The 144,179-nt window shown below is 37.6% G+C and overlaps 4 protein-coding genes across 5 annotated transcripts in view; 2 read left to right on the top strand and 2 right to left on the bottom strand.

Moving 5' to 3' along the window:
• ZC3H7A (zinc finger CCCH-type containing 7A) overlaps positions 1-8,079 on the bottom strand; it is a gene marked incomplete at both ends in the record, with an annotated part of 21,712 nt that extends 13,633 nt beyond the window's left edge. The window contains 8 exons of the mRNA XM_082006982.1: positions 1,485-1,765; positions 2,293-2,320; positions 3,136-3,177; positions 3,264-3,344; positions 5,021-5,179; positions 5,727-5,924; positions 6,832-6,871; positions 8,012-8,079. Coding sequence (XP_081863108.1) covers positions 1,485-1,765; positions 2,293-2,320; positions 3,136-3,177; positions 3,264-3,344; positions 5,021-5,179; positions 5,727-5,924; positions 6,832-6,871; positions 8,012-8,079 — 897 coding nt within the window. The remainder of the gene's footprint in view (positions 1-1,484; positions 1,766-2,292; positions 2,321-3,135; positions 3,178-3,263; positions 3,345-5,020; positions 5,180-5,726; positions 5,925-6,831; positions 6,872-8,011) is intronic.
• A 29,951-nt stretch (positions 8,080-38,030) lies between these two features.
• On the top strand, positions 38,031-48,675 carry PLA2G10 (phospholipase A2 group X; the record flags this gene model as incomplete). Its single annotated transcript, XM_082006662.1, has 4 exons — positions 38,031-38,091; positions 42,888-43,053; positions 45,828-45,934; positions 48,530-48,675. The coding sequence occupies 4 exons, from the start codon at positions 38,031-38,033 to the stop codon at positions 48,673-48,675; spliced, it is 480 nt and encodes a 159-aa protein (XP_081862788.1).
• Positions 48,676-50,271: 1,596 nt separating this feature from the next.
• Positions 50,272-55,615, bottom strand: BFAR (bifunctional apoptosis regulator; the record flags this gene model as incomplete). Its single annotated transcript, XM_082006588.1, has 7 exons — positions 50,272-50,944; positions 51,834-52,036; positions 52,548-52,715; positions 52,944-53,088; positions 53,747-53,916; positions 54,296-54,497; positions 55,350-55,615. The coding sequence occupies 7 exons, from the start codon at positions 55,613-55,615 to the stop codon at positions 50,752-50,754; spliced, it is 1,347 nt and encodes a 448-aa protein (XP_081862714.1). The 3' UTR covers positions 50,272-50,751.
• Positions 55,616-65,935: 10,320 nt separating this feature from the next.
• Positions 65,936-124,573, top strand: PARN (poly(A)-specific ribonuclease; the record flags this gene model as incomplete). Of its 2 annotated transcripts, none has more annotated exons than XM_082006943.1 (21): positions 65,936-66,003; positions 66,101-66,182; positions 66,906-66,966; positions 67,666-67,831; positions 68,041-68,106; positions 68,869-68,907; positions 70,818-70,860; positions 71,575-71,655; positions 73,784-73,840; positions 74,906-74,983; positions 76,123-76,166; positions 76,659-76,701; positions 78,427-78,502; positions 80,685-80,795; positions 80,881-80,950; positions 87,621-87,676; positions 93,483-93,569; positions 101,096-101,170; positions 114,768-114,957; positions 121,636-121,829; positions 124,521-124,573. In XM_082006943.1, exons 1-21 carry the CDS (start codon positions 65,942-65,944, stop codon positions 124,571-124,573), a joined length of 1,734 nt encoding a protein of 577 aa, XP_081863069.1. In that variant the 5' UTR covers positions 65,936-65,941. The 2 variants fall into 2 exon arrangements, with proteins under 2 accessions (XP_081863069.1, XP_081863068.1); XM_082006942.1 differs by having other exon boundaries at positions 121,576-121,829.
• Between the last annotated feature and the right edge of the window lie 19,606 nt (positions 124,574-144,179).

The raw sequence follows: 144,179 nt of genomic DNA, 5'->3' as shown, positions 1-144,179 counted from the left end.
TAAAGAGAACATAATTCAAATTGCAGTACAGTAAAGGGTTAAGAGCTTTGAAATAAATCCTCAGATACAATCAAACGACACCATGTTCTGCAAAGGCCTGATCCCCTTTTTTCCCCATGGAAAATAAACACATCCTTCTGCACATCCCTGTTAAGGACGTTACCGGGTGGGGGAGTTTCCCTCCCTCCTCCCTGTCGCCCCAAGAAGCTCCCCCTTGCCTGGAGACTGACCAAATTGCTCTGCAGAGCGTTTGGCCAACGTGAAACTCCCTCTGTTCCCCAAGCTGTTAGCCTACAGATCACTCAAGATTCTACACTACAAGAGACTGCAGTGTATCTTGGAAGATTTTATTTCCTCCTGGCTTTCACCATGGCAAACTTAGAACAGCATAGACTATTTCAGTTGGAAGGGACCTACAGTGATCATCTAGTCCAACTGCCTGACCAATTCAGGGAACTTTGTAGGATCTCTTAAAAATAATTACTTTCTGCATTTCTGAAATACGTTCTACAAAACACAGTGCATAAACCAGAAAATTAGAAGCCCAAGTATTTTTTGATTTGAAGATTTAGAACTGCATCCACAGCTGAACGAGGAACTAAAATCACAACTAACTGAAGAATTAAATATGCCACAGTCTCATTTAACGTTGCAATACTAAGGGCTCCGAGTGACTGGCAGGGCCACAGCAGAGAGTCAGTAACCTTGCTAATAAGTCCAGACATCTCTGCTCATCAATCAGAGCTCTCATTCCGACTAACAGTTGAGGAACTTTGTATGCTTCACTGTCTGTTCTAGCTCTGGAATAATGGTGTAATTAAGAACAACTTTTCATGCGCCTAAATTTCTCTAATAATCTCTTCTGAAAAATATAAAAAGTTAGGCTCATGATGGTCTATTTCTGGTTATCCAGGAGGTGGATCTGGACAAAGCTGATTGCAGAGACAGTAGTGAATGCACTAGAAGATGGTCGCACAAGAACTACTGTCCTGCAAAGCTATTAGCCTAAGTTTAACCACAGTGTTTACAGCTACAGGGTGGGCACTCCAACACACTCGCATGTTCTGAGAGGGTTTATTCGCACAAAAAAAACAACCAAAAAAACCCCGCCACACAAGCCCAGAGTTCAAATGTCTACTTCACTATTCATAGTACTTCCTAGAAGTAGTACCCTTCCCACTGTGGCAGTATTGGTAGTAGTATAGCAGTGTTTCTGAAGTATCTCTCCTCCAGCAACCTCGCTCAGGTTTTCCAACACACAAAGCCAATACAACGGCCCTTGGAGCTCTGCTGGGTCCTGGTATCTTTGCAGCCACATTTGCAAGAATCTGCACCTGAGAGAATCAACCTGACCGTGCACAAATACAGCTCAATGTAACTAGGAAAGTCAACTCACATTTCACTACTGGCCCACTTGATAAAAATACAAGATCCCCCTCATACGTACACTCTGTTGAGAAAGAAAACAAACAAAAAGGTCTTACCATTACACTTTCATCTGGATCAGGCACAGAATCAAGTAATTCATCAAGTTCTTCCCCAATAATTATATCTCCATCTCCACAATCTAAACATGCTTCTGGCATAGGGAAAGAAACATTCCCTCCATTTGCCAACACTGCAGAAGGCAAAGAAACCTTTTCCACTTGAAGAGGCATAACAGAAGATAAAGATGGTACAGGTACTGATGACACTTTGGATACTTCAGAAACAAAGTTTGATGAAGAAGCAGCAGAAACCATCTCTTGCTTCTGGTCAGATAAATCTGAAACAGGGAAAATGAGAACGACTAGAACTTTTGTTCAAATATGTGAAATCATCTTGCATAACTTTTACCCTGACAAAGTAGGGGGTGAGGGAGTAGAGAAACACAAAGAATGTTTAAGCAAAAACACATTAAATGTTTTCAGTTTCCACTAACTTCCAATTAATGTGTACTTACATCTCAGTGCTTATATATTACTCAAAGTAAAAAAGATAGGAAAAGTTACAGGTCTGATACTTTACTAAATCTTTAGTATATTCTCCCCTCCCTGTTTTTCCAGGTTAAAGAGAACAGTATGAGACAATCACTATAGGAGCAGTTACAATCAGATCACATTGAGGAGACTGAAAGGGAATTTGCTCAGCCGCTTAAATACGTAGTTTTAGAAGTGAATAGATCAGACTTTTTACTATAGATCTTTCAACAGACAAGATGAATTCTCTGAAGGAATTTCTTAAATAATAAAACTAGATATGCATGGCATATATAGCTTCCTAGCATTAATCTTGTAACACAGGAAGACTCACCTAACTCAATATCTTCTACAGAAGAATTCTGTAAGTGAGAAAAAAATACCTCTCAGCACTTTGCACAAAAGCCGTTAATTTTCAAATACATATTTACACACTAAGAATGTAAATCCTCAAATTCAGGTGTTATAAAATTTGAAATTTATGAAGTCTGATGGAATTTAAAGGTGAAGAAATTTTTTAGATAAAGCATCCATTTGCAGACTGAAATCCACTCATGGTATCACTAAAAACCTGCAACTAACCAACCAAAGTGAGAGTGATACTTCAGAGAATGAAAGAGTCTAAACAGTATCTTAAAGAGCTAATCCTACATTTTCTCATTCATTTACAGCTGATTGTCTATATTCCGGGGAAAAAAGGCTGTAAGATGAAGATTAACTCCTCTTCATTACTGCTATTCAGACATATTACAAATATCAAGATAAATGCAAGTTCAGCTGCTAGTGAAGGTCAAATTTGGACAAATGCATAAATTAAAAGGGATTTTATCCCAGCACCCTTTACTTGGATAACGGTCAACAAAATATAATAAATAAATAAATAAGCACATTAACTATGCCCTTGCCTCAAGACAGTAGAAGTAAATATATTAATTGCACTGAATTTAATGTTTTAGATAACATTTATTCTACAAAGATAGCTGGAATGATAATCTTATATCCCATCTGCCCCAAATAAATAGCAAAACTGAACACAAAGATCAACAGAACCCTAAAGTCCAAAATAACAGCATCTTACATAAAATGTCAATTGCACAATTTTCACCTCATGGAATTATAAAATAATGATTCCCTGTAGTTTAAAGTCAGCTTGCACTTGGAGCATGTAAAACCTTACCTGAGTTGATACATCACTAGAAACAGAATTTGAGGAGGGTGGCTGCAATGAAAAGATACCTTCATTAAATACAAAATTGGTATCAAGAGAAGGAAACCTCAATGTAAAATGTTAAAATAAAATCTTACCTTTGCTCTTACATATGCTTTCCTTATTTTTAACCCTAGTTTTTGAGCTAGTTCTTGGGTAAGCTTAATCACACTTTCATCCTAAAAGACAGAAATAAAATTTCATCATTTGCATGTACTTGTCATCTAATCAAGACATCTGTTTCCACCTCAGTCTCTATTCTGCAAGATCCCTATATGCAGAATGTCTCATAAAGTAACTTTACTCTTTCACAAACATATGGGACTGTAGGCTAACGCTGAAAAATACAGCTACCCTCAAGCAAAATCACTACAATATTTGGAATTTTTTAAAAAGACAGAAAATAGACAGTATCATTCTCTTCCATTTATTTGAATTTAAAATAATGTAAAGATTTTTCCAAAACCAGAGAAGTTCAGAGAAGTGGGGGCTTTTATTGGTGGGTGTTTTTGTTTATTTGAGGAGGGTGTTTGGTTTTTGAGGGGATGGAGGTTTTTTGTTGTTTCCTTTTTACAGAAATTGAGGGCCACATTTCTGATTACCACAATGTCAGCTACTACGTAACACTGCTGCATATTGAATGAGAACTCCATATTTTGGCAGTAATTGCATCATACAACTAGAAAAGCTGAGTTAAAAGCCTGGTCATATTTTACTCGGTTCTACAGTTGTAACAACTATCCATTTAAATTATTTTAAGATTTAGTTTTCAGAACGTGTCCTACAGCTAGAAAAAGCTATTTATAAAACTTATAGAAAGGCATATAAACCTTAAGCAAAACCATTCAGGTCTGGAGATGCAAAGTGAGGATCCAAAGTCCAAAGTTACACATTCAGATAAACTGCTGTGTCTTTGAAAACACAAACGAAACCTTCTCTATATCAAGAGATAAACCTAGGCTCAACAGTTTGTCTAGCCATTTCACTATAATTTTTCTGTAGAAAGGTGAAAAAAATGTAACTTGGTATTCTGTCCTGTGGTCAGTCCACAGTCCATTCTGAGCAACGGGTGTAAAGTTTCCATCCGCATTTCAGTTCAAATCAGGAATGCATTCCTGAAGTGAATCTCTTAATCATCCTCTCACTGCATTTTAGTTTGCCTTATGAAGTGTCTCAGAGCACCAAATTAGATTCATTTTGGATGAAACTAAATTGAATGTGGAGTGCACTTGATGCACTCCAACTCTTTAAAAAACAAAAAAAGAAAAACCAACCAAGCAACCAAAACCCCCAAAAACCACAACCAACCATAGAAATCGGATCCTCAGGACCAGCATTTCAGTCTACAGATTCTGTCCTATTATATGACACATTGCTTGCTAACATAGACATAGCCTAAGATTAGAGGGGCATAGTAAGTGATTTAGCTGGAGGACAATGCACAGATAAGAATGTTACTAAATGCTTGGAAAACTAAAATACAGTTATCAAAAGAGTCAATATTATAATTATGGGTGTTTTTTTTCTTTATGTCATGATTATACTTCTGACCGTGGAGAATTTTAAACAGTTAATTCAGTGGTTCTAGTGTTGTTGCAAACATTTATGGCACTTGACCCCCACTGCAAATTGACCATTTCTTTTGCTGCAAGTTAACACAACAAACTGAGCTTGGGGACTGTAATCACTGCTATCAGTTGTCACTTCCACAATAAAAATTAATTCTTAAAAGTAATAAAAAATACTGCACTGAAAAACACCCAAACCAAGCAAAAAATCTTCAGTGGTCTTGATGTAAATCTATGTTTCCTGTACTAAATCTTTAAAAATAATCATCAATACATAATTTACCTACCTGTGGCACTGCAAGAGAACATTTCGCTACAGCATCATAAGCCTTCTTATACCTTCCCAATTCATTCAGCGCTTTTGCTTTCCGATAGAGAGCTCTGAAATTGTTTTCATTCAATCTTAATGCTATCTCACAGTCTTCTAGAACTTTTTCATGCAATCCCTATGTGGAGAATAAAAGAAAAAAGGCACTACTCAGAACTACTGTCATCAAAATACTGAATCTAAACCATATTAGATGAAGGTATCAAAACACTATAAAACATTGACCAAGGCTACTGCACTCTGCATGTATGAGTTTTGATAAGTCACCAACTTATGCAACTACAAAGCAGGGCCTTCATTCATGTAAAATCCAGCAACAGTTATGAAGACAATTTAGCTCTTTCACAAGAGCCATCTTATTCCACAGAGAAAGCAGCAGACTCAGGTGCAATCAGCAGTTTAAATGGATAAAAATACTGTTCCACCAACTTCCAAGCCTAGTATGACTCTTTTGCGTCAATATTCCAGTATTAGTAGCTAAAAATATCTCAATAATTACATTTATAAAAAGAAGAAATTAAAGAATATGCCAAAATGAGGATTTGTAACACGCCAATTCTCAAACTAACACCAAGAGATTTTCACTCACTAGGAAACTTTCCAGGTCTTCGTACATTTTTAGCATATTGTTCTTGAGAAATCACACAGTTTAATCAGAAGCTTACCATATTTGAAAAACATGCTATCCTGTTCACATGCAGCTTCTCTAAAATATCATCAGAAACATGGATTTCTTCAGAATTAGCATAATCAGCTATATTTATAGCTTCTGTATAGTGACTCAGCGATCCTCTCCAATCACCTTCTCGATATACATCATTCCCTTCATTGAAAAGATTTCTAACAAGCTCTCGTATAAATAACTGGAACAAAGAAAAGAAACACTCATACACAACAGTATTTGTTGTTTATCTTCCATATTTCCAAATACATTTTTAAATATAAAATTTATACTTGTAACTTCACAGAATGAAAATGAAATGCAAAACTTTTGTCTATACTGGTATTTTTCTTCTGATATTTTCCAAGACAATCTCTAATATTCGACACCACGATACATGGAAATAAGAGAGGCTCAACTACTGATAAAAGAATTACTTGTATAAAGACACACACACATATATATATGTTCCCTACATTCTTTTAGCAAGCAGCAGCCATAGCAACTGGCAAATGAGTAGTACACAAAGGCTGCTTTTGCAGAGCAAAAGATTTTGTAGTCTAAAATGTGAACGATTGCATTTTTATCTAATATGTTCTCAAATTCAATGAAACCACCTACCATTGGGTAAAAATGCTAAAAAGATAAGCCTGAAAATATAAGTAAAAGTTATGGAAAATAATAACATGTACAGAAACAAAATGTTGTGAAGATTTATATGACTGAGGTCTTCTTATCTCACTTTTGGTGTGCTACTCTAAACTTTAGTCAGAATAGCACATTGTTTTATCCAATGAATGCCCTAAATTCATCCTTAACACTAGTAGAGAAAGAGTTAACGTGAACTGCTGTATGAGTGAATTCTGTGCATCCAAATATCTGAACACCTGTATCACAATGTAAGTAGTCCTCCAGTCCCAATACTGAGCATTGTAAATTACCATTCATACTATACCATTACTTAAATGATGATTAAAAACAAGAATAAATATAATACGATATAAATAATAATAGATAATATACAATAATATAATAATAATAATTTTAATAAAATATATATAAGGTCCGTGCTAAAAACCCTTCTGGAAATGCAAAAGTAATTTCATTACCTCATATTGTTCTTGTGTCCCTGGATAGGGCAAAGTAGATCTAAAAAAAGAAATTACAAAATTCACTTATTATACATATTGCTTAAAAGATGATCACATTGGAGAATACTGGTTCTCACTAAAAGCAGTCTCGCTGCAACAGGCAAATCTCTACATATCGTCAATTGCCTGCACTGAACAAGGCTGGAGTACTGTTAGATTAGTTTTGATTAAATAACTGTTTTCTGATTACTAATGACTCATTTTCATTTAAAATCACATAGCCAGTCTTAACTCTGCTGTTCAAAATGTATTAAGGTTTTGAATGCTTTCAGTTTAAAACCTCAATGTTGTTTGTTTAAAAACAATTTCCCTCCTCTCCTCCACTGTGCAGAAACAGATTATACGTGAGGACAACTGCAATCTTCTTGTAAGTATTCTAAAATGACAAATTATCTGTCAAAAGAAAACATCAATTTTAATTAAGTCATACCAATGACACTACAAGTAGTAAGACTTCTTTTGTACGACACACAACAGAGATTTTCTCTAGCACATTTACGTCTTGTATTTACTTCTAACTTTTCAGGAAGAAAACCAGGAACCCTTTCCCTCATACAGGTTATCTGAGAATCTGTTTCTAAGTAATTTTTTAAAGGGCAGTTGTCTTTTTGTTTTAAAGAACGCCTTATGCGAGCAGTGAACTAGCGTGAAATTTCACAATGATTTTAAGCTAGCCAGGATCTTCTAGAGAAGAATTTGGCATTGATCCAAATGAAAATGAACTAAGATGATTTTTCATTAGGTTAAGTTTTAGTTCCAGAGTCGAAACGCTTAGGTAGTGGTGAGCAAGCCCATCCCTTTCATTAGCAACCTAGTCTTAGGTGTAGCTGTCCATAGGGATAAGGTGGATTTTCATTCTATCAACATTTTCCACCCACCAAAAAAATTCAGTGCTGATTTTTCTCAAAGACAGAAAAGGAATACCCTCCCACCTTCAATCTGCTCTGTTTGGGAACAAAGAGGGGTTCTGTCTTTTCTTTAAGACTGCTCTCCATGTTCGTGTTCGCAAATATTCTGAGGAGAAACACAGGTCCCCTTCCCTCCTCTGCTGGTGCTATATTAAAGGGACTTTCCCAGAGCTATCCATCTCACATATATATGTGTATAAGCACACAAGAATAAAGCCACAAAATCATACTCTATAAACTGGAGTCCTTTCTTAATGTCCTGTTGTCTAGTGCTTCTCTCTTCCGACACATTGGACATGTTATCCTGAACATCCACTTTTCGGATATGCCACTCCTCAAAAAGGAAGAAAGACAAACGGCTGTTAATATATAGCAGTTTGCGTTTGGACCTGAAGGGTCCAATCTCACATCAACACTAACCCATCATACAAAGATGACACTGCACCACAGCTTCAGAGAACACACTCCGAGGCAACATCAAACGCTGCAGTGCTCACAGCGATGCAGGCAGAAGCCCCAGGTCGGAACCAACACCAGCTCTGTCAGCGCCCAGTTACACAACGCTTCTACAGAAAACCTTTCTTCCAATTTCTACTTCATCTTTGGTTTTCTGCTTAACTACTCTAGATCATGGAAAGTCACATTAGTGAAACTAAAGCAAACTACAAGTGCAGCTTGCACGCATTACTGCTAAACTAAGGATCCACATTGTCTCCTTTAATAGCTTTATACTTCTTTTATTGGTTTGTTGAAGTACAAATAATCTCAAGACCCTGGTATATTTATTAATAAAACCCAAACTGATTAAAAACCTACCATTAGAGTTTAGAGTAAGATAAGTCAGTTCTACAGTCTCTCATCATAATCCAACCACTAAGGTGTAATTAGCAGCAAAATACTACTGCTTTAATAATATCTACCAGCTGATCAAGGTGAAAATTTTGGAAATTTTACCAGTAGCAAACACTACCTACTTCATGTGAAAAACTGAATTACTTCAGTGTAATTCCACATCATCAACTTGACATTTAAATCCAATTTAAGTAGTCTGAATCAGTGAATTCTTTTTTCTTCATGTCTTTCATTTACTGGATTTACAAATGTTGAAGTTAAATAGGCTAAAACGATCTGCATAACCTTTGAGATAAGACTATGTAAAGTATGGTTTCACAGCTGCATACAGTTGTGACTAACTGCAATGTAAGACCACAACTTGTTTTTACAAAAAAAGAAAAAAAAAAAAAGAAAAAAAAAAATCAGCAGGACAAAGCTTCATTCTGAAAATAATGAAATTCAAAAAAAGGCTCTTACCTTGAGGAAAATCATATTTTTGTGAAGAAAATTACTTTTTGTAGGAATTTATAGTTAAGAAAAGAAAAAAAAAATGCAACTGCATGCAGTACATTTCTGTTAGTCTTGAAATTAAGCTAAAACAAGTCAGTATTTTGTGCCAGGTTACCATTTCACATCAATAACAGAAGAATGAAAACAAGTGAAATAAAAACCAAAATAACCCCCAGTAAACTCAACAAAATCCTAACTGAGAATAGAAACTGGCTGGAGAAGATACTCTGGTTTCTCCAAATGATTTGGAATAATGGAACAACCTGAAAAGCTTTCAGCTCTAGTAATGTTTACAAACCTTTCCAAAGCATCTTAACCGAACTTATGAAGTTTACACCATTTCAAGTCATTAAAGCTTAGCCCTATTGTAACATATTCCTAAAATAAGCATAAGAAACAGTAATTTTCTTAAGGTCACTAAGCAAATTAAGGGAAGCACTCCAGGGTCCCCATTTCACCTCACTTCCTACTGTGACCTCTAACGTCAGCAAGCTTTAAAACAATAAAAATAAGAATCAGTCTGTAGATAAACATAATGGACAACTACAATAGTTCACTGACATGAATTGCTCAGATATCGCTTGTTTAAGCATATAAATAGCACTTAGTAATCCACTCTCCAGAGAGGAAATAACTGTGAACACTTTTTGTTACTGTTTTTCGTGTTATTTTATGCATCATGTTTTCTTCCACAAGTTAGTACTACACACTGTGCTTTTGGTGTCCATGTGAAAGACTTTCATTATAAGATAAATGTTTTAATGAATAACAACCACGTATCTATGAAGAAATCTAAACAGAAATGCCAATAGGAAATTTATTGGGAATCTGAATATTTTTTATTTACTCATTCATGGCTTAGGTTTTAGAATTCAAACGAGGGCTAGTAAGAGTAAAAAGTTCTCATAATCAGAGACAGCAGCAATATCAGCATATGCTTTCCCACAAAAATAAGCAAGCTACGTAAAACACATTTTAGTCCCCTGAATAACAACTGACAAAGTAACACCTTGCCAACACAACAGTTTTGCATATGTCAAGATCTGGGCAAGTATCAAGATCAGCTTTACTCTACTAATTTTAATCAACCCTAATACTTCACACCAACAACTTACAAAGAGATGAAGAAAGTCCAACACAGTAACAATTGCATTTATTTATCACCTCTAGCACATATATCAAAGAATAAATGATATACTGAAACTTAGGGATGTGCGGATCCAATTTCTCCATAACAATAAAATTAATAGAAATGTCACAAACTGGCATCACAAATAAAATAATAGCTAGCAAGTGAGGAACATATGTGAGTGGTGTAATTTATTATTCAAAGCAGTCTTCTATTTTTTCCCTACTTACTCATCCGCATCTATAAGATGTTCAGGCACAAAGTATCATTCCTTAACATACTTTGACAGTCATATTGGTCCAGTATTTGATGATTTTACAGAGGATTTAAAATTGTTTCAGATAGCACCTCTAAGAGCGTCTCTCCCATCCAAATTATTCCTAGATCCTCTTGAGCAACCAGAAACACGCCAGACACATACAAGGCAAATAACAATCACGTTGTTGACTTCCAATATCATCCATCCACTTTCAAAGTGTAAAAAACCCCACCTATTTAGCAACAGTTTGTCTCCTCCACCTGCAGGGACAGAATTTAAAACAAATACACATAGGTACATACATTTCAAAAGTTAAAATGTTGCTTTTAACTATTACTAGAAAAGCAAAGCCTATACTATTGCTTTACTCTTTGTAGAAATCACTGAAAGAGACAAGCTAGAGGAAACAAAATAGTATGGGATCTGAAAAAAAAAGAAGAGCAGACTAACGTATCAGTAATTAAGGTCATAGGCAGAACGGACTGTTGCATTTAATGTTATATTTCTACAACTGCTGATACAAGACCCATACAAGCTCAATTTATCAAATCTAGTAAAGCAAAAAAAAAAAAAGCTGCCTAAATCCAAACAAGTTAAAGAATAATTTATACTGTTTTATCTTCATCACAGGCTTCGATTCATCATGTTTCACGAAAGCCGAAGCCAAGTGACAGAGCGCACACTGCCAGAAGCCAATGTCACCTCTTCTGACAGATGCTGGGTCCAGTTACACAACCAGGAGATACGGAGGAAAACAAGTTTGTGCCAGCTCTGGCAGACAGGAATACCTACACTTTTTCTCTTATACAAAGCCACTCATGCCTCTTGCTGGTTATTTGCTTTCCTTCCAGCACAGGGCAAGACAATTTCCTTGTTTTCTATATTTTAGCACTTCTGAGGCATTCAAGGTAAGTTATAAAGGACATTCACAGTATTTAGGATATGCCTAGGATAATTCTTCAGGCACAAGCCCTTTGAACACAACAACTGCTAGACTATCTTGCAAAGCAAAATTGATCTTTGGAATGCAAGTCAATAAATTCACACAGAATGCAGACAACTGAGGTTTTTCTGTTGAAGGAATACAGACTTTGGTTATTCTGAAAAGGAAGGTTGCACTACTTAAACCTTTGGACAGTCTAGCCTTTCCATTTCTAAATTGCAAATCCAGGGAGCAAGTATCTACACTTTGCCACACACACAAGTTCCCTCAGCTGAAAATCCAGTCCCAAAGGGTAGGGAACTGGGCAGGATAATTGTCTGCATATAGTTGTGCAGACAGCTTATTTAGAGATGGAGAATAGAGGAAAAATGCATAACACTGTGTGGGGTCCAGAGCTACTACCACTAGAAATTAATGACCTTCAGCTGACCAAATAATTCTGATATTATTAGTTATTGACATTAATGGTTCCAGTTATTTTAAATACTTTCAATAAGCATTCTCTGCACCTTCAGGCCTAAATGCTGAAAACAACTGGAATTCAGTGATCCTCACTGCACTTCCTTCTCCACAGAGCTAAAACTTTAAAACTAAGTGCAGCGTATAGATGCGTTCTGTTAAGGTACGGAAGCATATCCTCTTGCCATGCATCACTGAGTTCACTATTAATGCAATTACTGGGTTACAGGAATCTCAAATTAGATCTTTTTACAGTACAAAGCACACTGAAAATTTTATCATGATTTCTGCTGATAGATCTCTACCAGCCTCCATGGTTCTGCTGAATTATGAACCTCGACTGGGTTGCAAGTCTAGCGAAAATCACACTGAGCAAAGAGACCCCCTCTTGTATTCTAGCATAAGTCCTCTCCCCTTCTTCATGAAAACAGGCAGGAGAGAAGATAACAAACTCAAAATATTAAATCAACTCAGTTAAACATTAACTCATCATCTACACCATCACATATCAAAACTTTGATCAACTATCAGCAGTTGTGAAACCAGAAGTCTGTGTATAAAAAAAACTATGAAAAGTTCACCAATATTTCCATATAGGAAAACTATAGTCCAGAAGTGAGAAGTTACACCCCGGGTCCTAGAATAAAGGGAATACTCCAAAGAGAATGGGGAAGACTGAAACAGAACAGTAGGAGTGAATATATGACTAAAAGACAGGCAGCATACATCCCTTTTGCCTGTAAGAAGCGAAAGCCCGTCTCTGCTGCTACCTCCTGCACCACTAACGGCAGCAGCAAGCACAATGCGTTCAAGGCATCTGGATCCAAAAAGCCATATACATGTAATTCCCACTCCAGGGGCAGAAGAAAGCAGGCCCCTACCTCAGCGGAGACAAGCGAGAAAAGGAAGTGGCGCACATGCAGATATACCCTAACTGCTGCCGAGATAGATGTCACTGACAAAAATATCTCCATTGCCCCGGTTCCAACACAGCTGAGAAGAACTGGACGCCAAGCACCTGCCCAACACAGAATAAGCCTGACCCAAAGTAGAGTTCTCAAAGAAACACTATTGGTCATCCTAACCATCTGATTGTTTAAATTAATAACTACAGACAAACTAGAGCGCCAATTAGACCATGCCTTGCAGAGATTGTAAACTGCTCAACAGACTTGGACTGGCATCAAGATGAGAAAAGGAAAATAGAAGTCTTAATACAAAACCTTTTTAGAAGTAACTTCCTCAGGCAGCAAAGGCACAGAAGATTTAATATTCATGCTCATGCCTCACTGGGCCATCACATAAGACATTTAGAACCTGCACCATGCTGGGGGGGGGGAAGGAAGGGGACAGGGAAAACAGTACACGACACATTTCAATAGTTTTGACTTAATTCCTCTGCTTAATCTAATACTTTTGGTTACAATCACACAATTCTGCTATGTCGGCTGAAAAGCTACTTAGTAACACAGACATAACTCAGTTTCAGTTTTTATTTCTGCAAAGAGGAACAAACTCAACCGTTGTCAAAATGGAATACCTAAATAAAACAAATGAAACAGAATATATAGGGACAGTTTAACATCTACGCATTCCACATCCTTTATTTACCCTAAGTATTTAATTGCATCTCCGCTCACTCACTCCCTAGCCACAAAATAATAAGATACTGTTCAAGGTTTGTTTTCTATTTTCATAGCTTTCCTACTTTTTTTTTTTAATCCATGAAAGAAACAGGAGGGAACAAAGGCGCTTTTGTACAGTCGCTTCATTTCCCTAGGAAGTTAAGGCTAGAAGGACTTTGGTTTATGGTTCCCTTACACAGTTTAGTAAAGAACAGATCCAAAATTCAAGTTGGAGGAGCATCTTATCAATAAATTCAGGTTTATCAACAGAATTTACACCAAGATAAGCTTTGGTAATCGATTTTGATGACTGCAACTGACAGTCTTTGGGGGGTTTTTGTTCGTTTTTACTTCCTGCAATAGTTATGATTTTCTGTATCAAAACAGTAACGGTGCTGCCCAACGGACAATACTGTCTCAACAAATCGACGAAACGGAAAACCGGCACTGTTGTTCCCTTTAGTTGGACGGAGCAAAGCACAGGTCACAGCGCGCACTTCTTAGCACACAAAGCCCGAAAAACTCGCCACGCGCGAAACACGGCGGCAGCACGGGAGGAGCCGGGGCACAGGACGGACACCGTCCCACTGCCGGCCCCGCCGCTCACCGCCCTCCCCGTCAAACGCCGGGGGTTTCTTCCAGCCACGAAGCAACAGGAGAACTCTGAAACCGCCAGTTTTCCCGGAGAGCGGCCGCGGCAAAGCCGCCAGCCCCACGGAGCTGGCAGACCCCACGGGTCAGGCCGGGGTTGAGCGGGCCCCGAGCCCGCCGTCGCCACCCTGAGCCCCTCGGCGGCGGCGGCGCCGCCGCCCGCATCGCGCCGCGCCGGGTCCGCCTGCCGCCGCCTTTGTTCGCGCAAGCGGCTCCCGATCGCTGACGGAAAGCCCTCTCCAGGGACACCGCCACCCGGCCCGGCCAACTTCTCCAGCAGAACCGACAACGACTGTAAGTGACCGCGATCGCCGCCCCCCGCGCCCGGGAGGCACACACGGCGAGAGGGCCGCTCCGCTCCCCCAGGAGGGGCCAGACGGCGGACCCCGCGGCAGCGGGGCGGCGTAGTCCCACCCTCGGCCGGAGAGCGGTTGGCACCCGCGGCGCGGGGAGGGGCGGGAGTGGCTCCCCTCGCCCGCCCCGCCGAACGGGGCGGAAAGGGAGCAGGCCAGCCAGGCGGCACCGCCCGCGCCCGGGCGCCCCTTCCTCGGGCTGAGGGGCCCCGCCGCGGGTGGGGGAAACGGAGCGCGGTACCTCCCCCCCCCTCCCCGCCCCGCGCAGCCCTTACCTGCTCCTCAGGCCCGCGGGAGCGCCGCGCCGCGGAAGGCGGAGCCAGCGAGCCGGGCGCGCGACAGCGGCGGTGACAACGACGACGACGACGACGACGACAACGGCAGCACCACCCCCGCTCCGCCCTCAGCAGCGCCGCGGCTTGCCGCCCTCTCCCGAGCGCGCCCCCTGCTGCTGGGAGGCCGCGGGCACAGTCTACGGGCGGCCTGACTCGATTGGCCGGAGCGCTCGCATTGCGGGATTTCCCATTGGCTCGTCACTTGTTTTGGAAAGTGGCACTTCTAATTGGTGGCGGCTGTGAAACTCCTTGCTGCTGATTGGCTGGCTGCTTAGGCCCGCCCCGCTCCTTTTTCCTTCTAGTTGGCCGCTGGCCTGTCCTTCGCCCTGTGTGAACTGCAGCGTATGACTGGCTGAACAGACGACGTACGCGCCACGAATGAACCCATCAGCTGCCATCACCCGGAGACGCCGCTCCAGGCAGCGCGACGCTGCGGACCTTCAAGCCTCTTATTGGTTCTGCCGGAAGCAGCCTGACACTCCAGCCTGCTCGCGGCGCCCCATGGGAGCCCTAGCGCCCAGTGACATCACCCTCTTCCTTCCGCTCCGGCACAGGGGTTACTGCGCATGCTCCGGGCTGGCGCGGCACCGCCCGCCTTGGGCGTGTCCGGCGCGCATGCGCCCTGATGGGTCGCCGCTTGGGACGGAGCTTGAGGCGGCGGTGCTGCCGCCGGTGTCCGGGCGAGGCGGTGTGGTGTTCCCCGTGATCCGCTAACGGCCCTCGTCTCGCCAGAACTGCGCGCGGGAGGGGCGGCAGTAAGTGGGCGTTACCCCGAGGATCGGTGCGGGGCGCCGCGCCCGCCGCCGCGTTGAAGTGGAAGGCGGAGCGAGCCGGTGGGGGCGAGGGGCCGGCGGGAACGGCCCTCGGTTCTGCGAACGGCAGCCTGGACGCTGCCCCGCGGCGTACGGCTTCTTCCATTCCCATGCGCCGGCCTGACCCGAGGTTTTCTCCGTCACTCGCCTGGGATGAGTAGTTATGAACCGCGGAACTTGTGGCATCTTTTGACTGTTTACACTAGAACTCACAAAATAAGTTTATAAAACTGTTTTGCCAAGTAATAAAACACGGCTAAGCAGGACGGTTAAGGAACGTTGTTTTGTCACTGCTTGCTCGGCAACAGCCGTGGCTGAGCTCCCCAGAGCCGAACACCTCCCTTCGTACCGCTTCTGCTGGCGCGCGGGCCGTGCCTGGGCAATTGCCGAGCTACAGCTGCCTTGAATGCTCTCTCAAATGTGAGGGGTTGGCGGTTTTTCCTGTCTTTCAGTGGACGTAATTGATGCTCTAATAATACAATTTCCGTTTTTCCAGTAGCATCAGTGGTAGCAGTGTCAGTAGTGCAGCTGACCAGTCTTGTACAGATGTCCCCACAAATAACGTGATTAAAAAAAATTTGAGACACTGATGTGGCCTGTATGGCAGAACTGTATAAAGAAAAGCTTTACAGGTTTTAGCAAATATAGTGTACAAATTATACTGCCATTAACTGAGACTGAAAGGAATACAGCCAGTTAGTAGTTTATCAGGTGAAGTTACGCTGATGGAAGGTTCCCTGACCTGGTGAAGCAGACCTGTATTAAACGTTGTTCCAGTCTCATTACTGTGGAGGGACTGTAAGAATAAATTGTTGAATCTCTGCCTTGAGGCTTTTTCCAGCTCCAAAGGGTGAATTGTCCCCAGTTGATCTCAGTCATGTCAACTCTTGAGACTAAGTGTGACAATTTAATAGTAGCAGTCAGATATTAAATAGTTAATGCTTAAGGGTGTAGAATGATATTTAAAAGTCCCATAGGACTCAATGCAAAATTGGGCTTTTGCTTACTGCAGGAACTAAAGGGAGGCGAGAGAAACAAAAAGAGTTAAAAAAAAAAAAACAAAACCCATGCATAGAACAACGATTATACCCATGGATCATAAACTACGAAATAGATCATTAAAATGGTAAGAAGGCTTATCCGATTCCAAATTACAATTGTTTGAACGCTGAGCAGCTTAAGAGAGCAAGCAGTACAATCATTCTCATCCAGAACAAAAAACTGCTGCTGAGATAAAACCTTTTGGCTGGTAGTATCATGATGAAAATACTAATCCGAGCTGTTAATCCTTTTGATTTATAGATATTACATAAATGATGTTGCTGATTTTTCTAAGCCTGCTTGTTAGGAGTGGCTACCTACTGTTCACCTTTAGAGAATGGCTTGTTGAGAACTCCACCGATGGGCTGACTACTTTGGGAATGTTTCAGATGTAATACAGACTGCAAAAGTGAGCCTGAAAATTGCATCAGGTAAAGTTAAATTACTAAAAATGTCTATACAAATAGCCTACCTATCATACATTTAGAAAACAAAGTACATTTTTTGTTAAGAGGTTATTGAACAAACTATTCTGGTGTTATAACAAATTGTAACCTGTTAAGCAGCTTTAGAAGCACAGCCGTGTATTGACACAGGAGTGGCTATGTTCCACCTGAACGACTCCCTGATCTGGTTCACCTTGCAGCCACACAAACAGCTGCACAGGCAACAGCAAAATGTACTTTCAACAGTGCCCTGAAATTGCCATCACTCAAGTAGACAAAGACTTCAGAAGAGAGTATGTGAGAGAAATAAACGGAGTTATGCAGCACCTTAAGTGGCAGAAGTTGCAGTGTTAGGTATCAAGATGAAAACAGCAGAAACCAAGATCATCTTATTCAACTAGGCACATTACAAAGGACTAAAGCTGTTTATAAGCTCTGCAGTTGTAATTACTTATGTTATCCTGCGGGCAGCGCCAGACTTCATTCATATCGATGTCGGAACTTTTGCAGAACGGGAGATTGACGTGCTAAAGGCATATGCTTGATGGCTGCTATTTCAACACATTGGTTAGAGCAGTAGGTTTGTTGATTAAGGCTAACCTAAGGGAGAATGGAAGTCTGGCACGAGCAGTCTTTTTCCATATTAAGCAAATTAAGTGTGGATTATTCTCTTTAAAAAAGATAAAAATCCTCTAAGATTGTTATTGTTAGTAACTAATAGCTATGTTTTTCATCCTGATGCTTTTTACCATTCTGTCATGTCTGTCTGTATATTTGTTAGCTTCACGAGAATGTCAATAGGTGTGATTTTATAATGATTTTCTCTTCCTGACTGAAATTCCTTAGGGTAATAGAGTTTTTAACCCATTAGTTAGTTATTCAAGGAAGCATTTAAACTGAAGAGCTGAGTCTTGCATTCTGAAAACACTCAAACTCGAGATTCAGTCACGGAAATATGCCCTTGTTCTGCCATGGGTTCATGTTATCTTCCAAGCTTGCTATGTTTGTGTCTGTTTTCGGATTCAGCCAAGCTACAGCCTGAAAAACAGGCAATCATAGTCTTTTTTTAAACAGTAATTAAGACAGAAGAAAATACATATTCTATCCTTTCCGCTACTTTACAAGTAGATGTGCTCCTTGTTAATCTTAAATTATTATAATATCTTCAGATTTTTGATCAAGTAGTTAATTTTTTAAAATCCCTTATGAATTCCCTTGTTTAAGTAAAGTGATATTTTGAGCTACAGAAGAGTTGGCACTTACAGAAAATGGAAATTAAAGCATTTATGCAGCTGCCTTTTTCAAAAACATGGCCAGCTTTTTAAAGATTCCCCCCCCCCCCATTGGCTTATAAAACAAAACAAGTGGAGGGACTTCCCTTGAACTGTAGAATTTTTTTTGAGAGGAAACAAAATAAAACTAGTCTGATTTTTACAATTTAAATGTTACGAAGTAACTTGCTTTGGAACCCATATTTATTGTGTTCTCACTGATCAGGAGGCTTACATAGCTGTGAATGATAGTTTTAGCTGAGAAGACAAGTAAGTTTTTTCACTATATTCCTTTATCTGCAGCATCTGAAGCCCTTATCATCCAACACTTTCTGACATTAGGATTACAGTTCACTGGAATTTCTGGCATAAATAAGTTCTTTATGTGTAGAGATAATTCCAGGAATATAATCTCTTCAAAACTTTTGGTTTTGCTATTTTGAAAGAGTCTTTGATTCTTTCCCAGGCCCGGAATTCTATCTCATATATATATATATATATATATATATATGAAAACGGTGGTTATAGAATATAACTACATATGGAGTATATGGTAATTCCAACTCCACGTGTATTTTGGGAAGAAAAAAAAAATCTGCCTGAATAATTAAAACAGGAAATTTCAAAAAAAGGTATTTTTTTAACATCTGTTAACACAAATCGGTTCTGGTCAGGCATGAATATATGTTTTAGCTGCTACTAAAGGAAGTACTCATCAACAAAGAATGTATACATAAGTTCTATAAATACTTCACCAAGATAGAGCTGTATACAAAACAACAGTATGAAATACAGAACTCCTTCGATGAAGCCATGCTCAGGAGTATTGACCTGAATTAACCAGGTTGAAGCAGTTAAGCTGTATTATATCTTTATGAAAAGAGAAACCTTCAGAATTCAACTGAACTAAATTAGGTTATGAAAAGTTCCTTTCCAAAGGCAAGTGACAACCAAAATAATGCCCTTTATTTTAAATAATCATGTATAGATGAAATATAGTTTAATGTAATCCATTCTAAAAGTCCCTTTGCAGTTGGTAGTGGTTTTGCTTCATTTTCTGGGGTGCCCACACTATTATTGTTCTATTTTCTGCCACTACTTGACACCACTCTATTTGCTTAGGATACCCAGAGATGAGTGAGCATTGCTCTGACCAAAATAGGAAGACCTATTGCACATTTCTGTAGCTGGCCAGCATATGAAGGAGGACTCCCACTAAAGGTATCGCCAGTATTAGGTTTTGTTTCTGCTTTTTTGTTGGTAGTGATGGATTCTTAATATCTCCATGTTAAAACATTGAGTATTGCATGTAAGTTATACTCTGTGGTATTTTATCTGTTCTGTCATGTGCATACCATGCTGTTGAAAACCCCAACTCACTGCATTACTGAAACAGCAAAACCTTTTCCTTTACAAATGCTGATGAAATTGTAGATTGTCATTTCCAGCAGTTAAAGGTCAAATTATGAGCTTGACCCTTGAAAATAAGATTAACTACTTTTTTAAAAACAGCAGCTTACATCAGTCTATACTCTTTTTTTGAAAGCCACACAAGAACAGAATGTCCTACACTAGACAACACTTATCTCTCTAAGAATAAGAAGGTTTTTGGTAGATTTTCTTTACTTTATTCTTTCTTAAGCATCTATATATTATTATTTAGTTACCCTTAGACTTGAGCTAAACAGCATAAAAATATCTTCCTACATAAATCGCATGTTGCAAAGTTGTGTTTGTGATTCCGTACTCTTAACATTTCAGATATAGTTCATTTACTTTTTGCGTACAGTAGTAATGCCCTGGAAGAGGAGTGATTTCTGCTATCACTAGGTAATTGGTGGTGGTGGAGGCACAGCACAGTATTTGGAGAACAACTACAAGGCAAGTTAAACTGGAACTTTTTTAATATGAGCCTAATGTTAGCCATGAACATTTTTAACTTCCTTAGGAAACTACTTAGCATTTTTAAAATTAATTTAAGATTTCTTGCTTGTTAGAACATTGTTTGAAAATGTTTAAGCCAGTGAAACACCTATGGGTTTTGCGTAGGAGTTAGTGTAGAAATCCACCAGTCATATCCTTTACATAAAAATTAAGTATTAGCATAAAATAGAGAGTATCTTGGGTTTGTTTGTGTCTCAATCGTAATTCCACAGCAAAAATTAAAAGCTAGTAAACAGTCATTCCGTAGTGCCTTACCTTAACTTCTAGATGATTTTATTAAATCTAAGATGAATTTTGCCTTCTACGGTAGTGGAGTCACAATCCGATAGACCAGCAGAAGGCACAAGTGCCACTCCTGTGCTTCCTGGGGTGGTGGCCAGGCCCACAGATTGTAGGAGCTGAATCCTAGGGGGTAGTTACAAGTTTGTCTGACCTGAATCCAACAAAAAGTAGGAAGAAAACAATTCTTTTGAAAGGTTCAAAATTAGAAAGGAGTTACTGGATTAAAAAAAGGTCAAGCAATTTCAGTGCAATATTTTAGCACACAGAAAACAAATGTGTTAAGTGGGGCTAGTTGAAATTTGTTAATGCCAGCCACCATTATGAGCATTAGCCTCAGGCCTCTGAATAGCCTCAGAAGATAATCATGAGTAAAATATGTTGCAGTGTGACAAAGTTTTGGATGAGTGGTCTCATGAGGATGTGAACAGGAAAGATAACCATTTTTCAAAATGCGTGACCTGTTAGAGATATTCTGTTAGCCAGGAAAAAAAAAAAAAAGGCCAGGGGGAAGCACCAGTCCCTGCTTTTAACCTTCTCCTAAGAGTAGTAAAGATTATAATGGGCAGGTGGGAGATGGATCTAGGGTTTTTCGCCTCAGCTAGCTTTACTCCCTAAGGTATCTAAGTTACTCAGACCTCTTATTATGTTTGGAAACAAATGAAAATGCACCGCCTTGCTTTGGCAGGGGGAGAAAGAAAGGGAAAAAAAAAGAAGAGAGACGTGTTTGTTAGGCTGTCAATGGTAGTACAGTTTAGACTCTCTCCTGGTGTTGTCGCACACATTTAAACAGGAAGAGTGGCAAAACTGGAACAATGTGAAGCTATACCTGAAAGTGCCTCTAGAGCAACTACCCAAACCCAAACTCTTCAAGCACGCTGTCCCAAAAATGCAGTAGTTAAACTTCTAATCATTAGAATCGAGGTGCCTAGCTAAGATATCCTTCCTAAGTGCTACTTATACGAAGTATGTAAAAATATGCAAATAAAGTTTGTTGCTGGACTGGAAAATTCGAGATTCATTTGCAGAGCCACAGAGAGAGCTTTGAAAGTGTGATTTTAAAAGGAAATGGAAGATGTAGACCATTTTGTACTAATTCAGACGAGAAATACTGAAGACTAAGTAATTTTGAGAGACTGATACAAATAAAAGTTCTCCTCTGTAAGCTCTCAGTAGATTAACTTCAGTTTTCCAGCTTACTGAGCCTTGACACTGCATACCCTTAAGATCTGTAAATCTTTTAATGTCCTTTACCATTTTCTTAAGGGAGTCACACACTTGCAAAATTTCTTCTAATCAGAGAAATGTATCTGTCTGGACATAAAGGCTGTATTTCAATAGGAATCATATATACATTGCTTCAATTCTTGATTTCATGATATCTGATCTGTTCCAGCTGATATAGGTAATTTTAGCCAGGGTCATGAGCAGTCAGCAGTTCAGACAGTTCTGTGGGCAGTTCTCACAGCACCTCACTTCATGTCCAGTGTGCCGAGGATATATTCTGCAGTCTCAGAAAGTATCTTGAAAAATGAGATACTGATTTATATATATCAAGATACTTTAGGGATTTAAGGAAAGCACCTCATGAAGGTATTAATTTGTCAACTGTCTTCTGAGAAGCTTTTAATTTTCATTTTGTTAACATTATGTTCGTCTTTACAGTTTCCCTAAAGAAAAGAATATCAAAACTTTTCCTACACTTGAGAAATAATCTTTTTCTTATTATTTGTTGTGGTTAAGAAAGTTTAAATGTAGCAATCTATGCCCACTTAATTTATTGGATTATTTTATTCTATTCCATTTTCTGTATAGTGTTGTCTTACTCATTTGTACATTATAAACAAGCATTGGAGATTAGGCTGAGGAAAATTACACCTATTTTATGATCTGTTTACTAATATCTATGTCTCTGTTGTAACTAGCTAACCCATTATCATGAACTGTTTACAACAGGTCTTAATTTTAGCATTCTCTTCTCTGTAACTATGGCTGCGCTGATTAATTTAACAATGTAAAGGGTCTGATTACTTCCTTTGGAAGTAAGAGACTGTCACTGCATCCACTTAGCATGAGAGCTCAGGAACTGTTTTATTCAACATACAATGCTTGTTCTAGCTGCACTTTAGACCTATACATTTTTGTTAGATTCACTGTCTTGATTTTCACCTCAGTTAGTTCTGTACTTATTTGCTTGGCTCTGTATTTAGAGGTTAACTGCAACAGATGTTTAATGCTAGGGAATTCTAGTGTAACTGAATAGATGGAATATGGGTAAAGTGAATTGATCTTTTTTCTGTCACAGGTTATACATCAGGTTTAAATCTGCCCATAAAGAAGATGGGGGAGGGGACAACAGTGGTTTATAATCTCAGTTAAAGAATGGTGCTTTAATAACACAGGCAGAACTGAAGAATACCTCTCTATGCAGGAGGAGTTCGCTGCCAGAGTAGAAAAAAAAACAGCTTCTTTTTTTAGCTTTGCCAAGATCTAGAAGGTCTCACTCTCTTAGTAATGTAAAAGCCAAATTAGTGTGACTTCTAGGAGCGTACATTTAGTAAGAGTTGTCCAGGAGAGGCCAGGGAACAAGGTATATGCTGACTCTTTGCATATACTCGTGTCTGCTTCAGCAAGTAGTCCAAAAGAAGCCCATTTGTAGAGCAAAAGTTGTGTAGATGTCAAATGCTCAGCAACTAATGCACATTTCAGGGGTTTTACTTTGGACCAGCTTTAGTCTGAAGACATGGGTTGAATGTAGTGGTTGGAGCACACCTTCCTGTCTCATTTTACCCCAGAGGAATCCAGGTCACATGCTCTGAGACAACTCTGTAGATGAACCAAAGCACAGTACATGGGGACAATCAATTTGGCTCACGTCTGAGACAATCTAAAATGCTAACATAAACACACACTTTGCCAGTTAGATTGCTCTTAGCAGGAATGATCTCTCTGAAGAAAGTTTTGCAGATCTTTGCATAAGTAAGCAGGGATCAAGCCAGATTTTCTCTTTTTGCAGTCAGGTATCCTGATCACAAGCTACGGTGTCACTGGTGTATGTTCTTTCTCTGTCGCTAAATAAGAGACTCTCTAATTCTTTTCACAATCTCAACAAAAAGAGCAGAGGCAGTAGTTGCTTACAAACCTCTCTAAGCTGGCAATCAGATTATCCTTTTCGTAGGTGAGCTAAGTAGGTTAAATATCTTCAAAGCCTGTAAACTGTACCTCTCATATCCTGAAAGCTATTAACACGTCGGCATTGTGCCTGCTTCCCTGCAGTCGTAGGCCAAAATGGCTAAATGTTACATCTCTCTGCCTTGCTTAATCATATTCACGTGACTAAAATAGAAAGCCCCCAATCATCATATTGTCTGTTACGAATTCTTAACTTCCTCTATATACTATGGAGGATGCGCAGGCCCTCCACACAGAGAACCAGCCACCACAATGCTCAGTTATAAACCAATACCTTATTTCCTGCAAGCAGTATAAGCAGTTATTCATCAGCTGATCTTAATGGTCATCCTTATTCCAAAAGGTCAATCAGTCATCCAAAGTTCAGGTTTATAAGCATTAGTAAAAATGGCAAAGTATTTTCAAGCTGACTGAGTATAAAAACATACTTAAGAAATTCTTCAGGTTTACCTCTGACACATTCCAAGGAATTGGAGTTTCAAGTCCTTAACAGGACTGCTTGATGTTATCCTACTTCATGTTGGGGAACATACTGAAGAACAAAATCATTTTAATAATCTGTCTCCTAAAATGTAGTGAAACAAAAGCCACATTACCAAACTAATAATTTTACATAGACACTGAAAAACTTTGAATTTAAAGAAAACTTTAAGGAGTGGCCAGACTTCACTAGGTTCTTTCAAAGAAAATACTTTTGACAGAAAAACAAAGGAGAATGAAGTTAGCTGATGCATTCGATCTAGCTTATTTCTGGTTTTATATTGCCAAGCACCAAACTGATGAGAGGTTTTTCTGTTTTCTTTACAATAATTATTGAAATACAGGATTCAAAATACAACTTTTTCAGAGGGCAGGGGAGAGAAGAGTCTTCCTACCCTCCCAAAACAGACAGACACACACACTCTCTCTCTCCCCCCCACCTCCCTGCCTACCCCCACCCCGCCAGCCCTCTCTCTTCACCCCCACCAATACAATTTTCTTGTAGAATTCTTCTTTTATTCCTTCCTGGCAATCTTTGTTTCAATTCTCAACTTTTCTTGACCAACAAACTGTTTTAAGATACAAAAAGGATAAATAAATATAGTAATGTTTTTTTCTTGAACTGCAGAAATTATTGATAGGTAATGCTGCTGTGTACTAAGAATTCTAAATGGGTACAGGAATATTTTGGCAACGTGTAGGTCAGTCATCATCAACACTAAGTGAAATGCAGCCAGCAGCAATAACTTTAAAAATGTGTCAAAACTAGATATAAAACTTGTACGTTTTCCTTTCACATCTCTCTTCTACGGAGAAGCAGGTTCTTTGCTTCAAATTAGAAAAAAACCAGAATTTTAATTGTTGGTTGTCAGACTAGAAAAATTAACATTTTAAAGAAAATCATAGAAGTGGAGCAGAAAAGCATGAGAGTGCTTTGGATGGGGCTTTCAGCAAGTGAAAGGTGTCCCTGCCCATGGCAGGGGGGTTAGAACTAGATGATCTTTAAGGTTCCTTCCAAACCAAACCATTCTATGATTCTATGAATGTTGCCATAGACATCCTAAGAAAGTACTTTTTTTAAAGAATCTTACATTGCATCCCATGGTATTCATGCCAGTAGGTCTCTAAAATCATAAAACCTCAGAGATTTAATTGATTCACCACTAAAGTTGCTATATAAGCAACACAATCATTGGAAGTTAGTGATTCCACAGGGAGTTATTCTGAATAAATTAGTATCTGGAAAAATAAGGTTAGTGCATTTTCTTATCATCTGAAAGGGACAGTATTCCCCATTATGCATACTGCTTAAGAATTTTTGGAAGCAAGCTACTGTGCTACAGCTGCCTAATTTAGTAGTGCTGACATAACTTCTGCTGTGAGCTGTATGGTAAGCATCTAGGTATGTACAAACGACTCCTGTAAATATACACAATTTCAGAAGTTCCATGACAGTGGACTAACACAATATACTTAGTTTCACAGAGTTTCAATTCTGAACTACGGAAGAGAATCCTGATGAATAGACAGTTTACAGTGGCCGTTACAAATAATGGTGCTGATGGAGAAGCAAGACCTTTCACAACCATCTTTGTCCACGTGGGTATTACAAGGCAGGATACGGAATACATGAAGTAATGGAGGAATGTTTTTAGGAAGCAGTTGCAATTGCAGCTGAATTACACTGCCATTAACATAGAAGTTGCTACAACAGGCAGAGTCCTGTTGTTCTCATACCTTTGTGCTAATCAACTTTTCATTTATTTCATGCTCTTATAAAGCAATTTTTGTGTTTCTAACCATTTGTGCTTCCACAAAATTTCAGTTTTGAAGTTGTATGCTGTAAGACTCAAACCTTAGATGGTTGGGTTTTTAACTTGAATACTGTACCCTAAAATGTGGCACCCCACCCATTGGCTGTATACAAAAGGAGGTTTTAAATTGACAGGAGAATTAACATTCTTCCAAACCTCAGTCTGGAGCATGTATAATTATGCTAAGTCATCGTTAGAAGCTATTTTAAAAGGAAATGTGGCCTGCCTTCTGAGGTTTTTCTATAAACATATAGTTTGGGCACATCAGCCTTTCTTTAAAACTACAGCATTATTATTCTTGATAGAATAATCAGCACTAGGACACTTTAAAGCACAGAAAATAAGACAAGCATCTAGGCTATTCCACGTTTACATTTCCACCGTGCCACTGACTTTGTATAGAGCTTCAGTTATCCTGGGTCTCATTATTTAAATCTGTAAAATTGAGCTTTCAGTTTTTAAATCTATGCAGCTGTTGCAGTGATTATTTGTTTACAGAAAAATGTACTTTCTTCTGTAAACTGCTCAATCTCAGGTATTAGATACTTCTATACATTTTTCTTTGTCACCTTTTAGAGACAGTAGGAATGTACTTGTTTAACTGAGGACAGAAGCTAACCTGTAGTAAATATTCTTTACACTTCATTTATATTTCCTCAAGACTAAAGTTTCTCTGGCTGTCAGCTGAAACATTTTAGTACTGAACTTACTGCCATTCCTTCCTTTTCTCAAAGGCTCTCCCAAATTACTACTTCTAACAAATATTTTAATTAATAAACCACCTTTTTCTTGCTGAGAAAAAAAGGTTGTCTATTATATTTTATTTATACTATAAAAATATGACCCACTTCAATGAGCATAGTCCCATCTTACTGTAAGTCAATCAGTTTTAAATAAACCCTCTCCTAACTAGGCAGTCCCATCTACTTCTGGTGCCTACTCTTGATTCAACTTTTTTCTAGCCACGCACCCCTTACAAGACGCTCTTCTGTTAACAGAACAGGAAGTTCCTTATCTGCTAAAATTGTGTGACTCCAAATTTAATTATATGCTTTAAGCAGATAGAAAATATGCCTTGCTCAAAGAGAAATTACTTGGGCTGGTACAAGAAATTTCAGGGTCTATGGCATACAAGTCAGATGAGATGATCTGACCTTCAACTCTTTGAATAAATGACAAGTGACTTAGGAAGCCAAAGAAGAAAAGGTGATGGGCAGAGGCCAAAACAAAGTGACAAAAAACAAAATTCAACGACAAAAAAAAATTTTGAAAGCAGCAGCCTACCAGTAAGCAGTTACACCTACTTCGATGGCGACCCTCCTCTGAGGGATTGTGCTGCTCAGTGTTCTCACATGTTTTCCTAAGTCCAGTATTTCAAGTAAAATTAGGACTGCTGCAGCTCCTCCTCTTCCTTCAACTTGCAGTCATAATGATCATAAAAGGACCCACCTAATTTACCAGTTCTTCCAGTTGTGGAGTAATCAGCTAATTATGCAGATTACAGAAAACTGAAGGGGGGGATGCAATATATGTGCTATGGTACAAAGTACTTCTTTCTTTTTATGAAAGAAAGGGATTGTTTAGTGCGTATCTTATTTAGTGCTTCCTTTCTGCCCAAAGGAAGATACATTCCTTTCCCCAGGATCAGGGATGAAGTCATTACAGAGAATTAACTACTTTGCTTTACATTTTAATGCTACTTCATTGCATGCGTATGCAAAACATGATTGCACACATCCATCGGCAAACTATTTGTTGCTTCAACAAAAATCAGTAAATGAAAAATACTGTTTGATTGCAAGTGAAGAAAATGAACCTTCTGCAGCATCTCAACACACAATTATCCTTGAAAGAGTAACGTACAGTACTGACTTTGGGTTTTAAAATAAATACAGGTATTTTTTCTGGTGGCTATCAGAAAGAACAAATTTAAAAAAAAATTCAGTATAGTATTTTACAGAATAAATACTAATTAGAATTTCTTATGTAATTAAGTTTGGGTATGCCTCCCCTTGACCCTCCAGTATAAGTAAGACTTGGACACAAGCAAAGATTATCTGTTCCTGGCAAATCCTTCCTAGGGATTACATGATGCATAAACTAATAAGGGTTTATCTTTTCTTTCTGAGAGAGGAAATAACTAGAGCAACATTAAAACATTAATGTGGCATTAAAGAATTCCAAACAGAATTAGGAAATTAAAAGGTTAGGATTCTCACAGCAGTATCAAATCACCATTAGGTTTAAGTATGCAGATCTTACATGCAGACCACACACAAAATTCAGTATACTCTGTGTATGTACTGTTTTGCTCTGTGAAGTAAAAATTACAAGTATGTTTAAGCTGTTTATTTTAAAAGACAATCTGATTATGCATAAAATTTTGTATGCAGCACCATTTTATTCCTTTTTTTGGGGGTACCATAGTCACAAAACAAAGCTAGACAAAATTTCTACCATTCAACATAATTTAAATGAAATACTTATGCTAAACTGAGATGCAGCTAGAGTGTTTTACACCATAAAAAGGTACAAATATATTTAGTACTTGCCATCTGAAAGAGTTTGATGATCATTGTAAAATGGCTTTTTGGGAATATGTCTGTTTATTTCTGCAAACTTTGAAAGGTTAAGCAGTGAAAGGCTAATCAGGCCTCAGAGGAATGAACTACTTTGTTACCAGCCACCTTTTGACTGGTGGTTCTTGAGATTGTCTATGGCTAGATGCTATATATATTTTAGGATAAGTGCTTTAAAGAATTTAAAGCCATTTAGCAAGATTCACACCTCTAACAGTTATGTTAGGGAAATAGAAGATTTCTGTATTCTAAAAAGGCTACAGAAGACTATTCTTTTTAAAGCTTTACTGTGACTGATTCCTTGCTGCCCTGTTTTTTCCTATTATCTTAGAATCGCTGAATCATTTCGGTTGGAAAAGACCTTTAAGATAAAAACCTTTAAAAGACCTTTAAGTCCAACTGTTAACCTAGGACTGACAAGTCCACCACTAAACCACAGCCCTAAGCACCACATCTACATGTCTTTTAAATGCCTCCAGGGATGGTGACTCCACCACTCCCCTGGGCAGCCTGTTCCATGCTTGACAACCGTTTTGGTGAAGAAATTTTTCCTAATATCCAATCTAAAACCCTGCTGGCACAACTTGAGGCCATTTCTTCTTGTCCTATTGTTTGTTACTTGGGAGAAGAGACTGACACCCACCTCTCTACAACTTCCTTTCAGGTAGTTGTAGACAGAGATAAGGTCTCCCCTGAGCCTCCTTTTCTCCAGGTTAAACAACCCCAGTTCCCTCAGATGCTCCTCATAAGACTGGGGCTCCAGACCCCTCACCAGCTTCATTGCCCTTTGGACACGCTCCACCACCTCAATGTCCTTCTTGTAGTGAGGGGCCCAAAACTGAACACAGGATTCAAGGTGCGGCCTCACCAGTGCCAGGTACAGGGGGATGATCACTCCCCTACTCCTGCTGGCCACACACAGATTTCTGATACAAGCCAGGAAGGATGCTATTGGCCGCCTTGGCCACCTGGGCACACTGCCGGCTCACATTCAGCCAGCTGTCAACCAGCACCCCCAGCTCCTTTTCCCCCAGGCAGCTTTCCACCCACTTTTCCCCAAGCCAGTGGCATTGTTGTGACCCAAGCTCAGGACCTGGCACTTAGCCTTGTGGAACCTCATGCAATTGGCCTCGGTCCATCGATCCAGCCTGTCCAGATCCCTCTGCAGAGCCCTCCTACCCCTAAGCAGACGGGCAGACTCCTGCCCAACTTGCTGTCATCTGCAAACTTACTGAGGGTGCACTTGATGCCCTCATTCAGATCATTGATAAAGATACTAAACAGAACTGGCCCCAATACTGAGCCCTGGGGATCATCACTCGTGACCAGCCGCCAACTGGATTTAACTCTATTCACCACAACTCTTTGGGCCTGGCCACCCAGCCAGTGTTTTACCCAGCAAAGGGTACGCCCACCCAAGCCATGAGCACTCAGCTTCTCCAAGAGTGTGCTATGGGAAACGATGTCAAAGGCTTGACTAAAGTCTAGGTAGACAACATCCACAGCCTTTCCATGTTCTGCTAAGTTGGTCACCTTGTCATAGAAGGAGATCAGGTTAGTCAAGGATTCAGTGAACTCTGTAAGAGTTAAGTATCATCATCTTCCCTGAGCACTGTCATATTTACAAGGTACTGGGACTTCACTTCAGCAGCTACCTTCAGACTCAACTGTTTTCTTAGCTTTTTCTGACAATGAGTCTACAAGCCTTCTGCTCATAAGTGTCCTGAACATGTTTTCTTTTGTCCATAACTGATCACTTTTAAGGCAGTATAAAGCCTATAGAATCATAAACTTTAGTTTTAGGAAAAAGTATTCTTAAGCCAGTAATTGATACTGCAAAGAAGCCTAAGCTTAAGTCTTTATAATTACATGTTATATAAATTGTTCTAAATTGTTTATATTATATAGTACCCATGGCATCTGTTGCCTTCCAAATGCAGTGGAAAATAGGCTTACATAGAAAACTTAATAACATGTTTGTCATGATGGCCCAGATTTGAGAATGCATTTAAACTCTTACCTTCTATTGAGGTGAGAGTCCTCGCTTCTCACTGGAAGTCAGAACAGCAGCTAGTGGCTAAGCAAACATTTATTGACCTGCGTGTTGTGCACTTACACTCTATGCATACTCCTCAGCAAATGACTGTTGCATCTTTTGGCTGATTTAGAAATAATCTGGTTTACTTTAGGTATAGCAAATCATTACCTTAGTGCTGAAAGTTCTTTGGTTCAGTTACTCCTCATCCCAACCACACTGCAAATGCAAAGAGTAAAGATGGGAGACAATCCAACAGCAATGAAAGATATCCAGAGCCCGTTTGGCAAGTGACGCATACTCAGTTCTTCAGCACTATCAAGCCCCTTTTTGATCCCACATGTCTTAAGATACCAGATTCTGGTATTCATTTCTTTCCTACTCATAAATTCTCTAGCTAATCCCAGCATTCCCCATCTCTAGGTACTTCCAGGGTTTTTTTTTGTCACTCAACACTATGTTCAGTAACCTCCCAGCTCCTGAAGCAGTCTGGATGACATTTAAGCTGTTTAAAGACAGATAGTTCTTGTGCTAATTAGTCTGGAAAAGATAAGGGCTACATTCTACTCACCTTTCCTTTGATGGATACACAACTTAGGGGTTTTATCCTCTGCCAGTGTCCAATTGCCATAAAACTCCTCACAGCTGGGGAAGCGGACATCATGAACAGAAAGGGCATGGAAAAAAGCTGTAATACAAGCGGACCAGACCAATAGGGCATTGCATCATTGACAGGATGAAGAACAAAACAATAAGAGGTGAACAAATAAACAGATAAGAGAAATCTGCATTTTATTTTTAAGCAATTTAAAACATTTCGAGTCAACAAAGAGCCAGTAGACATACTAAAAGGAAAAGTTACACAAAATCACAATATGTGCATTTCTGTCTCTTCCCTCTTAGTAGAACGTAGTCTTCACAGTCTGTAAATCCATGGTCTGTCTTCATCTTGAATATTGCATACAATTCTGCAGCTTCCCCCCCATCTCAGTAAAACTAGAACTGGAAGAAGATTCAGAAATGGTCAACAAGGATAAAGGCATAGAAATGAAATTTCAGAACAGTGAGTTAAAATGGTAGGAAAGTAGTTCTTTATGAAAAGGGTGCTGCTTCTGTTTATGACAAAGCTGTCTAGATAATAAGAGTAGGCAAAGTCTCAGCTCTCTTTGAATTCATTACAGATGATTTCCCCCATGTATTTGCATAGCTTAGGTGGTGATATGTGGAAAAAAGAATTATCAAGGAATTTGTTATTGCAGTAGAACAGGCCTATTGCCTTCCCTGCCTTCAGGGCATAGTTTCATAAAAACCTTTAGGCAAAAGGAGAAGTGGTATTGGAGTCTCTTTCCCTGGCAGGGTGGAACTGCTAGTTTGAAGCTATCTGCTATCACATCATGAAATCATAGAATCACATAGGTGGTAAGGGACTTCTGCAAGTCGGCGGTCCAACTTTCTGCTCAAGGCAGGCCCCATTAAAGCAGGTTGTTTGGGCCATGTCCAGTTGAGTTACAAATATCTCTAAGGATGGAGTTTCCATAACCTCTCTGGACAATCTGTTTCAGTATTTGACCATCCGTTGTAAAAATAAAAAAAAAATTAAAAATTGTTTCCTATATTGAATTTTCCATCCTGTAACGTGCTCATTGCCTCTTGTGTACCTCTGGGAAGAATCTGTGTTCCTCTTTTCTACACCTTTCCATTAGGAAGTGGTAGACAGCAGTATGACCTCCCCTCATCATCCATCATCGTCTTTAAACCTGAGCAAATCCAGCGCTCTCAGCTTCTTCTTTTGTGTCATGAGCAGCAGCCCCCTGAACAGTTTGGAGGCCTTCACTAGCCTTGCTTTAGTATGTCAATGCCTTTGTTAAAATGAGACACAGAACTCTAGATTTAGTGTCACAAGTGTCAAGTAGAGGGGAAAAATCACTTCCCTCCAAACCTACCAGTTATCCTCAGCCCAGGTTGCAGCTGGATGTATTTGCTGCAAGAGCACACTGTTGACTCACATTCACCTTGTCCACCATGACCTCCAGCTCCTTTTCTACAAAGCTGCTCTCTAGTCAGTCAGTTCCCAACCTGTCCTACTGCATGGGGTTATACCAACCCAGATATGCAGGGCTTTGCATTTGCCATTGCTGAACTTCATGATGTCCCCAACAGCTCATTTTTCCAGTCTGACTAGGTCCATCTCAGCAGCAGCCCTGCCCTCCAGTTTATCAACCACTCCCCCCAATTTGGTATCACCCACAAACTTGCTGAGAGGTCACTCTATCCCATCATCCTGATCATTACATCAGCCATTTCAAGTTGATGTAACCTATATAAAAGAAAGCAAGTCAAACATCCTTCCAGAGATATGCTACAGATTTCAAATTTTGTTTTACAAAAATGCAAGAGTTGCATTGCTATGTCTTTTCTTCTTGAGATAGAAAATGAAAAGTAGCCCGATGTTTCACAAGAAGCAGGCGCTGGGTCTTTTTGTGTCTGTGTGCAAATGCTGACATGTAGAACTTGACTTAAGAGTGTAAAAGAAATTTTCTGGAAGGCAGAGATGACTGTCAAAACCTAAGAGCTAAGGAAGCCAGAAATTATTCAGAGTCCTTCCCCAGAATCTTCCAGTCTGTGGCTTTGCTCAAAGACAGACGATATGTTTCCATATAGTAAGCAGGGACAGAGGCACATCAGTATATACATGGTATTCCAAGAACATACTTGCAATCTTGTTACTTGCCTGGGTGATTGTATGCACAGGATGGACTTTGTGCTAGTAGCCATTATACTTAAGGAGCAGGGGGTAGAATCTGGAACAGAATAAAACAAAACCAAAAGAGACAGCTGAAAAAAGAAAACTGTAGGAGTAATTTAGCTTCTCTGCATACATTATAACTGTAAACCAGTTTCAAAAACATTTATGTAATAACAACCTTTCCAGCACAGAACTCTCTGTTATGGGCAGCTATGCACCAGCACAGCATTTCTGCAGAATGGACAGAATAACATCGCTGCCAAAGGGCATATAAAGGTCAACGCTACAAACATGGTTCCCAAAATTCTCTCAGAACATATTGTGCTACTCATAGGCTTACTATTACCAAAGACATTACAAGTTATACTATAGGCTGGTATAGTCTTAAATCAAAGTTGGATTTTGTTCTGTATGCTAGAAATAGATTTGAGATAATACCAAGTACATTGGAAAGTACTATAAAATGGCGTAACAGAATGTTTTCTCATCTTCCACATGGAGCTTGTCTCTCCAAACTATGCTTTATAACTTTCATAGTTTTTGGAACAACATCCCCATCAACATGAGCCAAAGGAGACATTGGTAAACAGGAAGCATTCATTGCGAAAAGGAGCTACGAGAAGATGAAAGGACATGAAAGAGAAGAAAACCAGCCAAACCTCTAAAAATGGTAACAAGGGCACTGAATGTTTCCAAACAAATACTTGAATAAGTAAGGCTGTTGGGTTTTTTATGACAACAACATTGATAAAGAAGTTGATTGTGTACTACTTGGACATTCAGTATATGAAAGAACGTGCGCTTGTAAGGGATATATTCCAGGCCAAACCTGTGTCCCAATCCAATGTTTAAGAAAATGTGGGTAACTTCAGGACATTTGCCAAATATAGCCATCAAGTAAATACAGTCAGCTGAGGCAGCTCTTCAGTTCCATTTATTCTGATACCTTCACAGTGTGGCATGTGTTTTCTTTCCTTGTTTTGCTCCAGGAGGCACTGCCACAGAAGAACCTAATTTAGGACTTAAGCTGGGATGCAGAACACCAAGGTGCAGTTCCCCAGCTCTGCCCCAGCCATCATATAACACCTTGAGCAAATCACCCTGCCTCCATTCTCATCTCTAACAATGGGAAAATAATTTATTTCACTATTCTTTATTAGTTCATTAATTCAGTGGAACAGCAAATATATCATATAGCTTAATTGTCACATACTTAATGCAGTAGGATCTTAATTTTGTAGGACTTTGCTTAGATACCCACAGACCCTAATATTTCTATATGCATCATTACTACAGATCTTCATAACAGCTAAACATGGAGTATATATAAATTTGACCAAGGTAGGTGGTCAATGCTTTTTCATTTCTCAGTAAAAATAACTGCTCATACTAAATAAAAAGTGTTAATGGAACCAACGTCTTCTATTACTAAAAAAATACAGCTTTGCAGCTGTTTAGTCAGCAGTAAATACACTGTTACACCACTCTCAATCACTACCTTCACCTGCTCACAGTGAAATGGATAGCTTGCACTTACGTTAACCACATTTTAGACCATTCTAGCACTTCCCATCAACATTTTAACATTTTGGAGTAATACAGTCTATCATCTTCCTACATGTACAGAATCACAGACACTGAGAAACCAGGCTTTTACAACTAACTTAACAAGTTTGCCTATAACATTGTTATGCTGTGAGAATGTTCCTCAGTACAACTATGTGTCTCAACTATATTTATCTATTCCTCATATTTAAAACAAACTTAAAGCAACCATTGAGCACATGCAACCTTCTATGAGAAAGTATATTTGAAAAGCAAATGCTTCTCCGTGCCCCTGCACAGCTCTGGTTGACAGAAAGTATTCATCAGTAAGAAGGAAGATGTCTTTTGTCACATACGACTTATGCCAGTTACCAAATGCTTCAGGTAGAAGAAAAGGAACACTACAAAAAGCAAATATGACAGGACTGCACTGCCACAGAAGTTTTTACATAAAAATTTAAAGGAAATTTTAAATCTCATTTTAAAAAAAACAGAACACTGTCATTGTAATCCATATTAACTTCCAATCTGCTACTAGTATATTTTCTTAGCCATATGCCATGGCAATTAACTGGAAAACCTAACTCCCCCTCAAGAAAACTATTTCATTCTATCAGATTTCTGCCCCCCCCCCCAATTCCACTAGATGTTCTCCTTTGAACTTTTACTACAACTCATAGGAAATTGAACTCCTCACTTCATCGCTTCATATAGTTTTTGTTCAGATGTAGTCTGAACATCTCAGTCTCACTTGATTTTTGAATGGTTTTGAGATTACTTTCCTTCCTTCCTCCAGAGAAAAACGTATCAACTGCACTAGCCCAACATGAAGTGCACTAACACATTGCATCAGTCTGCTGAAGAATAAACATGAAATGTAACTCATGTTGCTCCCCTGGATACTGTTTTCATTGTCATATCCAATGGTATGCTGGATGGGATACTGTTCAACTGGAAGTTGAAGTAAACGGCGGTTGAACACTATTAAAACGTTCTAATAGGTGTGACTTATTGACCGGAAGAGTCAGTAAACAAATGCAGTATAAGTGACAGTATGAAAATAGAGTAACAGTAATTAGCGATGTGACTCCATGAGTAATAGGAAAATTGCTTTGACCCACTTGATGGCAGTAGCAACAAAACCTTAAAAAAAAATAACTAAAAATTCTGTCCCAAATAGGTGGGTTTTCTGTTATGACTTGTACATTACTAAGACTTCTCGGGATCATTGGCAACATTTACAGTTGCCACATACCTATTTCGCTAGTATTCTAGTCCATCTCTTTTGGGAAACAGTGGTAGCTGTGGCCCACTATATTCCTAACACCCGAAAGAAAGGGACAGAAAGGCTAGCTGGCAGCGCGTCACAGCACCTTGTATCAGAAGCTACTTGGTGCCGGTCAGCTGGAAGTTGCAGTCACACAGCAAGTCCCCAACAACTTCCGTCCCTTTGCAGAATACAAGCTCTCGAGATGGAAACCCTTCTTTCTTCTGGTTTGTCAGGTTCACGCCATGATCCCTTCTCCTTGTTCAAGCACAGCGCATGGTTTGGACTGGGCTAACATGCCATTTCGGGTGTGCTGCAGGTAGTTGCACAAAGGCGTATCAGGTGTACAAAGGCATATCAATATCTTGCCTTAAATTGATGTGCTTCCACGTGTATCCCACGCTACCCTAACTTCAGCGCCAACGCAAACATTTCATAGCACATGGATTACTGAGAGCATAACAAAAACAAATCCGCTCTGCCTGTGCATGCTTTTTGTCTTTTGGAATCAGACCACATTCGATTGCTTACTTCTGATTAAAGAGGAATGATATAATGCAGAAATCGGAGCATTTTAATGCAGAAGTAGAATTATCCTTCAGTATGCACATGAAAAACATTTTATTTCTTTGATGAAAATACCATTCACTACAAAAAAACCACTACCAGCTCCTCTCCAATAGTAAGATGACATGACCAAGAACAACTTCTTGGTAAGTTCTGTAAAAAAACTTTGGTTTTATCCATATATAATGCCAAAAAAAAAAAAAAAGAACAAAACGAAACACACACAAAAAAATCAATACCCAAAATTTCAGGGGTCCTGATTGCTTGAAGAACTGACAGGAAATGCACTGGTTCCAGTGCAACAGTAAAAGGTCTGACAAAATACTTGGAAGGTATGAGCGAGGAAAAAAAATCACATAAAAGCGAGCGGAATTGGCTGTGTGTTGAGCGGGCAATGAAACTGTGATTGCAATATGACATCTAGCTGTAGGTTTCACAAAATAATACAAGAGTTGGAAAGGGAATGGAAAAGATACATGAAGATTACCCAATGTACAAAAAAATACTCAGTGTAAGACTCTATTTTGGTTGAGGGAAAGTTAAAATGTTGTTTTGATCAAGCTACAGATACCCATAACCAGTTTAGGAGTTGGTGGTTCTTCTGTCCTCCGAGAAAAGTAGCAACTGGGAGGCAAATTCAGACTACGGGGACAGCACGTGTGTTCAGTGCTGGTTACAATTAACCACTGGAATAACTTCGAACACAGTTCACTTAACTCTTAGTTAAGACTGCCGTCTTAACTCTTCAGATCTAGATTAAGCTGTCTAGGAAGTGCTGTAAATCGAAGAGCAATTTAACTGCCAGGGCAGGAGGGTCCCGCAGGAGGAGCGGGGTTGAGGCCGGGGCCTGCAGGCGGCCCGGCGGGAGGGCGGCCCGGCGGGAGGGCGCCCCTGTGCCTGCGGGACGCGCCGCGGCCGAGTGGCAGCTCCCAGCTCTCCCCAGCCCCTCCCTTCTGGCCAGATGGACGGCAGAGCGCGGTCCTCGGCCCGGCTGCGGGGCAGCTGGCTCGGGGCACAAGGCAGCCTTTTATAGCCGGCACGCAGCCGCGCGGGCTCACACCCACGCTCCCCGCTCCCGGAGCCAGCCGCCTCTGCCAGGAGCCCGCACCCCGCCTGCCCCCGCCGCGCCGCACATGGGACCCCGCCGCCCGCCGCCGCCGCTGCTGCCGCTGGTGCTGCTGCTGCTGCCGGCCGGTGAGTGGAGGGGCTCAGCCTGCGGCTGCCCCTGAGCGACGGGGCTCGGAGGCGCCCGGGGGAGGCGGGAGGAGCGGGGAAAGGAAGGAGCCTCAGGAGAAACGATCGTGGCAAGGGAATACCTGCACGCGTGGGAAAGAAGTGCTTTGAGAGACTGTCCGAGGCGCCGGGGCACAGCCGGGTGTCGCTGGCCCAGACGGGCAGCCCCGCGGTGGCGGCGGGCGGCTGCAGCTGCGCCCACTGCGCGTCCCGTTCTCCGCTTTCCGCTGCAGCGCGCCGGTTTGGCTGGCGGGTCTCGCATCGTTTTTTTAAAGGTCATCGGTGATGTGCAAGTGCGTTAAAAGGTCCCGCATTTAAAAATCAGACTGCGGATTGCATGCCTAGTAATCACCTTTCTTTCTATAAAGCCAATACATTGAGCCACGCTCTTCTTGTGGCTACTAGAGAGGCGACTAGAGCGCGCCAGCTCAGAGCACCGAAGTTGCAAAGCAGTTCAAAAGCTATGAACTGCTAGAACTGAGATTGCCTGCAAGACCGTACCTGGGTTATTCTGAAAGAATGAGTCAGTCTTTATGAATAAGTTATGTGAGAATGTAATTAAAGGACCCCTGCCTCATACCTGAGCATAGCCGACTACTCAGTTTGCAAGTATTTAATTATTTTTGTCTCCTATGTCCTATTTATTAGCAGTATTAAAGACCAGTTGTAATAATTTCCTCATAGGTTTTCTGAGGTATTCATCAGTATAGTATCTGAATGTACTTACTTCTGTCACACTTCTGTGAAACTATACTATCATCCCTCTTTTTCAGATAGGTAGGTGGTCTGACAAAAAAAAGCCTCCACTAATTTTAGGTTCCCGTGGTGACACATTAGAACTGGATTTTACCTATGACTACTTAAAATTATGTGCAACTTCAACTACTCAAAGCCTGGCTCTCACTGAGTATTGCAGTAGTTTGGTACTCCAGCCTCAGGATATTCAGCAGGCTGGGAGCATGCTATTAGTAAACATCAATAGGCATTGTTTTAAAGTGATTAAACTAACCTCATGCTGAATCTTTGAGACAGCTGGAAGGACAATATCCAGTTTTCCAGAATAGAGTTCAGTTGCCTTAATGAAGAGATTTTGTCTTCTTGCAATTTTTTTTTTGTACATTCCTACACAGCTTGCAAATTCACCAAACCAAATCTTGCAAATAGAAGGATTCTGAGGATGAGAGCTTCAATTCATTCTTATAACAGATTCTGTGCACAGAATGAAGCAGGGCCTGGGGTGGGGGGAGAAGGCAATCGCGTGATTAAAGACCATAAGGTAAGGTGCTTGCATAATGGGGCCAACTTAAGGTCCCACCAAGCTCACTGCCCCAATTCTACTTCCTGACCTCAGCATGCCCCTATTATTCCTTCTGCATTTTGATCATCCTCCAGACTTCATCCTTTGTATGGCACAAACCTCAGCAAGAACATTAAGGAGAGCAATGAAAGACTTTTTCACGGCTTCTGCCAGCCTAGAGTGGTCATTACAGAGAGCCTGCCTTTGGTCCGAAAGCTCTGAGTCAGGCATCACAGTCACTCATTCCATAGGCAGTGAGGAGGAAGGGAAATGCAATTTACCTGTTTCTCAATGCTTGGTCCACAGTATCAGAACTGGCAAATTTATCCTTTCAAAATATTTACGTGTGACCACAGTTGGTGGAGGTAGCACATCAGTAGTCTGGGCAACAAGATGAGGTGAAAAAGGGCATTCCTGATGGCTTACGAAACAACAGAAAAAATCTAAGGAAAAAAAAACCCAAAACCGTTTCTATAATGCATACAGTTCAAAGGTTTCTACTTCTGGCAAGATCTTGGAGATGCATCAGAAAGTCTGCTTATTCCCAAGTTTCAAGTTCTGAGCTACTGGAGCACTATGACTGTACAAAGAAAATATCACCATAGGAAATCTTACACATATTTAGCATCAAAAAATGTTTCTGTAGCCTCAGTTTTTGAAAAAATGGCTTAAAATGTCTTTTAAAATCCACAAAACATCATAGACTGTATTAGATGGTAACGATTAATGTAGTTACGCATCATAATTATGCAAAGCTGTGCATCTCAATAAAAATATAATTATTTTTGCAGATACATAATTATTATGTTTGCATTGGGCCCATCGCAAAGAGTTAAATTTTGTGGGAAATATGACCTTTCAACAAAAAATTCATGTGTTTCTAAAAAGTGGGGTTTTTTCCTCTATGCATATGGAGTTTTAAGGGACTGGGTTTTAAATATTAATGTAAGCTATTCAGAAAACTAGGGAAAAAGAAGAGTAGGAAGGTATAGTGGAAAACATCTTGCAAAGACATAATAATGTACAGCATTTAGCACAATCTGAACTCTCAGGAGCTTGTACAGGCAACAAACCAAGACAGTATGATGAAGTTCAAACTCTCCAACCATGGCAGGGCTCCAATTTGGGCAACAGGAATTGCAATTTTAAAATCACGCACAACACAAATATAATGTGATTACTTACTGTTACTTTCTCTCAGGCCGTCTTTAGCGTTTACTTAATTTCAGTCTTCAGAAAGTCACCTCATGGCTTTTGATCTCTCTGGCTTAGTCATTACAATCACAGAGACAACTGTATAGATTTGTTTGGGTTTTTTTTCTTTCCTCATCTGCTATTTTATGGTACTTAAAGTAGCCTTAGGATTGGTATGGCGCTGGTTTCCATTCAACCTTTATTTTTTAAGCAGCTACATCACATACAGTTAAATCTGAGTTTGCTGATGGACTAATGTCTTGTAAGGTTTTTTTTTCTCTCCAAAATATCCGTCTTTAAAGTTTTCTGTCACGAATGAGAACAGTTGAAACTTTAACAAGGTTCCTATTATGCAATAAACACTGGAATTAAATATTACAAGAATTGTAAAAGCCATAACAAGACTCGACTCAAATTGTCTAACTGTAAATTATTTTTTTACACCTAGTTGTACTTACTTCCTGTGCCCTTGAGATACCAAAACAATATGATTTGACTTTTTCAATCACATTATAAAGCAATGAAATTAAAATAAATGCAGTCTGATTTCCCCCTTTTTTCCTACCCACAATATTGTGTTTGAGAGAGCTGCACACAATCTGCAGGACAAAAACCAAACTAGACAGAGGGATGACACTACCCTTTCAGGAATGCATAATCAAACCTATAGGAATACTCTTGTCCATCAAGATAAATGCAAAGTCTTCATAAAAAGAAACAAAATCACACAGAAGATTTTAAAAACATACCTTAATCAGGAAACATTTGGAAATACGCAGAATGTCACAAGGCAGGAGGGAAAAGATCTGGGAGTAGTCGCCAGACAGAAAAGTACTAAATACTCTCTTAGGCAGCCTAGCTATTTTCGTAAGTATTAGCTACAAACAGTCTTTCTAAGCCTTTTTGTTCTATTCTCACATACAAACCAATTTTATTTCTTAATGAAGTGATTTCATGAGGTGTTTAAATTCCTTTGTTTCATGAAATTGCAAGTGCTGGAGATCACCAGCATCCCACGCATTTCAAGTTACTCATCTGTGCTGGGAACAATATTTTTCGGCAGATCTTCCATTAACTGATTCTAGTTAATCATGATCTATTATAATAGATTAGTCTATTAGCTAGTCTATTATAATAGATTATATGATTATACAGATTATATACAAACTGTTTTATCATATAGTTATTCTATGGGAAAATAAATATCAAAGCCTTCAATGACAAAGTCTAAATATTTTTTCTGCTGTCTCTCTCACAGATATTATAAGTTATTAAATGTTAATGTCTTTCCCAATCTATATCCAGTACTGGGAGTTAAGGTTTATAAACTGTTCTCCTCATATTAAAAAAAAAAAAATTATTAAGTTTAATTAGTAAGACAACTCTAATCAGCAGCTTTCCACTAATTTGTTTTGTACTCAACCAACTTCTTAGAACTTGCTGCAAATAGCTTGGAGACAGCACTGGAAGGAAATGCTGCCCATTACCATGAAGGGTCTTTGATGAGTTAGCTCAACCTGAAGGACGACATGAAGCCCCCAAAAAAGTCATCTAGTGTCTCAACATTTATCTGCTGCCCAAGACCTACTGCTTTAGTACTGACACGGGTCAGTTAAAATAGGGTTTCTAAATACAGCCTTGTTCTGGAGAAATAATGGTGACAATCCCTTAAACGACAACAAAAGCCAAACAAAATGAAACTGAAAAAAAAAAAGCAATGCTTCTAATTTCCCTGGAAATGACTCCAAGCACCTGCCCATTTCCCTGCTCTACACCCACCTCACCACCTGTGCCAGTTATTCGGCTTCTTTGTCTAAAAGACGAGGAGAACCAGAGCCCCATCATAGAGGACATATTTGTTCATAAAGCATTACATTCTACAAAACATCATCGGCAAAATTGCATGTTATGGTAAGGAGAAAATATGGCAACACTTAGGGCATCTAATCTTGGCAGACTAGTGGACCTAGACCACAGAACACATGCTAGTCCTTGCCAGTTTTAAGACTGGAAATGACTGAACTCTGCCATTGTGTGCTGCCTTGATGAGAGGAAACCACTGCAGCTATTCAGAATGTTGTTCAGTATTCTGCTCACTATAGATTGCTTGCCCCAGTCCCTTCATACCCCAGTATGGCCCCAAAGTGTCAAAAAGAAAAGTATTTTTCAAGTACTGACATTCATAATCAGAGTTTAAAAAAAAAATGAAAACTGTTTTGTATCTGCATGTTCGATTCAACAAAAAAATAAAGTTTTTCTTCCACAGTTTATAAAGGCACTTTTGGGGAAGCCCATTTCAGAAATCGAAGAGGAATTCTTGAATTAGCTGGAGCCATCAGATGTACTACAGGACGATCGCCTTTTGCCTACCTACGTTATGGATGCTACTGTGGTCTGGGAGGAAGAGGATGGCCCAAGGACAGAGTAGACTGGTAAGAGTAACTATTTATCGGAGTAATTAAATGCTGAACATATACAGACATCCAAGTAAAAGGACTAAAATATGAATTAGGCCTATTTAACATCAGTGAGGGAACTGAGTTTAAACACAGCTCAGACTGCTAAGAAACTCTGAAATATTAAAATTGTGTTACTGTAGTTCTATGTGAGTCCTACTTGCCTTTAACTCAAACTCTCATTGCATTAATACTGGATTCCCAGCATAACTGAGTTGTTTTGTTTTTGCTGTTTGGCCAAGAGCTGAAGAACTATAGTACTATAGTCTTCTTGGAGAAGCTTTAAAGCTCAAACATTCAAGCTATCTACAAAAAACAAACAAACAATTGCAATGGGTAGTAGAAGCAAAAGCTTTTTCATCCATCCCATTTTATTAGTATTCAAAATAATACATAGAAAATTATGCAAAATTCAACTTATTGAAAAATAACTTTTGAATAAAGTTAATTATGAATTGTTACTAAAATAATTTTTAAAAATAGACCTTTGTATTTAGTACTAATCTCAGCATATTGACTACCATCAATTGGATTTATAATTGAACATTAGCTGACAGGAAGGTGATTTTCTGGTTACAGTAGTTAAAGAAAGGTTTTATATTTTCAAGTTTATCATCATAATGATACATTCCCCTACCATATGTAGCATCTCAAATTGTGTCTTATCAGACAGATACATTGTAAATTGAAAAGAAAACAAATGTCTGATACTCACATTTAGGGTTGAATATAGGGGAAGTTTGAATTTTTTTTTTCTTGGCATAAAGATTCTAGTCATGATTAGACCTAAAACTTTTCAAATCTTTGCCTATGTATTTCAAGTTTTTGGATGTGTAATCTCTTATTTTAAAGACCATTTTGTAGAATGTAGTTGCTACTTTAGTGACTGGGAACAGATACAAAAAGAAGGGACTCTTACTAGTTCTGGTCATCTGTATATCTAAAGATCATGACGAAGAATCCGCAGTTTTCCAGTCTTTCATTGTAGGCCATTTTTTCCACTTTGTAGAAGTCGCACAGTAGCAAGAAGCTGCTTCTTCACAAAACATGGTTAGCTATTTGTGATTTGGGTTTTAATAGCTACGGAATGTTAAGAACAAACCAGAAGTGAGTGTACTTGCTCTACTGCACCTGAACAAAATCACAAATTGCACCAATTGAATGTAGAGACAAACGTTGTTACCAAGTTTGATTTCTTGAAGTTTTGAGCTACATTGTGGGCTGCTTACACTCAGAATTATGCCTGAAAACAACGTTAAGTGAAAATACAGAAATACTTAATCTGAAGTAAGAACACTTGTAATGGAATTATTCAAATAAGTTACTGCAATTTAGATTTTTGCCTGCCACTTACATACTTTCAAATGGAGACAATCATATATTGCTTTTATGAGATAAAATATAAATTCTTTAAGCATCTATTTTTATTTAAAATGCTTGAAAGGACTAAAGTAATTCTAAAAATTTTTGTAAACACAGGAAGATGTAGTGCATTATGGCAAAAGAAGCCGTATTTCCTGGTTTATTTACCTTAGTACTGCTACAAAGACTCAATAGAATTATTTTTAATTTATTTCTGTGCATGAAATGGATGTATTGAGCTACTTCATGGGCATGTGCTGTTCAACTGTTACGTACCGCAGGATCTTCAAATGGCGATTCATTTGGAATTACCAAGTAATTATTTAATAAGCATAGGAAAAAGCAGTAATTGCAAGTGAGAGCTCACAGCATTAACTTTTTCTACTGCAGACACAAATTCCTCAGGCAATCTAAACACCATCTAAACACCATGTGCCTACTGTAATATGATGGTTTCAGGCTACCAGGAGGAAACAAAGAGCTTGTCAATACACCCTGTTCTGCACAGAGTCAAAAAAGGAGTATAGTTAGTTTGCAGCAAAAACTTAAAAGTGATCTAATTTCAGGTCGTTGTTAGCTCCCCTACTTGCTGTTCTGGGCTTTCAATGACTCTAACACCAGAAGAGTAATTCTTTTTTTAAACATTAAAATATGGCATTAATACTTACCTGTACTGTTCAGTTCCACAATGTGATAGAAAGTCTATGAATTCATTGTCCCAATTGTGACAAGAACAATTTTGAAATCATCACTTTGGGCAATTTTCCAAATTTCCTCATGATACTGAGCAGTTTTAGCAGTTTTAGTTATATTATGGCATTAAACAGCACCCGTGCCTATTCATTACTGAACATCTCACCTGCTCTCAGCTTTTCTGCCACCAGTTAAGGACTTTGCTATAAGATGAAATTTATGATAGTATGCTACAGCCTAACAAATCTTCTTGTCCCTTCCCTGTTAGTAGCTGTTACAATAGCATCAGTAACTGGTAGAAAAACACGTCATTCATTATCTGACAGACTATTCTGGCATTTAATTTCTTCTTGGAAGGCACGAGGAGAGAGGCATACCCACATAAGAGTTTATCGTGTTTAAAACTGAGAATGCGTTAAAGATTCCTTGTATTTTCATCTGAAAGGAAGCTAAACTAGATCAATGTGTATTGGACATTTTCATCATCATGGATTACATGAAAGAGTAATAATTACTTCCAGGTGATCTATTACCTGGTTTTGATTCCTGAGCAGGTACCTGTTTATACATTCACGTACGTTGACTGTTTTATTATTTCACAGCCTGTAGAAACACGCTGATAAAAACCACCCAGATTATGTGACCGTAAATCACCACCGTATGAATTAAGGCCAGCCCATTTCTGTTACTCTCAGGTGCTGCTTTAACCATGACTGCTGCTATGGTAAGGCAGAACAAGCAGGTTGTCACCCAAAGATAGAAAGTTACCACTGGGAATGCGAAGACAACACTGCTGTGTGTGGTGAGTGAACAGTTCTAGTTGGGTTTTTTTGGGTTTGGTGTTGGGTTTTTTTTGCTTGGTTTTTTACTTCTACTTATTGTCTCATTGACTTCATAGAAAGACTTTTCTTCATTAACTGTAAAATTCTTACTTTACCATCCTTCCTTTTGTGACTTTTTTTGCCAGCGTAAGCTTGTGCCTCCAAAAAGCACAGCTATGCCAACCAACTGAATGCAGTTTCTTCTTCTTAATCCCCACCTACTGACATGCATAAGCAAACAAAATTCCTATCTACAAAGCTTCTATTGCCCTTTCAGAAAACACCAAAAAAACCCCTCTTTTTACTTGGCATTTACATATGTTGAAGAACCCATGTTATGCTACTCCCTTCAGGTCTCAAACTGGAGAGCCACTACAAACAGGAGGCAAGAAAATTACATCTTTTTAAATAGGAACCTTCCTATACTTAGCAGAAAATAATTCACGTCATTTGTAAGTTTATGATGGACAAGTTTTTGGCATACTTACCACTGATGGGTTGCACAGCCCACTGCTAGTGGCTGCAATTTATGAATGAATTTTCAATTACAACTTACAATTTCAAACACTGAGGTAATAAAATATTTGATTAGTATGTTTATTTATGGAAGTAACGTGTCCACAAGCCATAAAATGTCAATTTGAAAATATTTACATTAGTGTACAATTACTACAGATGGCTGACCACATCCTGATAAATTTTATTCAATTGCTCTGAAATATGAATGTATATACTTGCTGTAGTATAAAAGAGAAGGACAAAGAGACCTCAAAGAAACAAGACAAAAATTGTTTGACAGGAAAAAGCAGCATTTCTTTTATATTATTTGTTCTCAACTCCCACCATTTTAGCAAATATTTTCCAATACACTTCAAAGGCTTTTTGAAACTCACAAGCCCCCAAAATTTGCAGGGTTTTTTCTTATTGTTGTTAGGCTTGGGGGGTGGGAGATGTTTGTCTTTTTTTGGTCGGGTTGTTGTTGTGTTTGGTTTGTGTGTTGTTTGGGGGTTTTGTTTGTTTGTCCTAAATCAGATGCTAGGTCAGTTACTTTGTATGCAATTTTATGCTACCACCTAGAATACAAATCAGCTTGAGAACTGGTTATTATTTGCATCACAAAAAAGCAGACCCTTACATAAACTTGTTTATAACAATGAGTTTCTGACTACCGTAGTTTAAAGGCGACATAGTAGGCCAGAGAAAACACAAAACCCTCTCATAACTCAACTTAGAATTTGCCTGACCTGAAATCAAATGAAAGTTTTTGACGCTATTTTCTTTCCTACTTTTCATTCAACCTTTATTTTGCCCAAGTGTCTACCTCATGCAGAATCTCTACTTGCTAATTTCCTCCTCTGCTCCAGAAGTACTAAACATCTTCTGTCTCAAACTATCTAATTAATTGTCAAGTTACAGTCCTTGTAACTTTGTCAAGAAACAAAGCTGAAATAAAGTCCCTCGCGTACCATGGAGAAGATTAAGTTTGGAGCAATAATAAGAGAAGGAATAATTCTTCTCAGTTAATGTTTAGGGGTTTTTAATCTTAGCATGTTGTTTATGCTACTTATGCTATTGAGTAGTTCTTAGGGTAGCTAGCTGCAGCATCCACATATATACACACACACACACACACACACACACACACACATATATAAAAAACACTTCCATCTCATAGCAGAATTTGAGTTCATTTGCAAAAACTGAACAATTTGTTGTTGAACAATTGTTGTTGAATTGAACAATTGTTCTGCTCCTAGACAAATCAAGCAGAGATTCGGCTAAGCTTTCAAAATGTTAAATACTCAGACAAAATATAACCAAGGATTCTTCAGTTTACAGACAGTTGTAGAGAGAAAAAACCACACATTTCTGGGTTGGCACAATAAAACCAAAATATATTGCTGTAGGAGAAAATGTTCATGCCAAGAAGAAACGTTCACGCCAAGAAATCTGTTAAGTTACAACACTACAATTATAAAACAAATATGGCCAGACATGTATTTTATCATGCTTAAACACATTTACCTAACTTCTTACTGAATGCCTTAATAAAAAAAGGTGGGTGATTTGAGCTGTACATGGAACATGTTTGCTTCCCTTATTTCACATATATAATTTTAATGCTACATCCTCGAGTAGATTAAAGCATGTATGAAATGGAAAGTATCTTCCCAAACGCAAGATTCACGAGAGCAACAGGGCAGGCAGGGAGGGTCACATACCACCTTCTAAAGAGGATTCAGGTAAGAGTTCCTTTCTTAAAGAAAGAGGAGTATTTAAGTCTTCATCAAATCACTGTATTTTCACCTGCCAAGATAGTTCCACTGATTACCAATTATGGCTAAACCAAACCATGCTTGTATATTCTCTGTTGCCAAGATGTCCTAGCAGGGAGCCCTGTCTAAAGAGCACGAAAGAACTGTAAGTCTTACTAAAGCTCAGTACGGTTCCTATTGCACTTGAAATATGAGCCATTAATATGGCAAGTATGGAACATGAGGTAGCAATTCTTGGTATTCCATTTGGTATTTTTAATTTCTTCAGGCTAACATCAAACTTACTATGTTTTCTTTCAGAATCACTAGAAGACAAATGTCAAAAAATGGCATGTGAATGTGACCGTGAAGCTGCCAAATGTTTTTCTAAAGCTCCCTATCATACAAAATACCTTTTGTGGCCAGACTTTATGTGTGGTGAGATTCAGCCTTTGTGTAGGTATTAGATCTACGATATCAGCCTTTATGAAAACTCCATATATATTTAAATCTAAAATGACTTTTCGTTTTGTCACCGTTGCCCTTTCTTGATCCCCCTTCCTGCCACCTCACCCTCTCCACTCTAGAATGGCCAAAGTAAATATTTATCTTCTTATTTATCTTCTACAGAGCAGGGACTAAAAGCAAGTTCATTAGTTCTGTATAAGCTTTTATTGACTAAATAGGAATTTAAGTTTAATCAGATTAAGGAGTAGCTGACTTAAAATTAATTTTGGTTATATAGTTTCACAGATTTTTCAGATTCATAGAATCATACACTCTAAACTTTTCATACCCCCTCCACCAACGACAAGATATGGATCAAACTTTTCCACTAACATTTACCTTAACATTTGTTAACTTTGAACTGACTGGAAGAAATGCATAAAGTGACAGTGTCAGCACAAAAAGCCCTCTCATCTATATTAAACACTTATTATGAAGCCTAATTTAACTTTTGCATCTCATTCACCTTAAGTAGTCCTACCTGTATTAAAAAATGCCCAATATAATGCTTTTTTCCTAGTATTTACTACTTAAATACAGTTTTCCAAGTTGTTCATTTGACATGGCTCAAGCTCCTTATTCTATGTACAACCCTGAGTTTCCTGCGGGCACAGGGAGAAGTTCTACCCTTAAAACTTCAGAGTTAGATTTAGAAGTGCAAATGCAAACCATCACCAAGACAGATACATGAAAAAAGTAGCAGTCACTGGGACCAATGGCCTTTCCCATTAGTGTTTCACCTTGGACAGTGTGAGTTTGCAGAGTTCAGAAGTGTATACACCTCATAAGGATGTCAAGATGGTTTTAGCCAGGGTCACTTCAGTTTTATCAAACCTTTTAGGAACAGAAATCAGTAACACGAATTGCTGAATAATACACTTTTTTGTAACTGCTAATTTTAGCAGTTGAAGAACCAGAAGCATTTTATGTCTACTTTCACCCACCTCAACTTATTTAAAGATGCAGGGCTACAGAACAAGTTTGCACAAGTCAAATCTAACGACCAGTACTTTGATATTACAAAAAAAAATAAAATCCACACATCAAAACACTTCTTTAGGAAGGATAAAAATTTCAAAAGAAACCTTTTATCTTTAAAAATATTCACAGGCAAATTTGAAGTTTAATAATACAAATGAAGAAAAAAATCCAAACCAATATAGAATGCAAGGGGACAACGCTCTTGGAAAAAATCTAACTTTTTAATATATGGTTTTTGACTGAAGCAACAGTGAGAATCCTATTTACACAAAATACCTTTCCAATCAATATTCGCTCACAGATTGAGATACTGCAATATAATGTGTATAAGATGTAATTACAGTGTCAGATCACTTTTCCAAAATAACCCTTTTTAAGAGATAACCCTGAATTTAAGAATTGGCAACGGACTTCAAGTGGAGAGCATTAAAGAAGCTATTGATGAAGTCTAACTGATCTGAATAAAAAATTTTGAATGGCAATCACCACATTTTCCAAAAGACAAGAAAACTCAAGCAGTCTTTGCCTTCAACCGTGGGAATTTTAGAAGAAACTCTACTGTGAGACTGTGTTATTTGACTGTCACAACCTTACACATAAAGTAGACTGAAAACACTAAGTACTTTCAATATCAAGCCTATCCAAGAAGACTTTTCCTTTGGCAAACTTAAATTGAGGAACACATTGCTGGTATGAAAGCTGTTCAGAAGACACTGATTTTAAGGCAGGCTTGAAAACAACCAGAATGCTCAAGACAGAATAGAGAAGTTTGATTTGATCAAAAGTAGGGTGACATGACTGTGTAAGTTTTACATGGCTAAATCAGGAATGTAATTTTTTGTTTCCACAATAGAAAATACCTTTTAGATATTAAAGCCCATCCTCAGATTTGGAATCAGCTGGTTTAACAGCAACTTACCTTAAGGCTTTTTTGTATGTTTAAGTTAACATAATCCACCACTTTCACTGCCACATATATAAAGAAAAAAAAAAAGCAAAGCTTATTTCAAATGTCCATTTTTAGAAGCTAAACAGCTCAAAAATTCCAATGCCAGTCACTGCACTTGTGTCTCCAGACGCCTTACTTCTTTAACCACAAGATCAATGTTTATAATTGGGTTAAAGTACAAGGCCCAGTAAAACAAACAATTGCAGACAAACTGAGGAATAAAAGGCCAAAAAATGGCAACAAAAAGACCCTGGGTTGAGACCTTCCAGAAATGTCTCCACATTCTGTGAGGAATAGTCCTGTGAAAAAGGAAAGGGAGAGGCTTTAGATGCACTTTCCGTTTTGTTTTTACACATTCTAAGAAAAGCTAGGACGTGCTGTGGCTTCAAATTATTTAGCCCTTACTCAGGTACCTGTAAAACATCATTTTGCTCTCCAAAAAAACCTTCTTAAAATACGGTAATCCTAGATTTTATGTGAGGAAGCATTAAGTCAATTTATTCAGACCACAAAGCACAGCAAGCTAAAGTGGTCAAATTCCAGATTTGTCATAGATTTTTTTCCATGTACCCTGTTCTCTTTTGAACATGTTCTGCCCCCTAGCCGCTGGCCAGTGAAAACCCAGCACACACCAAAACAAGAATTTCTCCTACAAAAGTTCTAAAAACTACAAATAAAAGATCACAGCAATTATGAAGTAATATGCTTGAATTAAGGCTAAAGCAGTAACTGAAAACAATCATTTTGGTCACCTATCAAGTAAGTGTAACTAAACTTATGATCCTGAGGACTCATCCTTTAGTAAGTATATTGTAAGCATATCATGACAAAATTCTTATGTATTTAGTTCTCAGCTGACAGCTAATACCGGTTACCATAAAAGGCAATTTTAAAGGTAAGAGTTAATTATTTACCCAGTGGTTAACAACATGCTTATTACCATTACTGCATTTGCTACATCTAATCAGTAAAACCAGCTGCAAGAAACACTTTCAAGTATTCACAGAAATAAAGATATTAAAGAGCACTAGTGTACGTGTGGATTCAGATTCACATGTTCTTATTAACCTCAGAGTTGTGGTTAGACACTGTCATTTCAGTGAGCAACTGTGAAATCGTAAGACTGTTACTGTCTATTTATAAGGCCATGTACTTCCTACCCTCTTCAACAAGATCAGTAAGACTTACTTCAATTCTCTTCTTGACCAGAGCCTCCAAAAAGAGAATAATTCCAGAACAGAGAGCAACATGGCATTTACAATTATAAATCTTGATGTCCAGTAGTGCACATCCAGCCAATCCCATGCAAATTCAGCTATCAACTGGTATGGCAAAAATAAATACTTTACAATGAATTCTCTCCACTGTTTCCAAGAAGGATCTTTAAGGTCCTGTAAATTAGGACAAAAAGACTGTTAATCCATTTCCTATTAAACAGATACAATACTGGCTTATTTCCACTACATTCTTGTTGAAAAAAATTGTTTTTTCATACATTGAAAGCAGTAATTCATCATTACCATACTTTCTGGTAGATAATACTGTAACACAGTAATTTCCATTAGATTAGAATAAAACATCACAGGCAGACAGACCTTATCATGTCATTTATTAAAATACAGGTATTCTCAGTGAACAATCTTTCTATAGTTGCATGAACTTCAAAAAAATCAGTTTCGCAGATTTAAAGTCTTAAAAGCCTTAAATCAATCTTATTAAAGGTAGTGGTCACAAAACTGGTGATCACATACAATAAAATCAAGGAACCACTTTGTAGCATTTTTTAAAATTATATTGTAATGAGATTAAATAATGAATAATTACATCATGGGTTTTTATGCTGCTAGTCTTAAAATGCTTATAACTAAAGCAAGTAGCACATTTAATGTTTAGAATACTTACTAGTAGTTTTGTGACAGTATCTTCATACTTGTCTTGTGTAGGGCAAATTGTGTGAATGAAAGGTTGGAAAACTTCTGCATAATCAAACAAATACAGGTATAACATACTGAGTCTTGGAGAACTCTTCAGTGCATACAGAAGAAAGAGTGATTTTCCTGGATTTACTGCCTGAAAGGTATCAAATTATCAAGTTGCAAACAATGGAAAAATAAAATGAAAGGCCAGTTCTTAGATTTTTTTGTGACCATTTTTCAAAGACAACAGTTCATTAAACTGAGCAGTTTTTACAAGGGTAATTCTACTACCTTAACACTCCTGCTGGCTTTAAGAGACTATTCTTTTAGATATTATTTTAAAAATACTTAATATACATGACATACATTATATAGAATTTACCTTATATTCCCAAAGGTTCTGTGGTGGTTTAACACCTAAAGTCTTCACACATTCCAGTTCTGCTATAATAGCTTTTCTATGGTTACTGTTCTCTATACTGTAAGGCTCTTTTGTGAAATCCTCCTCTGTCAGCGTTAGAAGGAGTCTACAAAAGCAGAAGAATTCAGAAGGTAAACGGTACCTTTTCACCAAAAAGATATGGCTAACAGATTAGCAATTACATACTGAAACAATAAGCTACTGATAGAAGGTATCACCTTTTGGATTACATTCCATATCAAGTGTTCTGAATCAACTGCGTCTCAGAGCCTGGGTTTTAAATAGCCTTCTTTTCAAGTTTTCTCTTGCCTGCTTTCAGCATGCAAATTTATCAGCTTGTTGGCTATTATTGAACACAGTTCTTCAGTACTTCATGGATCTAGTCTGGTCTCCTGAAATCAAACCTAGAGTTCTTGGGTGGAATGCAACAATGCATATAGCATATGCATATTTTCACAAGAAAGAAAAGGTGGGAGGGGTGGATAATACATTAATAGAATTTTACTTTCAGTATCATGTCAGTCTGCATTATCAGCATTTTAAAAAGTTCTTAGAACATTTTCAGTTAGCTTGCTTAGTATCTACTACTAAAGTTTTCAACTCCAAGTGTTAAAACTTCCCCTGAATTTTATTCTGATACATCAACAGAATAGTCCCACAATGTATGGAATGAAGTACAGTCACTTCACAATATACAGTCCCTAATGAAAGCTATCCAATAGTCCAATCAAATGACAGCTGTTCTTGACAAATAGGCCTCTCACCTTCCATTCACTTTCTCCAGTAAAAATCTTTCTTTATAATGTGAAGCCCATGGGCCCAGCTGCTCTAGCCAAAGTATCACTTCCTCAGCAGTCCATTTAGCAACAGGCTTGTGGACAAGAAGATCTTCTTCAAATTCTCTGCTACTCCAGTGATATCCAAGTAGAACTACCTACAGGTAGATTAAAAAAAAAAAAAAAAAAAAAAAAAGTTAAAAAAGAGATCCTTTACCTACAAAGCAAATATATTAATGATACAAATGAAATGCAAATGCATTAGGGGGCTTGACATATAGAACCTTCCATTTTATGGACCCTTGAATAGTCAGATTATAAGAAAGTATCTTGAAGTTTTACCCAATTTGTCTAACTTCCGTTTGCTGTATCTTGCAATTGTACTTCCTAACAGACAACTCTGAATGCTACCTTACTTACTCCGCTCAGCTCAAGTCTCTTCTGTGCTGACAATCTTTTTTATGTGCACGTAGTTTAAGTATATCTGACTGCATGCTTAATGAAGTAACTACGGAAAACCGACCCGATGAAACTTACTGCTACACAAGTTAAAGCTGTCAGAACGCCTGAGAAAAACCCTCCTCCTCGAGGATTAATTCTTCCTGTGTTCGGAACTGTAGGGATTTGGTCATTCCCGTATTTTTGGAAAGTTGCTAAGCTGCGTGCTACATCACTGTTTTGTTGAATATCTTCTTTCCTTTGTTCAATGGCATCAGAAAATAGCTTTTCAATAACATCCCTAATGAGAAAAATATTTGTCATTGTACTATAACCATTGAGGCTTTAACATTAAGAAAAGGGACCAATTTTTTTATTTTTGTTTTCCAGCCTCTACTAAAGACTGTCGTCTTTGAAAGCAAGAAAATACTGGGTTTTAATACTTAGTAAAGTTAAACATAAATCAATTACTTCCGAACATTTTCCTTAGTTTCTAAAGATAGAAGTTAAAAAAAAAAAAAAAAGCCTTATTTCTTATATAAAACTAGAATTGTGTGTGCTACTGGCAAGCCTTGATGATTCAAAAATGCTGAGCAAAAGACAACATAAAAGCCCTACCATCTATTTATTGAAATATTATTCACCTAAGATAAAGTATTATTAACACAAGAACTTATGGGTAATTCAAGACAGTAAATTGCTATTTCTACCTTTGTTCTACAGTAAGATCATATTTCTTCCCATAAATAATTCCTATTATAGAAATAATTACACAATTATCAAAGATCATTCTAACTTAGAATTATTAGGAAACAACCAGCTGTATTAAAAGATGCAAGTGTCTCAATACTCAAAAACGGTCCCTTCTCTCCATCCCCCCCAAAAATTCAGATGGGGAGACAAAAAAAAACCAAAAAACCTCAAACAACAACAAAAGTGCCAACCACCCACCCCTTAGTTCCATCCAGAAAAATGGACGCTTGAACTGCTTGAACAGTTCAGTACAAATGCAGAACATAAAAGACTTCAGGATTTAAACACCCTTCTGACAGTTCAGATTACCAATGAACTATGAAGACCTGAGGCAAACTTAAGAAATCAGACAGCTAATTTTGGTGGTTTTAGAAGTCCAAAAATGGCATAGTACGCTCACCTGAGGAGGATGTTGACTTTCGGGAATCCTTCCCATTTTTCTCTGCATTCGGGGCATTCATTCTTCTTGGACGATACCCACCACAAAGCTAGGCAATGTCTACAGAAACTATGCCCACAGTTCAGGGTGGTGGGATTGACCAGAATGTCGTAACAGCAGTGACAAAGGAACTCACTAACTGATACCTGCCGACCCATCTCAGGAGTAGCATGTGTTTCAACTTTTGCCCTCTCCGTTTCACCTTGTAAAGTCTCATCTTCTTCCATTTTCTTTTATGCTTTATGCAAACAGAAAGCTTTCTTAGATCTTCAAACCAGGTAAGGCATTACTTCTGCAAAGCAACAAGATAAACTTCAGTAAGAAAAAAGCTACTATAGAAGTTTAGAATTGCAAGCACTCTAATTTATCATTGTAATTCTTTTGTCCCTCTGATTGTAACTAACTTAACTCTCCCAGAAAATTAAACACAATCTTCGACTTTTTCAACAACATACTAATTGCAAACTATAATCAAAACCAGATTCTAGATGTAAATAGCTGGGCTCAACCTCCCTGTAATTTCTTTTCCTGTGTTACATAACACATGAAACAAAAAAAACTCATTAACTATGATTCAGATTACTTTTGACAGTATCTTTAATCAAGGTTTTAGTAAAAGACACCAATCAAAAGAAATATCATTAGAAAATACCATCAGAGAATATAAAAATTAAACACCAGTATAACATAACGATCTAATTTACTCCATCACTACTCTTTCCAAGCATACCAAATAAAAGATTACTAACAAAGGTCAATGCTAAACATAGCTGGGCAATGTAAAAAAAAAAAAAAAAAAAAAAAAAAAATCGATCCACAAAGTCATATGCTTCAGAATTATAAGGGATTGATCTGCTTGCCATCTCAGTGAAGGACTGAACTCCCTATTAACTTTATGGTAATTACTCTTTGCTAGTATTTCAGAAAATGCACAAATGCCAAGAGTTTAAGATTGTTCCAAGCTTACCAAAAATATAACTATATTTGCTTATGTTCCTACTACATTCTCTCAGACGGCTGTATCTAGTTTCTAGAGGAAAAACACTGATCCAGATCACTTACTTATCAGTCCTGATGTTAGAAGCTATCGAAAACTACACATTTTTCTCCTCAGACACTACCAAACCAAAATATGCTTACACTCTCCACCATGTGGCTCCTGCTAAGTTACCATCTTTCCATCCAGATCAAGCACAAAGAGGTAAGCATGCAAGTTGGTAAAGAATAAAAATTAAAAACAAAAACCCAAGCGGTACAGAAATACAAACCAATAGTGCATCCTCAGACTGCTTACAAACATGCCTTTTCCCAGCAAAGCAAAGATTGTTGGCTCTCTAAAAGACAAACCTGAAACATTACTTACAAGAGGAGAAATAAAAACAAGGTTTTGCACCTACAAGCATTCTTCCTGGAAGAGAGAGGCAACAGGATTTTTGTGGGCGCAAAAATACCTCACCGCTCAGTTTCTGCACCAAGTAAGAGAAGGGTCACAAGTAGAAAGCGTACAAGCTCCTCTCCCGCCTCCTCCTTCCAACTTCAGCTGCTTCCCCGCCTCTGCGCCACTACCAAAGCCGAGGCGCCGATGGCTCGGGCCTGCAGCGAGGTCCCTCGCTCCCCGCCAGGCAAGTAGGGCCCATCCCGGGGCACCTCCCGCGCACTCCCTCCTACGCTCCCAGCAGCGGCGCGGGGCCCAGCGGAACGCCGCCGCCCGGACAGCCCGAGGCAGCAAGCGCAGGCGAAGGCCCGGCGGCGCTCCGCGGCAGCGCGGCCGGCCCAGCCTCAGCCCGCTGGCCGCAGGCAGGAAGCCGGGCCGCGCCCCGCCGCCGCCGCCGCCCCCGCCCGCCTCAGCCGCCGGCCCTAGCGCTGCTCCCGCCGCCTCGGCGGGCTCCCAGCGGCCTGCCCGCTGCCTGGGCTGCGGGAGGCAAGCCGCGCTCCCAGGCCTGCGACGGGCTCCATGGGGGAGCGACCGCCACAGCCTCCTCCGCTGCTGAGCGGCGCGCTTAGCGATACGGCCTATACAAGCAGAACCCGTCTCTTTTTTTTTTATCTTTAAGCGTTGTATTGCAAAGCTTTTAAAATCGCCGGACAGGATCGCTACTACACTCACATTTTTCTTAATAGTCTCACTTCCACATTCGTGAGAATTGACCCACCTTTGCTGAATGCATGTTACACACCCAGTAGTCCTCCTTCACAGAAACTTCGTTCAAGGTTTGTTTTACAAGACCTAGAGGTCTAATCTCAGAAGTAAATTAGGCTTTTAGATGCCAGTTTGACTGCAATGCTAACGCATACTGCACCAGGTTGGTTCACACAGAGACTATTTTTACCACATGAGAGTATATCTATATATACACACATTCACAATTATTTATATCGGTCTCTGTTCCCTTACTGCATTTCTTTTTGACTAGAGTCCAAAGAAAATGGAGTGATTTTTTAAAATACTGTTGAGATGTATTTTTTCATTGTGCAACACCATGACATTTTCTTAAAGATTTTGTTCTTGTTCTAGTTTGATACAAGCTACAAGTCCAGTTCAAATTACATTTGAGTTACCAAACCCAAATAATTAACTTTTTAATTCTTCCAGCCTATTTCAAGAAAGAAAATAACACACTCTCATTGCTTCCCCTCCCGTATTACCCAGATTTCTCCAGAGGACAATTATTACTGTGCTGACACATACACAGCTCTCATTTTGTTTGCTTTAGAACTATCCTGCTCAGATTTCTTATGGGACAGAAAAACATGGAGCTGAAAAGCTCTTCAACTGTTTCAGCAATGATCCAATATTTGTATATGACACCTCCATATTTAGTTGTTTTACTTAACAGTTATTACTTCTTTACTTGCATGTGGAGTTCTGTTAGCAAGACTGCAGTATTATTGCTCAGATCCATTTGTGACAAAACAGTCAAGATCCAATTCTGTCTGTCTGAAGTAATAAATTAAAGATACTAGACAAATTTCCTATTGACATGGAATAAACAGCCACTTACGCTCAAATGTACATGCCATTTCAAGATTTTTTTTTTAACACAAAATTCTAGCTATAAGAGTTCAGGGATCATAGGAATGATTATGGATTCCAAAACGCTTTTCAGCTTTAGTCAAATACACATTAAAACTCCACTAGCAGCACAGAAGCGCAGACAAGCAGGTTAAGTCCATACAAGCTAGCTTCCAAGGCTTATTTTATGAAAAGATCTACCAACCAGCTCACACTTACGGGTTTTTTGTAGTTTTAATTAAATATTTGAAATTAAGTCCCCATCAGCAAATGCTTAACTACCCTAGCAGTAAAGTATTAAACCTCGGAGGAAGTTCATCTAGATCTACCTTAGCATGTGTGAGGTGAAAATGTAGCTTGGAATATTTAGGCCTTGTTCTAGAATCTAGTTTTTTACTACTTTTTTTGGGTGTGTTTTCACTTAGCTTTGCATTCAATGTTCAGTAAAGTAAGAGAACATATAGAAGTGTTTGATACAGTCTGTGCTGTAGTCTTATGCGATGTGGAAATGTAGCCTTTTTGTTCTAGTTTATAAAATTTCCATGTATAAAAAAGCATTGTAGTCTTGTAACTAGCTGTTTGTATTGCTCTTTCCTAAGAGTACCCACTAATTTGGAAAGCAGCCAAACTTTTCTGGAGTTATGTAAGAAACTAGAGATTTGAAGAGCTCCAATTACAAACCACATAAGTGCAGTTGCTTTAATATATACATGAAAGAGAACCAAGCAGGTAGTTAATTAGGCAAATATGTTATCTTCTGAAACTAAATAAAAGTGAAGATGTATCCTCTCTGAAACATTTCTTGACATACAATTGCAAGCAGAAAACTAATTAAGGAAAATTACACAAAGGGGATTAAAACTTGAGTAAATATAGTAAGAGTTGTAAATTCTTCTTAACACATAATAGCATTTTCTTTCTATTGCAATATATTACATACAGGAAGACTGTAGAGAGGAGACTGTTCCTAAAGAGGAGTAAAACCAGAGAATGACGCACCTGGGCTGTCAACGGCACCATCAAAAATTAGATTTTTCTCCAAACGAGATCTTCTCAGAAAGCAAAAGGAAGACCAAGTACTCTCATCTATTCAAGCTTCAGTTGTGCAGTTCATGACACTGGTAACGATAGTGGCAAATGCAAACAAAAGTCATCTAATAGTTACAAAAAACCAAACCAAAGCAACACAAAAAAACAACACAAAAGTAAATCTGAGGGTATTATTTGGACATTAGACCTTGTATTGGGTTTGTGTGGCAAGGTTTTGGTAGTGAGGGGGCTGCACAGGTGGCTTCTGTGAGAAGCTGCTCGAAGCTTCTGCTATGTCTGACAGAGCCAATGCCAGCCAGCTCCAAGACATGCCCACTGCTGGCCAAGGCCAAACCCATCAGCAACGGTGGCAGCACCTCTGGGGTAACTGAGTTAAGAAGGGGGAAAAAACCTGCACAACAGCACCTGCAGCCAGAGAGAGGAGTGAGAATATGTGAGGGGAACAGCTCTGCAGACACAAAGGTCAGAGAAGGAGAAGGAGGAGGAGGAGCTCCAGGCACCGGAGCAGAGGTTCCCCGGCAGCCCGTGGGGAAGCCCACGGGGAGGCCGGCTGTGCCCCTGCGGCCATGGAGCTCCACGGGGGAGCAGATCTCCACCTGCAGCCTGGGAAGGGCCCCACGCTGGAGCAGGGGGATGCCCAAAGGAGGCTGTGACCCTGTGGGAGGCCCATGCTGGAGCAGGCTCCTGGCAGGACCTGTAGCCCTGTGGTGAGAGGAGCCCAGGCTGGAGCAGGTTTGGTGGCAGGACCTGTGACCCCATGGGGGACCCAGGCTGGAGCAGCCTGTTCCTGAAGGACGGCATCCTGTGGAGGGACCCAGGCTGGAGCAGTTCCTGAAGAACTGCAGCCCATGGGAAGGACTCACATTGGAGAAGTTCATGGAGGACTGTCTCCTGTGGCTGGAGGAGGGGAGTGTGAGAAGTCCTCCCCTGAGGAGGAAGGAGCAGCAGAGACAAGGTGTGATGAACTGACTGCAACCCCCATTCCCATCCCCCTGCACCGCTTGGGGTAGGGAAGAGGTAGAGAAAATTGGAAGTGAAGTTGAGCCTGAGAAGGAGGGAGGGGTGAGGGGAAGGTGTTTTTAAAATTTGGGTTTATTTCTCATTACCCTACACTGATTTCATTGGTAGTAATTTCCCCCCCCCCCAGTCAAGTCTGTTTTGCCTGTGACAGTAATTGGCGAGTGATCTCTCCCTGTCCTTATCTCGACTCACGAGCCTTTTGTTATATTTTCTTTCCCCTGTCCAGCTGAGGGGAGTGATAGAGCACCTTTGGTGGAACCCTGGTGTCCAGCCAGGGTCAACCCACCACAGACCTTCAAAGAGAAAATACATCTAGTATCAAATGGTAGTTCTGACTACGATCAACCAGACAGAAATTGGCTGAGATGTGTAATTGTCCTAATTCAGCAGAGTACTTTGCTGTTATTGTAAAAAATTACTTTCTATCCTATATGCAGGGCACATTTACAAGATGATGACACCAGAAAAAAACAGAGCATAAAATACTATATCCAAGGTAAAACTGTATTAAGTTGTACTGTAGATTATTGCACCACATAAATATTTTTGGAGCTACAACCACCAGAGTCAATGCTAACTATAATTGTGTGGTTTAGTCCTGCTATTCAAGTTCTTTACACTTTTTCTCCTTCCAAGTTAAAAATAACTTTTTTTTTAAGAACTAAAACAAAACCCCATAGTCACTTGTTTCAAATTTTCCTTCTAAAAACTTAATAATAAATACACATTGAAGTGGAAAATGCCCAATCTGTAACACATACTACTTCAATTCCTATTAGGTAACTGCACTTTATTACCATCTTACATTTCTACTTGCAGTTTAGCTTTATTTTGTAGGTGAATGAAGCAAAGAGCTCCTGGATTTGTCAGCTACTTGGGGAAAACTGTCAGGTTTCTACAACAGCCATCAAACACTTTAAAGTGCCATGAGCACTTTAGAAACTGCAGGAACATTTCTTAGAAAAATAGAAGAGTAGGATGAAAATATTAGGCTTAAGCCAATCTACTGCAAAAATAGAAAAATCTCTACTACTATTTTAACTAACCTTACTAAGCACCATTGAATCATATAGATGATTTGCTGGGAGCACATTTAGGATAAATTGCTTATATTGAAAAAGCGAAACTTAATTTTTAAGAATCCTTAAAGCTCTCTAAAATCAATCCTGCATAATTCCGTATCGTCTATTCTGTGCAGAAATGATCTCACCATTTATGGAGAGTTTTCGATTTGTTTTCATTCTGCTGGAATTCTGTAAAAGATCCTTCATCTGCTGCGTGAACTCTAAACCCGCAGCACATACGCTAAACTCTGCGCACTGTCCTCGCCTACAACGTCTGCGTTCTGCTCCTGTGCAACACCTTCTCTCTCGGGCCGCTGCTTCCTTCCCCAGCACAGGTGCAGGGACATCTTGCTGGGCGTTGAGCTTTGTTTACAGTTACTCTACGATGACGTGGGAAAGTGCTGGTTTTATAATTCTAATGGGAAGACAAACGCTTCTTCCGTAACACCTTAAGCCTACCGGTTCCTCCGGGCTTTTCATCATTATGGCATAATCACCAGTAGGTCTCCACTGTCCTCCTGGCATCTACTCAGCAAATTCCCATCCCTTCTTTCTCGCTGGTGCTAGTTCTGCCTTTCTCGTCTGAAAGGCAAAGACCGTGTGTTTTCCAACATCTGTAACGTGTCAAAACACCCCACAGAAAAGCAGCTGGTTTAGGACTCCTTTTCCCGCTGGCAGCCCTAGCACAGCTTTTCCGCTCCGCAGCAGCTGGCAGGGCTGTCCTCCCCCGCCGTTACACGCCGCGGCGGGCAGCGGAGGGGCACCTTCCGGGCTGGCGGCCACGCACACCTAGGCGGACAAGCCTCCCTTCTGGGCCGGGTCCTCCGCCGCCGCGCCCCGGCAGGGCGGGTCCGAGGCCGCGCATCGGAGCAGACAGCCGACAAGACGCCAACTCCACTCCCGCCCGCTGTCGAGCACCGCCCCAGCAGAAAATGGCGGCCGCCCCGCCCGCAGTCTCCGGGCGCTCACGTGGGCGCTCACGTGCGGCGGGGCGGGAGGGGCGGTTTCCGGAAGCGCTCGGCCGAGGTCGCGGGTGGTGCCGAGCCGAGCCGGGCCGGGCCGGGCCGAGCTCCGGGCGGGCTGGTGCGGGTGCGGGATGGAGGTGATCAGAAGCAGTGAGTGACTGGCCGCCGTGCAGCGCCGTGCGCGGGTGGCGCTTCGCGGCCGCGGCGGGAAACCCCGAGCCGGCGGTGCAGAGGGTGTGCCGGCTTCCCTTCCCCGGCTGGCGGCAGGGTCCGGCCTCAGCCTCCCCTTCAGGGGCGACGGGGGTCGCCGCTCCTCCCCTCGCCCGTGAGGGACAGCCCTGAGGGGGGAGGCGCGGCGGGCGGGCCTCCGACCGCGCCCGGAGGCTGAAGGCGCGGCGGGCGGGCCCCGGGGCCGCAGGGCCCACCGGCCCCGCGCACGCTGGCAGGTGCGGGCCGCCTCTGCCCGCCTGAGGGGCGGCGGGCTGCGGTAGGAGTAGTCTCAGGTGTGTTTTACCCCTTTGCCCGCAGATTTTAAGGATAACCTAAGCAAAGTGTATGAAGCCATTGAAGAGTCGGACTTCCTGGCCATTGATGGGGAGTTTTCAGGTACAGTCGCGCGTGTTTTGTGGTTGTGGACTGTTGGCAATATCTGTGCGGGGTCCCAGGTGCCCGGGTTCGCTCGTGTAACATATCTTAGTGTTGGCTTGAAAAAGCTGAAGCTAAGGCTACCACAAAATGAATAAACCACTTACATGTTTGATAGCAAGGTTTTGGTCAAGTAAAGATACCTGTCGTACTCAATGCTGCTTCTACTCCCTCCGCACAGTCATCTTTTAACATATTAATTGATTTTCAAGTTGCAGCTCAGGAAAAAGAAATAATTATACGTGTCATGAAAGCAAGAGAATGGGATAAATAATAGAGGGCTTCCAAGTGCTTGGACAGGGAAAGGCAGCAGTAAGAACTCTTATGTTTGTAAAACCCAGAGGGTCTGTGTATGAGAGAGATGCCTTTATAAATGCTTTAGTTTTGGGATACAGAGATTAGTCAACCATGAAACATAAATGTGATCAAGATTGGGTTTTGTTAGATGTGGTGTTTATGGAAATACAGTTGCTGTTGTGTATTGCATAAGGTGATGAAGTCATTCAGTAAATCTATGGACAACATTCTTCCCATTTTTAGTTTGACTTTGATCCTGCATTGTGTTGTAAAGACCCATCAACATTATGTTACTGGTAGATGTTCTCATGTTACTGTCATGTCGAGTAGGAACCAGAGCAGCAGAGCTTTACTGCTAGAACGCTACCATTAAACTGGGTGGCTTTTACGCTAGCGTGCATACTTTTATGCAGTAGAAAACCTTTCTTAACTGAAATAATCTTAACGTACTTTAAGTGAAAATGTTTTTCTTAAATTGCCAGTTGATGCATTTCTTTGCTGTGGCAAATTTTGAGAAGCTTACCCAAAGCAAAATACGTTTTGCTTTTTCAGGGATCAGCGATGGGCCTTCTGTTAGTGCGTTAACCAATGGTTTTGACACTCCAGAAGAAAGGTATCAGAAACTTAAAAAGGTAATGTGTTTACCTTGACTAAAATGAAAACGCTGGAAAAAGGTTAGAACTCCTTAGGTCAGAATGGAGATAATGTAGGGAAATATGACAGAGGTCTGTAAAATTGACTTACGCAGAGCAGATGGGGATTGCTTGTTTCATTGTCTCTACTAACACAAGAATTAGGGAATGTTGCGTTAAACTTATAGAAGTCACGGTCAGAACAGATAGACGTGATTCCTCACGCAAGAGTTAGTAGATGTGTAGAACTTTTTAAAGGATGTTGAGACTGTTAAAAACTTTCAGTTCAGAGGGGTACTGGATAAGAGAAATTTAGTGACAGAGAAACTACATCAGGAGTAGGGTCTCTACCAAACTGCCTCCCCCTTCCAGCATATACTGTCCCTAATAAAACTTAAATGCCAGCTGCCACCACCACCGCCTCTGCCTCTCTGCAGCACATACTTGCAAAAAAACAGTGCTGAAGGGTGTAGAAAGAGTTTTGAAAATAGCCAAATGACCACAGGAGACAACATATGGTCTGTGAGGGTCAAAAGGTCAAAACTGTGATGTTTTGGGTTGTGGGTTTGGTGTTTTTTCTTGGTGGTGGTTTTTTGTTTTTTTGTTTTTCCCCATAAGAGAAAGGAATCAGAAAAGAGAAATGCTAAGCATCTTGGCACATGCTGTTTCCTGAAGTGTCCAAGGAGTCAATAAACACTGTTTACTAATAATTCTGTTAGGAGACACTGCAGGATGAGGGAATTACTGGTTAGTACTCCTGCTGACAAATTAGGACAGCAAATGGCAAAAACTGGACAGGAAGCTGTAGTTAAAAAAACCAAACAAACAAAAAACCAAATCAAAAAACCCGCAACAAACAAACCCCGCCACGCTAAAAGGGACGATAAAAGCAGAGACCAGTCTCTGAAGAGCATCTGAGAAGCTAGAGGATGCCATATTCTGTTAATTTGGCTGAATATGAGCCTTTGAGAGCTTCAGGGTAGCTGACAATTCAGGCTCTGCAGACACAGTCACTCTCTGTTGCTCATTGTAAAAGGTCTGGTATATGAGAAGCCAGCCATAAATTCTTTGTTGTCACCTTCTTAAAACTTAACTTATTAGCTGGTAAAAGTTAACTTGATTATTGATATTTTTGATCTTTATACTCGAAGATAAGAGAAGAGGACTAATTTTGTATGTCCTGTTGCTACCCATTATTTTTTTCCCTATGATAAACTGAATAATCCTGTATGTTCTTCGTATTTAAAATGGGCCCTCAGGAGGAACAAGTCCTTCAATGAGACCACAATGCTTGTTTATTTTCTTGTACATTTGCAGTGGTCTTAAAAACCTTTCTAACAATTCTGAAATGCTAGAGGACATGATGATAAAGTGCCTAGTGACTATGCTAGTATATCTGTCACATTATCCACTGTTAGCCATGTGGATTAGAAGAATACTAAATATTACTACATGTATTTGAAAACTATATACAACCAGTGTCCCTCACAGCCTGCTATGAGGGAATGTAAATGAATGTTGAGAAGGAGACTGACAGCTGCTTTAGTTGCAGGATCTCTTGTGTGTTAGCAACAAGTGGAGAGAGGTGGGACTTCCCTCAGTTCTTGTCTGTTTACAGAATGGAAGTGCATACTACAAATCATCTTGGGTAATAGTAAGATGATTAAATGGGGATGAAAACGAGTTGAAAAACTCTGGTGTATTTACTTCAAAATTACCAACAGAACAAACGTTGGTTAAGAAGATTCAGATTTGCTTAATCTTGAAATGGATAGAAATCATATTTATTGTGGATGCACCCCGGTTATCTTTAAATGTGTACGATTTTTATTCTCATGCAAAGTTTTCCTTTCCTTTCCAGCATTCCATGGATTTTTTGCTCTTTCAGTTTGGCCTTTGCACTTTTAAATATGATCACACAGAAGAAAAGTATGTTGTTACTCTCTTATTCCTTGTTTTCTTAATTGAGGAATTCATGAAGTAATATTGATAAGCTGTACTGACATGCAACTCACCTTTTTCACAGGTATATAATGAAGTCATTTAATTTCTATATTTTTCCAAAACCCTTTAACAGAAGTTCACCAGATGTCAAGTTTGTCTGTCAGGTTAGTAGAGAAACAGGTTTGATTTTGTTTGGTTAAGGTATACCTGCAGCAAACTTGTAAAAAATATTTCAAGTAAAACTCTACATCATTGTAGAAGGAGAAGTGGTTGATTGTTTTAACAGCTTAGAAGGCAGAAGAACATAAGTTTCTGGGGTTTGTTTTTTTCTTACTCAAGAAATAAGTATTAGTTAAGAGCAATCCCTAAAAACAAGCTTTAAGGGCATATCTTTGACTTTTTAAATCTTGCTACACATTACATTGTGTGATTTCTGGAATTGGAGATAATGTTCCAAACCTGGCAAGATTATTTCCCCCCGACCCCTGTCTGACTTCCTGCTCCCTTGCTTTTTCTGTTTGATCCTTTATTCCCATCTGCTTATCTCACTTTCACTGCTTCCCAGGCTATTGCCAGCATTTTTCTGGTCTCAGATTTATTCTCCTGAACCACATTTTGCTTTTTTTAGTTTCTTCTCATCACATAGCTTGTTCTTTCATCTTTGTCCCTTTAGTGTATGTATTGTTCTTATACTTTATGGAAGTTGAAAATAAATAACAAAAGTAGCATCGCCTAAAGTCTCTGTGGCTTCATTTTAGGGTCATAAACTTAATTGCTCTTGATTTTGGACATAGCATAATTTCTTAAAAAGTGTAAAAATAACTGGATTGATCTTTTTATGCCACAGATACTCTTGCCAATTGTAAAGATATTTTCTTTTGTTGCAGAGTTCAAGTATAGATTTTTTAGCAAACCAAGGATTTGATTTTAATAAAGTTTTTCGCAACGGTGAGTTGTGGTTGTTTTTTTTTCTTTCTTTCAAAGTCAGTAAAATTTATGATGGCATCTTTCTTCATTTTTTGCAAAATGAAAAAGGCAGCCATTAGTGATAGTCTCTTAGCACATATTGAAGTTCTTAGAATTATTCTTATCCAATCTACAATTGTGCTGATAGTTACTCCCTTTCCAAAATTCATTGTATAGATTCAACAGAATAGAATTCCTATTTAGATTAGTGCTTGGTTGTTTATTTGGTGGCTAAACAGAAGTAGATAAATTAACAAGTTATGTAGCTGTATAATGGATCAGTAGTAACACTTTAGAAAAGCTGTCAGTGCATTGTAAAAGGTGCTGCTGCAGTCTATTGTTCAAGTGATGCAGATAGCAGGGAAGAAGAGTACTAAATATTTTTGTGGTTGTGATCTACAGCTCTGCAGTCCTCAGGCTCATGCCTTGTGCGCATGAGGCATATAGCTCTTAAGAGTCCAGTGGTACCAACCAATCTGGCATGTGCTAGAAGGAAGCCTGTATAGACAGGGGCAAAGAATGAGGTCTAGAACAGACGACTGAAAGGGAAGGATATGTTTTGAGCCTTCGGGGGTGTAACACTAGCAAATGCTTTGTTAGTAATAAGCCTTTGCTAAGTCATACATCCCTAATTTGTCTTAAATTATTATGAGCTTTTAAATGTTGTTGGGGTTTTTTTAGGAATTCCGTATTTAAATCAGGAAGAAGAAAGACAACTAAGGGAACAGTATGATGAAAAACGTTCTCAGGCCAATGGTGCAGGATCTCTGTCGTACATTTCTCCTAATGCCACAAAGTGTCCTGTAACAATTCCTGAAGATCAGAAAAAATTCATTGAGAAAGTAGTGTAAGTAAAATTTAATATTCTTGGATTTTTGTTGAAACTGAAACACAAACAGTAGTGACGTGTTTGTATGTTGAAGCTGTTTTTATTAGTTCACTAGCTGTGAAATAGTTCTTTTTTGTTACGAAGTGTTTTCTTGTCTTTTGGGGAGAGCTGCAAATGTTGTCAAAAGAAAACAGTGGATATAGAACCAAATAATCTATTTCTTCCAGGGAACAGATAGAAGACTTACTAAAGAATGAGGAAAATGAAAGTTTGGAACTGGAGCCATGTACAGGGTCAGTTTCTGAAATTATGTATCTTCTAAAAAAATTATTTATTTTGGCGATATAGAATTAAGGGATTGACAAGGAAAAATATCTTTACTTGGATTAACTGTACCAAAATCTACATTTGACTAATCTCTGAACGTTAAGAAAATGTAGTAATTTATATGGATTACGGCTTTATGAGCTGTAACTTCTGCATGTAGTGACAGCCTATTTAAGCATATCCAAGAAGCACATGTGAGCCTCCTTTTGATATTGCCAAAGTGCTCCATAAGGCTTGGATATGCGTTTTATAATCGAGTTTCTCAAATCTATTGAGCTATCAGTTATTCATCGTTGATGCTGTGTATTGAAACTCTTGTTAGTGGGTCTTCTTCCCATGGTGTATTTAGCTTTGGAGTCCAGATGTTTTGAGAGTATGGTTATTTAAAAAATTAAAAAAAAAAAAAAAAATCAGAAATAGTAGAACATTGTGAAGCTGGGGGTAAGGTAAAGTCACTGGATCTATATTCAGTAATCGTGACTACAGAATATTTGCGTATGAGAATATATGCGGATAACTGTACAAAATGGTGTAAATGCCTTTACAGCTTGGCAACTGAACATCAAAATTCAGTAAAACCCTTCCAAGCCTATAGGCTCTGGTAGCAGTGACTTATGCTTTAAAAATCTTTCTACAAATGAACACAGAGCCAGCTTTAATTGAACTTTATTACTTTGAAACACTTTTGTGAGAGGAGTATTAGTAACATAATTGTCTTTTGATTTTAGATTTCAGAGGAAATTAATTTATCAGACCTTGAGCTGGAAGTAAGTTACTGGTAATACTGCCTTACTGTATATTTTTAGTATTCCTGATAAGAAATCTGGGTGAGATCTGATCTACTTAACCTCACAGGTGATTCATTTATACTTTTTTTTCCCTTTTATGAGAAGACTCTTATAATGTTCTAAAGATAAATTGCATTAAACAGGTTTGTGATGATTCATTTGAATATTTTAAAGTTTTGTATTTATTTTATCATTTCTATCTAAAATCTGTGACTAGAACAGCACAGCCTATATATTATATAACAAATATTGTGTAACAAATGCAACTTGAGAGGTTTTTAATGAACAAAAAGTACATGTGCTTATACAGATTGTGGCCTTTACTTGAAAAACTACTAGTTCTGTAGTAGGTACTGGTATGTTTTTAATTTTCTGTTAGATGCCACGTATAAGCATTTCTGATTGAATTATTCCTAATTCTAGTATTAATTTTTTTCTCCTTTCTTGGCTTACTTTATCCATCATCTTTGCCTAAATATATCCCTTAAGCCTCAGGAGAAACTATAAGGCTGTAGAGATGAGATTTTCATCTGACTGCTCAAACATGGAAAATACAGTGGAAATCTTTTTTTGTACATTTAGTTAATTCAGTGTTGCAACAGTATCTGGCACACTGTTACTTACACAGTTCTCTCTGAAATGGGATCTCAAGAAGTGAGCTTGAGAATAATCTGGAGAGGTGTTTTCAAGAATTTTTCCGTGAATTTTTTAATATATTGATAGAACATCTATAGCTTCCAGTAGCACATAGTGTTCTGTTATGTTTGTCTGACACTTACTCTTGCATATTCTGTCAGTGAATGGAAGATTGTGTTCGTGCATTGTATTTTTTTTTAACATTCAGCTGTGCTGTTTTATGGGTATACAGCTGTGTACACCGTGTGTGTGTATATATTGGTGAGAGATAGCAAAGTTGTGAAGTTAGCGTGGAGATAATTAAAGCAGAAAACAGTGAGGTTATTGATTGCCCTTGTGTCCTGAACTCTTCACAGGTCATTCTTTCTATTGAAGTGTTCTGTTGTGCAACAGTGTTTTGGTGCATCCAAGTTCTGTGACATGAAACAGCTTGAAAATGAGGTCAAAATTGTGTGAGAAGTCAGGGTGGAGAGGATACAACAGTACTGTAGTATGTGTTCTCTAGTACTAGTTTTAGTAGTAGCCAGAGGGCAAAGGAAACATACTAATTCTGCCATGGTTATATAATTGTGGTTAGTTTCTTATAATGGGAAGATCAGAGTAATATCTACTTGTTAAGCAGTGAAAGACAATATTCTCTGACCTTGCTGTTGGTTGGATGCTCTGTGTATGGTAGTACTTTGGGAATTAAACATGATTGTGGCAGAGTGATGCAACACTGTAAGAGAAGTAACGACATTTTTATTAATATATCCTATTAGAGCTTGCTGTTAGCACGAAGTTCAGCATTGTTTATAAATACTAGAATAAGTGACATATTAAAGGTATGCAGTCACCAAAGAAGCTATCTTGTAGCTGCAAGCAAGTAAATGAGAGCTTTCTCACCAGTGTTTTGGTTTTGGATTTCTTGGAAAGCAGAGATTCTAGATTGTGATGAAATACCTAGATGATGTTTACTTAATATTACTAAAATAAGTAGTTATAGGTTCCACAGCAGTAGAATGGGAAATTGCGTAAGAAAATACATTTTAGTGCTAGTTACTGTTAGGTAATGTAAGGAGGCCAATTTAACTAGCCTATTGCTTCAAATTTTGCGTTATTTTAAATTAAAAAGGAACTCTAAATAGTTCTTTTGCACTTAAGACTTGTAACTTCATGTTTCATTGTTACTACAAAATCACTGTTGTAGTTACAGTATGCTAAATGCCAAATTAATAACTACTTGTATTTACTTTTCTTTTGCTTTGATACAGGTATCCAAAAGGTATCCATGTTGAAACTCTGGAGTCAGATAAGGTAACTAGGCATGTTACTGGCTGTAACATTTGTTCTGTTTAAAGGAGTTGTGTTTCTCAATTTTACCAACTGTCCTAACTTTTAGATTTAGCTTGAGCTTTGTTATGCAAAATGCAAAACATTTTAAATGGAATACAATGAACTAGTTTCTAAACATTAGATCTGACCAACATATGAAGTGTAAGCATGTATTTGTGTGGCTTAATATTTTTTTTAAAAGGATACTAAAAGGTATTTTAAGATATAGTGGATCTGACATTATCTGATCATAATCATATCTGATCATAATCATATGTCATTATCATGACATCTGACATTGGTGAAAAGTAAGTCTATTGGCAAAAAGTAGATCCTCATCTTAGAGGAAAAACAGTGGCATCACATGCTGTATCCTCACTTCCCAGCACAAATCTCTGCTTCAAAAGTTATTTGAAAACCACTGTTTACAAGGAAATGCTGATAACCTTTCCTCAGAAATAAAAAGTGATGTTAGTAGAAGTTAAGTTTGGTGGATGAATCTAATACAGCTTTCTAAAGCAGACTTTTGGGAGTAGTTGATAAAGTGGTGCTTACAGTAGAAACAGGCATGTTGCCAAGTAACTGCTGCTGAGGTATAACAATTTTCTTTACAATATAAATTTACAGAAACTTGCAGTGGTCTTTAATATGAACTTCTCGGAATCATTCCTCAAACTATATATTTTTGATTTTTAGAAGGAGAGATACATTGTTATTAGTAAGGTAAATGAAGAAGAACGAAAAAGAAGAGAACAGCAGAAACAAGCAAAAGAACAGGTAAGTTTGTTCCATTTCATTGTTTATGTGAAAGAGGGAGGGGGAGAATCTATGACTTCAATTACCTATGCGAAATTGTGTGATGGGGTTTGGTAGTATTTCCCTTTTGTTTGGCTGTGGCTGTTGTCTGAAATGGATCCTCCAAATTCTACCAGATAACTGACGCTTTGCAATAGAGCAAGAAGAGTTGCAAGACACAAAATTTTAAAGAATGAGTAATTGCAGAATACTGAACCAATATTCTGTAGCAGTGAATTTCTCCTTATATGAACCTGTTCTATCAGAGAAGCATGGTCTAGTAACAGGAAACATCAATTGATTACATTTATTATTTCTGTATAATGATAGTCATTGCAAAAAGTCTTGCAGAAATTCTCAAGCAAGTTTTCACATTATTTGAACTTACAATCTGTCCTTGGAGGAGTATTCTCTTACAAAACTTGTTTGCTCTTAGTTGTCTGAGTTAAAATGTCCTGCACAATTAATATGTCATCTGACTTTTCTTGATAGAAACATGCTGCACATGACTACTGTAGTAACAAGTTGACTGGAAGTTCATGTCTGCTATATTCAGGCACTGTTGTGGGACTTGATGTCTTTGCTTATTAAGTCTGATGCAAGTTTCAAGAAGTCATAAGACTTGAATCGTAGGCATTTTTGATCACACTCTTGTGATTTGTACTTACATGTTTCAAGATAAAGTCGGTTTGGGTGGAGCAAATAATACTTGCATGCAGAATGCCTTTTAAGTGGGAGAGAAATATCTAACAGAGACCTCAACTAATGTGACATCTCCTTTTCCAAAAGGCAAGTTAGGGACAATGTACTACTACAGTAGATTTTTCTGAAGCAGTCTTTATACGTGTACTACTCATTCTGAATAGTGGCACCCAGAGCTGAACTAAAATAACTTTGAATATTTTTATTGAATTTCACTTCTGGTTGAACAAAGACAGGTAATACAAGGCAAAAATTACTTCCCTAGACCTGAAAAAGAAAAATCTGTTACAAAAAAATTCTTTAAGTGAAACTAAAATAGATGTTGTATTCAGCCCCCTCCCCCCCGCCCCAATCTGGGTCAATTGAAAATGTGTAACTCGCATTATATAATGTTGTATTTGTATAATATTTCTTCTTATTTTTGTTTATATAAATAGTGACTGTTTCTTCCCCAATCTCAATGTTAGCATAAAAATACAATCTCACTTTAATAGAAGTAACAATCAGGGTTCAACCTGTTGCATCTTATAACAATGTATGTAAAAAAATATGGCTAAAGATACATAGCTTAATTTTAATATCTTCTTGAGCCGTTTGCAGTCTAATAGCTATTGAGCACTATTGAAGATAACGTATTGACAATGAGCTGACTACAGCTGTATTGGTCTGGTTGGGATGAAGTTAACTTTCTTCATAGCAGCCCATATGTTGCTGTGCTTTGCATTTGTGGCTAAAACAGTCAACAGCTAAAACCGTACAAGTGTTTGGGTACTGCTGAACAGTGCTTGCACAGTGTCAAGGCTTTCTCTCTCTTTCTCCCATCCTCCCCCAAAATCAAGTAGGCTGGGGAGGGTGGGCAAGTGGTTGGGAGGGGAAGCTCATGGTTAGGGTCTTTATCTTTCCAAGCAGCCTTTAAGCATGCGGAAGCCCTGCTTCCCAGGAAGCAGCTGGACATCTGCCTGCTGATGGGAAGTGGTGAATGAATTCTTCTTTCTGCTTTGCTTGTGCATGCAGCTTTTACTTTTCTTACTAAACTGTCATTATATTGATCCACAAGTCTTTTTGGCTTCCTTTGAATTTCTTTTTTTTTTTCTTCTTTCCACCCTATTGCCTGGGAAAGGAGTGAGCAAAAGGCAGAGTGGGTGTTTGGCTTCTGGCCGATCCACCACAATAGCTTGTGACTTGTCCAGCTTTACAGTGAACTAGAGCTACATATAAAACTGGAATTCTGTCAGCAGCATCCGGCTTTGACCTCATGTATCCTCCAAATATTGACATTTCCTCCATGGTCTGCTCTTGGTCATGTCTGAGAGACAGTTTGAGCCAAACTGTTGTGTCTTCCAGTTCGAAGGTACAGTTTTGACAATATTTGTATTTGTTTCACTAATGTCAGAATTTTTGTTTACAGGAAGAACTGAATGATGCAGTAGGATTTTCAAGAGTCATTCATGCCATTGCTAATTCTGTAAGTTTCCATGATTTTTAATGTACCTTTGGTTGTAAAAAAAAAAAAATTAATTCAGAGAAAGAATTCTTTTGCTGTTACATTTTGGAAAATAAGATGAAATACAAGTTAAAGTGTTTTCTCTCTTTTTAAGTTGATGTTCCTTCATGTTTTACACTGGCTGTTATGGTAGGTTAAGTAAGCTCTTAAACTAATGATATGAACAACCTCGTTTATCTGCAAGAGTCAACGATACCAATTTCTTAGGGCTGTGAACAAGATTCTCTTAAGTAACTAAGCTTTGAGGCCTTTTTTGCTTTGTCCTGAAAATATTGTTTTTTGGTTTTTGTTTTTGTTTTTTTTTTATTGGCAGTTAAAGACTTAATCAGAGAAGGTCATCTGGTTCTCTTTGACTTACATAGTTAAAATAAGCTATAGTTTTACAGCTGTCAAAACACAGCTGTCCCCTTCAGCCCAATTATTTTCACGTAATTGTTACAGCCTCCTGTGTAGGGAAAAAAAAAGTATGCATATTGTTTTCTCTAGCAAATGGAGGATGCAGGGAAGAAGAAAAGGTTGTCATGTCAAATGAATCAAAGTTAACCTTTAAAAAATTTCTTGTACTTTTTCAAGAAGGAGCTTGCTTGTACAGCATCTGGTGTGAAAGGTTCTGCATTGTGAGAAGCCAGATGATGATCCTAATAAGTACCCTATATTACAACCGTAAAGAATATGTTGCGAGTTGTTGTACAAGTTGTAAGTTAAAAGATAGTGGAGTGAGAAATCACTTGACTTCAATCTTAAATAGAATACATTTGGAAACCAAGCTGTTCTAGTGTATCTTCTCAACATTTCAAGCTGCTGCTGAAGGCTGTGATGAGTGGTTGGGAGTAGAGGAAAAAGGAGTGGCTGCTCTGAGTGAATGGAGGAGTCTGTGGGATGGGCGGAGAGCAAGTGATGGGGAGGTTTGATTTGTATTTGTTCCCAGCTTCCCTCAGCTACCATCTGGGATATGTGCTTTTCACACATTGCCCTTGCCATGGCCCTGATTAGAAGTGTAACTAACACTTAATGTTCTTTTCGCAGGGCAAGCTTGTTATTGGGCACAATATGCTACTGGATGTTATGCATACCATACATCAGTTCTATTGTCCCCTACCTGATGTAAGTAATCTTCTGAGTGTTCAGATGATTAAATAAATGCCTTAATGTATTCGTCTTCAGTCTTATCTCCAGACTTTCTTGTGAATGGAAGCATATGACAGTCTATACAGAGAAGTCTTTTTAAAAGAACACTTGTTACTTCTGGGCTACACTTTATTTTCTGAAATCGTCATGTAGAAAGCTTCGTTGGGTTGAATTCTTCAAATTTTTAAAATGTTCAAATTAAACATTGGAATTGAGTTGTGGTTTCTGCTCATATCTGTTAGTCCTTCAGAAACTGCTTGGATAATGGCAGGTAAATTTGACTGACTTGTTAAGATACTGGTTTGGAGCTTCAGCATTATTGTGTGGCATTTTTCTCTCTGTAGTTTACAAAGTGGGAATACTTGTTTTCATAGTATAGTACAGGTAATAGCATGATAAGTCTTATAACAGGATGATGTTCATTGGGGTGAAGAGGTGGAATGTCTGAATAATTGGAGGGAGCATACTTTCATGACTGCAATAGTCTAACAATTAAGTTAAACTAAGCAATGTATTGGCATTGAGGACATTATCTGAAGAAACCAAAGGTTTCATTGGAAGGATGGCCTGCATGATGGTTACGTTACTTGCAATCCTCAAGGGCTTGTGGGTGTTTCGGGAAAGACTTGATTATGAGATGGAAGAAAGAAGCTTGGGACCTGTTTGGATGGTATTGGAACATAAGCAGTTGTCAGTTGTTCCTGTACTTTTGACACTTGGAAGATCTAAACCTGCAGGCTGTCAGCTGTCCACCTGGAGTGACTGCTTATATTCCATTGACATATTAAATGCTGGGAACACTTAAGTAGAACTGTTAACATAGCTGGAACTAGAGGTAGTCTAGGTTATATAATAGGATAGGGTGTTGGAGGTGATAGAACATTTCTCTTGGGAATCACAGACAAATCAGAAATAATTAGTCTGTAGTTCTGTGTAGTTGTAGGTGGTATTTATGGTAGTGCTGACAAATACATCTCTTAGGAGGTGAGAATTCAGTCCCTATATCTCAATTTTAGAAGCTGACTGAATAATTGTAGCTACTGCTATCTATTGTCCTGAGGCTGAAAAACAGTTAACTTATTTGGATTTTATCTCCTGGTTTAATGTTAAATTAGGACCTAAGTGAGTTCAAGGAAGTAACATCATGTGTCTTTCCCCGGTAAGTTCTTAGTTCAAACTTTCAACTGTTCTAGTATTGCTTTAGCAAGCTGATACTGTTTGTCCTAGCCCTGTAACCTAGCTGTTACTGGAAATGAAATTTGGAACAAGTTAGATAAATATAGTTTTTAAAGTATTCTGTAGCATCTCTTTTTCAGAAGAGCAGTACTGCTGTTCTGCTTCTTAGCAAAAGATGCAGCTTTGCTACCCTCTTGTTTTTGGCCTGATGTTTGGTGTTTTGAATCTGCAGTACATTTGGAACAAGATTTATTTGCTCCTTATTGTTTGCATCTCTTGCTGTTGCTTAGTTGCTGTCCTTTTTCATGCTGAACAAAGCCAAGGAGTGTTTTGGCTGCTCTAAGATCTGAGAGTAATTTTTCATTAGGTTGAAACCGCTGTTTCCCAGCTAATACACCAAAACATTTTTTTTTTAGGATTTGGCAAAATGGTCATTCTTCCATTTCAACTTATTTAGCTCTTATTTTGTTTCTAGGCTGTTGGATACTAAACTGATGGCAAGTACGCAACCTTTTAAGGTAAATTAATATAATATTACAGCATAATTTGAAGATACAAACTTGCATTAAGTGTGTATTGAAGCAAATTATTTTTTTTAAGAGAAAAATGTCCAACACTGTTTTCTGTGATGCTCCTTTTTTTGTAAAAGAATGATTTTTCTTAACCTTTTATCTAAACTTACAAAATTTTAGAATACAAACTTTTACTTTTGTACAAGTGACTTGTTTGTTGCAGTTTTAAGGTAACTTAGCAGCTTTGAATTCCAAAATATGTATAGAGTTTTTGCTACTTAAAATGTGATTTTTGTTGTCTTGAAAGTTAGCAGAAGACTGTGTGTCTCCTCAGGAGGAAAAAAAAAAAAGTGTTTTTCATGGACAAATAGGACCTGGTAGCTGCTTGTATACTCAAAGCTTTACAATATTGTGAATACTGACTTAGATTTGTCAAGAAAAAGATGCTTGAACATCATCGTTATGTTCTGTTGTGGCCTGCTGGTCACTGGGTAGTCAGCAGGAGAAAAAAATTACGTTTCTCTTAAAACCTCTTGCAGCATGAGTTTTATTCTTCCAAAGAAGTACTGAGATAAGTGATCTAATCTCTTGCTTTCCTGTATGCCTTTGGAATGAATTAATTAAAAATCATGCTGCTGAAGCAGCATCTATCTTTCTGCATACCTCTCTGACTTTAGAGCATGGCATCACAGAAAATCTCATTAAAATGTACTTAGTGGATATTTTCAGATTTGTCTTGCATACTACTGTAGTAAGAATAGAGGCTTTTATATTCCAAAAACTAATAATTGCGCACAAGTTTTATGTTTGGTACAGTTATGTTGATATTTGTAGTTTTTACAGTAGGTGCTGGGGTTTTAGGCTATTGTTATGAAATGGTGCTTTGGGATGCCAGTATAATGCATTATTTGAGCTTGTTCATTGTACTGAGTTCTTGATAACTTTTCAGACCACAGACTTGATGTTAACTGTAAGCAACTCTTAATATAGAACCACAGGAGATTTGGTCCTCAAAAATTTCAGACAACTTTAAGAAAGATTGTGTGAGATTTTTTTTTTTTCTCTTGCTATTGATTCTGCATGTTTTTTCCATTGTACTGATTGACAAATTATATTTGATTAAGAACTTCAAGAAGTTTGGTTTGAAGAAACTGATAATCGGTATATCTTTTTGTGACATTTTATATACACATACATAGATTCAGTAATGCAACTCAGCCAAGCTGAAGTGTAGGAGCAGCTTTCTGATTGTCAGATTTCACAATTTCACTGTCTTTGTATTACTTTAAATCAGCAGTATTTACACTTATAAAACCATTCAAGAATGTCCAGTCAGCAAGCACACTTCAATACTCACTTTGAATGCCTTCAACCATTATGATAAATATTTAGGCTATTTTGCCTTGCTTTTTGTGCTGCCTTTTCCCCTGCCACATATACCAGGCATGGAACCAGATTCAAACAGAAATATTACTTTGGCATAATTAATCATCAAGAATTCTGAAAAGTATTAATAAATGCTTGTGACTCATTATCTTGTAGAAGAGGCGAGTTAATTTCTAAAAACTTATCTTGACCAACTTCCCTGGTGTATTAGTTTGAAATGAGGCTATGTATAAATCCTTAGAGAACACAAGGCGGCAGCAGTAAATACTCATTTTATCCTATTTGATTTCAGTTTCCAGGGAAAATGCGCTTGGCATTGGCAGTTAATGGTCTCTTTTCTTGCAGGAGATCATTAATAATACATCCCTTGCAGAACTGGAAAAGCGTTTAAAAGATGTTCCATTCAGCCCTCCTAAAGTTGGTAAGGATATATCAAAATGGTCTTACTTCTGAAATGTTTTCCTCTTTCAGAGGAGTTTTGATTATTTTTGTTCTTGGTCTGAAATTTAAGTTTCCCTATTAATACTTAGTGTTTTGATGAAAGGGACTTTAAATGCAGGCAATATACATATAGTGCAGTTGTATTTAGAACTATTAGTGGAAGTCAGTAGGAATTCTTCCACTTTATTTTAGATTATATAAGAATGGACTTACTCAGTGGCCAGCAGTTTCATCATCACCTAATGATGGCACTTTGGTTTTTAGGTTGATTTCTGATTACTAACTTGAAATTGTTTTAAAACTGTTTCATTTGGTTATTATTGTCCTTCAGATCAAAGCCAGAGCGCTCTAATAGGCACGTGGACAAACAAAACCAAGAAAACTTACACAGTAGTGACTAGTCATGTGTGTTCTAGAAATTATTACAGTTCCTGTAGAGCTTTCTTTGCTTTCAGGTGAACGAAAGCATATTTAATCAAAAGGCGAGCTTATCTCAAGGTTCTGGAATTGCTGCTGATTTAGAAAAGAGGGAGCAATGCTGAACAGTAGAGTATGTTGGAAGGGAAAGTCTCAATGCTTAATCAGAAACAAGATGAGTGACACTTTTTTTATATTGCTGAGTGTGCAGAGCAGATGCATTTAAGCTGTAGTAACAGGAGAGGTAATAATATGAATAATCTACAGTCTTCTTGGACAATGAGCAGGAGCTGTTGGTGCCGAGACCTAGGTAGTACCATGCATATGGAGGGTACCATAATTGTATGTAGACCTTTTAGTGGTATATCCTTTGTAGCTTCTTCTCAGGATGTGACATAATTTGGCAGCTGTCAGGTACTATTTTTTGCTGATGTAATATAAAATAAAAATTTCATCCCTTTTTTTCCTTGAGCAAAATATGACCGTAACAGTTAACTGACTCAGAAGTGTTAATATTTAATCAGAGATGATCAATGTGGTTCAGAACATCCAAAGCAAAGCATGTTTGAAAATACTAGAATACTTTGTTAACAGTTCAATTATGTTTCCTTTTTGATAGGTATCTATTAAAAAAAATAAAATTAACTTAAGCACTAAGAAATGTCCTCCTCAGCTCAGCCAGTATAGCTTTATATCTCAGACAACTTTATTTTAAAAAGAAATATTACAAGGACTTATCTGAAAAATGGCCTGATGTTTTGCTACTCTAGTTTTATGTATAAAATTTGGATTAAAGTTTCTTTTTACAAAATACAACAAATATATATGCTTGCATATTTCCATTGCATAAGTTATGCTAGTATTTCTGTATCACTGTTTTAAATCCTGGTTATGTTTCATCATTGTTTTAGCTTCTTTTGCTAGGTTGAATGCAATACATTAAATGGAATTATAGAGTTCACTTTTCAGCCTGTACCTTAATGTAAGGGTCATGATTCTGGCTTTTTAAACAGCTAACTTTGTTCTTCCAGTCCTATTCTCATAGTAACTTCTAGAGGAAAATGAGACAGCTTTCTAGAGATTGAGAAGCTGGCTAAGAGAGGTGAAATAACTTTGATGTTGGCAGTGGGAAAAATTTAAATGATAAAGAAAAAAATGTGGTGTGCACATATTTCTCTGTTGCTGAGACTTGGGTACTTTCAGACACTTCTCTTCAGAGAATTGCCTATTAAGGTTTCCACTTTCTGAAGTGATTCAAGGGATACTTCTCAAGGTCTTCACATAAACACCAAGCATGACTGTCAATAAAGACATCCTTTAATCACGTAGTTCCATCTTCATCATTTAAATACCTTGAAAAATCTGACCATAGGTCAATCGGATGGTTAGCAAACAGTTTAATAGTATTCTATTACCCTGAGTGTCTGTTCTATTAAATGCAAGACAGTCAGGAAAAAAATATGCTGTGTGGGGAATCCTGCTGTCATTGTGTTAGAATTAATACTCCATTTTGGCTAAGTAGTTCTGAATATTAATAGCTTTTTAATAGGAAAGAGTTTCTATCCTAGGAGCTTATTCTTACTTAAAAATACAAAACAAAACTGTGGTTTTTTTCAGAACTTCTGAAAATAGTATTAACTTACCCAAATTATGTTATGCTCTGACAAAATAAGCGTGTGAGTAAGCATAAAGGGCTGCCTTTAACTTCTGTGATAACGTATTTACAATTTATTTTTTCTCCTCAGAAAGTGCAGAGGGGTTTCCAAGTTATGATACAGCTTCCGAACAACTTCACGAAGCAGGATACGATGCTTACATTACTGGACTGTGCTTCATCTCCATGGCTAATTTCCTAGGTATCTATGTAGTCTTTTTCAAACCTTCTCCTTAATGCTGTTTGTAGCTGCTTATTCCGTACTGAATTTATTTTTCATTCATCAGGTTCATTCCTCAGTCCTCCGAAAAACCATGTGTCTGCTAGATCAAAACTCATTGAACCTTTTTTTAACAAGTAAGTAGTTGTTGTGTTAAAAGACCTGCTAAGCATGGAAATATAACACTAGCCTTAGAATACATGTCTCTAGCCTCAGAATCAATGGCTAGCTGCATTTTTCTTTATGCTTTAGTTTTGACTGGCTTTCTGGTTCATGCTAGTAGTACTGCAGAGAGGCCACAATTTGTAAAGTAAATGCCTTTTCTTTTGAAGAGAATGGTTTACATTCTGCTAACGTGTAAAAGGACACTTAGAAGAGTACCTGGACTGCTTTAATGTCCTTGTCCATGCCAGTGTTGAGAATATGTTTACGATTTAGAAAGTTACTTCTGGAGTAAGCTTTGGGAGTAGTGGAATTGAAGAAAAACTGGCCAGATGTACTTTATGTTGTAGAACATTGTCAGAAACTGGTGATTGTTAAAACTGAGTATGCTAAAGAGTCTGGAAAAACTAAAATAATCCCTACTGTACTATCAATCCAAATAACACAAAGCTATTGTATTAACATTATCAGGTAACCCATTTTTAAGTAGTCATAATAAACTTAAGATTAGTAGTTTATGGGATGATGCTCTGATCAATATTTTGCTTTTGAATTGGATCTTCATGGAAATAACTTGAACAAATTGAAGTAAGACTTGAGAAATCTAGAAGTCTTTATGCACAGATTTGATTACTTGCATATTTAATCTGTCGATTTTACCTTATGAAGTTTCTAAAGATAGTAACCTGTCACATGAAGGGAAAGGAGTTGAAATCAAAAAGCTGCTAGTGCTTTAGTCTGTTTAAATTCAGAAGAAATTCCATCCTTTCAAACCCTATCATACGGGAGTTGGCAAAATCAATTATTTTGGGTTCAGATGGCCCACACAAATGAGGGAATAATCGTGATCAATGGATTTCAGCTTTCATCAGTCTGGAAAACAAGCTTAGTATAGTGACAGCAGTTAGGTGATTCTCTTGACATGGAGACATGTGAGGCAGTAACTCCATATACTCTAGCGGACATCATAAGTTGTATGTACATTCCTTAGATTGAACATGGACCTGCAGTGACCACTTGATTTGAATGTGAAGGTGATAGTAGAATTGATCAGCATAATTTCATTTTAAGATAGGATTTATCCCAGGCTTGTTTTCAGTAACACCAGCACATACACGTGCCCACTAGTAGGTGCCAATTGAGGGTGTTGTTTTTTCAATCATTAATCAAAATGCTTTCAGTTCTTTGTAGGGATGCATATCTGCAACAAATACAAACTGAAACTTCTAAAAATGTGGCAATAATACATTAAATTTAAGCTTTTCAAGTTAATTAGGTTGTGTACTTTAAATGTGACATTCCTCGAACAGTGGTATTTCAAAGTTTTGAGAGGAAGCCTGCCATGTCTGTTCTGACTTCAGAGTTAACACTACGTAACTGTAACGAAAGGGAAAGCTAACAAAAAATTGTAGGGAGAACAGCAGCTTTTTTTCTTTTTTTTTTTTTTTTCCCAAGCAAGAACTGAAAATTACTGTTTACAAGAAAACAAGAAAGTTTATCCATTCTGTCATTATTCAGAACTTGTAGCTTCTTGTTTCAGAAAAGCTTTGTATTATTTTTAAATCGTGGAAACTTGAAAGACTTGCCATGTCTTACTTTCACATGATCTTAGAAGCTTTGCCATATTCTAACTAACATCTGCCACCTCACCTCAGTCAGAGCTTGGAGATGACGCTGTCTCACTTTTTCCTTATAGTGAGAAGGCCAAGACTTGTATTTTTAAAGCTAGTTTTTTTACTATAATGCAAAATAACAAACCAGAATAAGATAACTCTAAATTAAAAAAAAAAAAAAGAAAAAAAAAAAAGAAAAAAAATTAAAGATTTATATACATGTCAGAAGTCAGAGCTGTTAGATATTTAAGTGAACAAGTCTTTTGTTCTGTTCAGTACATCCTGGCAGACCAGATCTCTATTTCCAGCACTTGGTCTGTTTAGCACCTGTAAGTAGCATCCAAGGCTTGTGCAATTTACATAGTTATCTTAAGGTCCCTAGTAAGTATGTTGCTTCTGGGGCTTTTTTGCAGGTATACTCTGGGCTGCCAGCTAGCTTCCTGCTACACCTAGTTTTCTCTAGTTTGTGGTCTAGAAGCTTTCCCTAGCTGAGTATCTTCTTTTCCTCCTGGGGAGAAAAAAAACTATCTTCCTCCTTCCTCCAGAAGTTCTACCTGATCCTGTGGGCAGCAGTCAGAACAAGGAAACCTTTTCCTTTGTGCTGTAGTCATGTTCTTCAAGCAAAATACAAACTACAACATGCAAACAGTAAGCTAAACAAATGAAAGTTACCCTATCTGTCACAAAAGTTTTTCCAGAAAGAAGCTGAACAGAGTAGTTTATTACAAGGCAATTATTTAGAAGCAATGTTCTCAGTTTGAACTATTATCAAGATAGTCTTGAAAATGCTTTAAAGAAGACCATTTTATGATTCTTTGGGTTGCTTATGAAGTCTTAATTTCAAGATCTCTGAATAGTAGGTGTTAATACTTAAATACAGTTTAGAGATTAAACTTTTACATGATTGGTGTGACTGATAGGATTTTGGAAATGTTTTCTGTTTGAATAGACTTGTCACTATGTGAATAGTGGGAGTAAATTTAAAACTGAAAAATTAAGCTTTGATTTTTACAAACTTAGCCTTCAAAGGAAGGTAATACTTTTTTAGGTAATAATTTTTCAGTAGTTATTTTGACTTCTTTCATTATGTCAGCAAAGTTACAGAACTTCCTGGCTTGCCATTCAAGAATAGTGGCCAGCATATAAGTTAGTATTCATATAGGTTAATGATGAACATAGGTAAAATCTTTAATTTCAACTTCTTGTAAGAGTGGGACTGATTAAAAACAGACTTTGCCTTAGGGTTGTTTGGCTCTTTTAAGCATAATGTAGTAAGTTATATGATAAACAACTCAATAAGATGAGAATTCCAGAGATGCATTTCTGTAATCTTCATGCTTCATTGTATATACAATATCTTTGAAAAATTATGTTCATGTGAACAGTCTGCTATGAGTAATTCCCAATGAAGACTTATGAGTTGAGATGATAGGACTTCTTATATTGTGGTATCTAAACTCTTATGTGTATAATTCTGATGCTATGTTGTGTGATATATTGTGGAGTTGATTTGAAAGTTTTGGACCTGTTTTGTTTAGAGCAACATCTCTTCTCTTTGTCCATACCTCCCTGCCCCCACCTGCAAGCTCCTCCCAAACTTTTAATGACAACTTTATTTCGGATCTCTTTGGGTTGTTGAATGTTGAGTTTTTTTCTTTTGATGTAGCTGGAGGCAGGGGGTGAAAGATGTGTAGAGAAATGAAAACGCCATGTTTTATTGAGCTGAATAGCGTGATGGTCTGTAGAAATATAATTTATCTTAGGTTTTTTTTTTTTCATACAAAGGGATATCAGAAACTGAAATTTGTACAGATAACTTGGTTTTGTGTTACATTTGTGTAAAATGTCTCACCAGGGAGCTAGGTTCTCTGGCATGTATTGCAAATAAGTTCATTTCTCCCTCTGTTTTTCTATATTAATTTAATTTTCTTTGCAACATTATTGCAAAAGAACACTAGTGTCCTTTTCTGCAGTTTGACCGATAACTTTTCAATCACAGTGTAGGAGTAAACAATTGCTGTCCTTGAGTTTTCAGCCATATGTGGCTGTACTCATTACTGAACTGGATTGGTAAACTGATCTGGGTTTAAAAAGATGCCTGTTCTTTTTTCAGCTGGATCAGATTCTGTACACAGTTCATCACACATCTGTGAAAACTTTCATCCTAGCTCAGTGTAGAGGAAGAATGTTGAGTACTTGAGACTACTTACACATTGCTATGAAGTGGCATGATCATAGCTTTTCTCTCCTTATTTTACTTGACTTGCTACAGAAACAGTTGTCATCCAAGTGGCTGCCTCAAAATACCCCAGAGTTCCTAGGATATTGTTGTATATTGAGAAACAGACCTCCGTCCTCTGACCATGTGATCTGGCTCTGAACAGTGTAGGAAATAAAATTTTTTAGCTCAGTCGATACATAATTGTGAGTTAATGTAATAAAAAGCAATGTCATAGTGACAAATTCATGAATCTAGTTAATTTAATATAAAGTAGGGTTCATGTTGTCATACAGAACAACCTTAGTTTAGATTTTGTGCAGATAGATGAGGAATCTTACAACCATTATTATGGATACTTAATTATGGATTATGCTGCAACTCAGTGTTCGTAATCCATGTGATGTAAGTTAGTGCTACAAGATGCAGTTACTGCTGTAACATACTTTAAGTGCACTTAATATTAAAATCAGGGAGTATGTGTGTTTGTGTGTGTATGTGCTGTTTAGAGACCTAGTTCTTTGACCAAACAAATAAATGTAAGACTTGCCTCGGAGGATAAAAAACCCCTAATCTTAATTAATCTCAGGTATATGCATTTTTTGGCATAAGTCTGTTCTTGCTGTTGGCCACTGTATTGCTTTCCTCAATATGATGAAACCTGGGTGGGGGGTAGCTTAACTAGTGTTCTCCTGACAATTTTTTTGTTGTATTTTTAGTAAACTTCATCTTTACTTTTAGGAAAACTGCTGCCTAGGAAACTAAACTAGTTTTTTGAGTAATTCAAAAAGTAGGTGGTTCCAAGAATTCTGTGAAAGCTTTTTCTTCAGATGGCACAACTTAAACCAAATCTGCCTCTTTTTTTTTTTAACTTTTGCTGTCCTGCATGGATGATGGACAACCTTCATCCAGCGAAGACTAAACTGCTTTTACTGAGTAGCTGAAAATATATTTAGGCTATGCTTATCCCCTGCACTGGAGTCTGAAGAAGGCTGTGGCCCCTACTCACAGTGACATTGACATTATTTCAGATGAAGACATGAGCACGAATCATAGGTAATAAATGGAAATGAGCATCTTTCAACAGTCTGAGGTGAAGTCCAGCTTACTAGCAGAGCAGAGATCCCAGACCTGCAAGTTCTTTTCTGCCCAGCTAGGTGCTCTGCAATGGTGGTATGATCCTGCCTCACGTGGTCCACCAGAGACGGAATATAGTCACCTCCCTTCTATTCCTCCTTGGAAGATGTGCCCCATACTCCCTTGTTGTATTCCCTCTCCCTTTAATCTCTTAAAAGATGCCCTTATGATCTGATCATTGTGTCTCTTGTCTGTTGTTTTCTGAGTGGATAGCTTTTCTTGTTGTTGCTGTTTTGAGCAATAGCACTGCATGTCCTGTCAGTATTACCCAGGATCTGTAGGAGATGTCAGAAAAAGGACATTTTGCTCTGTTTCCTTGTGGAAGCTGTGTTCTGAAGCTAGCTTCATTCTCAGGATGTCATTCCTGTCCTTTTTTAGACAGATAGCTATAATGCAGCCAAGGCTGTAGGAATGTAGCACCTAAGGCTAAACATAGAAAACCTCCAGCTCCTTTGTAAAGTATCTTCATTACTCAGCGCTATGCTGGAATTGTTAAAGTTTCTAGAGTTAATTGATGCTGATGTTTCTAATTTTTATTGATAAAATTCCTTTTAGGTTCTGCAGTACTCAGGGGGACGTACTGCACATCATACCATACCTTCCCTGAGACTCAGGAAGAGAAATTAAATGGGACAGTGTGTATCATAACTGGTGCCAGTTCTCTGAAGACACTCTGGCTCACATGTGAACCTGTCCTATAGTCCATTTTCTCCTCAGTGGTTTTTGTTTTTCCCCTTTCTCCTGAGTATTTATAAGACAAGTTATCAACTGCATGCCATTAGACTTTTCAGTGATACAACTAACCATAAGAACATAATATTCAAACTCTTAAAAACTAATAGTGAGTGTGGTATGGTACAAAGAATCTCTAGGAAATTACAGATCAATCTGCACACTTAAACAGTGTTTTTTATCAGCTGTTTATATCTGTTATTTCTTAGTTGAATACTGTAATCTGATAAGCATTTTAGAAGCTTTTTGAAGTCATGATAGAAAAGTTATTTTAGCCCTCCAGTGAACACTGTACACAGCAAATGTTTTGTAACAGCAATGTGGCATCTATACCTATGACAGGATTTTAGACTACTTATTTTGGAGGGAGATTTGGTTTTGGATCTGAATATTAGATTTTACTGAAAGCATTTCTTGAATGTTTTGAGAAACTCTTCAGTAACATGTTAAAGGGCAAAAGACTCATTTTGGTTATATCCACTGGAGTGACTTGATGGCTTTTGCAGTTTTAGGGTTTTAAAATCCATTGTGTCTAAAACGTGATGCAGTGGTCAGAAAATGGGAAAGTATACGTGTATTTAGAATGACAACTTTTGCACTAGCTGCCATGTAACTGGCTCTTACTGCACAGAGCTGCTACTTTCTGAATGTTCATTTTGCCACTTGTTTTAATTCTTTTCAGCAGTAGCAGGTTGGGGCTTCTTTGTTCATGTTTTGTGGAATAAGTAAAATTACTAGCATGATGCCAAGTAATTCTTTGAATCTGGATTGTTAAATAATGGATTGGACTTTATTAGCGGGTCTGTTTTAATATAGCTTAAGATACGGTTGGAATGACTAATTCTGCTTCTTCAGAAGCAACATCTAAAAAACTATAAAAAGGAAATCTTATTAAAAGGTCTTCAGACAGAAATTTGCTAATGGTGCTTTTCTGTTTTGCTTCAGGCTATTTCTTATGAGAGTAATGGACATACCATATCTCAATTTGGAAGGACCAGACTGTGAGTAGCTTATTTCATTGTAAACTTATTACCATTCTGACAAATTTCCTGGTGGAGGAAGTGTAAACATTAATTGTCATATATTTAAAGCATGGGACATCAGCTGTGTTTAGGATATTAGCCACTTATCAAATGATCTAAAAGTCTGCTTTTTTTTGCAATGAAATAGTAAAACAGTAAGTTCTTCAACTTTGACCAGAGAATCTGAATTATAAAGGGGATTGACTAGAACAGATTAAACTATTGTAACTAAATGTAACAGAGTTTGAAATTAACAGCTTTATGGTTATTTTGGGTCACTATTCTTACATACCATACAAGGTATAAAGTGGGGTCTTCACACTAGCAGTAAATAAAGGATGCAAACTACTGAATAGCAAATGGTTCTGAAAATGTTCTGGGCACTTTCCTTCACAATTTGCATGCAGCAATACCTTTACTTAACTTCAATCAAAACATCAGGATTCTTTTGCCACATGAGATTATGATTACATAAATGGAAAAATATTATTTGAAATATTTTTACATTTCAAGTTATTTTGAGTTACAGACCTGAGGCTGTAATAAGTTGCTAATACATTTAAATGAAAACAGATTTTACTAATATAAAGGTCCTTACTGTTATGAGATGTTACACTATGAGGGAGAAAACTTCAGATGAGTGTTACCACTGATGTCTTGACTTAAGAAAATGTGAAGCCCTGGAGGTCAGTCTAGTCCTACACTAGATGAAAGCTTAATTTTATACTGTGAAGTCAGATACATGAATGTCTTAAAAATGATACCCATCTGGAAGCAATATTGATGTGAAGACATTTTCCACTCCATACATTGGAAAGCTTAGACTGGAGGATGACCCTTTATTAGATGCTCATTTAATAGTAACAGAATGCAGTTCTGGAAAGATGGAAGTATCTACCGGGGAGGAAAATATATGCTGTAAGGGCATATATTTAATTTTTAAATGCAGTTAGGTGACCAGATCGCTGAGCTCTGGCTCTGTGGATTTATTGGAATGGTTATCTAATTATGTTGCATACTGCTTTCCCCAACTGTTTGATACTGAGTGGAAGAATGGATAAATACGTTGGTCATTGAGAGAATGCCAAAGCTATTGAGTTGTAAAGATGCTACTTCCACTTGCTAGCCAGCTTACGGGATTGGTTTGATACTTTGCCAAGAAGAGTTGCCAAAAAGAGTCTGCCTCTGAAAGTCTGTCTCTTATCTGAAAGCCACTCGGGTAGAACAGAATGATGCAGATGTTACAGCATAATCTGAACCAGGGAGACTTTCTAAGCTTCAAAATGGAAAGTACATCTAGGGTGCCATGTTTGGCTGGCTGCTTTAGAAACTTCTATTTCTACTCTGAGATTTAAAAGCTACTGTAGGTTGAAGAAGCTGTCTGGTTACTTGTTGTCTGTAGGAGGCATTTTTGCAGAGAAGGAAAGCCACGCAGAGAATAAGGCCACATTTCTGTGGTAGATATACTTGGAGACTGTATTTTAAAAAAAAAAAAAAAAGGTGAGGCACAGCTAACAAGGTGACTGTTGTAAGTTTTGGTGTGTTTGTCAGTTTGTCCTGTAGTGTTACAGCCAGCTTGTGCAATTTTTCCAGAAATATTGGAGTTTGGTAACATACGCTAGGTCAAATAGTATTGAATATGGGAAAGTGACTTTCATCATCTTGTTTTGTTACTGTGTATTAAAAACTCCTTTAAAAAGGATGAAGTTGCTGCACAAAATGACTGCAAAGCAGAACACAAATCAAATATTTCTCACCTGAGTAGGTAGAAAGTACAGAGGTTTAACAGGATTCAAAGTGAATTTAATAATAAAGTGATACTGGAGAATTAGGAGTAGTTTCTTTTCTCTAATCAATAGAAAAAGGCTCTTATAACATCTGAAACTGGAGCTGTTATAGTTACAATTCTGTACTGGATTGCAAATACTTAAACCTTTGAATTTCTAACTGTTTAATAGGCTATACAGCAATGAATTGATCTTTGTTAGTGTATTGGGTTTGCATGGCAAGGTTTTAGAGCAAGGGAGCTTTTGAGAGTGGATTCTGTGAAAAGCTGCTCGAAGCTTCTGCTATGTCTGACAGAGCCAGTGCCAGCCGGCTCCCAGACAGACCCACTGCTGGCCAAGGCCAAACCCATCAGCAATGGTGGCAGCACGTCTGGGGTGACTGAGTTAAGAAGGGGGAAAAACTGGCACGCAGCATTTGCAGCCAGAGAGAGGAGTGAGAATGTGTGAGGGGAACAGCTCTGCAGACACCAAGGTCAGAGAAGGAGAAGGAGGAGGAGGAGGTGCTTCAGACGCTGGAGCAGAGATTCCCCGGCAGCCCGTGGTGAAGCCCACGGGCAGGCCAGCTGTGCCCCTGCAGCCATGGAGCTCCACGGGGGAGCAGATCTCCACCTGCAGCCTGGGGAGGGCTCCACGCTGGAGCAGGGGGATGCCCAAAGGAGACTGACCCTGTGGGAGGCCCATGCTGGAGCAGGTTTGGTGGCAGGACCTATGACCCCATGGGGGCCTCAGGCTGGAGCAGCCTGTTCCTGAAGGACGGCACCCGTGGGGGACCCAGGCTGGAGCAGTTCCTGAAGAACTGCAGCCCATGGGAAGGACTCACATTGGAGAAGTTCATGGAGGACTGTCTCCCATGGAGGGATCCCAGGCTGGAGGAGGGGAGGAGTGTGAGGAGTCTTCCCCTTGAGGAGGAAGGAGCAGCAGAGACACGGTGTGATGAACTGACTGCAACCCCCATTCCCTGCGCTGCTTGGGACAGGGAGGAGGTAGAGAATATCATGAGTGAAGTGGTGGGGGTGGGGGAAAGGTGTTTTTAAGGTTTGGTTTTACTTCTTATTACCCTACTCTGATTTGATTGGTAATAATTTTTTTTTTCCCCAAGTCGAGTCTGTTTTGCCCATGACAGTAATTGGTGAGTGATCTCTCCCTGTCCTTATCTTGACTCACGAGCCTTTTGTTATATTTTCTCTCCCCTGTCCAGCTGAGGAGGGGAGTGATAGAACGGCTTTGGTGGGATCCTGGTGTCCAGCCAGGGTCAACTCACCAGAATTGACTTGTTAAGGCAACTTTGAGGTTTTGGTGTTTGACTTGTGTAGTGCCAAAAAAAATAGAGTTGTGGTGCTTAAAAAATTTGTGCCCTTTTTGGTTTCTGATGTAGCAGCTTTAAGGATCAAGACTTCCCTATGCTCAGGAAGGGATTGCTTTCTTTATGTACTTGTGTCTCCATCCAGTTTGATGCTCAGGTGCTCATGCAAATCTGTAATTTGTTAGCAGGGAGTTTCTAATAAACTCATACTAACCTGTCTTGTTTTGAGTGAAAAAGATAAAAGCACTTAAAAGCAAATCACAAGTGGCTGGACACTGGCAGCTATAACATCTTCGGTTAATACTGTCTCATCTGGAAAAGGCTATATTCCTGCATACTGGACTCCAATATCAATTTTATTTCAGCGGATATCATCAGAAAGGTGAAAAATTTAGCCTTTTTGAAGCTGCATGGATTCCGCTGACCAACTAATTAGATACCATGTTATAGCTTACCACAGGGTCATGTTCTGGTCTTCCATTTTTTTTGCAACTGATAAACTAGGTTTGTTACTTCTGTGGAGCAAAACAAGTAGTTACTCAAAACAAAACCTATGAAACTTTTTTTCCCTTGACTTCATTAAATGCTCAGTATTTCAGTTATGAGATGCTGAGTTACAACTATTATTTTTACTGTTGGTATATGCATAATGGTGCTTTTGTGGGTATTTTCTTTTTTAATATTTTAATACTATGATTGAATTCATGCTGCAATCTCTTCCTTAGAAGATAGATGCATTTGGAAATCTCTGTCCTGTTTTCGTGACATGTTTTGGTTAGGAACGTGAGTTTTAGAGGCCTTGAAGTAACTCGTGTTCTGTTGAGTTTACACAAGATGTTAAAAAATTATTTGGGAATAAAAATTCCATTGACACTTTGGGCAGGGATGGGAAGGCTTAAAATCAAAGTGTGCAAAAACAAAACAAAAACCACCACCACCACCAACAAAAAACCCCCCACAAATCACCTGACACTATGCAAGAAACACTGTAGCTGTTGAAAGCTACAGTTCTCCAGCTCATGCAGAAATGAAGCCTTACTTGTGGCGTAGAGTTACACCTAGAAACATACATGTTTTCTAGAATGAAGCACATGCCAGGCTGAGGGCACTACCACTGACTGTAGTTAGTAGTCATAACTAAATTGTAGTAATTGCTAATGCGTAGCTGTATTTATGAAATTAACAATCAACAAAGCTTTCATCAGCAAACAGTGCAGAGTTTCATCTTAACCAAATGTGGCAAAAAAAAAACCCCTGACAGGTTTGCCCTGGTATAATGGAGTCAAGTACACATGAAAGTCAGATATATCGATAAGAAGAGGTCCAGTTTTGGACACATGTGCTCCATGAATGAGATCCACTTTGAAAAAACTCTCCTATTTTAATGCTGAAAGCTAAGGAAATCAGAAACTAGCAAAGTTTGTATCACAAAAGAATTCAGGAGTATAATTCACTATGGTGAAAGTCAGTCTCTATATCTCTCTACCCAAAGAAGAGAGAAGCTCTTCCTAAGAGTGTTTGCATGTCAAGTTAAAATCTGATTATATAAAGCTGCGTGTAGTTAACCCTTGAGTTACCTTTAACAAACTGGAGCAGTAAATTACAAAGTGGAACACTCCACTGAAATGGTTCAGCCTCTGTCTAACATCAAAGATAAAATGACAAGGGAAGATCTAGCAATGTATCATGCATAAAAACATAAATCTCTGCAGATACCTGTCAAGAGGCTCAATTAATGACCTGTAAATAGTGTCATATGAAAATGGAAAATATATCAATATCTTTGCACCTTAAAATATAGTTATTCCCCTTGCTTCTTTTTAAAATATAATAGGAATTCACGTGTTCTAAAAGCTCAAGTGTCTAGTGAAAGGAACTTCAGTCGCCTGTACGTTGTGGTGATTTCTTGTGTACAAGTGATCTCTACTGGGCAGGGTCAAAGGTCCGTCTTGTTCAGTAGCCTTCCTCTGATGATGACCAAACCAGATGTGTAGGGGGAAGTGTGTGAAGTAAGGCAGATGTATAATGATAATTTCTACTCTACTCTTAGCTCGTCCAGCAGTTTGACTTTGATTGTCCCTCTCAAATTCACAAAGCTTCAAATAAGTTTCCGTGTATGCCAAAGACTTCTTTTGTACTTCTTTAGATGTTGGCCTTTATGTGCTGTTGTTTTCTTGGTGTAGTTTTTAATAAAAATATCTGTCAGTGTGTATATTCTAGCTTGTACCTAATGTTATATGAAAACGGAATCATTGTTTCGCAGCAAGTTTTTTTTTTTTATGTTTTTTTAGTTCAATGGCAACATTGAATTATTGCTAAGAATTTTTTAAAGCTAGAGCAGAAGCATGAAGAGGCTGTTGTGTTTTTCTTCTGTCCTTGAACTTTGCGCAAAGGGTGTGGAAAACTGGATTTGTAGGTATTTGCCACTGCATGTAATGCTGTTTCAGTTTCCTCGACATACTAGATCCTCCTAGCTCATCAGTATATTTCATGCATAATTGCAGGCACGTTTTTGTTGGTGCCTGATGTAGTTTCACAGATCTTTGCCTGTTTCTTTTAAAAAAAAAAAAAAGAAAAAAAAGAAAAGAAGGAAAGAAAGAAACCAAATTACATGACCATGTTGGATAACTTTTTAGGATATTCTAAAGATATGAGAAGTGACTCTTATTTTAACAAATGCTTTTTTGTTTTGCAGTGCAGCCAAAACGAGATCATGTACTTCATGTTACTTTTCCCAAAGAGTGGAAGACTAGTGACCTTTACCAGCTTTTCAGTGCCTTTGGTGAGTGATATAATCTATCCTTCCTTATATATTTTTTTTTCCTTCTTTGTCGTTAGCCAGTACCTCTGGTTTTGCTTGTTGTTTTTCATCTGTGGATGAAGACTTATTCCTACTATAAGTAATGACGAATCACCTTTTGTAATTTTTGAATGGTGTCCTGTGGACTTTCTTTGTAATGATGTGTTGAAAATGTCTGCCCTGATGAACTGCTCTTTAGAAACCTTTTGTTGAATGTCATGGACCTTTGATCCTTTTATTTACAGTCTCTTCTGGGAGGAGGTAAGAGTTTATATAGCTGGTTAAAGGGAATGGGGATTGGTGTGAAAAGCAGATCAAAGTTTTAGGAATAAGATTCATCCTACAGTCTGCTTAAAGGCAGACACTAACTTATGTGAGTCTAGGCAAGCAAGGAAGCTTGAAATTAGCCAATTTGATTTCAAGATTGTGAACCCCATCCAAGTCAGAAGAAACAACAAAAGAACTATCTAATAACTGGGGACTAGTAGTCCTGTTGTTCCTCTACTAAGTATTAGTATATAATGTAAGGTCATGGAGATTAATTGACAGCGATCTCCTGATACCTAACTCTTGCAGCAGAAAACTGTGGTTATGCTTTGTGTCTCCAAATCAGAATAAGAATGATCTTTCATACAGCCCTGTGTTGGATGTTGTTTCCAAGATTTTTAATGCAGATTGGTTTCTGATTTCTTATTGCTGGGTAAGTAATGCTTCAAAAGAGATCTTTTGGGGTTGCAAAAATTTTAAATTATTTTTCTGTGTTTTTTGTGTGTGTGTTTTTTTTTTTTTTTTTTTTTCCTGAAGAGGTAACTTCTTTGCATTTCTTAAAACATTTAATGTAAAACAAAAATTATCACTCTTATTAAATTTTTTTGCATGATTTCCCAGTAATATTTGCTTGCAATACTTGCAATAAGTTATTGAAAGTAGCATATTAAATGTTACATATAATAGACATTTATGCATCTTGTCTTCCTCAAGTTCTGTAATAAGGATTTTAATGTGAAATTGGTTTTAAAAAAATAAACAAGGAAGCTATTTACCAAAGTATTTATTGAGTGGGGTCACCTTCTCATTTAAAAAAATAAAATATTTGCTTTACATTACCTTAGTCTTGGCAGGTCTAAGCAGAGCATGTATGACTGAATTTGTGATTTCCCTATTCCTAAAAGTGTTCTGCTTGGCACTATGGTTTCCCCCTTTCTCCTGCCCCCAGTCTTACTTAAAGTCCCAGTACAAATTTGGTCCATTGCATTATAATCACTGGAAAAAGTGCATCATTTTACATGTGTGTTTAAGCGAGTAAGTGACCCAGTTGGTGCTCTATTATTAAATGAACCATTCTCCTTTTGGAGACAAGCAAATGAAGAGATGTCTGTTTAGCTAGTACTAAATCAGTGTACTGCAGTTGTTTCAAAGTAATAGAATCATAGAACCATTTAAGTTGGAAAAGAACTTTAAGATCATTGAGTCCAACTGTTAACCTAGTGATGGTCCAAGTCCACCACTAAACCATGTCTCTCTAAGCACCACAGCTACATGTTTTTTAAATCCCTCCAGGGACGGTGACTCCACCACTTCCCTGGGCAGCCTGTTCCAATGCTTGACAACTTTTTCAGTTAACAAATTTTTCCTAATATCCAATCTAAACTTCCCCTGGTGCAACTTAAGGCCATTTCCTCTCATCCCGTCACTTGTTATGTACCACACTTAATGACTTAAGTCAGAGTTTATAGCATGGCAGATGGATTCAGGGCAAACCTGAGCCTAACCTCCATTGAAAGAAATGCTGTGCTATCCATAAGGACATTTAATCACCAGTGAAAGGGTGGAAGTGCCTCAGCGTACTGTCTTGTCATTCCTGTGCTTGCTGTGGGTCACCACACTAGTTTACAGAATGATACTGTTGTTCTCCTCTTCACCTAGGATTGTGACTTGGTAGTCTGTGCAGGGTCTCCGGACCTACATAAAATTCACTGAGTTCCTTCTCACTTTTTGATCTGTACTGCAGCATGATGCCAGCATGATGCTGGATAGGATTTAATATTCCTGATTGGGAAACCTAGGATATGGGAATGTAGAAAGTTACTGAGATTCTTCTAGAGTTGCTGTTACAGGGGTAAGAAACAATGGACATTGTTTGGACATTGTTTCTATAGGCTTTTAAAGACTCAGCCATATAATTTTTCTTATTTTATCAACTCGTCCCCTTCCGTGTTGGTGTGGAACACAAGCACGGATCCCTACCACCAGGGGTCAGACTTAGACATCTCAAAACACTGTTCAATTTTGAAATTCACATTTCTCTCACTTCTCCAGATTTCAGAGCTGAGTGTTTTCATACCTGGATTTGCAAACTCCTAGTACTTAGGTAGTACTTAATCTATATTTTGTTTTAGGTCTTATTGCCATGGTATCTCAAAATAAACTCCAGATTATTCCTTCCGAAATTCTAGGAGCACCCATGCTTTTTCAGTTGTAGCTGGATGGAGAGACAGAGTGATGCAATGTGAGGTTGTGATTTGTCGAAAGCCCTAAAATACAGCAGTAACAGACATGAATGATCCTGATTTATTACACCAGTTAAACAAAAGTTTTTTTAAATTAAACTTTTACCTGGATTAAAAATCAGTTGTTAAACTGAATATCAACATTAATCTGACTTTATAGAAAAATTATTTTGAATTTGTTTTAGCCTTGTACGAATTGAAGAAGGATTGTAGTCTTCCATGAAGCTTCTAATGAAAGCAGTGAAACAGCTGAAGGGGCTGCAGTGTCACACTTGGGACTGTTTTACGTTTGCTACTCTAGAAGGAGTGTTTATGATTCTGAACTCTTTCAGTACTGCATGCATACCAAGTGGACACCTGTTCATGCAAGATGTTTTTATAGTCTCATGGGTGAATGTAGTTTCACTGTACAAGTACTTGGCAGTACTATGCAGTCTCTTAAAACACTTTCTTTAAATTCTTAAATTGTGTAGTTTATTTGGTCATGCTGATGTGAAACATGAAGGTATTAAAATAGTATTTGCTGAAATACAGCTTTTGTATATAGTCTTCACTTCTACTTAAATGAATGTTTTTGTTAGGCTTTAATTAAAACACATACTATGAAGTATTATAAAAACTACTACTTAAAAATTTTCCAAGTGAGCGGAGTCAGACCTGTGCATTGTATTTTGTGAGAGCAGGATAGTCGTTTTTAAGAGGGAGGTGAACACTGATGTAGTTCATGGAGTCATGGTAATCTTGAAGATGCATAAATTATTTTTAGAATGTAGGTAGTCCTTTTTGTGTTTAAATCTTGTTCTAGTAGTCCAAGCTACTATACAGGTGAGTTTTAAGTGACTCTTAAATACGCCTTTGAGACTCATTTACAAGTTTCATACCATACACTATGACATCTGTTCCTGTGAACTGCTATACTGCAAACTCAGTTTACCTTTTTTTTTTTTTTAAGAAAAGTTAACTCTTGAAAAATGTCACTTGCAAAGGTGAACAATCCAGTTTAAGGAAAATTTCTAGCACACACACTATGTGCGTAATATTATACTATAATATTATATATATTATTTTATATATAAGTATTCTCCTGAGCTAATGTTCACATAAACGTGTGAGCTGTGGGGTTTTTTAGGGTGTGGGTTGTTTTTTGTTTGGTGTTTTTTGTGGTGTGGGTGTGTGTTTTGGTTCTTTTGTTTCTGTTTTTGCTGTTTCTTTTGTTCTTGTTTGGGGGGTGTTAAATTTTAATCCTGTTTTTCTCTGTGCATTTCTGGCCTTTCCTCCTTCTTCTCATGCCAATGTTTTCTTCAGCTGTTCTTGCTTTCTTTGTACCCTGTCTTCCTGCCAGAAAGGTGGAAGCTCTGTTAACCCTTCTCAATTATTCACCAGGAAAATGTTCTTTGTGTTTAATAGATGCTTCAAGCCTTGCTGTAGACTAAAAGCTTCAGCTATTTCTGTTATCTGATGCAGTCAGGGTCCAGAAACTGTTAGCAATTCTATCATGGTGTCAATGTGGTTTTGGTTTTGTTTTTTTTTTTTTATTGTAAGAAAGTAGAATATATTAATAAACACTTTTCGTTAAATGAAGGTCTGTATAGTCCTAATAACTATCCTAGGCATTTAGTTGCCACTACAGTTGTTTAGGAAATGTATAAGAACAGAGCCAAAGTAAAACAACTTTCCTGCCTTTTAGCAATCTGTAACACAGGGACTCATGAACTGGAGGTCATGCTTGCATCTTTTATTTTGAGCCTTTCACAGCTTTCTGTAAGTCAGTCTAAAATCATTCTTTATCCCATATATATTCTTGTCATCCACAGCACTTGATGGCAGTTCCCTAACTGCAATTAAGCATTATGCAAAAAATTCTTTTGGTTTTAAAACGTCTTTATATTTTATTAGATGTCCCTTAGTTGTCTCTATGAAATAGTGAAACCCCTCTGTATGTCTTTCATATAATTTCTGTTCTCATATCTTCCCCACAGAAGTGTATAGGCATCTTCCTTAGAATTTTGGTCTGAAGGCTGAGTCCTAGTTTACTTAGTCTCTTATATGGAAGCCTTTCCATACCTTTTGTCATTGTGGTATAAAAACTCAAGGAAAATCTATTTGACTGACATAATCCATCAGTGTAATTTTATCCTGTGGATTTTAATGTTGTTTGCATGTTTGTGTGTATATAAAATTTATTTATAGAAAAAAATACTTTACTTTGCACTCTCAGGAGCAACAGATCAGATTTTCATCTATTCCTATTTGGGTGAAGATGTTTTATTTCACTTGATAATTCTTTACTTGACGTTACCCTTTTTTAGCAAGGGACGTTGTTTGACAGTGTACATGGTAGCAAACGGACAAGGGGTCATATGGGCTAACAATGGTGTTCTTCAAAGTATTGAAGACATTTGATCTATTCTAGAAGTGTAGAGAGAGAAATTGTCTGTTTTATTTCTGTAGAGCTGGTGTTCTATTATGTTGCTCTATATGTTTTATTTGTATTAGCCTTGCAGTAAGTTGGCATGTGGCTATGTTGATTGCTAAATATTCTACTTCAAGTGCAGATGCATGTGCTTCTCAGATCATTATTGCCCTTTCACCATACTTTTGAAATGCACAATATTTACTGACTGCTAAGCAATATTGCTGAATGATCTAATTTATTAATCTTGTCTCTTAAATTTTTGTTTCTTGGCATGTGACATAGTCTGAAAAGAGTATCTTTTACGCATGGAGAATTGCATAAGAGCATTTGTTGCAGTTCTCTTCAGATTGCAGCTCAGTGTCTGCTATTTTATGTTTGACTTGTTCTTAAAATTCTGTATTTAAAATATATAAATTGTGAGTATAAAGACAGCATATGTTGGAAGGTATTGAAACCCTTAATTATCAAAAATACCAAAGTCATTTCGAGTGCAGCAGCCTTTCTGCAGCAATAAATAGGTATCTGATACGGAAATGATGTGCCACCAAAAGGTTGGATTTTTATTTATTTATTTTTAATTGGTACTTAGTGAAAACATGGGCACTGAAGTCCATTTGAGTAGTAGCTGAACTCCTTCAGGAGATTTTAGTCCGTTGCTGATCCTCTTTGGTATTTTATGTGAAGGGCACAATTGCAAGATGTTCAGGAGAATTATTCTGTCTGATCTTTCTTTTGGTCTGTTCAGGGTGGTAGATATGGAAATAATTAACTATATATATAAGAAAGGGACAGAATCTAGACAGCACTTCCATGTTGAAGAATTAGAGAAGAGTATGGTCTCAGATGTCTCAAATGATTGTTTAGAAAATTTTGTAATTAGTAATGCAAAAAAGGAGGACTTGATAGTCAAAGAAATACAGAGCAATAACTTCTCACTGCACTTGGAACAATGTTAAATTGTGCAGTAATTTCTAATATTTAAAGGAAGCTCAGTGTCAGGGTCCTACCGAATGCACTACAATTTTGAGTTGCAATCGTAAATCAGCTTAGGCTTTTCCTGTGTTGTGAAATGTTAAGTGTCCTGCCAAGAGCATGTTCTCCCTACAGTAAAGACGCTTACCCATAGGCAGAAAAGATCTATGTTCTTCAAAGACTCAGTTATTAAAAGTTGAATTTATTTGCCCTACAAAGTGGTTAAAGAAATTCCAATGTTTGACTTCTCAGTGTAGGCTCTTCTTAATAATAGCCTTAGCCCTTTAGTGTAGGGAAATGTCAGAAACCATACTGAATTAATTATGGTTTTGGCAATGATTAAAATTATTATAACTTAAAGTCCTAAATAGCTGGCTACTCAAATGTATAGCATGCAAACTAAATCTAACTAGGCTTTTATTTTTTATAATTAGAAAATCGGTTTATTATCTGGCTGGATTTCAGAAGAGACTTCTATAACCTTGTAACCTGTAGGGTAAATTAGATTTAAATAGATTAAACATCTGAAAATAAAACGCATTTTCAGCCATTTTGCATCATTGTTTTTAACCTTGTAGTGTCTGAAAGTCAAATGGTGGTGTAACACTATATATAACTTGATTCCCAAGTCTGCCTGAAAAAAATTGCAGCAATTTTCAATATCTGAATTGAACAAACAGTAGAGCACTTACATGAGAACAGTAGACGTAAGTGGATTTCAGACTATAATAAGACCTTGTGTCTAGAATGGGAATCCTTTCCTGCACTTCTGTTTAATTATGAGTTCTTTTAGTGCTAATGTGATGCTTTAAGCCATTCACATAGAAAATGGACTAACTGCTTGATGAATGGAGGAACTTAGTTCCAGTCACTGTTCCATTGTCACTGATTTTGTGCATTTGTCCTCATATTTACTCAAATTAAGTTTTCATTGCACATCCAGGAAATGGTGTATAGTGTGATCCAAACAAACCAGAGTTTGAAGATTTAGTGTTGCAATAACTGGAGTTCTCCACTGCTGTGAACAATCTTTCTGCTACCCCCCTTATCTTGGGTGTCTGTACTAGTAAAGGAACAGTAGTGGTAACTGGAGCTTGTCTACGCTGTATCTCTAGGAAATAGTGCAGTTCTGGAGGATGGATAGGTTTTAAAACACAAAGAACTGTTCTTCATTTTAGTACAGAGTTGAAATTTTCCAGAAAAGACTGCTTCAATTTTTGTTGTAGAATTATATAGAACACATGAAGGGAGGACTAAAAAACCCTAAGATTACTTCAATTGTTACAAGGAAAAAAAAAAACTATGAAGAAGCAGAAGAATACTCTGGGAGTGAAGAAGATATTAGACATGTCTCTTTTTCATTTGGTCCTTACGGTAGTGGGTCTGAGGGTATAGGATGCATACGCAGTCCTAACAGTCACTGCTTTCTGAACAGTTCCAGGCTCATGTACAGCTGTGTATGCACTACATGCCTTTACAGTGGACAAAAGCCTTCTTGGGTGAAGTTACTGTTAGTTGACTATCTTCCTTTATATCATGGCACATCAGATAAAATCTGTGACTAAGCCTAAGGTAAAAATCATCATAATAATTTCTTTTGCCTTTTCTAGGTAACATTCAGGTTTCATGGATTGATGATACGTCAGCATTTGTGTCATTGAGCCAGCCAGAACAAGTACAAATAGGTAAGTGTTTCTGAAGTTACTTCAGGATTAAGACTTGGCTTCAACTGGCTCCTGTAAAATGCTGAGCCAACAGGTCTGTGATTCTAATGGTGAAATTACTGACTTAATTCAGATGCTATAGAAGGAACTAAACTCTTATCTTTGCTGCAACACATGTGGCAGTGCTGTAAGCCCAAACTGGACTTGGTTTAGATGGTTTTGTGTTTCATTCCATGACCCTCTAAGTACCTGAACATGTAGGTAGTGAAATGGTAATTTCTTTGTTTAACGCAATATTTGTTGAGGTTATTTACTGTTACTTTGCACAAAGCAAAGCTATCGAAGACTTTTATGGCTTGCCTTCAAATATCCTTTGGACTGATATACATGTTTGGTTTACATTTGCAAGTAACAAGTGCAGTAGAAAGCCTTTTGGTGTATTGTAGAACCCATGCAAAATCATAGTCTCCTAGCAGTCTGGACTGATAATGTGTCTACAGTTTGTGTATTAATAATATGCAATCTCTCCAGACCTTAATTTTTAAATTTTCATTTGAACTTTTGAGCTTAGCTTTGAAAAAAGTTCATGGAAGTAATAATGTTTAACTTTTTTCATGGAAGTTGATTGCGTTTGGGTTTGTTTTGTTTTTATATATATATTTTTTTTTTAATATTGCTTCTTGGTTTGGATTTTAGGAGAGGGATTAGTTTAAAGAAAAAAATTTGTGCACGACTACATAAACATTCTTAGTAAACCCACATTCGTGAGTCACATAATTAGGACAGATAGCATATTTTACTATTTACAATTGTGCAGGGTAATCAAGAACGAACTATTTCTAGTATAATCATAGAATCACTAAGGTTGGAAAGGACCCCTAAGATCATCAAGTCCAACCATCAACCCAACACCACCATGCCCACTAAACCATGTCCCGAAGTGTCACGTCTATGTGTTTTTCGAACACTTCCAGTGATGGCAACTCCACCACCTCCCTGGGCAGCCCGTTCCAATGCCTGACCACTCTCTCAGTAAACAAATTTTTCCTAATAGCCAGTCTAAACCTCCCCTGGCGCAACTTGAGGCCATTTCCTCTCCTCCTATTGCTGTGGATGGGGTGGTTTGCGGGGTGCACTGGTGCCCGATTCCAAGGACCAGGCTGTGCCAGAAGTCACCCCCTCTCTCCCAGCAAATCAGCCTGTTGAAATGAGCATTTCTTAAACTTTACAAAAAAGCTGACTGAGAGCATAGAGCAAAATATTGTCTAGATATCATAAGAAAAATATGGAATAAATAACACTCTTGAGAAATCGTCAAGAATTAATCAAGAACTAAGTAAAAAAACCAGGAAGAAACCAACATCCCTGAATTTACTGAAAATATTGCTTCCAGATATGAGGAAAAACAGTCTTTGGGGTGTGGGTTTTTTTGATTTTTTTTTTTTTTTTTTTTTTTGTTTGAGTTTAGTTTTTTGGGATTTGTTGTTATTTTGTGGTTGGGTGGTGTGTTTTGTTTGGGGGGGTTTTTTGTGTGGTTTTTTGGGGGGTTTTGTGGGTTTTTTTGTTTTTTTTTTTTTTTTGTTAAAGATTTTTGGTTGATTATAGTTGGATCCACAAGCTCTTAGTGGTTTCTGTAGTTCTTTTGGGCATATATTTGAGGACTGACCTGTAATCATACTGCTCAGAACAATGACTGGAAGTGGACCATTATACACAATTGTCTGGGATATGTTCCGGTAGTGTCCTCCCTGCTCGCTCAAATGCTTGCATCAAATGCTGTGGAGCCAGTAAGAGCAGCAGTATACTTACCACTTTTGATGAAATGGCTGAAATGTTGTTGTACTTAAGAGCTATCCTGCCAGAATTCCAACGATTAAATTCTAAAAAGAAAAAATCAGATTAGAAAACCCCACTGAGTTCACCATCATCTATCTTATGAAGCTCAAATAAGAAGCTTTCAGGTTCTGGATGCATAATCAGTGCATCTCTCTAACTCCTTATTAACATCCTGTGAGTATTTATCATATTTCTTCATACATACATACCTTTGCAGAGGATTTTCAGGGCTTACCAGCAGCCTCCGTACAGCAAATGCTCTATAGCAGCAAGAGCTATTGTTTCCTCATCTATATATAGATATAAGGACCATATAACTTCTAGTGAGAACTTCCAGATAAAGAATTATGTCAAAATAAATGTGGCCCTATTTTAGCTAGCTCTGTACCTCAGGAAAGCATTGCTAGCACTTCTTGCATGTGTCGTCTTAGTTTCTTACCTCTGAAACATTCATGATTTGTAAGCTGTACACACTATAGCTAGCGGGGATACCAGCGCACCGTCCAGGGCTTGAGGGAAATGCTGTTCATGCAGCAGCAAGTGAAGATTGGAGGGAATAACTTAGACTAAGAGTTATCCTAAGTAAAAATGTACTCTGAGCTGTGCAATCACAAATGATATGTTTGTAAGTAGAACTTGTCTGAAGTGTCTGAAGCTTTGTATTTCAGATCTGATTAATCTGATTCAGAGTTTGGCCTCCACGTGTGAGGTGTAGGCTGAGAAAAAAATTGGATAAAGGGTTGGAATTGTTCCACCTTTTTGTCTTTCCAGGGGGATTTGTCTGTGGTGAAATGCAACAAAGTTGCGGTTTCTGCTTTTTAGTTTAGATGCCTGATGTACAGAATGTCTATAGGTCACTGTAAGTTTATATATTTGTGCCTTTTTTCCATCCTCTTTTCAAGCTGATTGCTTTTTTTCTCTGAGTGGGACTTCCGAGACTATTTGTTTTCCATAAAAAACCAATGTGTTCTATGCAATTTCATAAGCTGAAAGCCTTCCTAGAGGCTGCTACAGTAACTTCCCTACCACTATCACCTCAATTACTTGTTGTCTGAATGCTTGGCATAAACATTCACCATCGCTATTTTTTTAATTTTTTTTTTTTTTTTTTTGTTACAGCACCTACATATTGTAGAAAGAACTGACTGCAGAATATTTAAAATGAATCTTTCTGGCACTGTTCTGTGTGTCTCTTTTTTTTTATATACTTTGACAAACAGGGAGGCTTGCTCTGTGGCCTACGTAGTAGGAAATAAGTTATTTGTTTGAAAGTTCAGGTGATTATAGTCTTTCATAGATTTTAATGAAATCAGGTTAGTAAAATGTCATATACTGAAAGCAGTCAGTGAACCAAGCTGATAAACTATAGCAACCTCAATTATCAAAAAGCTCTGTGATTTTTACTGTAAAATCACTTAAACATCTTGGGGTTTTTTTCCTGTAATAAATACTTCATAAAATCAATTTTGTTATTCTCTTTCCTGGTCTTAAATTCTTTAATGAACTGCTTTTGCAATAAAAGTCACTATTTGTGCTTGTGATTTAGTGAACTGTGTTTATGTGAAGAACCTAGGAAAAACTAATTATGTGGCCTGTTTTTTAACCTGTTTATTTAAATATGTCTGCATCTTCTGGACTATATAAAAAGCCTTGGAGAACTGTCAAACAATACGATACAATGCAAACTATTGCTGCGGACATACGTTTATGGTTACCTCAAGATGGTTCTGGCTTTGAGCTGGTATTAATATGTGTAGTTAACAAAGCACACATGTGCAACAAAAAAATTTATGGAAAATAAATGGATTGAGAACATAAGGATGTGTGGAAATTTCCCTGTATCGATGAGATGGTCAGATTTGCATTCTATGTGAGTCTAAGAACTGTAAAAATAGCCAGACTTATTTTGCATCCTTTTAATAAGGGAACTGTGTGGGGGAAAAGCTAAGAAAATAGGATCAGTTTTGTAATAATCTGGATGGAGTGTTAGCTGAATTTTTTTTTTTGAAGTCAGTTCAGATCTGGGAGATGTCTTTATTTTTCAGTTGCAGCAGTCATGCAAGTACTGAATATTTGTCTGAACTAATGTGAAGTTGCAGAATTGAACAGCAGATAACTTAAAGACTGATCTGCAGTCATCCTTTGATGTACATACTCAGGATAACCAGTTGATGAATCTGGCTTGTTTCTTAATAACTTTTCTCCAACGCCTTTTTATTTTGTTCAGACTTGTAGATGTTTAAACAGAATTTGAAACACGTGATTTGTCCATGTCTCTAGTTTTGTGTAACTGTATTTAAGGGTTGTATTAAAATTGCGATAGTCTTCTGTCCTAAATACAGGGTTTTTTCAATGCTGCTTTGAAAACTTCAAAAAGTTTTGCTTTTCGATATTAATTTTTACCTGATATAAAAAAAGGGGGGGGGGGAGGGGACGGGACTGGAGGAGAGGATTTTTTTTCCTTTGAATTGTCTTTCACATTTCAGATAATTAATTATAATTAATTTTCACGTTTATGCTTAACCTTTATGTCAAACAAATGACAGATCTCTTCAAATGCAACACTTTGTATAAGCTGTTCCATGCTGCTTCTGTTGCTTCTAACTCTCCTGGCTTCAGGTATTTTAAATCAACTAAAAACTTGTTCATCTACACCCTGGGAATATGTTGGATTTCTCATGTTAATATGCATAGAAATAAATTTTGAGTATGTAAGTAATAAAATGTATCTCTTCATCCTCCAGTGCTCTTTAAAACAGTGTTCCTGAGTTACGTAGTATCATGGATGGTAACCATTAAGACCTAGTCAAAAACTGGTTGATAAAACATTGGTCCATATGCTTTTCTGTTTAAAAAGTATAAATCTGATTAGCTGAATTAAACTAATGAGTAGTAGCTCTTCAAATTTCAGCTGGTAATCAGTAATGTGTATGTGGCCAGGAAGAATGCACATTCCAATTTTTTAATTGTTGAAGAGTTAGCCTGAGGGACCTCTGAAAAAATAAATAGGGGAAAGGGCAGTATTTTTATAGGCAATTTTGGAGCTGCTCCTAAGTTTCAAACTGAATATAGCATGCTTAAAACACACAAACCAGAAGCCTCGGGAAACAAGAAGCAAATCCCTTAACCTTCTCATTTTGCTGCTTATAATAATGTCCAAGAACTTCACTTTATTTGGTTTTTCATGTGACTCGCATGTTGGCAAACTCTCTGATTTAGTATGAGTAGAAAAGGCTTATTCTTGTAAAAAGTCATACTACTCTCTACAACTAGAACATAAACTTCAAAACTTCAGCTTGACGTGGAAGCTGCATCCAGACAAATGTTAGTTAACCGTTTCATAATCACCGCGGAGTTAGGTGCCTGCCGTGTCTGTACGTGCAAGTTGTACCCGCGTATTTAGCGGGGGAAGATTGTTCTTGAGTTCTAGTGGGCTGCGTTCTCTGTGTCAGTCAGCGCTGTTGAACTGCTGTGTTGTCATGTTAAAGCTGATAACGAGTTTGTGAAAATGGTGGTTTAGATGGCTCTAATCTGTCGCTTTTTGCAATATGCACAGCTGTAAACTGATTTCCAAGCACCAGAAAACAGTACTGGACAGTAAACAGTCTATTTTCTGTTGTGGTTTGCTGTTCAAGGCAGATAATTAATAAGAATTTGTTAAATGGTTGATATTCCTTTAGTTGGACATCTGGGAGACAGAACTTACTGTTGCCAAATTGGACTTCATGTGGTCTCAGCATCTCTGCCAAACATGGAGCATGTGCTTTTTAAGCGTGCGACAAGAAATAAAGCAGCGTGCACTCTTATAGTTGATAAATACAAGAAACTTCAGAACAAACTTATAGTGTACAACTTCTGGCTTTTATGCCTTTCAGCTTGCTAGATAAGCTTGCTTTTGGATGCTGTTCACTTTGTATATTTACAGAGTTAGCTTTTCATCTGGAAAGGTTAGTATGAAATAAGTACTATTTCAGTGCTTCTCGACTTCCAGAGGTCTAGATTTCCTACAAATAGGCTGGAAACGGTGGGGAAGGTGGGAGAGGCTTCAGCTTGTCTTAACTTCATTAATTAAAATAAAATTCTGGGTTTACTTTAAATTGACGTAACCTGAAGTATTTCAGTGTTTCAACCATTCTGGGCTGTTAACTAGTTTGTGAGTCCTCGGTTAATGCGTTGTATCAGTGATAGGCTCCTGTTATTCATGGTTTCCTTGAATTTTGTTTCCAGCCAACTTTCAGTAACTGTCTAGGTCGCTGGTCTAAAAAGAACCTAGATACACTCTTAAAGGGAGGTTTCTTTGGATGTCTTTGTACCTGTGGAGTCTTTATATGCCATCTATAATGCACCCTTAAGAACTGTTGTTATTTGAGGGTGGGTTAATTTCTGAAACATGGTGAAAGTCTTATGTTAGATTTTTGAAGCGTTTGAAAGTAAAATTGGGTTTCTGTTCTGAGACATCTGACACAGTTATATGTTAATGGAGATAATGGACACGTTTATCAGTGGTACTTCAAAAGTTTTATTTTCCTTTAGCAGCTAAGGCTTGATTTTAATTCCCTTAGGTGCAATTTAATAATGTCAATGTTTTGATTATGAGCAACCTCTACAATATTTTAAGACCACTGGACTTAATTTTAACTTGACAATCTTCCTGAGAATTTTTTCTTGCTGTTTTGAAATGCAATAAATAAATAAATAAATTTAAAAATGCAATTCACTTAACCTGAAATTTTAAATACATATGAAAAGCAACTGCTTGTTATAAATGGCAAGCACTGGAATAATGTTAAGTTGTTCCATGTGTTAGTGCTCTGATACATGAGCTCATATAGAATTTACTGTGTGCAAGATATCTTTTTCCTCTAGTCATTGAGTAGACCAATGTGTTTAGACAGCAGGGGAGCAATGGACTAAAGCAGGTGCAGCAGCTGAAATTGTGATGGCCTTTCAGTAATTCTTGTTTAAATCATTAATCTTTTGGAACTTGTGAGTTTCTCAGACAGGGCTGGACTTCATGGTTTATTAGTGTTTTATAAGGTTTACTGTAGAACCTTCTACTTAGCGTGAATGCTTACCACCACAATTTAAAAATATACGCATATATTTGAGATTGTGTGCCTGTCAGTCTCTTCTCACTGAATTTGGGGAAATGGCAGATAGCATCTACTGTATTACCCAGATTGTTTGAAAAATTACATTTTGCATGACTCTGTTTCTCACCAATGAGATAATGTGAAATTCATTTCAGATACATACACTGAGCAGGAGACTCCTTAACATAAATCAGGGAAGCCGGAGTCATACTGCAGTTATGTCTAGTCTTAGCCATTACTGTGGTTTTACTTTTTATTCGAATTATGTGCAGTCTCAAACAGTTTCTCAAGTTTTTTGTGACTTCCCCTGTTGTGTGGGCCACCCCCCCCACCCCCCAAATTTTGGATTCTTAAGATCCACAAGGTTTTGATGTTTTAGGAAAGCTTCATTTAAATTTTGCATCGGTGGCTTGGTTATTTCTCATGTTAGTATTTTTGAGTGACTTGAATGATGGTGCTTCCTCAAAATGGCATTTAAGATGAGAAACTAATAGTTGTAGTAATTGTAATTTGACTACCTTTTAATTTTATTTGGATTTTTTGAAATGGGTTAATACATTTCACTGCTTTTGTTTCAACTAATGAGGTATTTAAACAGGATGCAAAGGTTAAGTAACTTGAATTCTTTCAGTAATTAAAAACCTGCATCTTTAACAAAGTTCAAATCCTTAATAACAATCTGCATACCTATGCATAGTGTGAAATGTCTCAGTGGACTATACTATTATCTGTGTTCTTTGTCAAGAGAAATTCTTTTAGTTTAAAACATTGTCTAAGGATCCTTCCTCTTCCTCTGCCATGCTTTGTACTTGGCATTTTTAATTCTGTAAAACCATTTTCTTTCAGATCACCTGTTCATTTTCCCATTTTCTCCAAAAAGGAGAGTCAAAGACTGCTTTTGATTTGCTCTCTGGCTAACTTGCTATCACTTTGCAAGGTGAACAACTGCTTTGTCACCACATTGATCCTGCTTCCTGCTCTGGATTCAGGTGTCAAGAGAGATGACAATCTTTGTAAAACAGTCTTTCCTAAAAGTCTATTTTAGAATCTGTATTGGTACCTTCTGCTGTCTTAGGCTAATACAGGAGAGGAAAACAGAAAGAGATGTACATGTACAAACTGGAGTTTTCAGTTTTGAGACAGCCTGCAGATAGTTCCTGTTATCAAATATAATTCAAAGGCTATGGATCCTCCTAATTGTTAAATGACTTTTCTCCATCATACTCTAATACACAGATTTCTTGGAGCAAGGAAATACATCTTCACCATCCTTAATTTGTGTTTCTGTGCAGTCAGTATGCAGCTTGTGAAATTGGGTATGGAGTTAACTAACAAAGTGGATATATTTTGTAACATGGAAAAGTGTCCTAGCATAGCAATTTGTTCTTGAACATTTTGTACTTAATTCTGTACGTCTGTCTCAGAACAAAAGTGTTACAGGTTATATGAGTTATAACACAAAAGTGTTATTAAAAGTGTATGAAAGTTAAGATTTTCTTCATGGGTGCCAAAGAATAACATAATATTTTACCTCAGTTGTGTTGTTTTGTTTTGTTTTCTAAACAAAAATTTTTAGACATCTAAATTTCTAAGCATGTGAAAATGACCAGTCAAGTATTGTTTATTTTATAAATGCAATGCAGATGATTTCAGAGAGTCATATTTTCTTAGAGGAGTTTGAACAGGTGGTCTGTGTTGGTGTAATTGATAAAAAACCTCAAGTTCTCTAAGAAAATGTTGAGACTTGGCACTTCTTAAATACAGTACCTTCCAGCCTGTTTAATGTTTGGGCAACTGAGGAGGAGCAATGCATCTACAGAAGCTTGATAAATTCCCTTGGGGAAGCAGGGGGGAAACAGGCATGTTAAATAATTGAAAACTTGTTGAAGCACACATATTTTATGATTGAATGCTACAACTTGTATTAAGAGACTTGAGACTTTCTAATAGTTACATGGAGGCTGCTTTCCTTATCACTGAATAAAAGACGGAATAAATAATTTTGCTGATATCTGAGACAGTCAACTGTAGTTATATTTCTGGAAGTACGTTGACTTTTAACTTTTTAACTTCTTCAAGGTTTTTGAATTTTTCTAAGTGGTGCTGGGATCCAAAATTATGCTACGTTTTAGGTTTCAAACAATTAGGCTCTGACTTCTGCATGGCTAAATTTTTTTAATGAGTAAAAGAAATTGTAAGTTAATTTTAATTATCTCCTGACCTGAGAGCAAACCAAGAGGTTCCCTTCATGATGCTTCAGTGCAGGATGATCTTTCATGCAGGATCTTTCATGAGATCTTGATACTGTGTTTTATTTAGTGCTCTACTTTTTTTTTTTTTTTTTAAATGGTTTGCAGTGAGGTTTTTCTTCTCTTTAACCTTCCTTGAGGACAAGGATCTTGAGAAGCACACTGATGAAGTGTCACTTCATTCAGCAATGCTGGGCAAGTCTGCTGTAGTTACCTTGGCACGTGCAAAAGGGTTTTGATGCAGCAGCACAGCTATCATGGAAAATGGAAAGCAGGCAGTCAGGCTTTCTGTAGCTGACTTAGTAGTTATTTTTTACTCTCTTCAGTCACAACTGAATATTTTTTTCAATTTCAAGTGTGCTGGTCCTTTTGGAGGTGGGCCAAGGATTTATTTCACAAAGGTTTTTTGTTGTACTATATAGACCAGTGCATGGTTCCAGCCCCGTTGCCAGCTCTGCTTCCTTGTTTTAGTCAAGGGATGGCCAAGTGAATGGGCTGAGATTAGGAACTAATTAGTTTACATGTTCAGATGGAGCAAAGAGGCTGTGATTGGACCAGGTTTGAAAATAAACTGGGTTGACACTAAAGAAAAATGCATTTGACAGTGACTACTTACCCTGCATGAAAAAAACTGGGATAAAGAGCCAGAACTGGATAATGGGATGTAGGTTGGTTAAGTTGGGGAAAACTGGTGCCTAATGGTAGCAGAGACAAACAATTTTAAAAAGGCAGTAGGAGTACTGCCTTGCCAGAGAAAGTGGGAAACTGAGTTTAATGTTGAAGAATGTTTAGGGTTATGATAGATTGTGAGACCAATATGAGATAAAGACAAACCCAGAAAAGACTGAAGTGTGAAAAAGACAAATAGGAGGAGAGGGTATGATAAAAACAGAAATCAGCAGAAATGTTGGCTAATTAGAAGTCTCTCAAGTTCATGCATCTTTTTCCAAGAGAAGCCAACTGAGAGTGGGCCCAATGCTTTTTATACTGAGTCAACACTAGCAACTATCAGTAACTTTCATGATTCTAGTGGGAGAAGCTGGAGAAGTACAGTTAAAACTTCTGGTCCAACTAATTATTTGTGTGTGTAACATTGTGATGCCCTGCAGCAGAAATTGTCCAGGTATGCCTAAAGGTCTGAAAGATGCATATAGGCTAAAAAAACCCCAACATTAATATTGCAATGCAAATTTCACTAATATTTAACATAAGATAGGTGATTTATGCTTATGCATTGATAAAGTCCCTGGCCATGTGATCATGTTTCTTTTGGAGAATTTTGATTTATGTCTTCTCTGGGAATATGTTAATACATTTGCTCTGTAGGAACCCAGCCCTGATTAGATTGTCCACTGCACAGAGCATTCCCTTCCATTTAGGTTAATTTAAAAGATGCCCTCTAATTTGGGATGTTGAGTCTTTACTTCTACTCTCTGTTTATAAAAAAAGCACTGCTGCTTCAGCTCATGAGCCTTACTTTGAAACACTGGACAATGCCATGACCGAAAAAAATGCACATGCAAACATCTTATTTTTTTAAATGGAGGATGAATAGCCCTAGAAGTCAGTAAATAAAGCTGTGGAACCATACAGTGAGTAATGAGAATAAAACAAAATACTGAATTAGCTGCTCTCTAATTGAACACTGTCGAACCAACTGAGGCAGCAGTCTCATGTTTTAAGTAGTACACGATAAGATAAGACTAACACAGCATCTATACAGAGGTCACTTTAAGGCTTCACAGGTGAATTTTCACTTCAGTATTTCATAAACTTGAGTGTTTATTATTGCAGCCTTAATTTCTGTAGTTCTGTGTATTTATTTTATTTATATTTTTTGTTTTTTTATCTACACAGTTCACTTAAATATTTGTCTATTTATTATGAGACTTAATATTGTCCGTGGCCGTCTGTCAGGATTTTGCTCTGCATAAGAGCAAGGACTTGGTGAAAGAGTATCTTTGTACACATTCATCTTGGATAGCTCAGTGTCAGTCGGCCTGTTTTACAGCTTGCCTAATAACTAGGGAAGATGCCATCCTGTAGAAATGTTTTTCCTAAAATAATGTGCAATTACTATTATCCTACTATAAGACAGAAACTTAACTTTACAGCTGCGACTAGCATAATGAAATGCAGCCATGTGTTGTTGGTTACTAGGTCAGGTTTCTCACAGAAAGATTTCTCTTCTCTCTTATGATTTAAAAAAATAATAAACCCCCTAAGTTCTCTTCAGTTTGTTACAATTCACAAAGCATTCTAGCAACACATTTCTTCTATTGGCAGTGCAGAGCAACATAACTGTATTTGCTTTCTTTGGCAATACGGACAGTATTTATAAAAAAAAATCAGAGAAAATGTATTTTAAATTTACAGGGAGCTGCCTTTCAGTTCAAGACTGTGCAAGATTGATTGTATCTGCGTGGCTCTGTAGAATTCTCCATATACCTTCATTTCAGTTGTTCACTGCATGAAGCAATATATTCAGCACATAATTTTTCATGTTAAATATATATATATACACATATATATTTATATGCATATGCATGTATTTGTGTTTATGTGTAATATGAATGGGTTGCTATAAAATACAGGCCTTATTTCAGGAAAGCAGAGTTGTCTTTTGTTCAAAAGTATTGACTCTTACACAGATTTATTTTAAAATTATCTCTAGGCTGCATAAAGATGATTTTTTGTTTTTTCCCTTAAATACAGGCTAGGTTTGTCACGGAATTAAATGGAAGAGCCGTAACTTTGGCTCTTAGTTTATAGCAAAACAAATAATATGAAATGGTTATTGTGTTTTAACAAATCACTATTTATCAGATGATCTATGGTAACTATGCGCTTGATTTTAGCAAGTAAAAACATGCTTTAGTTTAACTAAACAAATTTTACCCTGAGGAATGTCGGCTGGCATGCAGTAACTCCAGTGAGCATTATTAATTCATTCATGATGCCTGCACCATAAATTCATGGGCAATAAATATATTCCTAATTCTTACAAACAGATCCTGTAACTTCACAGTTCAAAACAAATTAAAGGGGTGTGAAAGAGGTATACATAACATCTCTTTGGTTAGTACAACAATCTCAGGAGGCTATTAATCATAATTGCTGGTATCTATTCTTGGCTTTAAAATTAAATATACAAAGCTGTTGCCGAGTTTTATGTATGTTTGAGAGACTTTGCAGCAGGAGCCGTATGCTGTGACTGGTATCATAGGTAATCAGTTTCACAGTAGCATAGCCACTATGCAGAACAGATGATCTCTTCTGAAAGAGGCAAAAATCCAAGTACACCCATCTTCCTCACATCTTCTGACTTGTGATGCTGGAGCTTGCTATTTCTAGTGCTTGGGCTAGAGGTAACACAGAATACCTGTATTCAAGATGACAACACTGCAACTAGAATCAGGAAGTTGGGTACACATCTGAAATGTTGACAAAATTTGGAAGTACGTAATAAAATCAGGATTTTGTCTCCAGTACAGTTATGGTATTTTAAAATGTGCAGCTCAAGTATATGAAAAACAATCTGGTTTTTTTTGTTTGTTTGTTTTGTTTTATATTTAAACTGGTTTACTGGTTGGTTTACAATACTTTCCTTCAGTGAGTTAGTCTGAAAACAGCAGAGGACACCAGCTGACAGTCAGTTTAATTTGCTGATTCATCTGTTATAGTGATGGCTTTAGGCCAGAGCTTGGCTTGCAGACTAAAGGCTGAGAGCTGTGAAGATGCAGGGCTTGAAGGAATGTTGGTAAATTGTTGCTGAGTGAAGGCAGTGAAAGTTTTTTCTTTGTTTTTGAAGTGCTTCTAATTTTGCTTTGACAGAAATCATTCTACCTTGAACTCACAGTCTTTTTAGTTAAATAGAAACCAAACATTAGAAAGATACAAGGATGGAACAGCTGGATATTAGTGAAGTGCTGCTTCCACGGATATCTTGTGCAACCAAAAATGCAGCTCAAATAAGCTTATGTTTCACAGCAATCAAACAGAGTTTTGGCACAGGCTTTGCAAATGTCGTCTTTTCCTGGCAGACTTGCAAAATAAACCTGCTGGGTTAAGTAATGAGACTAAAAGGGAAAAAATCCAGGAAATCTTTTCTTGCCAACAAGCAATCTGGAAGAGGGTTACGACTCAAGAATTGATGGTTTCTAATTTAAAAGAAAAGTCTTAAGTAGATTTAACCCTTTTTGTATGAAGTCTGACTCTGAAAAGAATTTTGAATATCTAATTCAATCATACCTTGTGAATTTAGGACAGTACAGCATTTGTGGTTTGTTTTTTTTTAATCACTAACAATGGAACTAGAAGTTGTTTATATGAACAGAACAAATAGTTTACTGCCTTCTGCTTTTCCAAATAAGTTATTTCAGGAGAGGGCATGCTGTCATTTAAGTGTTTTGTATGTAACATCACTCTTCTTCCCCGTAGCTGTAAACACCAGCAGATATGCTGAAAGTTATAGGATCCAGACTTATGCAGAATATGTTGAGAAAAAACATGAAGAAAAACAGGCAAAGAGAAAATGTACAGAAGATAGTTGGAAGGAGATGGAGAGAAAACGGTTAAAAACTCATTGCACACCTTATGTTTCCCAGAGTCGATACTACTGTGTTAACAGGTGAGACTTTTCCTGCATTGACAACTCTTGTATTTTTATTGCATTTTTATTAGAAGTGTAGCAATTTTCAGGTAGTTCATAACTGATAGGTGACTTTTTTCCTGTACATATTTCTTTGTATATAAATCAGTAGTGGTATATCAGCTGTCAAAAGATCGTAGGTAAAGGAGCAGAGGGAATTTTGTCACAAATATGATTACACAAGTTTTTAAAATATTGGGATCTTGTGTGCAGGTCAAATCACAGCTTCAGAGCTTGATGTAGCAGTACCTTTTCGTATAAACAAAATAAAAAAAAATTATTTTTTTCCTTCATTTGACACCTCTGGCTTGCGTCATCTGGAAACTTGGCTGTCATCTTATACCCTTGTAAAGGCTGTCTTGGTTTTTGGATGACTTTCCGTGGTTATAATACTGCCACAGAGAAGGGTATAAATTACCATCTTGAGCAGTCCTGATGAAGTCGTCCTTATGCTTTAGAAACAGGGGAGCAAATGATGATACTTGCATGACTTTAAGCTTTTGGAGTAAAACTTAAAAAGCTTTTAGTTCATTATTTAAGGACAAAATTAAGTTAGGAGATGCCGGTTTTGATTCTGTGGCAGTGTGTTGCTGGGTGTATTTCTTGTTCCATTTCTACCTTTTATATTAATGACAGGTTTTGGATGTGATGGTAACAGGAGGCTTCTTTCTCAGTCATCTGTGAATGAGGAGGGTCTTCTAGTGTTAATATAATTGTATATTTAACCTGTCAAGTTATTGCCATTCATTCTCTTTCTCCCCACCCACTTCCAGATTCTATCAGTTGTATATAAAAAAAAGTTTCAGTAGAGTCTGTAAGTTACATTTCTGTAAGGTGGTGTTTTGTTTTTTTGTTTTTTGTTTTTGTTTTGAGTTGGTGGTTTGGTTTTTTCCCCTGGTTAGACAAACCAAATGAGATGGTCATAAAACTAACACTGAGGTCCTTCCACTTTATCTTTCTTGGAAATGCTATGATACATTCTAGCTCTCATTATATCTTCCTGTAAATGTTATCTGTTGTGTAACAAATATACTAATCTTGTTCTGTTCTTCTCACTTACATGAGCTTATGATTTGCCTACTTTGCAAAATTAAATGCAGGTGTGTATTTTGGCTAGCTGTCAAATGTTCATGGCTTTTGTCATGGTGGGAATTCTAAATGCGTTGGAGACATGTTTGATCCCTAAAACCCATATGGAGGAACCTGGTGATAAAATCCCTATCAAATGAAGTTAGTTTAATTGAACTATTGTACTTAGGAAAACTTTGGAGTGCATGCTGTGAAGAGATGAGGCGCTTTAAAGATTGTCCTGACACTAGTTTACATGTGGCTAAGGTTTAGGTCTATAATTAAGTCTATATTAAGTAGTCTGAAAATACTTATCACATCTTGAGTCTACTGCAAAGAAATACTAAGTCCTAGTTTTATTTCTACTAGAGGAAGTATCTCTTCTCAGCGTTGTTTTTTGGGTATCTCACAGATTCTAGACAGATGGTAAGAATAGCAACTTATGGTTTGAACTATAGACAACTTACTATTTTAGCATATACTTTAGAAAACAGTAGATGTGGAAAGCTGATCTGTTGTTATCTGGCAAAGAAGTTTGAGGACTACTGCAAATGTATAATTTGGAAAATGGCTGAGTAATATTTTCAGTTAATTTTTTCTGTAAAATTATGATAATACTGCAATGAGTGCCTAAGGCACTTAATCTCCTTGAAAATTTTTAGTCGATTTTTTCTAGTGTTGTAAAATTCCACAAGAAGCAGCCTTGGTTTTGGATGATCAACATTTGGATAGCAGCTTTTATTTTGTTGATAGAACTTTTTTTGTGATTGATGTTACATGAATTTCTGTTCTCTCATTATTCCATTAGTAAAGTGATTCGGTTCTGTCCCAAACTCCCTTTCATGCAGGCCTTTTGACATGTTTTTCTTAGTTTTATTTTTATTCGTTACTAGTTAGACAGTGTTCTCTTCTCAATTAATCTTTTGTAAACATTTTCTCTTAAGTGTAATCTGGTTAAGTATAACATGGAACTGCAAACCTTGCAGTCTTTCAGTTCACTCGAGATGAACATTTCCCTTTTGTTTCCAGACAAAGACGTATCAAAAACATGTATTTATATTTTATATAGTGTGCATATAACCATTTTATATAAAATATAGTAAATATAACAAATATAAGTATTTATATAAAGCAATTGGGATAAATATATATGTATACACACATGTATGTACGTATATACACACAAGTATACACACATGTATATGTGTGTATATTTGTCCAGATTAATTTGAATCATAAATAGTTGAGCACTCAATATGGTGATGTATCTAGCAGCTGATCTCTTATAATAGCTTCATGTTACTACATCCTTTATTTATTTATTATTTAATAAGCTTGCTGCATCAATTTCTGCCAGGGAGCACAGCTGCAGAGTAGCTGTTCCTCTCCATGATGACAATATATCCTGACTACTTTTTCATTCAGCAATGAAGTTGTTGGGTATTTCTTGTAAGGAACTTTTGTCTTAAATTGACAGGTTGGTAAGTATGTAACAAAGGTTCCTTAATTCCTGTCTTACTAAAAAAAACTATAGTCTCATATTATAGAGGAACCACTCATCAGAAAAGTTAATAGTATAATAGTATTAATTGCAGTTACAAGGTAAAATCACTTATAATTAATATATACCCTTTGCATGTAACTTATTACTACTGTTAGATATCAAAATTGATTTTAATGGAAATATGCCTGATTATTAATGTCAGGTGGAGAAGTAGAGGAAAAACTGATGCATTTGACAAAACTTCAAGCAGTTAATAAGATCCCCTTCTCTAAAGCCATTCACTGTTCAGAACACACTTTCGAAACGAACATGGCCTCTTGTGTATTACACAGCACTGGCTATGTTGTGCTTAGCAAATAACTGCCTGCCAGCGCTGCTGTGGCTGTTAAATGCATGGATTTAAGATCTTTTCCTTACCAAAATAGTGTTAAACCGGAGCATGATAAATTAAATTGGGTATGTGATATGTAAAACTAGATATCCTGTTCTACTTGTACTTACTCTAATTTTCCTGATCATCATTTAGGAGTAACATAGAATAAGGCCAATGACAAAAGACTTAAATTAGGATGAAGTACCGTAAAGTGATAAGTTATTTTGTCTTACAAATTTTCTACCTAAAACCAGGAGTGCTGCATCTTCTGTCAAGTCAGGGTGCTGTTTGTAGCACCACATCCTTGAATGCCTTTATTTTGCTGAAGATAGTTTATCTCCTTTTTGAAATGTTCATGTATTTCTGCTGATGATTCTTCGGGTTTTTTACAGAAAAGGTTGTTTATAGTGGTTTATTACTAAATAAAGGATAAGAATTGGGAAAAGCTGAGTCACTAAAGATATGGATAATAAATATTGCAAGTAAATTATTATAGTACTTCAGTATTCTAGTGTTATTTCCAGTGATTTCACCTGCTCTTGACCTGAAATGACTGATTTTTATGATGGGTCAGTAACTACTCCCAGTGTTGTTTCTAGTGGCAAGAGAACACTGGGTTTATGTTTTTCTTTAAATGAAATTTACTTGGAGTCCTCTATATATCCAGGCCAATTCAAGATGCTCCGTTGTGATGGAAGTAAGTGGTCCTTTTGAAAGTAGGACATGCTTTTCCAAAACAGAAAATGTTTAATGCTACATCAAAATTGTTTTCAAATCAAAATCATCAAAATTGTTTTCCCACCTTTTGCCCCCCTTCCACTTGCTGATTCTTTCAAAATAATTATCATAGTACTAGTTGGATTGCTGCTATTTAGGAGCCGAAATGACATTACAAAGTTTATGGGCAGTTTAATCAGGTGGAGTCCTTGCTCTTTTTGGCAGTAGAGTGACATATATATGTCCTTCACATCCTGTTGATTCATCAAATTGTGTTTAGTACTAATGTTGCTAGTCATACTGCTGGAACAAAAATACTGTATTCTTTGTTGATTAGGATTGTACTTAATAGGAATAGAAATTGAGAATAAAATCTAGATTTTCTGTTTCTACCAACTTCCTCCAGTGGCATTCATCCTTGTCATCCTTGTGGGCTGGCATTAAAATAGGTCTGCAGAAGGGAGAGGTTGGGGAAGGAGGACTAGTGGAAACTGCCATCCTTGAAGAGGCTTGGAACCCCAACTACCATCATCATTGACTGATGTGAAAGCTATATTGTTTTCACTAAGTAGATTTGCCAGCTGGCAATGTATGTAGGCTTTTGTTCTGGTGGGGTATTTTGGTGTCCTGCCCCCCGCACCCCATTTATTAATGGATGGTGTAAGTCTCTGTCTCTAAATGGTTCAGGTATCCAAACTGTTGGGGAACCTAAGCAAGTATATCTGAATCGGACAATTACTGATAGCTGTTAGTTGTTGTTTCATTCTTCCACTTTGTTTAGTTGTTTCTCAACAGACTGAGGAAATTGAGACAGAAATATGGACATATTCCAGAATAGCTGGTATAATTAGAAAACTGAACTTTGCTCTGAGTAGTGCTCTAACTTGTATATACAACCATTCTGATTTGCCAGTATTGCTAAGTGAATAAATAACGTTGCTGTAGTCCTTGAATCTTATTTTAGGTCAAAGAAGAGTAAGACACAGAAAAAAAATCTACGCTTAGCCATGTAGAATCCGTGCAATGAATGAATGAATGTAGAATGAAATTAATATATTGGGAGAAAGCAAGAAGTCAACAGTTCTTGATTATAAAATATATATAATTTGGATTTTGTGCTGCTGGTTTTTTGTTTGTGGTTTGTTTGGGGTTTTTTTCTCCTTAAGGTATCTGCTGGAAGAACATAAGGCCTAAAATTAGTTTTATTCTGTACTTTGGTACACAGCTAAGTGCGCACTGAAGGTCAAGAACTTGTTTCTCTTCATTTGCAATAACTTCTCAAGAGTCTAAGTTGAAAACAATTAAGTTCAGCCATAACACCTTTCAAAAGGGAGCTTGTTCCTACAGTGAGTGCAAGTTAGCTTCTAAGAGCCCATTGCTCATATGTTTAAGAAATCCTGGGATCATAATTTATGGTTCCTGAGTTTTTCTTCCTCATGTATTTTTCAGAATATCTTTCCCAAAAGTAGAATCCTTACAAACTTTTCTAAACAATGTTTAAAAAAAAAAAAGTAGTTTTTCATTTTCTAAATGCTCTTTCTTCACTAAACTTTTTTTCTTTCCAAACCCAGTTTTTTCCTGTTTTACAATACTGAAGTGTGTATGTAGGATAAACAGTTCTATCCAGCTTTTTGGCTGGTATCTTTTTATTGATGGTAGTTGCGGTGTGACTCAGAACGATGATTTGTAAGAAATCATGCAAGAAGGCCTTCTGTGTGTGAATGTTTGGAGGAAAAGCCAGCTATTCATCAAAGTAAATGGTGTCTGTGCTCCTAAAGTGGAAGTAGGAGCATGAGGCGTAATCATGTGTTTCATGTTTGTTTATTGCCTTTGGACATCCCAGAAAGAGTCTGTTTTAAATTGCAAAATGTTCAGCTGAAAAAATTCCATTTCAAAGCCAAAACTATACAGCCAAATTTAACAGTCCTTTAGCTGAAAGCTTTTTGAAACACTGTAATTCCCTGCTATTATTGATTAGAAAGAAAAAAAAAATAGCTCGTAAAGCTTTGTTCTGTAACTCAATATTAATTTTTTATTTAAAAAAAAGAATAGAACATGGCATAGATGCGTACAGCCCTTTTGTGTAGTTCTTAATGAAAAACTAAAGGTTTGTAAGTATAAAGCTACCTTTTTTAATTGGTTGTTCTAAAAGACCATTAAAATAGACATTTTAGTAGCTGATATTCACATATCTAGAAGTTTGTAATGGGAACTACTTTTTAATTAGCCCCTTTTGCTACTGCATCTTTCTTATACTCATGCTAATTTGATTTTAATATTGTCATTTGTCTTTCAAGGAAACTTTACAATAGCATTCCAGTTAAATGAAAATCTATGCAGTGTTATTTCAATGCATACTGAATGAAATGGAGCTCCAAGTTCATCTTCATACTGTATTAGTCAGGCTTCTTTCAAATACTACCTATGACATGAGCATGCCATTTTTCGTGCTTTTTATTTTATCAGCCTGTTGGATGGTAGGACTCTTCACTTTAAGGCCTAATTTAAAGTTTATTATATGGAGCTTGATGGTTTTCTCTACCTTTATATAATAGAAACGCTTTCAAAACTTCATATAGTTCCAGGAGAGAGGATGAAGTTAGCATGTAGGATCCTTCAATATCAAGATGTGTGTTTGAGGCTTAACAGTTGTATAAAATGTATTGTCTGTTGAGAATGCTTTACAAGAGCTTTCATAACTAAGAGAGTAAAAATTAAAACTAAGCAGGGATATTTGAATTGAGTGATCTCCTCAGAATAGCAGCTAAGCCCGAGACATCTATCGTACAAAGAATGAATACCTTTATTTACATAAGATTGGTTTAGATTGACAATTTATGGCATTTTATAGTTAAGTCAGATCTTCTGGATAATGTAATTTCATGGTACACCACTTACTACAGTTTATTCTACTACCTTCATAAGCATTAAACAGATGTACCTATGTAATAGTTATTCTTGACTTGTTCATAATCATATTTATTCTACATTTCAGTTTTACAGGTACCAGTACAGTGGGAAAGAGAAGCATGAGTCCTATTCAGGAAGAAACTGGTTCTGATGATATGGAAGAGGGAGAAGGCCAAGATCCAGAATATAATCAGACAGACTCCTGTGCAGAGTCTCTTCCAGATGGTAAGAAGAGAGCCAAAAAGTTCAAAAAGATCAAGACAGAACAAGTTCCAGCAGGTAAGCACAGTGTTTGTGCGTATGGTTTTCTATTCTGTTTGCAACTACACTAGGGCTGAACAGAATTGAAGTTGTTGTCATGAATGTCTTAACTTTCTGCAAAATAACTTACAACAGTGACTAACTCCATTACATTCACAGAAGTCCAGGAAAGTTCTTTAAACTGAAGATTGCATCATAGAAAAATTTTAAACAAAAAACAAAACCCTGCATAAATAACCTCCACCCCAAAACAAAAAAAACACAACCCACAAACAAACAAAACCTCACCTGAGACCAACCAAAGGAAGCACGATGTAGTTGATTTCTTACTTGCTTACTTTCTTCCTTAAACTAAGGAATATTTTTAGCTATTCTTAATCTCTTTTTTTCTTTTTTTTTTTTTTGGTCATATTTCTTAATGTGACTTTCTAGTTAAGGTTACCTAATGTGTTTTGCCTATCATAAGCAAAATTGAAGGAATTCTTCAAGTAGGATTCTAGAGTAGATTTCCCTATTAATCCAATACTTTATCACAAAATGTAAGGTTAACTTAATGTGGACATGTTCCTGTAAGCTTGATTGGATGGAGTCATAGCATACTTGAATGCACATAGCTTGACCTGACAGATGTGTGTCACTAGACAACCTCTGTTGCTTGCAAATGAGTCCAGTTTTAATAAAACTGCCTGCAGCCCTGAAAGCTAATATATGTGCCCTTTTAATGAGCACTTGAAGACTATATATCCTGATAATATTGCAGTAACATCCCTTATTTACAGTTATTTTTGAGATAAGATATTTCTTCAAGTTGAGAAAACAATGGAATGTCTCAGTCGGGTCAGAATATTATTAACCTCTAAAGTTAAGCCAAAACTTTGACAGTCTGCCTGCCTGGCCCTTACCACTCTTGTGGCACAGGGCTTGCCACAATGCTGTTTTAGGTTGAGTGCAGTTTGACCCAGTCAGACTGCTGCTTTACATCCCCTGGTATTAATAACCAGGCTGCAACTCTACTGAAACCCTTTCCTCTCTGGAACGTTTCTTGAGAATGTGTTGACTTTGAGACAACTCAACGAAGGAGTAAGCTGCCAGACAAGTGCTGATCTACTGGACTTTTAAACTTATACAGACCCTTTTAGCTTTTTGGGTGCTTTGCATTTATGGATCACTTAGCTGTGGGTTTTTTTTTCTGGTAACACTTGGCAAGATGGTAAGGAAAAGTGAGTGTGTTTAAAATCCCTTCCAAATATTTTGGACTGGTGGATCATAGTCACCCTTAGCAGTTCTTGCGTCTTATCACATGCTCTGAGTAAGCCTTCGCTTATCTGGAGGGCTTACTGGACCGTGAGCAGATCATTCACATTTCATGGACTGCTAGTTGTTGAAGCTTGAGGAATCTCACTTTCAGGAGATGCAGATTTTAAAAAGTAGAAGAAATAGTAGTGTTTTGTTGTAAAAGTGTCAAACTGTGGATTTGCCCAAATGATAATTTTTTTTCTTTCTTTCTTCTGTTATGTATTTTATAAATTTTTTTAGTCTGGTTTAGAACTCACAATATAATGCTTGAAAAATCAATAGCGTTTTTAATACAAATTATAACAGCAAATAATCTCTTTGTCTTCTAAAAAGTTTTTTTTATGTATACATTAGTATATGCAATGTTCTATGTGGTGTTTTTAACTGTAGCCTTTACTGTTCTTTATTTTGTTGAAGACTCTTCACCTAGGTTGATGTAAGGGATTTTTTTGCAGAGTTTAATACTTACGTATTTTTTAGCCAAAGTACTTTGAACTGTAGGTCTGACTAACCTCAGGCAGGCGACAATCAGATGATGGTTTTACCTGATATTTTTGCTATGTTGTGTGAGTTATTGCAGCCCGTACAAAAATAACATTAGGTCACATGAATTTAAACCTCAAAATATTTTATTGATCTATTTATTGTTGATTCTATTTCAGCTTTTGTTAGTAATTTGTTGCAAAAATTGATTAGACTATATTAAAATAATATTAATAGTTAAAACTTCATTTCAATCTGCTCTACTCACTTTTATCCAGAAAGTGGTATTGTATATGAAGCATCCTTTCTCCTGATTTGGTAGAGTAAAATCTTTCTTAGCTGATTCAAAAGCTGAGCTTGGAAATTGCATTCTTCTTGTAGCTCAACAGGGCAATTGGGCCATGCAAACATGTGCAAAATTACAAGACTGTCTACTGTAATTCCAAGTATAAAATTCATGCTCTGTATTTGGCATTATGGAAACATACATTATCAGTGTTAGTGTGATTCATCTTCTCCAATTAATTTAGGCTAGAAATATTCTTCACTGTCTTAACTGCATTAAACAAGAATAACTGCAAGTACACTTGGGAAAATAGTATTATTTAATTTTATCATCCCAGTTATTGCAAAACCAAAATTAATTACTTGAATTAAAAGTATTCGTTAATTGCAAGATATAATATTTACCATTTGGTTGAGAAACTTGACATTAACTTTTTTTTTTTTAGTGCCTACTCATAAACAATCTCTTGGTTTCGCTTTGTAAATATTGACTTGCCGGTAATGTATTTAGTGTCTCTCTTTAGAGGAGAAAATATGTCTTCGTGTTCTCTGAAAAAACAAAAAGATTCTTGATTTAATTTCTATTCTTGTCAGTGTTTGTATATTGAAGTCTTTAATATATTGTTTTGTGACTCTGTCTTTTAGGAAGACTCACAGCTAGTTCTGCTGGAATTTTTGAAGTCCCTGAAACATGGTAGGAAACAACTGCCTTAACAAGTGGAATTAATTGAAAGCAGTTGTGAGAATACACCTCTTGGAAGCCATACTTTATTTAAATAAAGTGGTGTTAACAAAGCAGTATGTGTCCTGAAAATCAGTTTAATTATTTTAAACTGTTTATTGAACAATCGCTGTCGGTTTTACTTGTGTGTATATTAACTAGCATATGATTCGTTGTTGATCATGTGAAATCCTTGCTGTCATAAATGATGTTAGATTTAAGAAGCAAGACTAAATGTATTTTGGTCACCTACTTTGGCATGCTGGCTATGAAATGTACAAAAAGAACTGGCACTATGATTTCATGCGAGGCTGTTTCCTATGCTTGAGGGGAGTTACCACAAATCTCCTAATCTAGCAATTTTTTTCAGGCATTATCAATATGCTGTCAGCATTCTTGAAACAGGTAGAACTGCAGGTTTGCATATTGCTTTCTACAGTTACTTGATCTGGAAATCTTTTTTTTAGTTTTCCATTCTCTATCCCCCACCCTCTCTGCTGCCAGTATTCATGTAAATTCCAACTTTACAACTACCTTATCCTTTCAAAAAACTGTAACTTATAAGTTTCTCAAACATTAATTTCCTGGTGGGATGTAGTTTTTCTTTGTTTTCATGTCTTGTTGCTGTTTTCACTCTTAAGTCTTGATCTATTTCTTCCCTTCTTCTTCCTCAGTTTGTGGGGGTTTTGTAAAAATGTTTTTTGGTACCTGTGACAAACCTGCTAACTACACCAGCCCTTTATTTGTTTAAAAAAGGATCTGCATTGGTAGATTTCAGAAAATGTTTGATATTTAACATTTTTGTATCATGGAAATAAAAACAAAAGATGTATTTCCATAAAATGAAATTAAAGACATTTTCTTAGGAACTGTTTTTGTTTTATTTATTAGCTTCTGAAATGTTTTTAGTGAACTCTCCTTTTTTCTTCATAATATAACAATTTTTTTGTCAGCCTGTGTTTAGTAGGACCTTTTTGGTCCATGGACTCCTTTCAAGATATTTGTGAAAGGTAACCAAGAAAAGCAAGCCTGTTGTCATAAGATTTAAATCGCTGTGCTTTTCCCTTGGAGGGAGGCAAAGAGAAGAGGTTCTGCAAATCGGCAAGTTTAAATCCGTTGCTGTGGAAGAGTGGAAGATTAGGAAGGCTTCATCAGATTGTATTTACATTAGAGCAGGAGCCACTGTCATTTAAACAATGCAATAACCTGTTTGAAGGTATGCCAAAATTTGTTGTGTTTTAAATGATTGTGAGAGCTATCTTGAACCTGCATTGCAAAAGGGGAAATAATTTAAAGCTGTGAAATGTGTGAAAAGCTTTATTTCTAACCTTGGAATACTACCAGGAGTAGTATAATTAACTTGGTTTTTTAATAACAGCCGTATCATCACATTCTCACACTAAAATGTGGGAAAGAAGACAGTGGTGTTAGTGATGCAAGGGGAGATCAGTACCCGAACCCTTCTGCTCTCAAGGATCCAGAGACTTTTCTTCTCAGACTCGTGACCTTAGGAGTAAATACTTAAAAATCACTTTTATCTTGAGTATCTAAACCTACAAAGGAACTGCAAATTTAGTTTTCAGAATATATGCAACACTTAAAGAAAAATTCTCTTATGGAGATGATTCAGGTAACTTATATGATGTACTTTCCAAATGGGGGGGGGGGTGTCTGTTCTTAACTATGTATCCTAAAGAACTGGCATAACATGATTATTTGGGAGGGAGCTTAGAGTCATGATGTCAAAAGGATACAAACGCATTTAAAGGAATTGTCAGAAGCATAGGTTGAGAGGCAAGGAAGTCTCTGCCCAAGAGCTATAGAGGCCCACACTGTTGCAGAGAATCCACCTGGAGTCTTTACCCTGAGGCTGTTAAGTTCTTTATGGTACTGACTTCACTCCTGAATAGTAACACTTACATACCCACAGGGAAAATACAACTCTTAATTGCATTACAATAAAACCCCTTAAAAACTTGTTTCTTCAGAGTAGGCCATGTATATCCTTCTCTAAACTACAAAGATTAATAGATATTCCCACTATTTCTACCCTTCTCCCCTCCCGAATTGTCATTTTGAGGAGCAGCACGTTATTTATCTCTACCTGTAATTAATACCTCCTAAGAAAATCGCAGTGTGCCATTTTCGAGTCCTGATATGTGTTTGATTTTACCGGTTAACACCTCGGTGACTAGTGACGTGGCTGGATGCAGGGTTACCATGTTTCTAATCCTAAATTTGGGTGGAGAACTCTCAGGGGTCAGTGACAGGTGATGTCCGAAGAAGGAACTGGCCCCAGTGATACCGCATCTGCCTCGTTGTTCTCTGGGGTTTGGTACACTAACCTTCGTTTTAAATGAAATCATTGATTCTAGAAGGGAAAGAATGTAGCAGCTTAAATTAGATCCACATTTGTTTCCTAATGTATGTTTAAAATATGTGCATAGAATTCCGATCTTTACAGCATTTGTTTCTGAAAAACAAAGCTGTCATCACTAGTCTTCATGAATGTGGAGATTCCTGGGTCTTGATCTCCGGGGGTTTTATTGTGCTGTTACTCGACTCCAGAGGTATGGCGAGGCATTGGTCTGGCTGCTTCGTCGTGGAGCTGGGATAGCTGGTAAGTTGCAGAGAGGCTATGTTTTGGCCCAGTAAAAAGTCAGATGCAGCTGTATAATACTTTGAAATTTTTTTATTTTTTACCCTTTATTCCCTTTTTCTCCCTGGAGGAGGGGAGAACCCGCGGATCTGTTCCATTTTAGAGCTGCTGTTTTGCTTTCTGTTTGGAAGAGCAGCGATGGCTGCTCCTAGTTCGGTGTCCTGCACGGTTGCGCCGGCGCGGGAGGACCCTCTGCTGTCCCTCTGGTTTCTCTTGGCGGGTGGGGGCGGCCGCGGCGCGGCCCGCCCTCCCCCCCGTCTCCCCGCGGGGCCGGGCGGGCGGTGGTGAGGCAGCTTCCCGCCGCGCCTCGCGGCGCCGGGCCGGGCCGAGGGCAGCCAGGGGCTGCAGCCGCCTTTAGGGTTCTCATTTCTGCCTTCCAACTGTGCGAAACTGCCAGTATTACCTTGCTGTTAGTAGTACTGAAGTGAAAGATTTTCTTCAGCAAATGGCCGGGGGCTTTCCTGTAACTATGCGTGTCCTGTGGAAGGTTGTCCTTGCTTGTGGTGAGAAGTGGCCTGTCCTTCACCGTTGGCTGTGAGGGTGAGGGAGTTGGGAGCCTCCTGAGGGTCGGGGAGGAGGGACGCTAAGGAGGATGTTAGAAGCAACAAACAACAATAGATGTGCTGGAAGTAGGGGTTGAAGAAAATGCGGCGTTTCCTTGAGAAAATGAGGGAATTTTGGGAATAACGTTGAGGTGAAAAGATGAGAACTCAGAGTGTAGACCTGAATGTGAGACGAACTGAAGAAATGGCGTGGAGAACATGGGGAAAGTCTATCTCAAAAGGTGAATGAGGTAGGTGGGCTGAAATCCTGCCTCTTCAGAGGAATAACAATGTGTTTATTTGACTGAAACTTGACCATGATAATTTATCAATGGTGATTGAGCGCTTCATTTTTTTCATCAGAAAGAAAGATTAAACTTATTTAAGCTAATAATTTTCAAATCCATCTCAAGCATTTATGGGTGAGAAGTATTAATGTGTCGGAATGCACAGGATTGACAGCACGTAGTATAGGAAGTTGCTCGTAGACAAGAAACATGGAGAAAAAGGTAATTGTGTTGTGTAGAGTAAATGGGAAGAGTGTGTCTCTGTAGCATGAAGTTGGACAGGGACAGGTAAGGGAATGAAGACTAAGGGAGAGTGAACTATCCCATGTAAAATTAAGATTGCTGGGAGTGCCATAACCTGTTCTTGGTCTCAGTTTTGAGCTTATGGTTTCAAGTAAAAACCTAAAGTCTTCAAATGATTTAGATGCAGGACTAAATTTAACTATCCATCCAGTGGAGAAACAGAGAGGTAGAAAGCAAAAACTTCTGGTGGCTTTAGGAAAATAAATAAATGTTGTAACTCTTTCTTTCTTTAAATCTTGGAGTTCTGTCGTGGTGCCCAGAAAAATGTCTGGTACTCTGAATATGTTCTGTATCTTTAAATCATGTTAAACATAATGCAGACAAAAATGTCCTCTGCAATTGAGCTTCAGAGCATACACAAGACTCCTGTTAATCAAAAGTTCTTGGCTTCTGAAGTCTTTAGACTATTGCCAGCTGACCAGATGTGTACATTGAAGAAGATTCCTCAAGTTACTCCACAGTACGTTTAGTAAATGAATAAACACTTACTTGCCTGTAAGCTCTAAACTTACACTAAGCTAACATTACCTGTGTGCTTTACAGAAATACCGCAACACTTTCACTGGGTGAGGAGCAAATAAATCCCAGTAGGCTGGGATTTATAGGGTCATTATACTCACAATTAAGATGTTCTTTTTGCTTTAATAGGCATGCATGAAGCTCCTTTAATTTTTTTTTTTCCAGCAGAATCATTATTGGCATCCATGTGCTTCCATGAGCACTATAGCAGATCATGGGTCAGTCCCAGCTCAAGATGAACTCATATGGAACGTATCTATTCATAAATGTAATATAGGAAACATTCAGCCAAACTGGGAAAAGTTAGATTTCCCTACCCTTATATTAATTTCTTAAAAATGACTGATAGTTGTATTTGTACATCAGCAGTCTATAGTCTGCAAGTTCTTGCAAACAATTTTCTGCTTTATTACCAGAGTGATCCTATGATGTGATTGGTATTAGTATGCAGTTGAACGTGAAAATCTGGAGTTTGTGGCTGTGCCAAGCCAGTTGCATCCTAATCTGTGATCTGTTTACAACCCACCAAATAACTGAAAATACAATTGTCTTCAAAGGCTGAATTTGAAGTAATCAGCTTTAAGTTGACAATTCCTTACATTAAGTCTCAAAAAACCTGCACTGTTACTGTGGTAAGAATGGCTATTTTGTTTGATTGTAAAGACTCATTGAAGAATTTTCTCTCAGTAATGAGTCTAAGTGTTTGCCAATATGTACATATATATGTTTTAACTTTTAGCTTGAGTATCTTTGACTTTTTCAAATGTGATTTTAAACTTAGAATGTTCAGGGAAGACTGAACATGTTTAGTTCCTTGTATATACTCAATTATCTTTTCTGGGTTTGTTGGTTGATTTTTTTAAAATTTTTTCTTTTAAATTAGAAGTTAGATGAATTTATTATGGGCTGCTTCTTACTCTTCAAAAATAAGTCTGCTCCGAGCATGTGCAGTATGCAGGTCTGTAAGTCTTCCATTTCAAATTCTTGCATTAGGGGAAGTTGCTTGCCACATTCGCAATAAATAACTGATACATATTTGCTAAAAATTCCATGATAATTTAAAATTTGCCATCCATATTATTTGGAAAAAGTCTGCACTTCAACCTTCCCTTTTAATTCTCTCATATGCTGGATTTAACTTCAGTTATGTACTGTTGAGAAGGTGCCAGTTATCAATAGAAGCTTTTTACTACAGTAGTGTAGAATTGCTGAAAATGGAAACAATAATTCAATTGTCTGGTCCTACGATGAGCATGTTATTTTGAACTAATAATGCAGTTGTGGTTTAACCCCAGCCGGCAACTAAGCACCACAAAGTAACAAAGACATGATTTACCAGAGAATTTCACCTCACCCAGAGTCCCTTGCATGTAGACTAATAAACCTTTCCACTAGTTTATACCATACTAGCCTGGGTTTTCTAAGTAATTGTTGTTACTGAATTAGATTGAGGAATGGTTATGGTGGTGCTAAATGATTAGTCTGTGGAGAAATTAATGGGAAATGTTTGTACTGGTAAATTTTAGGAGTTAAATGAGGTGCTGCTTGGAATGTTTAATATTCCCCTCTAATAAGTTTCTTAATTGCAGTGAATTCTTTGGCCTCTTAAAGGGTGTAACTCTTTAAAGTTCTACAGGGTTTATAACATCTTAATAATAATTTCTAATGCACAGAGGAATGCTTGAGACTCACCTTTGGTTTGAATAATGTCCAAGAACAGGAATTTAACATCTAATTGATCATCTAATACATATCTACCATGAAATTTGAGGTAAGCACTTGGTAGGTTTGAACAGAACAACCTTTTCTTCCTGTGCATCATCTCCTCACATGTCAGCAAAATAGTCCTGTCCAGGAGATTTTTGACCTTTGTCTGCAGACACAAACCACCACCGCTCCCCTCGCAACAAACCACCAACCTGTCCTAAGGCAATATATGTGTAGTACATCAGATACAAACCACCAAATATTATCATCATGCCCCCATTCAAAGGCCTTCAGCTCAGAACTTTATTATCCGATAAACTATATGTAAATGTAAACATAGTCCTGTTGTTGAAAAACAAAGCCAAGTGTACAGAAAGGAACACTGCATTAACAGATCATTAGTTGAATAATAAGTCTGATAAAGGATGTGCCTAAAGTGAAGTGGAGATTCAGAGGCAGAATTACTTGTTTAGTACCCTTTAGTCTTGTTGTGCCTTGCTTTTTTTTTTTGAGGGAAAAAGCGAGAATATTAGACTAAATATAAACTAAATATGAAACAATATTTTAAACTGACAGTTTTAACAAATACTTATTTTCCTTACAACTACTCTGAAAAGACATTTTTAAATACTGGTGATGACAGTAGTAATACGCTGATTGAGTGTGAGTACTAACTCATACTAAAATCTAAATTTAATGTAGCTTATCTTAAAAACCTTAAAATGGCAGCTACAAACTTTAAGAAACTGTTTGGGTATATAAAAAGACTAAAGAATAGAGTGATGCTCAATTTAATATATTTCCATACTAGCAGTACTCTAAGGTTAGCAAGGTGGAACTCTTTTTTCACCTTGGAAGGAATCTGTAAGAGAGATACTTCTAAAATTAATGCTCCAACGTATAAGTCTAATAAGTAACAGTATAAAATAGCACTTTTCTGAGGGAAGTCCATGATTTTTCATGGCAAAAAAAGGATACAGTGTTATGAGAGGATTCCCAGTTACAGTCTGACAATTTTCAAAGACTTGATGAGTGCACAGACTCCAGTCTGTGTTTTTAGAAGAGAACTTGTCTGGTTTCTTTGTGTGTATATGATACATAATCTTAGGGTATGTGTGTTCCAGGCAAGAGCTAGAACCTTTTATACATGTGTTCCAGTATCTTAAAAAGCAAACAGCTCATATAACAGCCTGAAGAACAGTACGTTGTCAAACATTAGAAAAGCTAGAGCAAACTATAAGAGTTTTTTTTCCTTGGAGGCTGAAGAGCTAACCCAAAACCTAAAAAATCCTAAAACATACTAAAAGAAAATGGACAAAGGATACCAGTAAAGATGAGAAGTTTAATTAGTTGATAGAATAGTGTTCAGTATGTCTGCACACTTAGTATTTCTTAAATAGAACTGAAAAGGCTTGTACAAATAAGAGCTCATGTAGGCAGTGTTAGGTGATGCCCTTTGACAAGGAAAAGACTAGTGAAGATTTAAATGTGACACTGGATTGAGAAAATAAAAGGTAAAATGTTTTGTTGTACAACATGCAACTATATTAATACTACCTGTAAGTGTTGAATACTCAACTGGACTGTAGGATATAGATGTTCTACACTGGAGCAGAATCATTCCTTCTGCTTAGGTGTCTTGTCCTTGTTAGGGGCAGTTAATACATAGTGACTCATGTGTTCTGTAACTGTTCACATGCATGTAAAAGTCTAAGCAGCTTTACGGTTACTACTTATTTCCCATAGCTCTTCTCTTAAATGACAATAGAGTGGTATTTGTATTGCAAATCTTTAGAAAGTATCTACATCGTTTTATGGTGATAAACAATATGCAAACATTTAGTCAAATAAAGATATTGGAAGATGAAAGAACCAAACAGTTTGTATTATACAAATCCCTTTCCGTGCTTCTTTGTACATTCTTAATAAGAACCTGAACACCTCACTTACTGATTTAATTTCAGTTTGTAAAAGTGAGCAATATTTTCTTATTGAGTGTTTATGCTAAGTTTACTATCTGTATGTTTCTTTGAGAGAGCACTGGAAAATTGTATATATACTCTAGGTTTTTCAGTTTCCTTGTTAATTTTTTGGTTTAAAGATAATTACTGAGGGTGTAACCATGTTTTGGGGAGAGAGGAATCACTAGAAGAAGACATGTTTGTCTTAACAGTCGTCTTTGAACAGAATATTCAATTTCTATTCCATTCTGGCTTTTGGTTTTGGGGGTGGGGACTTGATTGTATTGCAAGGCACAATAAAATACAGAAAATAAAATATGAAACTCTGTTGCCTAGCTCTAAATGTAAGTATCTGATGATTGCAATCAAATGTGTATGTGATACGAACAGGAAGAATAAGGCCAAGCATTGGCATCTCAATACTGTGGGAAACAGAACAGAGTAAATGATGTTTTTGGCCTATAAATCTGACTGAAGTTATATTTGCTAGCAGTCCAACTGTAGAAACTTCTGGGAAAAAATAGCAGGAAGCTGATACTTGTCTAGTATTCTGAGTAACTGAAGTGCTAGCTAACTCATGTTCAGGAAACTTGTTTTTTTGTCTTTTTTTTTTTTTAATGGTAAAATCTATTGCATTTCAGATGGATTTAGGGTTGTATCTGGCAAAATTGTCAGATGATTTTTCAAGTTTCATCTAAGGAAAAGTGAATTGCTTTCCAAGTTTTAATATAGTCTAACCTAGATAAACAAAAAGCAAAAATGTTTACTGTAGTGAGATGTAAATGCAGTGGCTTTTAGTAGATGAGAGAAATTTGCAGGACTCTTGCATTAGCTTTTACATTTTTTCCATTGCTGCTCTTGCTCTGTATATTCTGAACATAACAGACATACATGTTTACTCTGTAGATTAGAAGAGCCTTACTTAGATCACTCAACATTGAAAATAAGAAAAATCATCACAATGAATTTTCAAAGCTTGTAGTGCCAGCAGCACAGAATTATCATTGTAGATAACAAACTGGCAGAGTGCTGCCATGTTCCAGACTTTTTTCTGTGGAATAGAAATCAGTGTGAATGACCCTAAGAGAAAATCTGAACTATGCCACTGATCCCTCTGGGTGGGTGGATCCATTTTAGCATGCGCTGGCTAGCTTTTAGGTAACTGAAATTAGTACTGGGAACTGGAATGGAAAAAATGGGTAATATAAATAAGTTAAAGCGTCCATAATCACAGATACACGGTATCTGCTTAATAATAAAACCAAAGAAGGAACTTAACAACCCTTTAAAAATTCCAAATATTCAGATAGAAGAATTAACTGGAGAATTTACATAGTTGATTTGAAAATCTTGAGTGCTTAACTTACATTTCATTAGAGGAAGGTAATGGCTTAGTGATTAAATAATATTATGCCACGTTTAAAAGCACAGTCTCCCACTCCCCCTTCATTTCCTGAAGTTTGAGCCCTGTTTAAATCACTCTAAAACTGCTTGGCACCTAATCATATTCAGACATGCCAGTTCATGCACTTCTCTGGGATCCAGCTCACTCTCGCGTGTCTGCAACTGTCTCACACCTTTCATGCTCTGAAAGACTTTTTTTAGCACTGAGTTGACTGGGAGCTACAAATCCAAGCCTTAGAGTTTAAGCAACTGCATAAGTTCTCCTGTACAATGCCCAATTCTCATGCAATATGTGCTGCTGAATATTATGTTCTACAGGATCCGAAACGTGGAACCTGGAAAGCTTCTAGAAATCATCTGTCTGAAAGTACAATAATTCTTCACAGAGTGATTTGTCCGTTTGTGATTTGGGACATTTACCTGAATTTTAACACTGAAATGCATGGCTCTTGGGAATCTGCAAACATTTTGATCTGTGTTTTTATGTGCACTTACATCAAATTTTGTAACAAACGTCAATAATGACTTCTCCATTTGTATTTGTATTTCCACATTTGTACATTTGTATTTCCACTCCTCTGTGGAGGATTATACAGCAGCATACAACTTATGCTGAACAGTTCACAAATGTCTTTTCAAACTTAGTGTGGAATAAGATACAATTTAAGGAATTCCCTGCTTGCCTTCACAGTGCTTTTAATACTTGCAACACAATCTCATTCTCAAAAGATAGAAATCTTCTTTGATTACTGTTACTATATATAGTAACCATAAATAGTTATGGCTGGGAGACTTTAATAACGTAACTATCTTCTGAAAATGCACATAGCTTGTAGATAGTATTTATTAAGATCTAAATTGTGTAATCAGTACAGATAACAGTGGCTTTAAACTCAGAATTTTTTTCCCTAGTGGTGATAAAATATTGTGAGGATTTATTTTGTGTTTTAAAAAAATCAGTCCAATCTCAGAAATTCAAGATTATTTTTACTGGGGTACCTATATTTAACCATGAGCTGGAGAAAACCTCCCTCGTGAAGAGTTTGCATTTTTATGCCCATGTTGCTGTAGCAAAGCTCATTTAAGCTAAGCTAATATTTTCATTACTTTAGATGTAATATTTGTGAATTTCAGACAGAGTTCTGACATTCTTTCTTCCTGACAGATAAAATTCTTCTGATTTTAACTTGCTTTTTATGCAATTTCTGGGGTATATCTCAAGCCATTGATTTATGAAGCATTGGACACTGCATAGAGTGGAGCTCAACCACTCAAACCTACATAGGTTTAATGTGTTTTGTAAATGTGAACTTCATATCATATTTAGCTAAACTTTCTAGTTGAGGATAGTTCTTTAGTGAGCCTGTGAAGATTTACGGCATTATGAGGGGAAACAGTAGAGTATTTCTTATTTTTGCTAGCTCTATATAGAATAATTACTCTGGCAATTTTACTGGCACCTCGCTTCTTTCAGTTGACCATAAAATCATATCACAGAGAACTTCACGTTTTCCCAACAAAAAAAAAAAAAAAAAAAAAGATTTTGGTAGATCCCAGGGGTGGATGGACTCCAGCACTTAATCTGATTGATATCGTAGAGCTGTTTTACTGCCACAAAGCTAGAAGAGGTTGTTCTGCTTAACTTTTATGTTTCATTAGTGTAATATAAGTGTATTCTATTGTTTTGCTTTGTTTTACTCTGTTTTTCTTCCCTTTAAATAGCCACCTAAAAGGAACAGCCACTGAAATGCTAAAAATGAGGATGAATGACACATTGTAAGGAAAGAGGCTCTACGCCAAATTCCACACATTTACACTGCCAACATTTATCCACAATGTTGGCAAAGTGGCAAAACACTTCTGAGCTGCTCTGTTATTTATGAGACAGATAACTTTTTTTTTGCCTGGTAGGACAGCACTGGATAATCTGATTTTTGTCATCATCAGTTTAGCCAGCAGTTTTTAGTGTGACATCGGGCAACTTCCTTTAACCCATCTGTGTCTCTAGTTTCTCCATCTGTAATGTGGAGGTAATAGTTACGTATCTGATATTAGTACTCTGAGACTGAATTCAGTTAAGATCCAGGAGTATATTGTCTTTTTATGTAAGGCATTACTACATCTGAAAATAATCATTATTTACATGGATTTAATGAGTATTTACTCAGGGTGTTGTGAACTTTCTCCATAAAGGCAATACACATTTTTCTATCTATTTAATAACTGTTTGATAAAATCAAGTATGACTGTTTTCTTCAATTTCATTTGCAGATGTGACCATACATACTTAAAGATACTCTGCCTCATTTGCATTTCTGAAGTTATTCCAGGATCTGTCTTGACTGTGAAATACAACGTTTTACCGTCTTGGCCCTTTCTGTCCTCTTGTCTCCTCAATGTTAGAACTAAACTGTGTTATTCTGTCTTCTAATTAAATGTATAAGGATGGTGTTATGTTATAGAGTTAGATTATGGAATGATTTCTCCCACCCCCCACTCTGCTGCCGCCTTTCTTGTCCTGAAAAGACCTATAATGCAGCTTTTCCTGTTATTGTAAAGTCCCAACAGAGAGCATGAAGTTAGAAACGTATGTTCATGCAGTGAGAAGTTTGAACAATGTGTACCAAGTCCTTGTGCATGTGGAAGTTAATTACCGTGTAGGAGATTTCATACGGAAGTTCATTCTGGGAAGCTGCCTTAGGCAAAAAAAGAGAAATTACTACTTTTTGAATTGTCTTCACTACAGTAAGCAATGAAAGCATGTCTAACAGAAAAATACTCACTGTAAACATAACCTGTGTAGCTACGCTGTACACAGGAGCTGTTTTTCTGTGCAACTTGGATACTACACAGGAATAATCCATCTGGGAGGAGACGGGGAAATGAAGTAAAAGAACAATGAGAATAGGTAGTCTTTGAAATCATAGTCCAGGTTTTCTTGGTTAATACCAAGCGTGTATTTGCATAGGAACGGAGGTCTATGGGACAACACGTCCTTTTCATCTCGGTATTTATAGGAAAAGGTGTTACTTTTTTTATTCCTTCAATACATATGCGAAAGTGCTTTCCAGTGACATTTAGTATCTGCTACAGTTCTCTTCAAATATTTTCCTCATATAGTTTAAAGCATCATGAAGCACAAAGAGGAAGCTTTATCCTGTTTCATGTGGTCAGTGTTGTTAGACACACTAATTTCTTTCAGTTCGTATCTAGTACACTCAGTCTTACATAACAGTTGATAGACCAAGACTCTAAGGTCCAATCCACTTATTTATATTTCTCTGATTACATTAAAAAGAGGGGTAAGTTGGATTGGATTTTGTTTGGTTGGGGCTGTGTGTGTGTGTGTGTTTCTCTTCCCTTGAACTCTCCTGAGTAGAAATATCTCCTCGCAACAATCTAATTAGCCCTCCTTTTTTTACTTCTGAGTTTGTGTGTGGAACAGAGAGCATACCAAAGAAGAAACAATGCTTCAATTAATTTTTTTATTTCAACTTCCATTAGGCTCTCTCTGTATTCTTGTAGTTTTGGTTTTATGAATGAAAATTTCAACATTAATTTCACTTTCAAGATTCTTTTTTTAAAGTTTCAACAAAGTGTTTATTCTATTTTATTCCAATACAATGTTTTCTCTTGTGCTTTGTTTGGACTTACTAGGACTTCTAAGTAAAAAGTAAGGATTTTTTTTTTTTTTAAAGGTCATGTTCATTCTGCCAACTAAGAATATTGTTGGTGAGCCAGGTATCTCCAGCAGAAGGCTTATAAAGGTGGCTTGAAAGTGTCTGGGGTTTAGAAACCACACAGTGTAGAAACTTATAAAATACATGATTTATGCGGGGGGGGGGGGTCGGGGAGGGAGCGGAGAGAGAGAGTTCTTTGAGTCTGAAGGAAAGGTCTCTGGGGCTCAGAAAGGTAGCAAACTGAAAAATATTTTTAATTTGCTCAGGATGTAATTCCTCATGTATTATATGCATTGTCTGCAAAGTGCAGTATTTGACTCTGTAATAGAAGCACCTCAAGCAAGTCATTACTTGAACTTAATTTGGTCCAAAAGAATCAATTTAACCAAATTGAAAGTCACTTATACTTTTTTTTTTTTAATTTACAGTGTAAACTTTAAAAATATTTTGCTGTGATATAAATGTTGAATGTGTATGGTAAGAGAGGGATTTTTGTGCATACTAACTTTAGCATTTATAGTTTTCTGACTTTCAACTGACTTTTTTTTTTCCAAATTGCAGCACAGTGATCTCAATTTAAAAGGTGAACAATTATTAGTCTTCACATCATTTTCTTTGTTCTGAAGGCAGAGGTAACATCTATTATTTAAGTCAATGAGAGAGAGGTTTCAAAATTTGCTATCCCTCCCTCATCTCCCCAGGAGCATTGTAGTAGGTGTTAGGCATGGATAAACTTTGTGATGGGCAAAGTTAATATTTCTTTCAAAAATTTTAATTGGCAAAATGAGTTGTCAAACATTTTCTTTTTGCATTAATTTGCCTGTTCTTTCTAAGGATGAGAAACAGTGAAACATCTACTCCTAAATGCAAGACTGAAGAACTCATATTCCAAACATAAGAGAAGGATTAATTTCACTGAAACATCTAATTAAAGCTTCATCTAGTTGAAACTACACATCAGTTTCAATAGGAACAAACCCTTCTGGAGGGTGGTTCATCTCATGCTAACACAGGTACTATCTGATGAGAATGAATAGTCTTCTGGAGCTGCCCAGCTCTTCTCCCATCAGCTGCAGAGCAAAAGCAATGGTCAGAGCGAACTGATCTTACCTTTAAATGACAATGTCTTTGAGAGGAATCTTATACAAAGTGTCCAAAGGGGAATTAATCAGAAATGGTATCTGTGGTAAAAAATTCAAGTCTGTCACATTTGAGGATTTTAATTCCGTCTCTGAATTAATTAATTACTTTTTGACTCAGAAGTAGTGCTTCTGCTTTTATAGTATGTCAGTGACAAATATGGGTGTCTGGAAAGCTTGGTACCTTCTGAGATACTGTGAAAAACCTGAATAACAATTGATTCTTGGTAAACTACGGGCGAAGCCAGATGGTATATGCTTTTCTACACTAGTAGCAGGGGAAGAATGTAACATAAGGAAACAAAGTAAATAGTGGTGGTTCTTTCTCCTTTGTGTTTTGCAGCCAGTTGTAAATCAGTATTAAGTCAAAGAAAGGTAATTTGTAACAGATTATAAAAGCAGAGAGGCACCTTAATCATTTGTCTGCTAAGGAAAGACTTTTGGAAAGTCAGGAAAGTCATAAACATAAGTGAAACCTCAGAAAAACAAGGTAGAAAGATAAAGTCAGCTAGGCATTGCTTTTTCCGTGGACTGTTAATATTACATTTTTCAAGACACATCTTTGCCTTGTCTAGGTGTCATTGTTTCATTCCAAGGAATGAATAACAAAACATTGAAAAGAGGAAGAAGAGCTGCTCTTGCACGCTTACACTCGCATGTAAGGAAATCCCTACAAGGCACTAGTATGGAGAAATCCCCCAAACCCTCTCCAGGTACTCAACATGCTGGAGTTGAATTCCTGGAGTGCCTTTGTACCAGTGTATACAGTATGGGGAATAAACAGGATGAGTTTGGGGTCTGAGTTGGATGTAGTTGCAGGGCTGTGCTGTTGGGATCACGAAGATGTGGTGGGCTGGCTCCCATGACTGGAGTGTTGCAGTGGAGGCATAAGGGATCTTTAGGAAGGACGGGATGGGAAGACGAGGCAGGTGAGTTGCCCTTTATGTGAGAGGGCTGCTGGGAGAGCGTGGAGCTCTGCCTGGGGATAGATGAGGAGCCAACTGAGAGCTTATGGTTTAGGATTAAAGAGAGGACAGGTAAAGGTGACATTATAGTGGGTGTCTGCTATAAGCCATCTGACCCAGAAGAACCAGCAGATCAGGCCCTCTGCAGACAGGTAAGAGCAGCCTCAAGTTTCCACGCTGTGGTCCTCATGTGGGACTTCAGCAACCCCAGTATCTGCTTACATTTGTATGAGAAGGCTGTGCATTGACATCAGTTATTGCTGAATGTATAGGAATATGATTGGTACTGTTGCTGCAAACAGAGGCACTCTGTTGCTTCAAGTTTCAGTTTATGTTCTTCGTACCCACTGAAACCTGACAGTAGTATGTGGATATCCGTGTAACCTTACTATCACAGAAACTTCTAAAGAAATATTACTTGTCCTAGTGCTGGGCTTTTGGACCCTCCTGTGACAATGGGACGTAAGACATGGCCAGAAATGGAGCGTGGATGGGAGGCAACTTGAACACCTTGTGAAGCCTTGGAGGTAAAGGGAGGGGGGCGGGGCAAGAAAAGGCAAGTGTGATAGAGCAAGACTAATACAATTGCAGTGTTGTAACACCACCTAACATGCTTGCTTCAGTCTGAGGTTATTTCGACTTAAATCTACAAAGAGGAGGTTTGTTAATATAAAGTAAAAACACTCAGAAACACCTTTTTAAAAAGTAATCTTTAGTTACTTGCTTTAGTGTAGATCACATAAATGGGATCAAGACTCTTTCCAAGATCAGGGAGTAAGAAGATGCTACAAACTGTATTGTAGGAATTGTTCATCTTCTGTAATGGAATAGCTACATTGTAGGTGAGATATTCCCATTACAATAAAAAATATCAGACTAAACCTTGACCCCTGCAAACACTAAATAATTTTGATTTTATGGGTGGCCATATGCAAAAGGGTTGGAATTTGTGATTGATCATTCAGAATGTTATACATGAAGTTGTTTATGATAAATGTATACATCAAAATGTGAGTGTGGTTAAAACGTCAAGAGTGATTTTTAAATAGCAAGCTTTCATTTTGATTTAAGGTAGCAGGCAGGAAAAGTGTATTTAAACCACCTTTCATTTTTAAGTACAGAGAAAATTTTCCTTGGCAGTCTGATTATTAACAATTCTTAAGGTATCAAAATATGTAATCAATGGGTATCATTATGTAATCAATTAAGAAAATATCATCCTCACTTGCAGAAGAGCCAAATGATGTAAAAAGTGAGTTTTTATTTCAAGATGACCTAATTAGGACATTAAGCCCAGCGTTTCCAAAGATTCATTTGTTTGACCTTCCTGAAAATTTTTACTACAAGTACATGCTGTTTTTAATATTTCTTTCCTAAAAGCATACTTGAATTTCTTTTACTTCCATTTAACAATTCTCAAGTTAATCTTTGTGGACTTTGTATATGCTAAGTAAACAAAGGCTTTTTATTAAACGTATTTTAATAACAAGACAAAATCAATATACAAAACACCCAAACCAGATATATTTACGGTTGAACTTAATTTGACTTTCGCACAGGCCTGTGTAAACCAGTAGATCTTCAAAATGACTGGATTGATAAATAACAGTATTTAATAAGAAAATTGGAAACTAAATCAATTTCGGACAACAAGTTAGAGTTCAAGCGTGTGCAAACAGGTGCAATTTAAGTGGCTTGGATGGATTTGATTATTGATGTTTCTTGGGAGGCTGCAAGAGAGTGAGATAAAAGCTTTTTGAAAAGCTATACACAAGGTAGAGTCACCGGTGTGTTTCTCCCCAGAACATTAAGACATCAGTTTTACCAGCTGGGAAAATTTTCTGTTTGAAATGTTATAACTTTGCTGTTGTTTCACTTGCCAATATTGTGTCACATTTGCAGCGAGAAATTAACTAACTTACTGTGCGTTAGCTTGAACTGTTTTGCACATATACGATTAGAAATTATTAAATAAGGTTTCAGTTAAACAATCTTCCCCTGACAAGCTTAAGCAAAATTTTACTTCAATAAACCAAACCATTAAGAAGCCATCTGTTTGAAAATTGTCTAGGACCTTGAATTTAATATTTGTGCCTACATTACCTGTTACTGAATTGTTGACTCTTGTATTCCTAATTTTGTGAAACCCACAAGCAGGGATATGTAAATCTTGAGATTTATACACTAACTATAATAAATTTTTGTGATTATTTGTTTGCTGCTATAAATTGTCAAAACAAGAATCAGTTGGTCTCCTAACTTGCAGTTCCCTAAAGAACTGTAATGTATGTAGTCTCCATCACTTTCCTAACCTGTAATTTTTTTTGTGTGTGTAAGTTAAGTGGAGAAATAATGTCATAGATATGGCAAACTGTTAAAAACCTCATGTTTTGTTACCTTTTGCCTAGCGGTTTCCCATTTGGTGCTTTACTTTGGACAGTATATGAAGCCAATAAGCAGGTGGAAATTGGGTCATAGGAATCTTTCTGCTGCCAAAAAACAACTTAATGGAAATTGTTGAGCATAGCTGTATTTTATAAGGAGCTTTTCTGTTCTCATCTGATTTTGGCATAATATTCTGTATTATGTATGTTTAAAACAATTGTAAAATAATGCTGAATCCATTTGGCTCTCATCGGCTCCTGTCAACAGCAGACACATTTCATACAGATATACGTCCACTGGAAATAGTAAATATTTTATCTGAAATGTTACAGCTTTACTTTTACATTTTTATGACCTTTAAATTTCAGTATTCTTAAGCTAGACAAGAGCTATTACCATTACAGTTACTTTTGCCAGGCCACTTTAGAATTATAGAGACACTTCCCCAGATGTGAAAACTGTTGACATGTTAAGCCCAGTTCAGCTTGCATGTACCTAGCATTCTTATTTCTGATAATTAAATAGTATTTTGGAAGAACTGGAATTCTTGTGTCTCACCATTAAGTTAGATAAGTGATAATTTACAATTACATCAACGACTTAAAAAGATACTGATCTAAGAAATTTAATTCCTGCAAATAAACCTTAGTTTATATAACTTATTTAAAACCAGCTCATTTCTTGCTTTAATCTATGTACATTTTTTTGGAACAGAGATGAATTTGTTTCTTTTTCAGAAACATTTACCCAGAACGAATATGTGTTATACAGCATTTTGTTTAGTTACTAGGCTGCTTAATTATATCTTGATAGGATTCCATTGCTAAGAAGGATCAACACTTTAATCTTACCCTCTTTTTGTAAAGCATTGTCTAAAATTTAATAAGGACACACTATTACTCCTAAAAGGTGACATGCGGCACATATGGCAGTATACAGCATATAATCTTATTAAATAATCTGTTATATCCACTCCATTTAATTAGTTTTTATTAATCATGGTTTGTATTGTAAGATAGAGCTGGTTTGTTAAGCAATTGAAAGAGAAGTGGAAGTTTTTAATTTATCATAAATATAGTTTGTTATGTTCATGAGAAAATTATAGGTGATAGAAATTCTGCAAATTACATCCTTTACGTTATGATGTTTTTAACATAAATATGTAAAAAATTAGTCTGTGGTAGTCTGACTTCCAGCATTCATTTTCATCATTAGTATGGTTGGAGTAAAAACTACAATTTTTTTCATTTTGGGGGATACTTAGGTTTTTTTATTTTAATGCCTTTTGTGCTATCTAATTTGTTATTAGATGTTCACAACATTCTTCATGTCATTACAGGGCCGATTACTTTTTTTTTAATATCAGCACAATATGCTAACATTATTTACTTCTGTAATGGTTAAAATCAGTGTTTACTTAGGTTTGTGTGAAGTGAACATTTTAGATAGTATGCCATCTCTTTGTGAAATGACACTATGCAATTCATTGCTGTTTGATTCTACGTAGTAATTGTTTGCAGTTGTTGGTTATGATTTGCTTTTAATAATTTTCATAACTAATTGAAAAAACCCACCTTTGGGTCCTTTGATTTGTTTCAGGCATTTCACAGCATGGAATTACAGGCATTCTGTTACACTATCTGAGAAAATACCAAAAGATTTTATGCATATTATTAAATTGCTGATGTCACTTTTACCGTTGCATTGTGAGACTTGATATTATAGAGTTTGTGACTGGAATAAGGAAGCCTTAATGTCCTTCAAAAATTCTTGCTAATTAAAATGTTAAGAAACAGAAATATTCCAAAGAGAAGGTTTGGGTTTTTTGTAAGGAACTTCAATTCAGCCTTGAGATGAATCATCCTTTTGTTGGATTACTGAATAGATTGGACAAAGAACATGATATCTAAGGTTGCACAGGAATCTCAGATTTCCTAATATTTTCATACCTGACTTTTGACTACCTGTTCTTTAAGACAGATTTTTTTAAAGTTAGTATACAGCAAGTACTGTTGCTGCATGCTTTTGGCAT

The sequence above is a fragment of the Phaethon aethereus genome, assembly GCF_964289735.1.
Source record: "Phaethon aethereus genome assembly, chromosome: 15".
Classification (NCBI taxonomy): Eukaryota; Metazoa; Chordata; class Aves; order Phaethontiformes; family Phaethontidae; genus Phaethon; species Phaethon aethereus.
This window is presented reverse-complemented; position numbering and strand designations above follow the sequence as displayed.